Source organism: Oncorhynchus mykiss, chromosome 18, assembly GCF_013265735.2.
Source record: "Oncorhynchus mykiss isolate Arlee chromosome 18, USDA_OmykA_1.1, whole genome shotgun sequence".
NCBI lineage: Eukaryota > Metazoa > Chordata > Actinopteri > Salmoniformes > Salmonidae > Oncorhynchus > Oncorhynchus mykiss.
Window position 1 is genome coordinate 54698509 of NC_048582.1, and position 143180 is coordinate 54841688.

General features: G+C 44.9%; 3 protein-coding genes across 8 annotated transcripts; 2 read left to right on the plus strand and 1 right to left on the minus strand.

The window, feature by feature from the left end:
* The first annotated feature begins 39744 nt into the window (after positions 1-39744).
* Positions 39745-118851, plus strand: LOC110496551 (rho family-interacting cell polarization regulator 2). 6 transcript variants are annotated; one of them, XM_036953294.1, is made up of 24 exons: positions 39745-40151; positions 77951-78071; positions 79715-79870; positions 80126-80216; positions 81671-81694; positions 81992-82045; positions 99586-99735; positions 99872-99935; positions 100177-100220; positions 100557-100682; positions 101165-101313; positions 101690-101819; positions 102240-102389; positions 102742-103196; positions 103307-103571; positions 104038-104207; positions 111380-111548; positions 111911-112043; positions 112191-112355; positions 113658-113822; positions 114650-114852; positions 115011-115094; positions 116146-116236; positions 116345-118851. In XM_036953294.1, exons 1-24 carry the CDS (start codon positions 40067-40069, stop codon positions 116443-116445), a joined length of 3345 nt encoding a protein of 1114 aa, XP_036809189.1. In that variant the 5' UTR covers positions 39745-40066; the 3' UTR covers positions 116446-118851. The 6 variants fall into 6 exon arrangements, with proteins under 6 accessions (XP_036809189.1, XP_036809190.1, XP_036809193.1 ...); XM_036953295.1 differs by having other exon boundaries at positions 80126-80204; XM_036953296.1 differs by lacking the exon at positions 39745-40151 and adding an exon at positions 55247-55530.
* Positions 118852-125151: 6300 nt separating this feature from the next.
* Positions 125152-129111, plus strand: armh2 (armadillo like helical domain containing 2). Its single transcript, XM_021572875.2, has 3 exons — positions 125152-125350; positions 128316-128497; positions 128830-129111. The coding sequence occupies exons 1-3, from the start codon at positions 125152-125154 to the stop codon at positions 129109-129111; spliced, it is 663 nt and encodes a 220-aa protein (XP_021428550.2).
* A 97-nt stretch (positions 129112-129208) lies between these two features.
* Positions 129209-141414, minus strand: LOC110496552 (geminin). The gene is made up of 7 exons (XM_021572521.2): positions 141279-141414; positions 140694-140755; positions 138981-139082; positions 130507-130663; positions 130213-130295; positions 129828-129938; positions 129209-129718 (listed from the first exon to the last, which is right to left on the minus strand). Exons 2-7 carry the CDS (start codon positions 140742-140744, stop codon positions 129533-129535), a joined length of 690 nt encoding a protein of 229 aa, XP_021428196.2. The 5' UTR covers positions 140745-140755; positions 141279-141414; the 3' UTR covers positions 129209-129532.
* Positions 141415-143180: the final 1766 nt, after the last annotated feature.

Consider the following 143180-nt stretch of genomic DNA (forward strand, 5'->3'; position numbering starts at 1 on the left):
CAGGGTCAGTCAGGGTCAGTCAGGGTCTGTCAGGGTCAGTCAGTGTTTGTCAGGGTCAGTCAGGATCAGTCAGGGTCAGTCAGGGTCAGTCAGGGTCTGACAGGGTCTGTCAGGGTCAGTCAGGGTCAGTCAGGGTCTGTCAGGGTCTGCCAGGGTCAGTCAGGGTCTGTCAGGGTCAGTCAGGGTCTGTCAGGGTCAGTCAGTGTCTGTCAGGGTCAGTCAGGGTCTGTCAGTGTCTGTCAGGGTCAGTCAGGGTCTGTCAGGGTCAGTCAGGGTCTGTCAGGGTCAGTCAGTGTCTGTCAGGGTCAGTCAGGGTCAGTCAGGGTCTGTCAGGGTCAGTCAGGGTCTGTCAGGGTCTGTCAGGGTCTGTCAGGGTCAGTCAGGGTCTGTCAGGGTCACTCAGTGTCAGTCAGTGCCAGTCAGGGTCTGTCAGTGTCTGTCAGGGTCAGTCAGGGTCTGTCAGGGTCACTCAGTGTCAGTCAGTGTCAGTCAGGGTCTGTCAGTGTCTGTCAGGGTCAGTCAGGGTCTGTCAGTGTCTGTCAGGGTCAGTCCGGGTCTGTCAGGGTCAGTCAGTGTCTGTCAGGGTCTGTCAGGGTCAGTCAGTGTCTGTCAGGGTCTGTCAGTGTCTGTCAGGGTCTGTCAGTGTCTGTCAGTGTCTGTCAGTGTCTGTCAGGGTCAGTCAGGGTCAGTCAGGGTCAGTCAGGGTCAGTCAGGGTCAGTCAGGGTCTGTCAGGGTCAGTCAGGGTCAGTCAGGGTCAGTCAGGGTCAGTCAGTGTCTGTCAGGGTCTGTCAGGGTGAGTCAGGGTCAGTCAGGGTCAGTCAGGGTCAGTCAGGTTCAGTCAGGGTCAGTCAGTGTCAGTCAGGGTCTGTCAGGGTCAGTCAGGGTCTGTCAGTGTCTGTCAGGGTCTGTCAGGGTCAGTCAGTGTCTGTTAGGGTCTGTCAGGGTCAGTCAGGGTCTGTCAGGGTCAGTCAGTGTCAGTCAGGGTCTGTCAGGGTCAGTCAGTGTCTGTCAGGATCAGTCAGGGTCAGTCAGGGTCAGTCAGGGTCAGTCAGGGTCAGTCAGGGTCTGCCAGGGTCAGTCAGGGTCTGTCAGGGTCAGTCAGGGTCAGTCAGGGTCAGTCAGGGTCAGTCAGGGTCTGTCAGGGTCAGTCAGGGTCTGTCAGGGTCAGTCAGGGTCAGTCAGGGTCAGTCAGGGTCTGTCAGGGTCTGTCAGGGTCAGTCAGGGTCTGTCAGGGTCAGTCAGGGTCAGTCAGGGTCAGTCAGGGTCTGTCAGGGTCTGTCAGGGTCACTCAGTGTCAGTCAGTGTCAGTCAGGGTCTGTCAGTGTCTGTCAGGGTCAGTCATGGTCTGTCAGGGTCTGTCAGGGTCACTCAGTGTCAGTCAGTGTCAGTCAGGGTCAGTCAGGGTCTGTCAGTGTCTGTCAGGGTCAGTCCGGGTCTGTCAGGGTCAGTCAGTGTCTGTCAGGGTCTGTCAGTGTCTGTCAGGGTCTGTCAGTGTCTGTCAGGGTCTGTCAGTGTCTGTCAGGGTCTGTCAGTGTCTGTCAGGGTCAGTCAGGGTCAGTCAGGGTCAGTCAGGGTCTGTCAGGGTCTGTCAGGGTCAGTCAGTGTCTGTCAGGGTCAGTCAGGGTGAGTCAGGGTCAGTCAGGGTCAGTCAGGGTCAGTCAGGGTCAGTCAGGGTCAGTCAGGGTCAGTCAGTGTCAGTCAGGGTCAGTCAGCGTCTGTCAGCGTCAGTCAGGGTCTGTCAGGGTCTGTCAGGGTCAGTCAGGGTCTGTCAGGGTCAGTCAGTGTCTGTCAGGGTCAGTCAGGGTCAGTCAGGGTCTGTCAGGGTCAGTCAGTGTCTGTCAGGGTCTGTCAGGGTCAGTCAGGGTCAGTCAGTGTCTGTCAGGGTCTGTCAGGGTCTGTCAGGGTCTGTCAGGGTCTGTCAGGGTCTGTCAGGGTCAGTCAGGGTCTGTCAGGGTCTGTCAGGGTCACTCAGTGTCAGTCAGTGTCAGTCAGGGTCTGTCAGGGTCAGTCAGGGTCTGTCAGGGTCTGTCAGGGTCTGTCAGGGTCAGTCAGGGTCTGTCAGGGTCAGTCAGGGTCTGTCAGGGTCACTCAGTGTCAGTCAGTGCCAGTCAGGGTCTGTCAGTGTCTGTCAGGGTCAGTCAGGGTCTGTCAGGGTCTGTCAGGGTCACTCAGTGTCAGTCAGTGTCAGTCAGGGTCTGTCAGTGTCTGTCAGGGTCAGTCAGGGTCTGTCAGTGTCTGTCAGGGTCAGTCCGGGTCTGTCAGGGTCAGTCAGTGTCTGTCAGGGTCTGTCAGTGTCTGTCAGGGTCTGTCAGTGTCTGTCAGGGTCTGTCAGTGTCTGTCAGTGTCTGTCAGTGTCTGTCAGTGTCAGTCAGGGTCAGTCAGGGTCAGTCAGGGTCAGTCAGGGTCAGTCAGGGTCAGTCAGGGTCTGTCAGGGTCTGTCAGGGTCAGTCAGTGTCTGTCAGGGTGAGTCAGGGTCAGTCAGGGTCAGTCAGGGTCAGTCAGGGTCAGTCAGTGTCAGTCAGTGTCAGTCAGTGTCAGTCAGGGTCTGTCAGGGTCAGTCAGGGTCTGTCAGTGTCTGTCAGGGTCTGTCATGGTCAGTCAGTGTCTGTTAGGGTCTGTCAGGGTCAGTCAGGGTCTGTCAGGGTCAGTCAGTGTCAGTCAGGGTCAGTCAGGGTCTGTCAGGGTCAGTCAGTGTCTGTCAGGATCAGTCAGGGTCAGTCAGGGTCAGTCAGGGTCTGCCAGGGTCAGTCAGGGTCTGTCAGGGTCAGTCAGGGTCAGTCAGGGTCAGTCAGTGTCTGTCAGGGTCAGTCAGGGTCTGTCAGTGTCTGTCAGGGTCAGTCAGGGTCTGTCAGGGTCAGTCAGGGTCAGTCAGGGTCAGTCAGGGTCTGTCAGGGTCACTCAGTGTCAGTCAGTGTCAGTCAGGGTCTGTCAGTGTCTGTCAGTGTCAGTCAGGGTCTGTCAGGGTCTGTCAGGGTCTGTCAGGGTCTGTCAGGGTCACTCAGTGTCAGTCAGTGTCAGTCAGGGTCTGTCAGTGTCTGTCAGGGTCAGTCAGGGTCTGTCAGTGTCTGTCAGGGTCAGTCCGGGTCTGTCAGGGTCAGTCCGGGTCTGTCAGGGTCAGTCAGTGTCTGTCAGGGTCTGTCAGTGTCTGTCAGGGTCTGTCAGTGTCTGTCAGGGTCAGTCAGTGTCTGTCAGGGTCAGTCAGGGTCAGTCAGGGTCAGTCAGGGTCTGTCAGGGTCAGTCAGGTTCAGTCAGTGTCTGTCAGGGTCAGTCAGGGTGAGTCAGGGTCAGTCAGGGTCAGTCAGTGTCAGTCAGGGTCAGTCAGGGTCTGTCAGGGTCAGTCAGGGTCAGTCAGTGTCTGTCAGGGTCAGTCAGGGTCAGTCAGGGTCTGTCAGCATCTGTCAGCGTCAGTCAGGGTCTGTCAGGGTCTGTCAGGGTCAGTCAGGGTCTGTCAGGGTCAGTCAGTGTCTGTCAGGGTTAGTCAGGGTCAGTCAGGGTCAGTCAGGGTCAGTCAGGGTCAGTCAGTGTCTGTCAGGGTCTGTCAGGGTCAGTCAGGGTCAGTCAGGGTCAGTCAGTGTCTGTCAGGGTCTGTCAGGGTCTGTCAGGGTCTGTCAGGGTCTGTCAGGGTCAGTCAGGGTCTGTCAGGGTCAGTCAGGGTCTGTCAGGGTCAGTCAGGGTCTGTCAGGGTCAGTCAGGGTCTGTCAGGGTCTGTCAGGGTCACTCAGTGTCAGTCAGTGTCAGTCAGGGTCTGTCAGGGTCTGTCAGTGTCAGTCAGGGTCAGTCAGGGTCAGTCAGGGTCATTTAGGGTCAGTCAGGGTCTGTCAGGGTCTGTCAGGGTCAGTCAGGGTCTGTCAGGGTCAGTCAGGGTCAGTCAGGGTCAGTCAGGGTCAGTCAGGGTCTGTCAGGGTCAGTCAGGGTCAGTCAGGGTCTGTCAGGGTCAGTCAGGGTCTGTCAGGGTCAGTCAGGGCCTGTCAGGGTCAGTCAGGGTCAGTCAGGGTCTGTCAGGGTCAGTCAGGGTCTGTCAGGGTCAGTCAGGGTCAGTCAGTGTCAGTCAGGGTCAGTTGACTAGCAGTGCTATTTGATCAGACTTTTATCACGTGGGGGAGATCTGTGAAAGTTTAATTGAAAAGTCAAGTAGTGAAGAGTATGGGTTCCACCACCACTCCACTGAATGTGGCTTTGCAAATGTAAAGGACGTCTTCCTGCTTGCCTAGCGATTACTACTTCCTTCTGCTTCAGCTCACACAGAGGCTCAGAACCCAAGACCTTTGCCTTGCTAGCACACGTGACTGCCCTCCTACATCGTCTTTCCAGTGGGCGCCACGCAAAAAGCTAGCTACTTGCTGGTGCAAGTGGCACTTCAGCCTGAAGAGTAAGTTTCACACATCCCCATGTGCCAGACCAAGTAGGACTGCTGTACCCTGATTACCTGGGCTGGGGCAGATCCTGGAGTTGGAGCATTAAGAGCATTTGAGCTTTATACAAGACTGATGCAGGTTATCGACCACAGATTCACTCTAGAACAATAAACCATTTCCAAGTTGCTGAGCCGTCCAGAAAAGGGTGCTCTCTGATTAGGTTCTGTACTGTCGTGTTTCTATAATCCATTTCCTTTTCATGAGTGTCTCCTGCTTATTGAGCAGTATATTGTTTGAAGAGCTTGCTCCCCTCAGCAGTATTTGTGTGTGTCTGTGCGACACCCTTTCTGTGCGATGGTCTCTCTGTGCGACACCCTTTCTGTGCGATGGTCTCTCTGTGCGACACCCTTTCTGTGCGATGGTCTCTCTGTGCGACACCCTTTCTGTGCGATGGTCTCTCTGTGCGACACCCTTTCTGTGCGATGGTCTCTCTGTGCGACACCCTTTCTGTGCGACGGTCTCTCTGTGCGACGGTCTCTCTGTGCAATGGTCTCTCTGTGCAATGGTCTCTCTGTGCAACGGTCTCTCTGTGCGATGGTCTCTCTGTGCGACACCCTTTCTGTGCGATGGTCTCTCTGTGCGACACCCTTTCTGTGCGATGGTCTCTCGGTGCGACACCCTTTCTGTGCGATGGTCTCTCTGTGCGACACCCTTTCTGTGCGACGGTCTCTCTGTGCGACACCCTTTCTGTGCGACGGTCTCTCTGTGCGATGGTCTCTCTGTGCGACACCCTTTCTGTGCGACGGTCTCTCTGTGCGACACCCTTTCTGTGCGACGGTCTCTCTGTGCGATGGTCTCTCTGTGCGATGGTCTCTCTGTGCGACACCCTTTCTGTGCGATGGTCTCTCGGTGCGACACCCTTTCTGTGCGATGGTCTCTCTGTGCGACACCCTTTCTGTACGATGGTCTCTCTGTGCGACACCCTTTCTGTGCGACGGTCTCTCTGTGCGACACCCTTTCTGTGCGACGGTCTCTCTGTGCGATGGTCTCTCTGTGCGATGGTCTCTCTGTGCAATGGTCTCTCTGTGCAACGGTCTCTCTGTGCGATGGTCTCTCTGTGCAATGACCTACAGTAATTGACCACTCAGTGTGGTCTGTGGCACGAGGCTGATAAGAGGGCAGCATAAAGAGTGAAGGGTGGGAGGTATCTGAAACCTCTCTAGTTTATTCTCTGTTCCTCTGGTCTACTAGCAGGCCTAGCTGTATTGTAATAGAGACTGTGAGACTGGTCAACAGCCTCTCTCTGATATTATGTGATAGGATTTTGGGAAAACCTTGCCCAATACAGAATACCATTTTGAACACTACCCATGTTTTGACATGAAGGATATAATATGTTACTATTGCAATGATAACAATACCTTTGAAATTATTGTGGATTTTTTTATTCTTGTTGCCAAATACTTTATACACAAACAAAAATTTGAGAATTTTATTACAAAATTACAAATATGTTTGATTGAATTGAATCCTATTGTTAAGACGACATCCCTGGTGAATAACAACACGAATAACATCTTCCTGAATCATTTAGAATGAATACAATTGCACTGGAATTGTTTTTTTAAATGTATTATTATTTATATATTTTGTATATTTAGTATTTTCTTGTTTTGTGTTTTGTTAGACATGTTTGATGTAGTAAGTTGTTGATAATTTTGTATTATAAAAAACAACAACAAAAAACACCAGCCTGTCTCTGCCTAGTGACAGCACAGACAACGCTGTGCTCCAAAAGCCCTCTTACATAGCTAATTAATGACTGTAGAGCGGCACAGAGCCTCTACTGCTGTCTACAGCTGTTTCTACTACTAGCTTTACTGTTGTCTCTACTGTCTAATGCTGCCTCTACTGTTGTCTCTACTGTCTAATGCTGTCTCTACTGTTGTCTCTACTGTCTAATGCTGCCTCTACTGTTGTCTCTACTGTCTAATGCTGTCTCTACTGTTGTCTCTAGTGTGTAATGCTGTCTCTACCACTGTCTCTACTGTTGGCTCTACTGTGTAATGCTGTCTCTACTGTTGTCTCTACTGTCTAATGCTGTCTCTACTGTCTAATGCTGTCTCTAATGTTGTCTCTACTGTCTAATGCTGTCTCTACTGTTGTCTGTACTGTCTAATGCTGTCTCTACTGTTGTCTCTACTGTCTAATGATGTCTCTACTGTTGTCTCTACTGTCTAATGCTGTCTCTACTGTTGTCTCTACTGTCTAATGCTGTCTCTACTATTGTCTCTACTGTCTAATGCTGGCACTACTGTTGTCTCTACTGTGTAATGCTGGCTCTACTGTTATCTCTACTGTGTAATGCTGTCTCTACTACTGGCTCTATTGTTGTCTCTACTGTGTAATGCTGTCTCTACTGTTGTCTCTACTGTTGTCTCTACTGTCTAATGCTGTCTCTACCACTGTCTCTACTGTTGTCTTTACTGTGTAATGCTGTCTCTACTGTTGTCTCTACTGTGTAATGCTGTCTCTACTGTTGGCTCTACTGTGTAATGCTGTCTCTACTGTTGTCTCTACTGTCTAATGCTGTCTCTACTGTCTAATGCTGTTTCTACTGTCTAATGCTGTCTCTACTGTTGTCTCTACTGTGTAATGCTGTCTCTACCGCTGGCTCTACTGTTGTCTCTACTGTCTAATGCTGTCTCTACTGTGGTCTCTACCGTCTAATGCTGTCTCTGTCTAATGCTGTTTCTACTGTCTAATGCTGTCTCTACTGTTGTCTCTACTGTCTAATGCTGTCTCTACCGCTGGCTCTACTGTTGTCTCTACTGTCTAATGCGGTCTCTACTGTTGTCTCCTCCGCTGTCTGCTGTCTCTACTGTTGTCTCTACTGTCTAATGCTGTCTCTACTGTGTAATGCTGTCTCTACCGCGGTCTCTACTGTCTAATGCTGTCTCTACCACTGTCTCTACTGTCTAATGCTGTCTCTACCACTGTCTCTACTGTCTAATGCTGTCTCTACCACTGTCTCTACCCCTGTCTCTACTGTTGTCTCTACTGCGTAATAGTGTCTCTACTGTTGTCGCTACTGTGTAATACTGTCTCCACTGTAGTCTCTACTGTCTAATGCTGTCTCTACTGTTGTCTCTACTGTCTAATGCTGTCTCTACTGTTGTCTCTAGTGTGTAATGCTGTCTCTACCACTGTCTCTACTGTTGGCTCTACTGTGTAATGCTGTCTCTACTGTTGTCTCTACTGTCTAATGCTGTCTCTACTGTCTAATGCTGTTTCTACTGTCTAATGCTGTCTCTACTGTTGTCTCTACTGTGTAATGCTGTCTCTACCGCTGGCTCTACTGTTGTCTCTACTGTCTAATGCTGTCTCTACTGTTGTCTCTACTGTCTAATGCTGTCTCTACTGTTGTCTGTACTGTCTAATGCTGTCTCTACTGTTGTCTCTACTGTCTAATGATGTCTCTACTGTTGTCTCTACTGTCTAATGCTGTCTCTACTGTTGTCTCTACTGTCTAATGCTGTCTCTACTATTGTCTCTACTGTCTAATGCTGGCACTACTGTTGTCTCTACTGTGTAATGCTGGCTCTACTGTTATCTCTACTGTGTAATGCTGTCTCTACTACTGGCTCTATTGTTGTCTCTACTGTGTAATGCTGTCTCTACTGTTGTCTCTACTGTTGTCTCTACTGTCTAATGCTGTCTCTACCACTGTCTCTACTGTTGTCTTTACTGTGTAATGCTGTCTCTACTGTTGTCTCTACTGTGTAATGCTGTCTCTACTGTTGGCTCTACTGTGTAATGCTGTCTCTACTGTTGTCTCTACTGTCTAATGCTGTCTCTACTGTCTAATGCTGTTTCTACTGTCTAATGCTGTCTCTACTGTTGTCTCTACTGTGTAATGCTGTCTCTACCGCTGGCTCTACTGTTGTCTCTACTGTCTAATGCTGTCTCTACTGTTGTCTCTACCGTCTAATGCTGTCTCTGTCTAATGCTGTTTCTACTGTCTAATGCTGTCTCTACTGTTGTCTCTACTGTCTAATGCTGTCTCTACCGCTGGCTCTACTGTTGTCTCTACTGTCTAATGCGGTCTCTACTGTTGTCTCCTCCGCTGTCTGCTGTCTCTACTGTTGTCTCTACTGTCTAATGCTGTCTCTACTGTGTAATGCTGTCTCTACCGCGGTCTCTACTGTCTAATGCTGTCTCTACCACTGTCTCTACTGTCTAATGCTGTCTCTACCACTGTCTCTACTGTCTAATGCTGTCTCTACCACTGTCTCTACCCCTGTCTCTACTGTTGTCTCTACTGCGTAATGCTGTCTCTACTGTTGTCGCTACTGTGTAATACTGTCTCCACTGTTGTCTCTACTGTCTAATGCTGTCTCTACTGTTGTCTCTACTGTCTAATGCTGTCTCTACTGTTGTCTCTAGTGTGTAATGCTGTCTCTACCACTGTCTCTACTGTTGTCTCTACTGTGTAATGCTGTCTCTACCGCTGTCTCTACTGTTGTCTCTACTGTCTAATGCTGTCTCTACCACTGTCTCTACTGTCTAATGCTGTCTCTATCACTGTCTCTACTGTCTAATGCTGTCTCTACCACTGTCTCTACTGTTGTCTCTACTGTGTAATGCTGTCTCTACCGCTGGCTCTACTGTTGTCTCTACTGTCTAATGCTGTCTCTTACCGCTCTCTCTACTGTTGTCTCTACTGTCTAATGCTGTCTCTACCGCTGTCTCTACTGTTGTCTCTACTGTGTAATGCTGTCTCTACTGCTGTCTCTACTGTTGTCTCTACTGTGTAATACTGTCTCTACTGTTGTCTCTACTGTCTAATGCTGTCTCTACTGTTGTCTCTACTGTCTAATACTGTCTCTACTGTGGTCTCTACTGTCTAATGCTGTCTCTACTGTTGTCTCTACTGTGTAATGCTGTCTCTACCACTGTCTCTACTGTTGTCTCTACTGTCTAATGCTGTCTCTACCACTGTCTCTACTGTCTAATGCTGTCTCTATCACTGTCTCTACTGTCTTATGCTGTCTCTACCACTGTCTCTACTGTTGTCTCTACTGTGTAATGCTGTCTTTACCGCTGGCTCTACTGTTGTCTCTACTGTCTAATGCTGTCTCTTACCGCTCTCTCTACTGTTGTCTCTACTGTCTAATGCTGTCTCTACCGCTGTCTCTACTGTCTAATGCTGTCTCTACCACTGTCTCTACTGTGTAATGCTGTCTCTACTGTTGTCTCTACTGTGTAATGCTGTCTCTGCCGCTGTCTCTACTGTTGTCTCTACTGTGTAATACTGTTTCTACTGTTGTCTCTACTGTGTAATGCTGTCTCTGCCGCTGTCTCTACTGTTGTCTCTACTGTGTAATACTGTCTCTACTGTTGTCTCTACTGTGTAAAGCTGTCTCTACCGCTGTCTCTACTGTGTAATGCTGTCTCTACCACTGTCTCTACTGTTGTCTCTACTGTGTAAAGCTGTCTCTACCGCTGTCTCTACTGTGAGTCTTTATCTTTAAAATGGTGTATTAAATTAAAGCATAAAAAGAAACGGGGTGATTCAGATTACAATTACTGTAGTGAGTTTAGATGTTACAGCTTGTTTGAACTAAACAGAGTAAGACTTGAGGGTAAAATGTTTTCCAAAACACTAGGACATCAAGTGTGAACACAACACAGGCTTGTTCAAGTTCAAATACCTCTTCTATTTCCTCCAGCAGGCAGCAGTATAACTGTAAGTGGAAAGTCAACGAGGCATGACTGCCAAACACATATTCAGAGTACAGAATATTAACGCATTACATCAGATGGTATCGGAGTGTATAGCAACCTTAGAGAGCCTTTGTGTCTGCAGCTGGGACGAGAGCTCTTTGTAGTAGGGTTAAAAAGATCATCTCTAAGAATTGAATCCCCACCCCTACTCATTTTAAAAAATAAATTGTTTGAAACACCCCGTGGTGCGGGAGGGTGTGAGGCCCGGTCTTTACCCTCCCCACCATACACACACACAAAAGGCCACAGGCTGTGGGGCATATTTAATTTCAAAGCTCTCTTTCATCTTGGTGGTGTACTGCAGTGCTGTTCATGCTGCTGACTAATTCACAGACATTTTTACCAGCAAGACAAAGGCATTGGGACAAGAGGAGAGTAAGAGTGTGGTAAGGGGGGTGTTATAAAATCCATGTACATAATCAACAAATGTGCGGTTAAAATGTGCAAAAAATATACCCATTTCTTTCCACAGGGCCATGGGGTGAGAAAGGGATGCAAGCTTAAGCCCCACCCTCTTCAACATATACATCAACGAATTGGCGAGGGCACTAGAACAGTCTGCAACATCCGGCCTCACCCTACTAGAATCTGAACTCAAATGTCTACTGCATGCTGATGATCTGGTGCTTCTGTCACCAACCCAGCCCTCGACTGGCACGGCAGTCTAAGGCACTGCATCTCAGTGCTAGAGGCGTCACTACAGACACCCTGGTTCAAATCCAGGCTGTATCACAATCGGCCGTGATTGGGAGTCCCATAGGACGGCGCACAATTGCCCCAGCGTCATCCCAGTTTGGCCGGTGTAGACCGTCATTGTAAATAAGAATTTATTCTTAACTGCCTAGTTGCCTAGTTAAAGGTTCAATATAAAATTAAAAACCGATGGGGGCCTACAGCAGCACCTTGATCTTCTGCACAGATTCTGCCAGACCTGGGGCCTGACAGTAAATCTCAGTAAGACCAAAATAATGGTGGTCCAAAAAAGGTCCAGTCGCCAGGACTACAAATATAAATTCCATCTATACACTATAGCCCTAGAGCACACAAAAAACTATACATACCTTGGCCTAAACATCAGCACCACAGGTAACTTCCACAAAGCTGTGAACAATCTGAGATACAAGGCAAGAAGGGCATTCTATGCCATCAAAAGGAACATAACATTTGACATACCAATTAGGATCTGGCTAAAAATACTTTGATCAGTTATAGAACCCATTTCCGTTTATGGTTGTGAGGTCTGGGGTCCGCTCACCAACCAAGAATTCACAAAATGGGACAAACACCAAATTAAGAGACTGAATGCAGAATTCTGCAAAAACGTCCTCCGTGTACAACATTAAACTCCAAATAATGCATGCAGAGCAGAATTACGCCAATACCCTCTAATTATCAAAATCCATAAAAGATCTGTAAAATTATACAACTACCTAAAAGGAAGCGATTCCCAAACCTTCCATAACAAAGCCATCACCTACAGAGAAATGAACCTGGAGAAGAGTCCCCTATGCAAGCTGGTCCTGGGGCTCTGTTCATAAACAGAACCCACAGAGCCTCAGGATAGCAACACAATTGGACCCAAACAAATCATGAGAAAACAAAAAGATAATTACTTGACACATTGGAAATAATTGACCAAAAAAACAAAGCAGACTAGAATGCAATTCGACCCTAAGAGAGTACACAGTGGCAGAATACCTGACCACTGTGACTGAACCAAAATTAAGGAAAGCCTTGACTATGTACAGACTCAGTGAGCATAGCCTGAGAGGTAGGCAGGTAGGCAGACCTGGCACTCAAGAGAAGACAGTGTCACGCCCTGGCCTTAGTTATCTTTGTTTTCTTTATTATTTTGGTTAGGTCAGGGTGTGACATGGGGGATTTATGTGTTTTGTCAGGTCTAGGGGTTTTGTATGTTTATGGGGTGTTGTCTAGTCTAGGTTTTTATGTAAGTCTATGGTTGCCTAGATTGGTTCTCAATTAGAGGAAGGTGTTTATCGTTGTCTCTGATTGGGAACCATATTTAGGCAGCCATGTTCTTTGGGTATTTTGTGGGTGATTCTTTCCTGTGTCAGTGTTTGTGCCACACGGGACTGTTTCGTTGCCAGTTCACTTTGTTGTTTTGTATTTGTGTTCATGTTGAGTTTTCATATTAAATACCATGGACATTTACCACGCCGCATATTGGTCCGATCCTTGTTTCACCTCTTCAGAGGAAGAGGAGGAAATCTGCCGTGACAGACAGGCTATGTGCACACTGCCCACAAAATGAGGTGGAAACTGAGCTGCACTTCCTAACCTCCTGCCAAATGTTTGACCATAGAGACACATGAACTCCCATATCTATTGGGTGAAATACCACAATGTGCAATCACAGCAGCAAGATTTGTGACCTGTTGCCAGAAGGGCAACCAGTGAAGAACAAACACCATTGTAAATAAACACAGCAAAAAAAGAAACGTCTTCTCACTGTCAACTGCATTTATTTTCAGCAAAATTAACATGTGTAAATATTTGCATGAACATAACAAGATTCAACAACTGAGACATAAACTGAACAAGTTCCACAGACATGTGACTAACAGAAATTGAATAGTGTGTCCCTGAACAAAAGGGGGGATCAAAATCAAAAGTAACAGTCAGTATCTGGTGTGGCCACCAGCTGCATTAAGTACTGCAGTGCATCTCCTCCTCATGGACTGCACCAGATTTGCCAGTTCTTGCTGTGAGATGTTACCCCACTCTTCCACCAAGGCACCTGCAAGTTCCCGGACATTTCTGGGGGTAATGGCCCTGTCCCTCACCCTCCGATCCAACAGGTCCCAGACGTGCTCAATGGGATTGAGATCTGGGCTCTTCGCTGGCCATGGCAGAACACTGACATTCCTGTCTTGCAGGAAATCATGCACAGAATGAGCAGTATGGCTGGAGGCATTGTCATGCTGGAGGGTCATGTCAGGATGAGCCTGCAGGAAGGGTACCACATTGTCTTCCCTGTAAATCACAGTGTTGAGATTGCCTGCACTGACAACAAACTCAGTGACACACCGCCCCAGACCATGATGGACCCTCCAAATTGATCACGCTCCAGAGGACAGGCCTCGGTGTAACACTCATTCCTTCGACGATAAATGCGAATCCGACCATCACTCGTCATTGAAGAGCACTTTTTGCCAGTCCTGTCTGGTCCAGTGACGGTGGGTTTGTGCCCATGGGCGACGTTGTTGCCGGTGATGTCTGGTGAGGACCTGCCTTACAACTGGCCTACAAGCCCTCAGTCCAGCCTCTCTCAGCCTATTGCGGACAGTCTGAGCACTGATGGAGGGATTGTGCGTTCCTGGTGTAACTCGGGCAGTTGTTGTTGCCATCCTGTACCTGTCCCGTAGGTGTGATGTTCGGATGTACCGATCCTGTGCAGGTGTTGTTACACGTGGTCTGCCACTGCGAGGGCGATCAGCTGTCCGTCCTGTCTCCCTGTAGCGCTGTCTTAGGCGTCTCACAGTACAGACATTGCAATTTATTCACCTGGCCACATCTGCAGTCCTCATGCCTCCTTGCAGCATGCCTAAGGCACGTTCACGCAGATGAGCAGGGACCCTGGACATTTTCTTTTGGTGTTTTTCAGAGTCAGTAGAAAGGACTCTTTAGTGTCCTAAGTTTTCATAACTGTGACATTAATTGCCTACCGTCTGTAAGCTGTTAGTGTATTAATGACTGTTCCACAGGTGTATGTTCATGAATTGTTTATGGTTCATTGAACAAGCATGGGAAACAGTGTTCAAAACCTTTTATAATGAAGATCTGTAAAGTTATTTGGATTTTTACGAATTATCGTTGAAAGACAGGGTCCTGTGCTTTAATTATTTGCACATTGTCATGACGTTGGCCTGGGGGTAGGTTTATGACAGTCATAAATACCTCTTCCCCCATTTTTCCTCTCTCTACCCTACTGATGTTACATTTGCAAAACCCTTGGTTAACATAGAGATTCTGGGAACATCAGAAGGTGGGGGGAAATGAACAATATTCTGGTAATCCAACCAATTGAACATATGCGGTGGTACTTAATGAATATGATGTAAGTTCGGTTGTCATCTGAGACATTCTCATCAATGATAAGATGACATAAACTGTACAGTGGAAAGTCTACACATTGGAGTTATCGGATTCACATGGAATTGTTGTTCAATTTAAATGTTTGAATATTAAATTATTTGTGATGGGATGAATTGTGATTTCAGCTTCTATAATGTGAGATTTGTGTTTTCATAAGGTTAGGGCTATGCTCAATCAGTGGCCCGCACCTGTGAAGGGACATGGGCTATAAAACTTTTCAAACACGCCCTCCTCTCCCTTCCTATATAAAGCCTTGACGACAATATAACCTCCTGTTCCGAGGACGTGAAGACGACGGTCCGATGTCAGAATGGTTCAGATAATATCTACAGAACGAAGCCAACATCAGCGTGAGCTTTGGTTGCGAATGGTATGAACTTTGAACTTATTCACTACAGAAGTGATACTTCCTAGCCGTTGAGTTCGCAACAGCCGCTGCAAATGAGGGTTAGGAAGGAACAGACAGAGTATCCCGTCTACCACACAACAACGTTACTACAACGTATTCAATTTACCAGCAGAGACATTCTTCAAAGGACTCGGTTTGGCAACACGGCCTTCCATCTAACACCAACCTACCGAAGCACAGTTCAGAGTAAATATTTATTGCATATTCCTTTTCCAAATGGGCGGTAATTTAGAATGCATAAGATACTGTATTCACTTTTGTTTATCTATTCTTTGTTTATCTATTTCACTTGCTTTGGCAATGTAAACATATGTTTCCCATGCCAATGAAGCCCATTGAATTGGAGAGAGAGAGAGAGAGATGTCTTGTCTGATTCCAGATAAAAGTGATAGGAGGGATACCCTGACCTCTGGATAAGCACTCTGATACTCCTGCAGCCATTGTTTCCAGAAAAAAAATGTGCTTTTTAGCCGGTTCCTTATCAAATACCTTTAAAGCTTCAACAATGAAATATCAATTTCCTTTTAAGCCCCCAATTCAAAGTGAACGTATGAAGATAAAAGCAGATTATCGATTGTTCTCAAAGAGAGGGCTTTGTGTGATTTGAAGGCCCTCCAGCAAAGATCCTTGGACATCCCCCAAGATGCCTGACTGAAAACTGGTGATTTTTGTAGTGTGTATTTATTTAACACGGTGTGTGTGCGTCTCCTTGAGTATAGACCCCTTCATCGATTGATTAGACTTGAATTAGGACTGTTTGACAACTAGCTTACCTGTATTGTTATTATTTTTAGTTTGTAATTTTACCCCCTTTTTCTCCCCAATTTCGTGATGTCCAAATACGATCTTGTCTCATCGCTGCAACTCCCCAATGGGCTAGGGAGAGGCAAATTTGTTGTGGCTAATATTATTTAGGCTAGCTAGGTGGCTAACGTTAGCTAGGTTAGGGTTAGGTAACATGCTAGCTAAGTAGTTAAAGGGTTAAGGTTAGGAGTTAGGTTAAAGGATTAGGGGAAGGGTTAGTTACCATGCTAAGTAGTCGCAAAGTAGCTAAAAAGTAGTAAGTAGTTGCAAAGTTGCTAATTAGCTCAAATGCTAAAGTTGTCCGTGATGAGATTCAAACACACAACCAGAGGGTTCCTTGCTAAAGTTTTCTGTGATGAGATTCAATTATCTCCCTCCTATCATTTCTGTCCCAATTAACCTACTGTCTTTATCTGTGATGAAATTCACTGCATACAAAATCGTGAAAAAAATGAACTTGTCTATTTCACAATAGTGCTACTGGGTTGGGAATGCCTAGGCTTCAATAAGGACATGATTAGGAGCTGCTTTCCTTTCCTTTAACAACACACTTCCCTGAGTGACTCTATCCTATTCTTTGTCCTCTGGAGAGAGGAGAGACATGTCGGCAGGTGTAATCAGTAAACCCCCCTTCCTTACCCAGTCAGTCCAGGCAGGAGTTCCCGCTTAATTATTATTAGAGATCTGAGGAGTCCCCAGAGGATACATACAACATCATGAATGCACACACCAGACAACAAAGGATCAAAACCGACAGGGCCTTGGTTTAGGACGCATCACGTTGTGTAGCTGTGGTTACCATGGTTCAGTTGGTTGGATCATTGAAAGGCAACCCCTGTGTTGTGGGTTTAATGCCCTCAATAGCTACTGTCAATATACAGCTATATAAAATAGTAATATTTATACATTTATTTGATATACCACTTTTCATTACAAACAGAATCTCAAAATCTCTTTAAAAAAACAAACACAAAAACCTTTGTCAGATTCTTGTTACTTGTAAGTTGCTGTGGATAACATGAACTGGTAATTGATCATATGATGTTATTGTCTGGTTGGACTATGGGTGTGGGTGAGAACGGCAGCCATATTGGTGTTAGAGTAGTGTTACTCAAGATGCCCTGTTCATTTGTGGTGTTTTCAAGTACTTTTGAATGTACTTGTCTTTTTGGTTTTCATTTGAAATGAAAGGTGTAGACCGCCCTCTCTTCATCTCGTTTCTCTATCTAATTCATCTCTGTCACTTCCAGAAAGGGAAGTTTCGCAAGAGGAAGCTTACACAATTTTTTATTTAACAGTGGTCTGTGTGGAAATTATGAAAGTACTGTTGCTTGGTTTCTGTTCCTCTACTCAGATGAAATCCATTCTTAGTTCTGACTGACACACCTAGAGGTTTTTGCAACACAGCACCCGGCCCGGCTTTGATCCATTTGCAGTCTGCAGAACCATAAACACCACCAGTAGTAATCATATTAAGTACGATTTAAAACCCAGTAAGCAATTTAGGATATGAGCTGGGGGTTGTGTGTGTGTTGCCTCTCCTTCCTCTCCATCCGTCCCTCTCTCTACTCCCTGTGTTAGTGCCTTAACCTGATTGGTAATGGCTTTTACAGGCACATCTCTTCCCACACCATGGCAACACGCCTTCCAAGCGTTCAGCAGGAGTCAGTTGATCAACACCATAGAGAAGATTATATTACTGATTGTCGTGAATCATCCATCCATCCATCCATCTCTCTCTTTCTCTTTCTCTCTCTCTCTTTATCGCTCTCTCCTCTCTCTCTCTTACACACACACGACCATGTGTCTTCTCTCTCTTGTCCAGATCCATGTTTAGATCCATGTTTAATCGCTCTCATTCTCATGTTTTCTCTTCATCTGTTTTTCTCTCTGTTTTTCTCTCTTTCTCCATTATTCTCTCCCTCTTGTGCTTTTTCTCTTGCTCTTTCTCTCCATCACAATGTATTTCTCTCTCTGAAAGAAAGAAATCAAAGTATTGTGCCTTTGTAGGGCATACAGTATGTAATAACTGACATACAGAAGTAAATCCTGGCCGCCCTTTCTGCTGTTATTTCTCTGAATAACGTCACAAGCCAGAGCCATTATGAAGTGTGTGTGTGTGTGTGTGTGTGTGTGTGGGCCGCTCACACAAAAAGCCTCTATTTCACCGGGAAAAGAACAGTACTTTCAGTTCTACAGACATTCACTTTCTTTGTATTGTCACTTTCTATTGTCACACAGAGAGCGAGAGGGGGGGGGGGGGGGGGGGTACATGCAAGTAAACACAGTTTACTTGCATGTACTTTTTTTTGCCCAACAGTCTACACATCTTTTGCATAAAAATGCATTGAATAGAATAGGAATGGTTACTTTCTTCTCCGTGACTGGCAATCAGAATTTACCCAACAATTTAAATTTTTTTACCGTGCATCACTGTTCCTCATGATGTAATAATATCATACTCTTTTGTTCTGTTGCTGCTGTTATGGAGTCGTGCTGAATGCTGTCGGATGATAGGTACTCGTTGTTTCTCTTTGTGTGTTCAAACATGAGTCACTCATGGATATATAAAGCCTCAACATAACCCTGCTCTGTTCCTGGATAAATCAAATCCAAACAACTCAGATCAGATCAGTTCTATCCTCAGAGCTTTACTGCATGGACTTGTAATTGTTGTCTTGTTGCCTAGGTAAACAAGCACAACGATTAGTCAGACAGTGTCGTCGTCTAGCAGCTTGACCTCATTTGTATTGTAATACAGTAATGGTAATAGATGATAAATAGATGGATCTGGGTCAATTTGATTTGATTTGACATTCATTGCGTGACAGAGTGTATCGTTATATCATTATGTGCTACTGTAATATGTATTACAATCCATTCAGCTTTAGGCCAGAACATGTCGTAATGGAGCAACATAACATCCACTTTCATTCCCCTTTAAAGCGCCTTCGATACCTGATTGGCTCGTGTCAGTGTGAGTGTAGGATGCCAGCTCTTGTTATCGATAGCTTGTTCTCTCTGTGATGGCTGCTTTGGAGCACTTCTCTTTGAGCCACATGGTTTTCATGGCAAGGCAGGATGTGGCTCTGTTGAGAGGATGCCCTCAGACTGGTGCCAAGCTGGCAAGACTCGCACGCACACACACACGCACACGCGCACGCACACACACATTGACTGGTGACAGGCTGGCAGTGGTGAATGGATGTAGGGGTGAGATGTGGCTCTGTTGAGAGGATGCCCTCAGACTGGTGCCAAGCTGGCAAGGCTGACGCTTACATGCTCACACGCACACAGACACACACACTGATTGGTGAAAGGCTGGCAGTAGTGAATGGATGTAGGGGTGAGACATTCTCATGCTGATGAACCCGGGAAAAGGGCCTCTTGTCTCAGTCTGGAACACCATGTGAGAACCTCTCTCCTCTCAGAGACTCCATGTGAGAACCTCTCTCTGAGACACCATGTGAGAGACTCTCTCCTCTCAGGGACACCATGTGAGAACCTCTCTCCTCTCAGAGACACCATGAGAGGACCTATCTCCTCTCAGGGACACCATGTGAGAACGTACAGTTATGAATATAACTACTGTTCCCTGAAGGAGGGAATATGGTATAACATACTATGGGGAGTCAACAACCAATCATATTCACCTGAAGCAACCTAAAATCACACTCAGCAGGCCAATGGATGCAGAGCCCGCCCTCAGAAGCCCCACCTTCCTGGCGATAATACCGGAGCTCGCATCCATTTCCTCAATTCAGTACCGCTCCTCAGCGAGCCCAATCGCCCTGAAGCTGTGGGGCAAAAATATGTTATACCTCATTCCCTCCTTCGGGAACAGTGGTTAAATTCATAACTGTACGTTCCCTTTCAATCGGTCACACGGGGACATACGATCACGCCCCAAACCAAAATCTGCATATGAGAGTTTTACCCTCCTGGGGTAAAACCCTCATGGAAAGTAGCTCCGCACTCGTGTTCAGAGTTCTGGGAAGTGTTGTGGAAATTCATACTGAGAGAGACTTCATTTCTTCAAACAATCATCTTTATTTAATATTGATTAATTACTGCAATAATGAGACTAGTCAACCCAACACTCTTGACTGTTGGGCCGAGTAGCCTAACCTTTATAGACAGTGCAGAGTTCTTTATATAGCTGACACTAAGAATGCTTAGTCATTCCACCCCTCCCATAAACCACCTTGGTTCATCTCCTGGTTATCTACACGGGATGTTGTTTTACCCCAAATCCAGCTTAGTTTCCCAGATGCCAGGATGATTGAGACAATAAGGGATTGTTCTAAACTCTTCCAGGCTATCTCTATCTCGGTTACACCCACCCCATCTTGTCTATGTAATGCAGTCTTTAACTCATTTGTCAACTCAAGCCATCTCTAGTGACCATACGCCCAGATTAGCTGCAGGGAACTAGAGTGGAGACCATAAAAACACAGCAATAGTAGGACAAAAATGTCTTACTATTAGATAAATGTTAATTGTTCACCATTAATATCAAATAAATCCGGTAAATAGGAGAAAGAGAGATCAGCATCCCTGCCTGTTGAGGAACGCCACCACCGTCATGTTGTCGAACCTTTCCAACACATGCTGGCCCTCCAACATTAGAAGGAAATGCCTCAGCGCTAGCAAACAGTCAGTATCTCTAGGTAATTGATATGCAGCGCTCTTTGGGCTTTTGACCAAATGCCTCTTTCCGAGTAGCCCACACACACTGCTGCCCGTCCCAGTAAGGATGCTTCTGTTGACTCCAAGGAGTCAACCCCCTTAGGCTCAATGGGATATAGGGATACCTTGATGACAGTGGTGAGATGTGTCCAGACATGTAGCAATCACCCAGCGCTGAAAGAGACGCATTAACAGAAGTCTCAGAGGCACTACAGCTTTCACAGAGACCATCAGACCCTATTACCACAGGCACAAGCGAAAAAGGCAGACCCTCTGTTGGGACAAAAACGCATGATTCAGAACCGAGTCCAGAACGAGAAGCAGAAAATGAATGCGCTGAGCTGGAGTCAAACACTTTTCTTGTGATTAACTATGAATCCCAGAGACCGAATATGGGAAACCAGCGTGGCAGTGTGGAGCTCCACCTGCTCCCTTGACTCCGCTATGACCAGCTAATTGTCCAGATAGGCCAATACTCTGATCCCATGGCACCACACTAGTGCCAAAGCTGCCTCTAGGGAGGATGTATAGCACATGAAAATATGCATCCTTCAGATCTATGGACGTGACCCAATCGCTGGGACGCACCGACTGCAATAGCTGGCAAAGTGTGAGCATTTTGAACTTGCAACCTTGAAGTTCTTGTTTAAAGGATGGGATGCAACATTCCATCGCTCATGGAAACTAAGAAGTACTGGCTGTACCAACCGCGCTGTACTTCTGACATGGGGACCACTGAATAGCCTGCTTTTGAAGGAGAGATGAAAACTCCTCTCAAGACAGGCGCTAGGACCTCGGGGAGGTTGACCTAATGACGCTACGAAAAGGAGGAGGACGCACAGCGAACTGCCGACCCCACCATCTCGTCACCGTCCTCATCACCCATGGTGAAACTGGACAGAGCAAACTGCCTGTCTTCCTACATTATGTCCTGAAGGAGCAGGGCACCACCCCGAGGACTTGGATAAAACATTTTTCTTTGTCATGCTTGTTTTCAGATCCACCAGTCTTTACAACTGTGTGTCTGAACCTGGGGAAGGAACTGTGCATTCTGATACCCGGCCCACACTGGGTTCGGGGACCTCGGCAACCAGTAATTTGCCACTATTGACCGAGCCGCTTGGGAGCACTGTTGGCAGAGTAAATTCTTGGGGAGGAGGGCCCCCGAGCCAAACATCCTTGTTGGCGAAATTGGCTCATCCAAATACATCCACCTGTCCCTCTCAGAAATCGCGTAAACCGGCGCTGTTTATTTGGAAGCACCATCCTATGATTAACCCCCTCATTAGCCTCTGGAGCTAAGAAACTCGCCACTCATTGGCCAAATCTTTAAACCGCTTCACCGCTGAAGGGACAGGAGGTAAATACCTTCCTCCAAACCTGGAGGAACTCTGCTGCATGGGAGAAAACGGTCAATAACAAATTTGGTCAATAACAAAAGTTTATCTCAATACTTTGTTAAATACCCTTTGTTGGCAATGACAGAGGTCAAACGTTTTCTGTAAATCTTCACAAGGTTTTCACACACTGTTGCTGGTATTTTGGCCCATTCCTCCATGCAGATCTCCTCTAGAGCAGTGATGTTTTGGGGCTGTTGCTGGGCAACACGGACTTTCAACTCCCTCCAAAGATTTTCTATGGGGTTGAGATCTGGAGACTGGCTAGGCCACTACAGGACCTTGAAATGCTTCTTATGAAGCCACTCCTTCGTTGCCCGGGTGGTGTGTTTGGGATCATTGTCATGCTGAAAGACCCAGCCACGTTTCATCTTCAATGCCCTTGCTGATGGAAGGAGGTTTTCACTCAAAATCTCACGATACATGGCCCCATTTATTCTTTCCTTTTCACAGATCAGTCGTCCTGGTCCCTTTGCAGAAAAACAGCCCAGAAGCATGATGTTTCCACCCCCATGCTTCACAGTAGGTATGGTGTTCTTTGGATGCAACTCAGCATTCTTTGTCCTCCAAACACAATGAGTTGAGTTTTTACCAAAAAGTTTAATCTGACCATATAACATTCTCCCAATCTTCTTCTGGATCATCCAAATGCTCTCTAGCAAACTTCAGACGGGCCTGGACATGTACTGGCTTAAGCAGGGGGACACGTCTGGCACTGCAGGATTTGAGACCCTGGTGGCGTAGTGTGTTACTGATGGTAGACTTTGGTTCCAGCTCTCTGAAGGTCATTCACTAGGTCCCCCCGTGTGGTTCTGGGATTTTTGCTCACCGTTCTTGTGATAATTTTGATCCCACGGGGTGAGATCTTGCGTGGAGCCCCAGATCGAGGGAGATTATCAGTGGTCTTGTATGTCTTCCATTTCCTAATAATTGCTCCCACAGTTGATTTCTTCAAACCAAGCTGCTTACCTATTGCAGATTCAGTCTTCCCAGCCTGGTGCAGGTCTACAATTTTGTTTCTGGTGTCCTTTGACAGCTCCTTGGTCTTGGCCATAGTGGAGTTTGGAGTGTGACTGTTTGAGGTTGTGGGCAGGTGTCTTTTATACTGATAACAAGTTCAAACAGGTGCCATTAATACAGGTAACGAGTGGAGGACAGAGGAGCCTCTTAAAGAAGAAGTTACAGGTCTGTGAGAGCCAGAAATCTTGCTTGTTTGTAGGTGACCAAATACTTATTTTCCACCATAATTTGCAAATAAATTCATTAAAAATCCTACAATGTGATTTTCTGGATTTTTTTTCTCATTTTGTCTGTCCTAGTTGAAGTGTACCTATGATGAAAATTACAGGACTCTCTCATCTTTTTAAGTGGGAGAACTTGCACAATTAGTGGCTGACTAAATACTTTTTTGCCCCACTGTATATCATTGCACTATTGCAACCTCCTCTGTGTGTTCAGGCCTATTACCAAACCTATAGTTCTGCCCCACTGCCCTGATTCCGGGAAGTGGGCTGTGTTTCTACTTGACGTCTCAACACATGTGCAGCTTGTGGTGTGTGTGTGTGTGTGTGTGTGTGTGTGTGTGTGGGGGGGGGGGTTGTGGTGTGTGATTCTCTGAACTAAAAATAATATGTAGAGAGATACTATTGGGAGGTCCTCCACCCTCCTCCTCAATCTACCTCTCCCCACCACCTCTCCTCCTCCACCCTCTACCTCTCTCCACCACCTCCCTCTCTTCTCCTCCACCCTCCTCCTCAATCTACCTCTCTCCACCACCTCTCCTCCTCCACCCTCTACCGCTCTCCACCACCTCCCCTCTCTCCTCCTCCACCCTCCTCCTCAATCTACCTCTCCCCACCACCTCTCCTCCTCCACCCTCTACCTCTCTCCACCACCTCCCCTCTCTACTCCTCCACCCTTCTCCTCAATCTACCTCTCTCCACTACCTCCCCTATCTCCTCCTCCACCCTCCTCACCACCCCCCCCCCCCCTCCCCACTTGCAGGGTTCACATCCCCTTTCTCCGGCCACCTGTGGCCCTATAGAGCATGGGAGAGGAAACTGTGGGGAGCATGGCTTTAACCACAGCCTCACTCCACCCTGCTAGACCGGGTCTACTGAGGATCATCTACATTGGGCATCTTAGAAACAGGAAGAGACCTCCCTCAGCGTGTGGTGTTGGGCGGAGTACAGAGTGAGAGGGTGAAATCTGTGTGGGAAATTGCTACCATCTCGACATGATGTTCCTTTTGGTTGAAGTAGTTGTTTCTAGATAAGATCTGTAAGTTCTAATTTTGGTTTCATAAACTCATATGGTTGTTTCTATATTAAATAAAATGCATTAAATGCTTCTACTACGTTTCCAACCCCTTACAACAGTAGAATAACACATTATAGCTATAATTAAGCAATAAGGCCAGAGGGGTTGTGGTATATGACTACGGGCTGTTCTTAAGCACGACACAACGCGGAGTGTCTGGATACAGTCCTTAAACCCCCGAAGTGCCTTATTGCTTTTATAAACTGGTTACCAATGTAATTAGAGCAGTAAAAATACATGTTTTGTCATACCCGTGGTATACGGTCTGATATACCACTGCTGTCAGCCAATCAGCATTCAGGGCTCGATCAACCCAGTTTATAAAACATCTTATATTGTCATCTCTGTTTAACTTCTCGACACCTTTTTGTTTGTGGGTGTTACACTTTAATTAGGGCTCATGAAAACAGTTGTAAACAGTAGCAGAAGTCAAACTGAGAGCTGCTGGGTGTGGCTCACTGTGGTTAACTGGTTCCCTGATTCTCTCTGTTTGTTTGTTATCTCTCCCCTGCAGGAGGAGGTATCAACAGACACACATTGGTGACACGGGCACCTGCCCTGCGCTGCCCTGCCCTTACAGATTGCATCTATAGCAGCTGCACTCCTGCCATTGTCAGATCCTTTGCTCTCTGTGTTAGACATTAGAGCACAGTGAGAGATGCTGTAGCCTAGTGTAGGAAAATACTGTATACAGTAAAACACATCAGATAGGACCATATTAGTGTAGGAAAATACTGTATACAGTAAAACACATCAGACAAGACCATATTAGTGTAGGAGAATGATGTATACAGTAAAACACAGCAGACAGGACCATATTAGTGTAGGAGAATGCTGTATACAGTAAAACACAGCAGACAGCAACATATTAGTGTAGGAGAATGCTGTATACAGTAAAACACAGCAGACAGGACCAGATTAGTGTAGGAGAATGCTGTATACAGTAAAACACAGCAGACAGCACCATATTAGTGTAGGAAAATGCTGTATAGAGTAAAACACATCAGACAGGACCAGATTAGAGACAGAGAGATGCTGTAGTGTAGGAGAATGCTGTATAGAGTAAAACACATCAGACAGGACCAGATTAGTGTAGGAGAATGCTGTATAGAGTAAAACACAGCAGACAGGACCAGATTAGTGTAGGAGAATGCTGTATACAGTAAAACACATCAGACAGGACCAGATTAGTGTAGGAGAATGCTGTATAGAGTAAAACACATCAGACAGGACCAGATTAGTGTAGGAGAAAGCTGTATAGAGTAAAACACATCAGACAGGACCAGATTAGAGACAGAGAGATGCTGTAGTGTAGGAGAATGCTGTATACAGTAAAACACAGCAGACAGGACCATATTAGTGTAGGAGAATGATGTATACAGTAAAACACAGCAGACAGGACCATATTAGTGTAGGAGAATGCTGTATACAGTAAAACACATCAGACAGCACCAGATTAGTGTAGGAGAATGCTGTATAGAGTAAAACACAGCAGACAGGATCAGATTAGAGACAGAGAGATGCTGTAGTGTAGGAGAATGCTGTATACAGTAAAACACATCAGACAGGACCAGATTAGAGACAGAGAGATGCTGTAGTGTAGGAGAATGCTGTATACAGTAAAACACATCAGACAGCACCAGATTAGTGTAGGAGAATGCTGTATACAGTAAAACACATCAGACAGGACCAGATTAGAGACAGAGAGATGCTGTAGTGTAGGAGAATGCTGTATACAGTAAAACACATCAGACAGGACCAGATTAGTGTAGGAGAATGCTGTATAGAGTAAAACACATCAGACAGGACCAGATTAGATACAGAGAGATGCTGTAGTGTAGGAGAATGCTGTATACAGTAAAACACATCAGACAGGACCATATTAGTGTAGGAGAATGCTGTACACAGTAAAACACAGCAGACAGGACCATATTAGTGTAGGAGAATGCTGTATACAGTAAAACACAGCAGACAGGACCATATTAGTGTAGGAGAATGCTGTATAGAGTAAAACACAGCAGACAGGACCATATTAGTGTAGGAGAATGCTGTATACAGCAAAACACATCAGACAAGACCATATTAGTGTAGGAGAATGCTGTATACAGTAAAACACAGCAGACAGGACCATATTAGTGTAGGAGAATGCTGTATACAGTAAAACACATCAGAGAGGACCAGATTAGTGTAGGAGAATGATGTATACAGTAAAACACAGCAGACAGGACCATATTAGAGACAGAGAGATGCTGTAGTGTAGGAGAATGCTGTATACAGTAAAACACATCAGACAGGACCATATTAGTGTAGGAGAATGCTGTATACAGTAAAACACAGAAGACAGGACCATATTAGTGTAGGAGAATGCTGTATACAGTAAGACACATCAGAGAGGACCAGATTAGTGTAGGAGAATGATGTATACAGTAAAACACAGCAGACAGGACCATATTAGAGACAGAGAGATGCTGTAGTGTAGGAGAATGCTGTATAGAGTAAAACACATCAGACAAGACCAGATTAGTGTAGGAGAATGCTGTATACAGTAAAACACATCAGACAGGACCAGATTAGTGTAGGAGAATGCTGTATAGAGTAAAACACAGCAGACAGGACCATATTAGTGTAGGAGAATGATGTATACAGTAAAACACAGCAGACAGGACCATATTAGAGACAGAGAGATGCTGTAGTGTAGGAGAATGCTGTATAGAGTAAAACACATCAGACAAGACCAGATTAGTGTAGGAGAATGCTGTATACAGTAAAACACATCAGACAGGACCAGATTAGTGTAGGAGAATGCTGTATAGAGTAAAACACAGCAGACAGGACCAGATTAGTGTAGGAGAATGCTGTATACAGTAAAACACATCAGACAGGACCAGATTAGTGTAGGAGAATGCTGTATAGAGTAAAACACATCAGACAGGACCAGATTAGTGTAGGAGAAAGCTGTATAGAGTAAAACACATCAGACAGGACCAGATTAGAGACAGAGAGATGCTGTAGTGTAGGAGAATGCTGTATACAGTAAAACACAGCAGACAGGACCATATTAGTGTAGGAGAATGATGTATACAGTAAAACACAGCAGACAGGACCATATTAGTGTAGGAGAATGCTGTATACAGTAAAACACATCAGACAGCACCAGATTAGTGTAGGAGAATGCTGTATAGAGTAAAACACAGCAGACAGGATCAGATTAGAGACAGAGAGATGCTGTAGTGTAGGAGAATGCTGTATACAGTAAAACACATCAGACAGGACCAGATTAGAGACAGAGAGATGCTGTAGTGTAGGAGAATGCTGTATACAGTAAAACACATCAGACAGCACCAGATTAGTGTAGGAGAATGCTGTATACAGTAAAACACATCAGACAGGACCAGATTAGAGACAGAGAGATGCTGTAGTGTAGGAGAATGCTGTATACAGTAAAACACATCAGACAGGACCAGATTAGTGTAGGAGAATGCTGTATAGAGTAAAACACATCAGACAGGACCAGATTAGATACAGAGAGATGCTGTAGTGTAGGAGAATGCTGTATACAGTAAAACACATCAGACAGGACCATATTAGTGTAGGAGAATGCTGTACACAGTAAAACACAGCAGACAGGACCATATTAGTGTAGGAGAATGCTGTATACAGTAAAACACAGCAGACAGGACCATATTAGTGTAGGAGAATGCTGTATAGAGTAAAACACAGCAGACAGGACCATATTAGTGTAGGAGAATGCTGTATACAGCAAAACACATCAGACAAGACCATATTAGTGTAGGAGAATGCTGTATACAGTAAAACACAGCAGACAGGACCATATTAGTGTAGGAGAATGCTGTATACAGTAAAACACATCAGAGAGGACCAGATTAGTGTAGGAGAATGATGTATACAGTAAAACACAGCAGACAGGACCATATTAGAGACAGAGAGATGCTGTAGTGTAGGAGAATGCTGTATACAGTAAAACACATCAGACAGGACCATATTAGTGTAGGAGAATGCTGTATACAGTAAAACACAGAAGACAGGACCATATTAGTGTAGGAGAATGCTGTATACAGTAAGACACATCAGAGAGGACCAGATTAGTGTAGGAGAATGATGTATACAGTAAAACACAGCAGACAGGACCATATTAGAGACAGAGAGATGCTGTAGTGTAGGAGAATGCTGTATAGAGTAAAACACATCAGACAAGACCAGATTAGTGTAGGAGAATGCTGTATACAGTAAAACACATCAGACAGGACCAGATTAGTGTAGGAGAATGCTGTATAGAGTAAAACACAGCAGACAGGACCATATTAGTGTAGGAGAATGATGTATACAGTAAAACACAGCAGACAGGACCATATTAGAGACAGAGAGATGCTGTAGTGTAGGAGAATGCTGTATAGAGTAAAACACATCAGACAAGACCAGATTAGTGTAGGAGAATGCTGTATACAGTAAAACACATCAGACAGGACCAGATTAGTGTAGGAGAATGCTGTATAGAGTAAAACACAGCAGACAGGACCATATTAGTGTAGGAGAATGATGTATACAGTAAAACACAGCAGACAGGACCATATTAGAGACAGAGAGATGCTGTAGTGTAGGAGAATGCTGTATAGAGTAAAACACATCAGACAAGACCAGATTAGTGTAGGAGAATGCTGTATAGAGTAAAACACATCAGACAGGACCATATTAGTGTAGGAGAATGCTGTATAGAGTAAAACACATCAGACAGGACCAGATTAGAGACAGAGAGATGCTGTAGTGTAGGAGAATGCTGTATACAGTAAAACACATCAGACAGGACCAGATTAGTGTAGGATAATGCTGTATAGAGTAAAAAACATCAGACAGGACCAGATTAGAGACAGTGAGAGATGCTGTAGTGTAGGAGAATACTGTATGCAGTACAACACACCAGACCGAACCATATTAAAGACAGTGAGAGATGCTGTAGTGTAGGAGAATACTGTATGCAGTACAACACACCAGACCGAACCATATTAAAGACAGTGAGAGATGCTGTAGTGTAGGAGAATACTGTATGCAGTACAACACACCAGACCGGACCAGATTAGTTTAGGAGAATACTGTACACAGTAAAACACACCAGACCGGACCAGATTAAAGACAGTGAGAGATGCTGTAGTGTAGGAGAATACTGTATGCAGTACAACACACCAGACCGGACCAGATTAAAGACAGTGAGAGATGCTGTAGTGTAGGAGAATACTGTATGCAGTACAACACACCAGACCGGACCAGATTAAAGACAGTGAGAGATGCTGTAGTGTAGGAGAATACTATATGCAGTACAACACACCAGACCGAACCATATTAAAGACAGTGAGAGATGCTGTAGTGTAGGAGAATACTGTATGCAGTACAACACACCAGACCGAACCATATTAAAGACAGTGAGAGATGCTGTAGTGTAGGAGAATACTGTATGCAGTACAACACACCAGACCGGACCAGATTAAAGACAGTGAGAGATGCTGTAGTGTAGGAGAATACTGTATGCAGTAAAATGCATCAGACAGGACCAGATTAAAGACAGTGAGAGATGCTGTAGTGTATGAGAATACTGTATGCAGTAAAACACACCAGACCGGACCAGATTAAAGACAGTGAGAGATGCTGTAGTGTAGGAGAATACTGTATGCAGTAAAATGCATCAGACTCCTCTTGGATAATCGTTTGTGTATCAGAGGGGACTGACATTGATGAAAGAGACAACGTTAAGGTGTAGGATTAGAATTATACAAAGGTTGTAGAATGTGTGAACACACTGTCGTATCACTATGTGAGGTCAAAGTTCATTTGTATTGCATGCTCAAACACACCTTCCGTATGTCCAACCCTATGCCTATTACCCAAAATCCTTTATTAAAAGGGGGGTACTTCCAAGAACTGGTTGACTGGCTTGGTATTGTCTCATGTCCTTGCTCCTTCTCTCCATAGCCAAATAGATCCTACCCTTAGCCATGATTAATTTGTGGAGGTTTGGTGCTGATGTGGTTGGATTATATGGGGGGGGTCCTCTCGGATTGCAGCTGCAGAGAGATGAGGGGGTGGGGTGGGGTGGGGGTAGACCTATAGCTGCATGGCAAATACTTTACCAGACCCCATAAAGCCTGGATGAATCAGATTCACCCCTCTCCCCAACTTGCCACTACGCACCAATCCTACACCGGATCTGCTTCACCACTTTACCACGCAATGCCCTTATTATCGTTGCCGTGGCAACCTGGCACCCACTTCTCAATTATCTGTCATTGTCCTGCTGATAGAAAAAGAGAGAGAACACAGAGAGAGAGAGAGGCTTGGTGTGTTGATAGAGCGGGCAGGATTGAGGGATGAGAGGAGACGGGTAGGTGGGATAGGTTCAACTACAGATGTAGGATCTTGATTTGATTATACTGTTGCAGAACTTTCCTGCAATGCAGGAAATGTCAAACCTGTATTGTATTTGAGGTTTAAAAACGCTTCTGAAGTTTGCAATTTCCACTTTGACATTTCAGGCTTGATTTTCCCTCATGAAATGTTTTATCAACCCTTACAAAATGTTTCATTAATTATAATCCACATAATATTTCACATTTGCTGTTGCTGCAGAATTATTTTCCTGCTGTAGCGACGTGGCTTAAATTAAGATCCTACATCTGCAGGTTTAACCCAGAAGGCAATGTTGCCAGTCTCTGACTGCCAGTGCCCTCTCTCTTCAAGTTCACCTTTCATGGTTAGCCTGTTTCTTCAGGGTGGAAAGGAAAGCAGTTGAGATGGATGAAGGAGCTTTCTCATTTCACTTTCCCTTTACTTGATATCTCAGTGTGGCATGTGCCTGCGGTGAATACAGTGTTGCACATTCTTGTGCAATGTTGTTTTAGGGCCTAGATCTCATAAAGAGAGAGAGAGCTAACCATCAGTGATCTGAATTAGCTTTCCTGGTGCTAGCGCCCGCCCTTGCTAATAAGCTGCATTTCAACACACAGTGACAGGCGACACACTGAACCTTATTGTCACATTGTTAAGGACATATTGCAGAATGCAGGATGCTGAAAAGTCCTATTCAGCAGTCTGAATTACTAATCATTTGTGTCTTTTTAATATGGCACTGAGAGCCATTGTTTAACCCATTCAAAAAAGATCCATTGTACAGCAGAGCGGGTCCCGGTCCGGGGATGATTGTTCACTGCAATTGTGCCTCTGCGTTTGCCGGTTTATACTACTGTGTGTGGTGTGTGTGTGTGTGTGTGTGTGTGTGTGTGTGTGTGTGTGTGTGTGTGTGTGTGTGTGTGTGTGTGTGTGTGTGTGAGTGTGAGTGCATACGAGCATGTGCGTTTGTGTTTCTGGAGGCGGGGGTTTTCTCTGTGCTGTTGAAGACAATGTATCCAGTCATTGACATTCACAGGCAGAGCAGATACAGGACAAACCAACATTACTCTAGTTTGTATTTACTGAAGCCTACAGCTAACTACAGCCTCTATCTGAAACAAGCTAATTGTTACTGTAAAATACATGACAACTGCTTATTTTCAAAGGCCTCGATCTACACTATGGTACGGAACACAGTAAGGTTATCTCTGTCTGCTCATGATGATACACTTCTACCCCTGAGTCTGTAATGTCTGTCATCATTTGCACAGAAATCATAAATCATTATACAGGAACAAAATACAGTGTGTGTTATTACAGTGAACAGATGGGGGTGGGATGGTTAGGGAAGAGCAGGCTTATTTATGAGAGAGAGTGTGTGTGTGTGTGTGCGTGCTTGTGTGTGTTGTCTGTGTGACTAATGGGTCTCATAATCATCACGTCTGAGGCTCAGGGATAAGGGGAGAGCTGTAACGTTGTCTCCATGTTGTCTCCATGTTGTCTCCATGGTGTCTGAATCACCACCACCAATGGCTTCCATTTCATCACCCTCCCTCTCAGTCACTCCTTGGCACTCTTGGCAGAGTTGCTAAACATTTACAAATATAGTCGTGTAAATTCTTCTTCTTCAAAATCACACCAAGACCACTTATTTTTGTTAGTTGTTTTGGATAAATCTGAGATATGAATCTGAGGCAACTGTCTCTGCGGCTTAGCCATCAGAGTGCAGACTGGTATGTGTAGGCCTATTTCCTTCTCTCTCAATCTCTCTCGTTCTCTGGTCAGTCCCCTTGGAGCTGTTCTGTGCTGCCTGGCCCTGCAGTAAACAGTGTGGTAAACAATTGTAATCTAATAGACTGGTTCTTCAGGCTGCTGCATCACAGCTCCTGTTTCTTCCTGCGTCTTTATAAGTCATGGCCGCAGGGCAGTCAGAGATCACCTGCTGCATCACAGCTCCTGTTTCCTCCTGCGTCTTTATAAGTCATGGCCGCAGGGCAGTCAGAGATCACCTGCTGCATCACAGCTCCTGTTTCCTCCTGCGTCTTTATAAGTCATGGCCGCAGGGCAGTCAGAGATCACCTGCTGCATCACAGCTCCTGTTTCCTCCTGCGTCTTTATAAGTCATGGCCGCAGGGCAGTCAGAGATCACCTGCTGCATCACAGCTCCTGTTTCCTCCTGCTTCTTTATAAGTCATGGCCGCAGGGCAGTCAGAGATCACCTGCTGCATCACAGCTCCTGTTTCCTCCTGCTTCTTTATAAGTCATGGCCGCAGGGCAGTCAGAGATCACCTGCTGCATCACAGCTCCTGTTTCCTCCTGCTTCTTTATAAGTCATGGCCGCAGGGCAGTCAGAGATCACCTGCTGCATCACAGCTCCTGTTTCCTCCTGCGTCTTTATAAGTCATGGCCGCAGGGCAGTCAGAGATCACCTGCTGCATCACAGCTCCTGTTTACTCCTGCTTCTTTATAAGTCATGGCCGCAGGGCAGTCAGAGATCACCTGCTGCATCACAGCTCCTGTTTACTCCTGCTTCTTTATAAGTCATGGCCGCAGGGCAGTCAAAGATCACCTGCTGCATCACAGCTCCTGTTTACTCCTGCTTCTTTATAAGTCATGGCCGCAGGGCAGTCAGAGATCACCTGCTGCATCACAGCTCCTGTTTACTCCTGCTTCTTTATAAGTCATGGCCGCAGGGCAGTCAGAGATCACCTGCTGCATCACAGCTCCTGTTTACTCCTGCTTCTTTATAAGTCATGGCCGCAGGGCAGTCAGAGATCACCTGCTGCATCACAGCTCCTGTTTACTCCTGCGTCTTTATAAGTCATGGCCGCAGGGCAGTCAGAGATCACCTGCTGCATCACAGCTCCTGTTTACTCCTGCTTCTTTATAAGTCATGGCCGCAGGGCAGTCAGAGATCACCTGCTGCATCACAGCTCCTGTTTACTCCTGCGTCTTTATAAGTCATGGCCGCAGGGCAGTCAGAGATCACCTGCTGCATCACAGCTCCTGTTTACTCCTGCTTCTTTATAAGTCATGGCCGCAGGGCAGTCAGAGATCACCTGCTGCATCACAGCTCCTGTTTACTCCTGCTTCTTTATAAGTCATGGCCGCAGGGCAGTCAGAGATCACCTGCTGCATCACAGCTCCTGTTTACTCCTGCTTCTTTATAAGTCATGGCCGCAGGGCAGTCAGAGATCACCTGCTGCATCACAGCTCCTGTTTACTCCTGCTTCTTTATAAGTCATGGCCGCAGGGCAGTCAGAGATCACCTGCTGCATCACAGCTCCTGTTTACTCCTGCTTCTTTATAAGTCATGGCCGCAGGGCAGTCAGAGATCACCTGCTGCATCACAGCTCCTGTTTACTCCTGCTTCTTTATAAGTCATGGCCGCAGGGCAGTCAGAGATCACCTGCTGCATCACAGCTCCTGTTTACTCCTGCTTCTTTATAAGTCATGGCCGCAGGGCAGTCAGAGATCACATGTAGCGCCTATGTCCTGTTCATGTCCTGTGGCTCAGGCCAGGCCAAGGGGCCAGTCCCCTACTGATACGAAACTGCACACAGATTTCAACATACACACGTACACACGCACACACCCACACACTCTCTCTCTTTTTATCTCTCTCCCTCTCTTTCTCTCCCTCTCTCATTACCCCTCTCTCCCGCTGTCATTCCACCTCTCTCTCTCCACCCTCTCATCATTCATGGTTTGACAAGTCAATCCTATGACTCTTGCCAAATTAGTGCAATTATTTGGTGCGTCTATTTCTGGTCTTTTATTTGGAACGTGTTTTACTTCCTAATACGGAAGCTGTTATAATAGCTTTTCTATGTGCTCCGCTTGTCTGGACTGGCCTCTCTGATAATGAGTTTGTCGTCAGGTCTGTTCCATCTCTGATAATGAGTTTGTTGTCAGGTCTGTTCTCTCTCTGATAATGAGTTTGTCGTCAGGTCTGTTCCATCTCTGATAATGAGTTTGTCGTCAGGTCTGTTCCCTCTCTGATAATGAGTTTGTCGTCAGGTCTGCTCCCTCTGATAATGAGTTTGTCGTCAGGTCTGTTCCCTCTCTGATAATGAGTTTGTCGTCAGGTCTGTTCCATCTCTGATAATGAGTTTGTCGTCAGGTCTGTTCCCTCTCTGATAATGAGTTTGTCGTCAGGTCTGTTCCCTCTCTGATAATGAGTTTGTCGTCAGGTCTGTTCCCTCTCTGATAATGAGTTTGTCGTCAGGTCTGTTCCCTCTCTGATAATGAGTTTGTCGTCAGGTCTGTTCCCTCTCTGATAATGAGTTTGTCGTCAGGTCTGTTCCCTCTCTGATAATGAGTTTGTCGTCAGGTCTGTTCCCTCTCTGATAATGAGTTTGTCGTCAGGTCTGTTCCCTCTCTGATAATGAGTTTGTCGTCAGGTCTGTTCCATCTCTGATAATGAGTTTGTCGTCAGGTCTGTTCCCTCTCTGATAATGAGTTTGTCGTCAGGTCTGTTCCCTCTCTGATAATGAGTTTGTCGTCAGGTCTGTTCCCTCTGATAATGAGTTTGTCGTCAGGTCTGTTCCCTCTCTGATAATGAGTTTGTCGTCAGGTCTGCTCCCTCTCTGATAATGAGTTTGTCGTCAGGTCTGCTCCCTCTGATAATGAGTTTGTCGTCAGGTCTGCTCCCTCTCTGATAATGAGTTTGTTGTCAGGTCTGTTCCATCTCTGATAATGAGTTTGTCGTCAGGTCTGCTCCCTCTGATAATGAGTTTGTCGTCAGGTCTGCTCCCTCTCTGATAATGAGTTTGTCGTCAGGTCTGTTCCATCTCTGATAATGAGTTTGTCGTCAGGTCTGTTCCCTCTCTGATAATGAGTTTGTCGTCAGGTCTGTTCCCTCTCTGATAATGAGTTTGTCGTCAGGTCTGCTCCCTCTGATAATGAGTTTGTCGTCAGGTCTGCTCCCTCTGATAATGAGTTTGTTGTCAGGTCTGTTCCCTCTGATAATGAGTTTGTTGTCAGGTCTGTTCTCTCTCTGATAATGAGTTTGTTGTCAGGTCTGTTCTCCCTCTGATAATGAGTTTGTCGTCAGGTCTGTTCCCTCTCTGATAATGAGTTTTGTCGTCAGGTCTGCTCCCTCTCTGATAATGAGTTTGTCGTCAGGTCTGTTCCCTCTCTGATAATGAGTTTTGTCGTCAGGTCTGCTCCCTCTCTGATAATGAGTTTGTCGTCAGGTCTGTTCCCTCTCTGATAATGAGTTTTGTCGTCAGGTCTGTTCCCTCTCTGATAATGAGTTTGTTGTCAGGTCTGTTCTCTCTCTGATAATGAGTTTGTCGTCAGGTCTGCTCCCTCTGATAATGAGTTTGTCGTCAGGTTTGTTCCCTCTCTGATAATGAGTTTGTTGTCAGGCCTGTTCTCTCTCTGATAATGAGTTTGTCGTCAGGTCTGTTCTCTCTCTGATAATGAGTTTGTCGTCAGGTCTGCTCCCTCTGATAATGAGTTTGTTGTCAGGTCTGTTCCCTCTGATAATGAGTTTGTTGTCAGGTCTGCTCCCTCTGATAATGAGTTTGTCGTCAGGTCTGTTCTCTCTCTGATAATGAGTTTGTCGTCAGGTCTGCTCCCTCTGATAATGAGTTTGTCGTCAGGTCTGTTCCCTCTGATAATGAGTTTGTTGTCAGGTCTGTTCCCTCTCTGATAATGAGTTTGTTGTCAGGTCTGTTCCCTCTCTGATAATGAGTTTGTTGTCAGGTCTGTTCCCTCTGATAATGAGTTTGTTGTCAGGTCTGCTCCCTCTGATAATGAGTTTTGTCGTCAGGTCTGTTCCCTCTGATAATGAGTTTGTTGTCAGGTCTGTTCCCTCTCTGATAATGAGTTTGTTGTCAGGTCTGTTCCCTCTCTGATAATGAGTTTATCGTCAGGTCTGCTCCCTTACTGATAATGAGTTTGTCATCAGGTCTGCTCCCTCTGATAATGAGTTTGTTGTCAGGTCTGCTCTCTCTCTGATAATGAGTTTGTCATCAGGTCTGCTCCCTCTCTGATAATGAGTTTGTCGTCAGGTCTGCTCCCTCTCTGATAATGAGTTTGTCATCAGGTCTGCTCCCTCTGATAATGGGTTTGTCGTCAGGTCTGCTCCCTCTGATAATGAGTTTGTTGTCAGGTCTGTTCTCTCTCTGATAATGAGTTTGTTGTCAGGTCTGTTCCCTCTCTGATAATGGGTTTGTCGTCAGGTCTGTTCTCTCTCTGATAATGAGTTTGTTGTCAGGTCTGTTCTCTCTCCGATAATGAGTTTGTTGTCAGGTCTGTTCTCTCTCTGATAATGAGTTTGTCGTCAGGTCTGTTCTCTCTCTGATAATGAGTTTGTCGTCAGGTCTGCTCCCTCTGATAATGAGTTTGTCGTCAAGTACATACCAGGGGGATTCAAAGGGAGGTGCACACACCTCCGCTTAGATTAGAGTTTGTGAGCTTAAAGGTACAGCACAACTCCTCTGCGATTAGAGTTGGAGAGCCTAAAGGTTTTTTTTTATTCATAATATTTTTGGGGTACTTTTACCCCTTTTCCTCCCCAATTTGTAGTTACAGTCTTGTCCCATCGCTGCATCTCCACTAAAGACTCTGGAGATGCGAAGGTCGAGAGCCATGCATCCTCCGAAACATGACCCTGCCATGTTTCTTGACACACTGCTCGCTTAACCCGGAAGCCAGTCACACCAATGTGTCGGAGAAAACACCATCCAGCTGGCGACCGAAGTCGGCTTGCAGGCGCCCAGCCCGCCACAAGGAGTTGCTAGAGCACAATGGGACAAGGAAATCCAGGCCGGACAAACCCTCCCCTAACCCGTATGACACTGGGCCTATTGTACGCCGCCTCATGGGTCTCCCGGTCACGGCCGGCTGTGACACAGCCTGGGAACGAATCCACGTCTCTAGTGATGCCTCAAGTACTGTGATGCAGTGCCTTTGACTAATGCACCATTTGTGAGACCCTGGAGAGTGTAAAGTTGCAGCAAAACTCCTCCTAGATTAGAGTTGGAGAGCATACACCCCTTTTTTTTTTACACTGCTGCTACTCGCTGTTTATTATCTATGCAAAGTCCCTTTACCCCTACCAACATGTACATACAGTGCATTTGGAAAGTATTCAGACCCCTTGACATTTTCCACATTTTGTAAAAAATGTAGCAAATGTATTCAAACTAAAAAACGGAAATAACTTATTTACATAAGTATTCAGACCCTTTGCTATGAGACTCGAAATTGAGTTCAGGTGCATCCTGTTTCCATTGATCATCCTTGAGATGTTTCTACAAATTGATTGGAGTCCACCTGTGGTATATTCAATTGACTGGACATGATTTGGACAGGCACACACCTGTTTATATAAGGTCCCACAGTTGACTGTGCATGTCAGAGAAAAAACCAAGCCATGAGGTCGAAGGAATTGTAGAGCTCCGAGACAGGATTGTGTCGAGGCACAGTTCTGGGGAAGGGTACCAAAAATTGTCTGCAGCATTGAAGGTCCCCAAGAACACAGTGGCTACCATCATTCTTGAATGGAAGAAGTTTGGAACCATCAACTCTTCCTAGAGCTGGCCACCCAGCCAAACATAGCAATGGGGGGAGAAGGGCCTTGGTCAGGGAGGTGACCAAGAACCTGATGGTCACTCTGACAGAGCTCCAGAGTTCCTCTGTGGGGATGGGAGAACTTTCCAGAAGGACAACCATCTCTGCAGCACTACACCAATCAGGCCTTTATGGTAGTGGCCAGACGGAAGCCTCTCACCTCAGTAAAATGCACATGACAGCCTGCTTGTAGTTTTCCAAAAGGCACCTAAAGGACAATATTCTCTGGTCTGATGAAACCAAGATTGAACTCTCTGGCCTGAATGTCAAGCGTCACGTCTGGAGGAAACCTGGCACCATCCCTACGGTGAAGCATGGTGGTGGTAGCATCATGCTGTGGGGATGTTTTTCAGTGGCAGGGACTGGGAAACCAGTCAGGATCGAGGGAAAGACGAATGGAGCAAAGTGCAGAGAGATCCTTGATGAAAACCTGCTCCAGAGTGCTCACGACCTCAGACTGGGGCGAAGTTTCACCTTCCAACAGGACAACGACCATAAGCACACAGCCAAGACAATGCAGGAGTGGCTTCGGGACAAGTCTGTGAATGTCCTTGAGTGGCCCAGCCAGAGCCCAGACTTGAACCCGATCTAACATCACTGGAGAGACCTGAAAATAGCTGTGCAGCGAAGCTCCCCATCCAACCTGACAGAGCTTGAGAGGATCTGCAGAGATGAATGGGAGAAACTCCCCAAATACAGGTGTGCTAAACTTGTAGTGTCAACCCAAGAAAACTTGGGGCTGTAATCGCTGCCAAGGGTGCTTCAACAAAGTCCTGAGTAAAGGGTCTGAGTACTTATGTAAATGTGATATAATATTTTTCAAAAAAAAAACATCTATAAAATCTAAAAAACAGTTTTTGCTTTGTTATTATGGGGTATTGTGTGTAGATTGAAGAGGGGGGGAAATGATTTAATATTTTTTTAAATAAAGCTATAACGTTCCAAAATGTGGAAAAAGTCAAGGGGTCTAAAGAAGAACAGGAAGAGGAGTATGAGGAAGAAACTGTGTGCTCGCGTTTAACCCATTCCCTTATGGAGAGGAGGGACACAAGTATATGCCTCCCAAGCAGGAAGCAGCCATTCCAAGGAAATCAAACTGGAATAGTGGACAGGAAGCAATCATTCCAACAGGACAGGAATGCTGATGAGGGAATACTACAGTAAAAACCCAGCACACACAATAATGTACCAACAATACTAGTTTATGGACACTAATTTTAATTTTACTTCTTGACCCTGAGTTTGAGATTGTTAAAGTAGACTTTTTACGTAGGTCTCTGTTTAGGCCTAGATCTGTGTCGCTGCTGCAGTGCATACTGTACGACCTTAGGTAATCACAGCACAGTATCTGTTGATTTGAATATGCATGTTGGAAGTATAATAACATTGCCAGCAGCCACCGCCGCCCGCCCACATCTCTGTGGCCCCTTTAGATGCTGAGGGCCAAGTGAAGAAGTAGAGTTAGCAATCCCATGATCACCTCCGGTGAGCCGTGAGGCAACGACAAGCCGAGACAGACACACACGCACGCACGCACACCTCTGAGTCTGTAATGTACCCATACACACACGTACGCACACGCAAACGCACACACTAGAGGCAGAGGGACCTAGCACCTCATGTCCCCGCTGTCCCAAAATAAAGCAGCTAATTATGCCAGCTAATCAGCAGCCACTTGGGCTGACTCACTGAACAGTGCTCCTGCATGTTCAGTGCTACACACACACACACACACACACACACACACACACACACACACACACACACACACACGTGTACTTGAACTCCAACACTCTCTCTCTCGGTTTCACAAAGGAAATTATGAAATCATTTGTGTTGATGAAACTTGGTTGTGGTAGTCGTGAGGGCTTCCCACACACACTCTCTCACACACTCCCCTCCGTCCGTCAGTCTCCACACACACTCCCGTCCATCCATCCCCACACACACACTCGCCCTGGTGCAGTGTGTGAGTGATCAGTCAGAAGAAGAGCAGCTCACAGTCATTGTCTGCCTGCCTGGCTTCTCTGCTCCGGCTGGATCTGATTCCTGACAGGGAGCGGCCAGCCATCGCCTGGAGCAGGAAGAAGAGGCCACACAACGCTGATTCAATTTTACACTGTAGTCACCCAGAAACAAACCAACCGATCCTTAACCACCCAGAGAAGAAAAAATAGAAGGGAAAAAAAAGACGAGGGGAAAAGAAGTGATGGCTTTTGCCGACATTGGAGAGGACCAGGATGACCTAAATGAAGTGATGCGTGAGGAGATGGAGGACGTCTTCATCTATGATGGTAGGAGCGATGGGTGGGTGGATGGTTAGAGGGTTGGGTGGGTGGATAGGTGGATGGGTGGATGGATGGTTGGATGGGTGGGTGGATGGATGGATGGTTAGAGGGATGGGTGCGTGGGTGAATGGGTGGGTGGGTTGTGCTACATGGGGTCAAGAGGGTGGGGGAGGCACCATGAAGGAAACAGGTGGAGGGGCATTGGGGCCATGGCTGGGTGGGCACTGTACCTTCTATGATGGTAGGATGGATGGGTGCTCCTGGTGCTTCATGGGGTCAACACACTGGACTGTAAGGGGGTGAGACTGGCACCATGAAGGGGACAGACGGAGGGGCATTGGGGCCATGGCTGGGTGGGCAGGACATACACTGACGTAGACATGGTGACTGACACTAAAGATCTGTGTAGTGTGGAAAAAATAGGTTCAGTTCAGTGTGTCTTTGGGCTGAGGTGACTGTGACAACGTTTTGTTGGATGGTTTCATGCCTGCATGATCATATTGACCAGTGAATAACCAGCAAATGAGAAGTACATTTTTTAAGGTTATAGAGGTTAAAAATGTATTGGTTTTGCATAATTCCCTTTCTGCAGCGTCTCTATGCTGCTTGTTTTTTTAGTAGGCAGCAGAGAGAGCCTCAGTCTGCTTGTTTTTTTTAGAAGGCAGCAGAGAAAGCCTCAGAGTCTGCTTGTTTTTTTAGTAGGCAGCAGAGAAAGCCTCAGAGCCTGCTTGTGTTTTTTAGAAGGCAGCAGAGAAAGCCTCAGAGTCTGCTTGTTTTTTTAGAAGGCAACAGAGAGAGCCTCAGTCTGCTTGTTTTTTTAGTAGGCAGCAGAGAGAGCCTCAGAGTCTTGTGTGGGTGTTCTTGTATAACTCGCATATGTTTAAACCAAACATTATGTACCACAAGAGAGTATTTTAACTGGTAATTTATTTTACTGTCTTGTTTTTATAAAAACCCAACATAATCACAACATGCATAGAATTTGACTTTCCACTATGATGGTAGGAGAATTGAATTATAAAGTGAATGGGGTTTTTGGACAGTCGTCCAGGGAGAGTAAAGTACAGAACAACTGTACTGACAGCTGATGAAATTATTTTCTCTTGCTTAAGTCTTCCATCCATTTTATAGGATCCATAAAACTTCAGCTTTCGAAAACTCATGTGCAAACTAGTTTACCATTACAATGTTTATTATGGTAATATATAAAAAGGACATTATAATAGTCAGTTCAGTTGCAATAGTATTTTTAGAAGCATACATACAATCCATTATAAACAACATGCCGGGTACTCGTAGATTCATATTGTGCATTATGTCAGTTTTTCCATGTATGATAATGTCTAGGTTGGTTGAACCACTTTACACGAAATGAAACGTGTCAATGGTAATTTACCTTCTTTCCTTGTGAGCAGAAACACACACACGCACGCACGCACACACACACACGCGCAAACATGCATACACACACACACACACACACACATTCAAGAGGTAGACTCAGAGTAGACTCTTCCACATTTCACTCTGCAACAGAGCGTCCAATCAGACAGATGCATTTATTCTTGGCTCTCCTCTATTGAAGGTTTCAGTATAGATCGCTTACCGTTTCAATTGAATTGGCTCTTTGGATTTAGGCTCAGAGCTATACAGTATATATGGTAGTATTTTCAATGCGAATAATATTCAAAGATTTTATTAACTTTGCTCTAAATGCAAATTGTATGTGAGAGACTATATTCACTACATAAATGACCATCTTGTCTCCAGGTAGCCTAGTGGGGCGGCAGGTAGCCGCGGTTAGAGCGTTGGGCCAGTAACCGAAAGCTTGCTATATCAAATCCCTAGCTGACAAGGTAAAAATCTGTCATTCTGCTCCTGAGCAAGGCAGTTAACCCACTGTTCCCCGGGTGCCGAAGAAGTAGATGTCGATTAAGGCAGCCCCCCACACCTCTCTGATTCAGAGGGGTTGGGTTAAATGTGGAAGACTCATTTCAGTTGAATGCATTCAGTTAGGTATACCCTTTCCCATTCTGTAATGATACAGTTACTTCCAGGGGTAATGACCATCTTGTTCCCACCATAATGCAACAGTATGCTTACTACCAGAGGTATTGTCCTGTTCTGTCGTATGGGAGAGGGAGAAGGATGGTGAGAGGGAGAGGACAGGGGAGCCTTACAATACAGGAGTGCTCTTACCCCTCTGTGTAAACAAATAATGGATTTATTTGACTCGTCATGCCTAGGCTGCCATAGAGTAAATGATGACTAAGGCGGTACTTTTCCCTGCAGTGGTGAGTGTGGCAGCAGAACTGTCAGAGTTCTGTACTACTATAGAGGGATAAATAATGAACAGTGGCTCAGAGCTCCCTCTCTCTTTCACTTCTCACTTTCTCTTTCTTCCTTTTTTTCTTTCCCTCACTCACAGTTCCTCTTGAATTAAAACCCCCCAAACAAACCTGAAAGATGTGCTCCTAAATCAATATTCTATTTCATCAGAGATACAATACAGATTAACTTTAGAATACAGCTTAACTTTAGAATACAGCTAAACTTTACAATACAGCTTACAACACAGCTCAACTTTACAATACAGCTTACCATACAGCTCAACTTAACGTTGTAAGGTGGGTAGGCTTCTTTATAAGGCTCATAATTGTTGTTATTATTATTATTATTATTATTATCTTTTCATTTTAACCTAATTTAATCAAAAGAAATGTGTGGATAGGGTCCAGTTTGTATGTGTGTGTGTTAGTGTTCCTATGGTGTGTGTGCATGTGGGTGTGTAACTGGGGTAGCCTAGTGGTTAGAGCGTTGGACTAGTAACCGGAAGGTTGAAAGTTCAAACCCCCGCGCTGACAATGTCTGTTGTTCTGCACCTGAACAGGCAGTTAACCCACTGTTCCTAGGTCATCATTGAAAATAAGAGTTTGTTCTTAACTGACTTCCCTAGTCAAATAAAGGTCAAATAAATAAAATAAAAACTGTGTGATTTAAAACTGTATGGTAAGGGGTAGCTGTCACCATGAGGAAGGCTTATGTAAAGTACCTTCAGAAAGTATTCATACCCCTTGACTTATTCCACATTTTGTTGTGTTACAGTCTGAATTCAAAACAATTTTCTCACCCATCTACAAACAATACCCCATAATGACAACATTAAAAACCTGTTTTAGAAATGTTTGCAAATGTATTGAAAATAATATACAGAAATATCTCATTGACAGTTAAGTGTATGTAAACTTCCAACTTTAAGTTTGGAGTCAATAAAACTAATTTTCAACCACTCCACAAATTTCTTGTTAACAAACTATAGTTGTGGCAAGTCGGTTAGGACATCTACTTTGTGCATGACACAAGTCATTTTTCCAACAATTGTTTACAGACAGATTATTTCACTTATAATTCACTGTATCACAATTCCAGTCGGTCAGAAGTTTACATACACTAAGTTGACTGTGCCTTTAAACAGCTTGGACAATTCCAGAAAATGATGTCATGGCTTTAGAAGCTTCTGATAGGCTAATTGACATCATTTGAGTCAATTGGAGGTGTACCTGTGGATGTATTTCAAGGCCTACCTTCAAACTCAGTACCTCTTTGCTTGACACCATGGGAAAATCAAAATAAATCAGCCAAGACCTCAGAAAAAAAATTGTAAACCTCCACAAGTCTGGTTCATCCTTGCGAACAATTTCCAAACGCCTGAAGGTGCCACATTCATCTGTACAAACAATAGTACGCAAGTATAAACACCATGGGACCATGCAGCCGTCATACAACTCAGGAAGGAGATACGTTCTGTCTCCTAGAGATGAACCTACTTTGGTGCGAAAGGTGCAAATCAATCCCAGAACAACAGCAAAGGACCTTGTGAAGATGCTGGAGGAAACAGGTACAAAAGTATCTATGTCCACAGTAAAACGAGTCCTATATCGACATAACCTGAAAAGCCGCTCAGCAAGGAAGGAGCCACTGCTCCAAAACCGCCATAAAAAAGCCAGACTACTGTTTGCAACTGCACATGGGGACAAAGATCGTACTTTTTGGAGAAATGTCCTCTCATCTGATGAAACAAAAATAGAACTGTTTGGCCATAATGACCATCGTTATGTTTGGAGGAAAAAGGGGGAGGCTTGCAAGCCGAAGAACACCATCCCAACCGTGAACGCGGGGGTGGTAGCATCATGTTGTGGGGGTGCTTTGCTGCAGGAGGGACTGGTGCACTTCACAAAATAGATGACATCATGAGGCAGGAAAATTATGTGGGTATATTGAAGCAACATCTCAAGACATCAGTCAGGAAGTTAAAGCTTGGTAACAAATGGGTCTTCCAAATGGACAATGACCCAAAGCATACTTCCAAAGTTGTGTCAAAATGGCTTAAGGACAACAAAGTCAAGGTATTGTCTAAGCCCTGACCTAAATCCTATAGAAAATGTGTGGGCAGAACTGAAAAAGTGTGTGCAAGCAAGGAGGCCTACAAACCTGACTCAGTTACACCAGCTCTGTCAGGAGGAATGGTCCAAAATTCACCCAACTTATTGTGGGAAGCTTGTGGAAGACTACCCAAAACATTTGACCCATATTAAGCAATTTAAAGGTAATTTTACCAAATACCAATTGAGTGTCTGTAAACTTCTGACCCACTGGGAATGTGATGAAAGAAATAAAAGCTGAAATAAATCATTCTCTCTACTATTATTCTGACATTTCACATTCTTAAAATAAAGTGGTGATCCTAACTGACCAAAGACAAGGAATGTTTACTAGGATTAAATGTCAGGAGTTGTGAAAACTGAATTTAAATGTATTTGGCTTAGGTGTATGTAAACTTCCGACTTGATTCACACCCCTTTTCTATGACACTCCAAATTGAGCTCAGGTGCATCCAATTTCCTTTGATCATCCTTGAGATGTCACTGCAACTTGATTGGAGTCCACCTGTGGCTATTTCGTTAGACTTCAGTACGGCTTTTGACATTATCGATCAGTCTGTTGCTGGAAAAACATACACTATCGTTCAAAAGTTTGGGGACACTTAGAATTGTCCTTGTTTTTGGAAAAAAAACACATTTTTGGTCCATTAAAATAACTTAAAATTGATCAGAAATACAGTGTAGACATTGTAATGTTGTAAATGACTACTGTAGCTGGAAACGGCTGATTTTTAATGGAATATCTACATAGGCGTACAGAGGCCCATTATCAGCAACCATCACTCTTGTGTTCCAATGGCACGTTGTGTTAGCTAATCCAAGTTTATTTTTCAATTACGTTAGCACAGCTAAAAACAGTTGTCCTGATTAAAGAAGGCCCATTTTTTTGCTTTTTTAGACTAGTTGAGTATCTGGAGCATCAGCATTTGTGGGTTCAATTACAGGCTCAAAATGGCCAGAAACAAATAATTTTCTGCCAAAACTCATCAGTCTATTCTTGTTCTGAGAAATGAAGACTATTCCATGCGAGAAATTGCCAAGAAACTGAAGATCTCATACAACACTGTGCACTACTCCCTTCACAGAACAGCGCAAACGGTCTCTAACCAGAATAGAAAGAGGAGTGGGAGGCCCCGGTGCTCAACTGAGCAAAGGGACGAGTACATTAGAGTGTCTAGTTTGATAAACAGATGCCTCACAAGTCCTCAACTGGCAGCTTCATTAAATAATACCCGCAAAACACCAGTCTCAATGTCAACAGTGAAGAGGCGACTCTGGGGTGCTGGCCTTCTAGGCAGAGTTCCTCTGTCCAGTGTCTGTGTTCTTTTGCCCATCTTTTATTTTTATTGGCCAGTCTGAGATATGGCGTTTTCTTTGCAACTTTGCCTATACCCCACAATACATACCACCAGAGGTCTCTTCACAGTCCCCAAGTTCAGAACAGACTATGGGAGGCACACAATACTACATAGAGCCATGACTACATGGAACTCTATTCCACATCAAGTAACTCATGCAAGCAGTAAAATTAGATTTAAAAAACAGATACAAATACACCTTATGGAACAGCGGGGACAGGCACATGCATACAAACACACGATAACAGGCACTCTACACACTTACACATGGATTTTGTGTTGTGAATTTGTGGTAGTAGAGTAGGGGTCTGAGGGTCTTGGCAGCAGCTAATGGGGATCCATAATAAATACAAATACAAATGAAATTGTAAAGTCCCACAGTTGACAGTGCACGTCAGAACAGAAACGATACCATGAAGTCCAAGGAACTGTTTGTAGATCTCCGAGAGAGAATTGTGAGGAGGCATATATCTGGGGAATAGTATAAAACTATTTCTAGTGCTAAAAGTTTCCAAGAGCACAGTGGTCTCCATTATTGGCAAATTGAAAAAAAATGGAATGACCCTAACTCTGCCTAGAGCTGGCTATCCGACCAAACTGAGCAACCGGGCAAGAAGGTCCTTGGTCAGGGAGGTGACCAAGAACCCAATGACTACACTGACAGAACTGAGACGGGAAAACCTGCCAGAAGGGCAACCGTCTCTACAGCACTTCACCAATCTGGGCTTTATGGGAGAGTGTACCAGATGGACGCCACTCCTGAGAAAAAGGCCCATGACAACATGCCAGAAGTTTGCTAAAAGGCATGTGAAAGACTCTGAGAGCATAAGGCAAAATATTCTGTGGTCTGATGAGACAAAAACTGAACTCTTTGGCCTGAATGTAAAGCGATATGTCTTGAGAAAACCAGGCACAGCTCATCACCTGTCTAACATCATCTCTACCTTGAAACATGGTGGTGGCAGCATAATGCTATTTGGATGCTTTTCTGTGGCAGGGACTGGGAGATTAGTAAGAATAGGGGGAACAAGGAATGGTGCCAAATACATGTAAATCATTGATGAGAACCTGCTTCAGAGTGCAAATGACCTTATACTGGGGGTGAAGATGTACGTACCAATAGGACAATGACCCCAAGCATACAGCCAAAGCAACACTGGAATGACTTCAGAACAAGAATGTGAAAGTCCTTGAGTGGCCCTGACAAAGTCCAGACTTGAATCCCATTGAACATCTGTGGTGGCGCCTCCCAATCTAATTTAACAGCTTTTGAGAAAATCTGTTAGGAGGAATGGGAGAAAATCCCCAAATCTAGATGTGCAAAGCTGATACAGACATAACCAAGGCATATCAAAGCTGATACAGACATAACCAAGGCATATCAAAGCTGATACAGACATAACCAAGGCATGTCAAAGCTGATACAGACATAACCAAGGCATACCAAAGCTGATACAGACATAACCAAGGCATATCAAAGCTGATACAGACATAACCAAGGCATATCAAAGCTGATACAGACATAACCAAGGCATACCAAAGCTGATACAGACATAACCAAGGCATATCAAAGCTGTGATCGCTGCTAAATATGCTTCTACAAAGTATTGACTCAGGGGTGTGATTACTTACAGTATGTAAATTAGATATTTATATATTTAATTTTCAATAAATGTGCAAACATTTACAAAAACTTGTTTTCACTTTGTCAATATGGGGTATTGGGTGTAGATGGGTTAGAAGAAAATCTAGCATTTTTTTTTTAATTCAGGCTGAATTCAATGTGGAAAATGTGGACTAATCAAGGAGTATGAATACTTTCTGAAGGCACTGTAAAATAAAAAAAATAAAAAGGCATCAGCACAACAGCGCAATTGTGACTAAAATAACACACAATGGATGCCTTTCTCTTTTTTTCTTTGAGTGAGCTTCATAAGTTATTCAAAGGACTAGCTGCCTGTGAGGAGGCTGAGGAAAGTGTTGAGCCTGTATGTCCCAAAGAGCCATGGTTGTGAGTTCCGACCGGAAATGATGTAACCGAGAAGGGGTACGAGGTGGACCGAGATGAAGAGCTAGTGTTAGCAGGGGTGGAGAGTTTAAATAAATCAGTGTTTGGGAAACTGGGTCAAGAGGGGCAGAAAACCCAAAGAAAGGTACCACTTCAGTGAGAGGAGGGAAGTTTATGAAAGCCCCTTGCCGGCCTATACAGTAGTAGTGTATCTGGGTCCTGTAGTACTGTTTCACTACCTGGTCTAGTCGTCTCTCCTCGAATCAGATGCCTCGTTGTGCTTCCACGGTCCTCACTTCCGTGGTCCTCGTTTTCACGGTCCTTGCTTCCACAGTCCTCCTTTCCACGGTCATCACTTCCTTGATCAGGCAGAGTGGTGCATGCAGGGTGTAGATCCTCTGTTGCAGGCTATTGCTGCCACAATGATACTTGAGCTGCACAGCTCCACATAGTTCAAATACATTTTTATTTATATCACACCTTCCATACAAAACAGGTGTAGTCCAGTGTGCCCTTTACAGTCAAGGCAAGCTTTGATTTGCCTTGTTCACCTGTGCCCTAAGACCAGCCTCTACATTTGCCAGAGGGCATTGCTAGAATGAAGTTCAATGAACTCAACCCCTGCTGCGGTGCATCTGTGAAACACTACTCGACGTGACACAGCTGCCCGGGGGAACCACCATGTTGTCACCTATAGAAAATGGCCCACTACAGTACACACAGCAGCTTTCTTGCAACAGCCTGCAGGGTTAAAGGAGGACAAATATATCACTGTGAACCACAAGGTATCTCAGTGTGTGTACTACTGTAGCCAACAAGAGCCAGTAAATTGTGTGTGTGCGTGTGTGCGTGCGTGCTAGAACTTGTGATATGCAGCGACTCAGGCAGGGTCAGCGATGCAAGAAGCAGGTTTGAGTTTCACAAATCCATTTATTCTCTGTGCCTCTCCTTGTCGAGACATGTCTTGTTGCCTTGTGTTACTGCAACCCAGGAAACTGTATCCTGACAGGGGCCTTGCTGAGCCCACTGAGGTAGTACTGTATTACACAGGAAACACACACACACACACACACACACACACACACACCCTGCATACACACATGCACATGTATGTACATACACACCCTCCCTCCCTCCCTTCCTACCTCTCTCTGTAATGATTGACCAAGGGAAGGAGGAGGGAGCAAAGGATACATGATTACTCTCACAGACTCATGGTATCAACATTATAAAGTCTGGATCTGAAGCAGGGTCTCAACATTATGAAGTCTGGATCTGAAGCAGGGTCTCAACATTATGAAGTCTCTGGATCTGAAGCAGGGTCTCAACATTATGAAGTCTCTGGATCTGAAGCAGGGTCTCAACATTATGAAGTCTTTGGATCTGAAGCAGACTCTCAACATTATGAAGTCTCTGGATCTGAAGCAGGGTCTCAACATTATGAAGTCTCTGGATCTGAAGCAGGGTCTCAACATTATGAAGTCTTTGGATCTGAAGCAGGGTCTCAACATTATGAAGTCTCTGGATCTGAAGCAGGGTCTCAACATTATGAAGTCTTTGGATCTGAAGTAGGGTCTCAACATTATGAAGTCTCTGGATCTGAAGCAGGGTCTCAACATTATGAAGTCTGCCAGTGTCTCAACACAAGACACTAATGTTTACTGAGTGGCTTATACTTTGTGGTAAAAAGAAGAAGAGGATTCCATACCACGCTGCCTCTTGTACTCTCAATCCCATGGACATGATTTAGAACATTGTGAGGAATGTGTGCTTTGTTGCATGGTATGTTTGTCCTTACATTTTTGGAGAGTGAGTGTGTGTTTGAAGGTGTGTGTTTACAAACAGACAGAGGTCAGACCTTGTAAGCCCTGTGGTGGTTGTAGAAGGGGAAGAGGAGAGGAGGAAGGGAAGACAAGGGGATGAGGGGGAGGGGAAAGAGAAGGAGGGGGATGGGAGGAGGAGTGGAAGGGGAGGAGGAGGAGAAGAGGAGGAGAGGAGGAGGGGGGAAGGAGGAGAGGGAGGAGGGATTGAGAAGAGGAGAGGGGAAGAGCAGGAGGAGGAGGAGGATGAGAGGGGAGGAGGACAGGAGGACGGTAGGGAAGAGAGGGAGGAGGATGGGAGGAGTTGAAGAGGGTATATTGAGTCAGTCCTAGGTCAAGTCAGCTCATGACATACCACTCCAGGCCCAGAGAACACACACACTCTGTCTCTTTCTCTCTCTCTGCCAAAGGGCTGGGGTCGAAGCAAAGTTGAACTTCTACCCTCTCACCTACAGACTCTAATCTACCAAAAAAATGTTGACTGTCTGTTCTGTGTATGGGGGCAGGGGAATGGGAAACAATGGGGGGCAGGGGAATGGGAAACAATGGGGGGCAGGGGAATGGGAAACATTGCCTTGTGTTCACGTTAGTGGCAGCCTAGCCCTAGCTAGCATATTACTATGCGTTTTCCTCTCTCTGTTGATGAAAGTTGCATCCATTGACCTGTTTAGCCTGAACAAGCTTCCACAAGGCTTTCTTCCACAAACACAAGTCTTTGTTTGTCTTTCTACAGAAGCAGAACAAGTAGAGAGAAAAGAAATGGAATGGGGAAAAAACGGGGAGTAGAATGTTTCATTTTCTATGGAGCTGTAAGTCATACGCTTGTGAGATGTTTCACTGACACAACAAGTCACGTTGTTATGACACAGTCAGTGCAGTTCAAATAAAACATTGAATGGATTTTCTATGGAACTGCAGTATGTCACAAGCTTGGAGCCAGTGAGATGCCCCCCCCCGTCTCTTTTTTTCTCTCTCTGCACAGTCTGGGGGGAGGGAGAGAGATGACCATAGAAATATCATTTGTGATGGGTAGAACATTCTGTGATGGGTGGATCCCATGTATATGGTTCTGGCCTTGTAGGTAGCTTAGGGCTGATGGGTTGTGTGTCATAGAGGAACACCTGGCGCCAACAGGTTCCTTTCCTACCAGCCCACAGTAAAGCTGGTGCTTGGCGGCTGGACGCAGGCCTAGCTGCAGCAGTCAAAGCCCTGTCATTATCACCAAAGGAACTGTGCTACAGGGCATGACAGCCCTATAATCTGCCCACGTCTGACTGAGGCTGAACAGCAGTGTCTGTCTCACTGCTACCCACCCAAAAAGAAAACATACACAGAACAGCCATATGGTTGCGTGAAGTCTCAAAGTCATTTTAAAGGCCGCAAGGGCTAGACCCCCCACCATCCACATTGGCCTACACACACTTCACTCTGCACAGTAGAAGTGGTTCAGTGCTAAATGACTCAAGGAGGTATTCCCTCATACTTACAATGAACCAGGCAATTTCCAGGGTGGTAGAATAGCCCTGAGACATTGCTGTACATGGCCTCCATTACTATGGTGTCTAGTAGGGTGTAAATGTAACCATAGACTCAACAGAAATCTGCATATTTCACAGAGCCCTCCCCCCTAACACTCTCTGTCTCACTGATCCCTCCCTCCCTGTCCCACTGATCCCTCCCTCCCTAACCCTCCCTGTCCCACTGATCCCTCCCTCCCTAACACTCCCTGTCTCACTGATCCCTCCCTCACTAACACTCCCTGTCTCGCTGATCCCTCCCTCCCTAACCCTCCCTGTCTCACTGATCCCTCCCTCCCTAACACTCCCTGTCTAACTGATCCCTCACTCCCTGTCCCACTGATCCCTCCCTCTCTAATCCTCCCTGTCCCACTGATCCCTCCCCCTGTCCCACTGATCCCTCCTTCCCTAACCCTCCCTGTCTCACTGATCTCTCCCTCCCTAACCGTCCCACTAATCCCTCCCTCTCTAACACTCCCTGTCTCACTGATTCCTCCCTCCTTAACCCTCCCCGTCCCACTGATCCCTCCCTCCCTAACCGTCCCCGTCCCACTGATCCCTCCCGCTCTAACACTCCCTGTCTCACTGATCCCTCCCTCCTTAACCCTCCCTCTCTAACACTCCCTGTCTCACTGATCCCTCCCTCCTTAACCCTCCCTCTCTAACACTCCCTGTCTCACTGATTCCTCCCTCCTTAACCCTCCCCATCCCACTGATCCCTCCCTCCCTAACCGTCCCCGTCCCACTGATCCCTCCCTCTCTAACACTCCCTGTCTCACTGATCCCTCCCTCCTTAACCCTCCCTCTCTAACACTCCCTGTCTCACCGATCCCTCCCTCCTTAACCCTCCCTGTCCCACTGATCCCTCCCTCTCTAACACTCCCTGTCTCACTGATCCCTCCCTCCTTAACCCTCCCTGTCCCACTGAGCCCTCCCTCCTTAACCCTCCCTGTGTCACTGATCCCTCCTCTCCTGTCCCACTGATCCCTCCCTCAATCCTCGACATCCCACTGAGCCCTCCCTCCCTAACCCTCCCTGTCCCACTGATCCCTACCTCAACCCTCCCCATCCCACTGAATCCTCCCTGTCTCACCCATCCCTCCCTCCCTGTCCCACTTCCACTCTCACCCTCATGTGTCAACCTTCTCTAACCCTGCCTCCCCGTCACGTGGTATGTCCGAGTGGGTCTCCCCATGTAAGTGTTCACAAGTGCTGCGGTTGCAAGGGAGTGAGAGAGGGGTGTGTGTGTGTGAGGGGTGTCGGCTGAGATGTCTTAGAGAGGTGGTCCCGCGTAACATTACCTTCTGCTGTGTGAATTAGCCTAACCAGCGAGGAAGAGGAGGCTGTTAGTTAAATGCCACGTTACGTCAAGAAAAGGAGGATCCTCTGCCTCGTCACGACCAGAGGGAAAGCTCGGCCTGGAGGGGAGGGGAAACCAGGAGGAGGTTAGTAAAAACTATTGGGAGGTGGGCTGCCAGAGCCCATTCCCCAACTGCCAGACAGCAGTCTCTTTTGACCGACTTGCATAGCCCAATAACCTGACACTAGCCTAATAGCATACCAGAGAAATTATGCTACCTCTCAACACTCCTGTTGGTCTACTACACAGACTGATCTGGGACCAGTCCTGGCTCTAATCCTTCTACCCATGGCTCTGGTTTCTAATCTGAGCGGCTCCTTTAAGTGATTCTACCAGGCTGCTGGGTCTGTTTGTTGGCTCTCCAGTAAATATAGCTGCTGGTCGGGGGCTGTTGATGACAGCTAGCCGCAATTACAGGATGAACTGTAAGCCAGCTGAGAGGAGAGGAGGAGAGAGGAGAGGAGAGAATGCTACTATGGAGGGGGTCTGTGCTCTGTAGCTTCAGGTGGAAACACACTGCCTGCCTGAGTGAGAAACCACAGAGGTTTACAGAATACAGTGTTCATATAGACAGAACAGTGGGATGAAAGATTTACATCACCTCAACCTCTGAACAGTATTCATCGCCTAGCAGTGACAATACTAATAGATGGGTTGGTTGTTCAGCAACAAAACCTACACGTGAGCAGTGAGCAACTACAGGGCAAAACAGACTGTGTTGGCTTAGATTGATAACACGTCAACTATATTTAGTCTCCAATTTTGATTGAAAACATAAATCAAGTTGCACAATGAGCACTTGTCTCTCCAAAACATCGTCACAGTTGTTGGTTAGCTAGCTAGCTAAAATTGTTTGCCATATCAGCATAGACGTGGCACCAGTCAAAACACCTCAAAACAAGACATGGTATCAAGAACAAGATGAAACGAGCTGAAATGAGCCTCTTATGATTTCCCATGGCAGTTTCTTGTCATTGTTGCTAGCAATCTAGCCATCCAGAACCATACCAATACATGGCCTTCTGTCCCTTTGAAGCGAGTGCACAGTTTTCGTGACATTCTCAGCTAACCCGTCTATAGATATGTTTTTCATATCCTCTGAACAGTATTCACCTCCCAGCAGTGATAATACTTATACAGTAGGTATGTTTTTCAGGATTTTGCTGGATTTTAGTTTAGTTTCAGGAACCGAAACAGCAGATGTTCTGAGAGGAGAGAGACAGAGAGGGTTGTGTGTGTGTGTGTTAGCCTTCTATCACCACATTCTACCACCTTACCACCTTATCACACAGAACATAGCTTTTTTTTTAACCTTTATTTAACTAGGCAAGCCAGTTAAGAGCAAATTCTTATTTACAATGATGGCCTACCCCGGCCAAACCGTCCCCTAACCACTCTGAGCAAATTTTGCACCGCCCTATGGGATTGCCGATCACGACCGGTTGTAATACAGCCCGGGATCAAACCAGGGTCTGTAGTGACACTTCTAGCACTGAGATGCAGTGCCTTATACCGCTGCGTCACTCGGGAAAATAAAACCATTTAGAATACTGCTGTGCTGTGCCAGGACAATAGCAGTTGGCACAATTAATTTATGCTCATATAAAAGTTGCTTACCCTCTAAATCAATTTGTAACTTTAATTGGTATCATGATCATGGTACATAAAGGACATAAAATACACAATGCAGTGACATGGATACAAGTGAAGGATTTCCACCGATGACTCCTTCATTACAAAGTTCCTTCCTCTGTATTAAAATGAGACGGATTGATTCGATCAGACAGTCAGTTTTCTGCCCATCCCTCGCCCTTGGTACTGGAACCAATCAAGTTGGCAGCGCTGGATTACGACAACCATATCTGGCCTGTCATCATAGTAAGGGCCAGTTAGTTGAAGTGGAAATCTATTTCCTAGGCCACGACACGCCTGTGCCATGATGTAGTGTGTCTGCAGTCCATTAGGCCTCGGCAGTTAAGGTATAGGGATTAACTTGTTTGTCCTGTCCCTGGTTCCATTTAATGTGTTTGTTGTTTGCTGTCTGCCTAATGCAATTTCTGTAACCAGTCTTGAGGCAAGTTCATTTGAGTGTGGCCAGATCTTCAGTTCTGTTCTGAAAATAATATTCGTTGTCCTTGAGGAGGATTGATGTTCAAAGTAAACTTAATATCTGTGGCAATGTAATGGCTTCATCGATTATATAATATTATTTTTCATCCATACAGAATAAATAACCGTTTGTCATTAAAATCCACCACTCTCCATACCTAAGTGGGGCCCGTGTAGCCTAGCCTTCAAATAGGCTGCTACCCCTTTGCTAATCTCGATCCGTTTTCATAGCCTATCGTTAGGGGCAGTGAAAATGGAAGAGCCAGTTCATACCGTGACAGCTGTGCAAATACAGTGGGTAGACACGAGATTTACCCCAGTCTGTCGCCCCGGTTGGCATGCACGAACAGCAGTGCCCAACTACTAGTGCCGAATGCCGATGGCATTGCAGGGATGTCAACTCCTCGCCTGTCGTGTTGTGAGGGCACGAAACGGCCCCGCCTACTGTTACAACTCTGCCTTTTCATTGGTCCAACGTTAGCCAGGGCGAGCGCTACAAACCTAAACTGCAATGCACATGATTTTCGGTACGAGCGTGGGGCTGTGTAGCCTGTGTTTGTTACATTAGGAATAATGCCCAAGTGAAAATATATATAGTTCATAAGGTAGTCAGGAAAGACATTTTCCGTAAAGCACTGTCGAATTCATTGTTTTAGTGATCCAGTGGACCAAAAGTTCACGTTGGAAAGCGGAGCTTCTCCTTTATGCACGGATGGAGCGGCGCAGTTAACAGACAATACATAGGATTCAGTTCAAGTAAGTTTTTCAGAGGTGAGTAGATTTACTCTCTCGTGTATTTAGACTAGTTAAGACATCTGTCTGAGAGTTCCTTATCTTTTTAGCTAGAGCAGTGTGCGAGCTCGATGAGTAGGCTAGATCACTTTGCGCCTTTATTCAATAATAACGGAGTAGAGATTGAGTGAGAACGGCTTCTAGTAGGGCAGTGGCTTAGTAAACGACAGTGATACACCCTTAAAGAAATAGTAAACTAAACACTACATTATGTAGGCGATTTGTTTTGCCTTAGTAAAACAAATTATTTGATGCATCTATAAAACCATTTTGTTCATACCAACATCAAATGCCTTGGAATTTTATTTAATTGATAGACTCCACGATTTTGATACTGTCCGCGATATCGTGAGGCTAAACGGATCATATTTGAGTCTCTTGACGTCCCAGTAAACATGTTTCTTCCTGGGTTTTGTCGACCACTTTCTCTCGATTTGCTTTTGACCACAGGGGTCGCGTCATCGCGATCGGTGGTGAGGTGAATGTCCTCATCACAGAGTCGCGGTGTAGAGCGCAGTGGTTGGGCTTTAGGACAATGGGTTTAAATGTCCTCTTAGCGATTCGAGAATAGGAGGAGTGGAGAGTTGCTCCAGAGGTGTGTGTGTGGGATTGTGATTCACTACGTGTTGTAGACAGGCGAGAAGGACCCACACATACACACAACTCAACTCTCATGGACTGAGTGAAGTGGGTCAGCAAGCAGGGATTTCAGAACTCCTGCAGGTTTTTGGAGAGGTCAGGGGGCATTAGGCCATTGTCAAATTCAGTAACTAGGCTTTGTTTACTAGATCAAATCAAATTGTATTGGTCACATACACATGGTTAGCAGATGTTATTGCGAGTGTAGCGAAATGCTTATGCTTCTAGATCCTACAGAGCAGCAGTATCTAACAGGTAATATCTAACAGTTCCACAACAAAACCTAATATCTAACAAATTCTACAACAAAACCTAATATCTAACAATTCCACAACAAAACCTAATATCTAACAATTCCACAACAAAACCAAATATCTAACAAATTCCACAACAAAACCTAATATCTAACAAATTCTACAACAAAACCTAATATCTAACAATTCCACAACAAAACCTAATGTACACAATCTAGTAAAGGAATGGGATGAAAATATATAAGTATAAAATATATGGATGAGCAGTGACAGAGTGGCTAAGATGCAATAGATAGTAAGGAATAGATAGTGAAGGATACAGTATACATTATAAACCAGTTGTAAGGCTAGAGATCACTGCCCATTCATCATTTTATGGGGTTGGTGGAAGGATTCAGTATCTTATCCATTTACTCTTTGCATTCTCTCACAACATAACCATGTGCTAATAGAATGGACAATCAAAGGTAGTACGATGCGATAACACAGGTTTCTTCAGGTCTGTCCTCCCTCATATTGCTTGTCCTGGTATGATGCAGCCAGGAGTATATGTAAATGTCATGTTCTCTAGAATGCATTATAAAAACAATCCTATAGCCCACTGCTATACCCTCCACTCCAGCTGCATGTACTGTTTTGAGAAAGTCGCTTTAGAGTTAGTGTTTTCTCTGTGGAGAACGGCTTGCTCTGATGTAGTTCAACTGAAGTGCTTAGCTCCATTGCCAGGGCATATTCATTTTATTAAGCTGTTTGATGGTAAGACTCAGGATGATGGGAGGGTAGAAGCAGGATGCCAAGGCCTAAACGAGCCAGCATGGCTGCTGCCAGACAGTCCCAGTCCCCTTCTCACAGCCTTTCCAGTGCTTTCTCTCTTTCTCCCACTCTCTCTTTCCTGCTTCTCTCTCTCACTTCTCTCTCTTTCTTTTTTCTTTCACTCTCTTTCGTTCTCCCTAAGTCATCCTCATTAAATAAATTATTATAGCATTGTGGTCTGGAGTGAATTCAGACAAACCATTGCATGTTTTTCACTGTGTTCTTCTGCTCAATGGTAACACAACAGGGCTCCTTAACACAATGGAGTGTGACGCCATAGATTGCTGCAAGGAACGTCAGTCCTCAGCTCTTTTGTATGGTCTCTAATGGTGTAATCAGTAGCCTACACCAAGCACTGTGTGTGACTGTGTTGGTGTGTGTGATCAGTAGCCCACTAAGCACTGTGTGTGACTGTGTTGGTGTGTGTGATCAGTAGCCCACTAAGCACTGTGTGTGACTGTGTTGGTGTGTGTGATCAGTAGCCCACTAAGCACAGAGAATCAATACAAAGATTGAAGGTCAAGGTGAAAGATTAACAGGAAACTGAAAACGCTCATTGTTTTAAATCTCAGAGAAATTATACAAGAGGTGGCCTAAAAAACGCAGTACAATGACATTTTACTTTTTGTACCTTGCTCTTCAAGACCACCCTACTTTCAGTTTTCTGCATGGAGCAGTTTGTGTGTGTGCATGTGCTCTGGTGTGTGTGCATGTGCTCTGGTGTGTGCTTCCATATGTGTGTGGTTCTTACTTTTTAGGAAATTGTTGGCCTTGCATTCTTTAAAAAAGGAGTGTCTTTCAGTTTTCACAGCTGATAGTCATTTCATAAGGATTGTAGCAGACATGGTGCCGAGCAGTGTGGTAAGGATGCCCAGCTGGGAGAGAACACTGATTCCCAGAATGTCCTACAAATCTCTAGTTCCTGAAAGGTGGTGCCAAACTGGACCTACCCAAGCTCAATTGTTACTATCCAAATTCCTTAAATTAGAAATAAGATCTTAAACCACAGCCTCAATTGTAATATTCATCTTAGGAATTCAAGTTATTGTTCTTGATTCAGACCACATATCTGTTGTTGTGTTAAGTCTACAGTCCATAAACCAGGTTTCATCCAGGCTTCTCCCAATCAGTCAGTGAAGGTTTCTCCAGGATCTACAGTGACCTGACCTGGCTTTATTTATCAGGGTTATCTGATCCAGAGATGTTACCCCCTGTCTTGTTATCTCTCCTCTGGCCTGTCTCTCGTGTCCTGACACGTCCCTCCATGACAGAGGCATCCCTGAGGGGTAGAGGTATTTCTGGGGGGGGGGGGGGGGGGGGGGGGTGGAGTTGGGAGTTTGAGAAAGGGATTTTTTGACATTCCTCTGGAGGGGCTGCTTAGACAGTAGGGGAGGTAAGGAATGGGGAGGGATGTTAATCTAAATTAGGGAGAGGGAGAGGGGAGGTTGTACATTGGGAGGGAAGGGATAGAGGTGGGAGTTAAATGAGGAAGGGAATGTTTTCATATTCCTAGCAGCTATGATAATTAAAAAAATGTTTTATTGAACCTTTATTTAACTAAGCAAGTCAGTTAAGAACACGTTCTTATTTACGATGCTGTCCTACCCCGGCCAAACCCAGACCACTCTGTGCCAATTGTGCGCTGCCCTATTGGACACTCAATCACGGCCGGATGTGATACAGCCTGGATTTGAACCAGGGACTGCAGTGATGCCTCTTGCACTGAGACCACTGCGCCACTCGGGAGCAGATGAGACATTAGAGTAAGGGGGAGGGAAGGGGAGAGGGGGGTTGGAATTTTGGGTTGGAGAGGAAAAGACGGGACATTGGGATTGGGTTTAGGGAGTTGGATAAGAAAGATAATATCAGATATTCTCAGAAGAGGAGAGGGAGGTGGGGAGGGGAAGGCAGGATGAAAGACGGTTCACTCCCTCTCTTTTACACTCTGCTTTTCCTTCCTAGGCCCAACGGGACGAGGCGTGTGTGAGGGAGGGTGGATATATTCTCTCCCTCTTCCCACCACTTTTCCTCCCAGCCTGTAGAGAAGGGAGGACTGAATTAAATCATCACGGTCATCCATAGTTCACCCTAGCTTGTTAGCATCAAGCGATGGCGTCAGCCATGGCATAAAGAACAGAGTGCATTAGTGACTTTTGTAAAGTCATGGATGGCAGTACAGTGATGCCAGTGTTCAACCTCTAATAGAACTGGGTCAGAGAGACCTACTGTATGTATTTCTGTCAGTATCACTACTCTTTATGAATATGTTTAGAAGTCATCACTGTCTCAGAGTAGGAGTGCTGATCTAGGATCAGTTTAGCATTTTACATCATAATAAGTAAGATTACATGGACTGGGGGAGATCTGATTCTGGATCAGAATGCCTACTCTGAGAGGGTTTATGAATATGCGCCCTGGTCTTTGCATGAATATAAGCTCCTGATTTACAGTATATCTGGGTCTTTATAAAGCTCATTGATGTGTATAGTCTACATGAGCAAGCAGCAATGATGTGTGACTAAACGGATAGCCTGAGCAATGGAAGTCTTCTATTGACTAGTAAAGTGTGTGTATGTTGGCACGAGTGTGCGTATGTTGCGTTTGGACTCCCTCTCAGGATGGGTTGGCAGGTGTTGGGAGTGAAAGGCTACTGGTCCACCCTAGGGCTCTCCCTCCATCCCCTCCATCCCTCCTCTCCCTACGCCCTAGATGAGGATAGAGATGGAGGGATGAGGACTGGGGGTTTCCTTCTCTCCTCTCCTCCCTTGTCTCTGAGCAGATGAGCAGATATGTGTTGTCAGTGCAGTCCTATGGGGGGTCTTCCCCCTTAATCCCTAGAGTCCATTGAGGCCCAGCAGTGGAACACACCCACTGTCGCTGGCGCTTACCTCTGAACCAGATGTACACACCACTGGGACCACCCCTTGTACCCCTGTCCCTGCCCATTTTGATGGTTCAGTAGAAAGCATGACCTCTTTCGGTATTAAGCGTTCTAATAAACAGACATAAGCTGATAAGATGGATGTTTTGTTTTTCTGTTTTCTAATTTCAAGCCCGGTTGTGAACAGCTGGGAGCCAGAGGAGAGGTTGGATAAAAAAGATAACATCATCTGTCTTCATGGCCATTGCGTGTTGCTATATAGAGGGGGATTGGGTGGCAAAGAGGGTTAACCTATTCCCCTTGCACTACCCATATGATATTGGTCCAAAAGTTGTGCATTATATAGGAAATAGGGTGTGTGTGTGTGTGTTTGTTTATCCTGAGGCAAAGCTAGCAAACTTAATGGCCCACATTATTAACTAATAAACTCCACACTCTAGGGCTGATCCCATGTAGTCGACTAGTTGATTGTTTGGTTGACAGGCTGTTGGTGGAACGAGATTTCTTTAGTCGAGCAGTCGGTCGCAAAACATATTTTTCATGGAGCACAAGACATGCCTGTCTGAGTGGCCTAATCCATTGTGGAGTCCGTGGGGATGTCACAGTCCATCACTCTAAGACATGCTACTGAAATTGTATATGGTTATATTATGTAAGAACAATGGTGGAACACTAATAATAATTTAAAAAAACACACACACACATATATATGTGCGCGTATGTATGTATGTATGTATGTATGTGCATGTTATTAAAAATACACAATCTCCCGCGTTGGATATGCGTTTCTGAAACTTCAGTTACTTTAGCTAAATAGCTAATGTTAGCTACATGCTTTAGTAGGAATTGAAGTTAGCTGGATACCCGATAAGCACACAGTTGTCGAGCAACCTTTCCGGTTTATATACAGTTGAAGTCGGAAGTTTACATACACTTAAGTTTGGAGTCATTAAAACTCATTTTTCAACCACTCCACAAATGTCTTGTTAACAAACTATAGTTTTGGCAAGTCGGTTAGGACATCTACTTTGTGCATGACAAGTCATTTTTCCAACAATTGTTTACAGACAGATTATTTCACTTATAATTCACTGTATCACAATTCCAGTGGGTCAGAAGTTTATATACACCAAGTTGACTGTGCCTTTAAACAGCTTGGACAATTCCAAAAAATTATGTCATGGCTTCAGAAGCTTCTGATAGGCTAATTGACATCATTTGAGTCAATTGGAGGTGTACCTGTGGATGTATTTCAAGGCCTACCTTCAAACTCAGTGCCTCTTTGCTTGACATCATGGGAAAATCAAAAGAAATCAGTCAAGACCTCAGAAAAAAAATTGTAGACCTCCACAAGTCTGGTTCATCCTTGGGAGCAATTTCCAAACGCCTGAAGGTACCACGTTCATCTGTACAAACAATAGTACGCAAGTATAAACACAATGGGACCATGCAGCCATCATTACCGCTCAGGAAGGAGACGCGTTCTGTCTCCTAGAGATGAACGTATTTTGGTGCGAAAGGAGCAAATCAATCCCAGAACAACAGCAAAGGACTTTGTGAAGATGCTGAAGGAAACGGGTACAAAAGTATCTATGTCCACAGCAAAACGAGTCCTGTATTGACATAACCTGAGAAGCCGCTCAGCAAGGAAGAAGCCACTACTCCAAAACCGCCATAAAAAAGCCAGACTACGGTTTGCAACTGCACATGGGGACAAAGATCATACATTTTGGAGAAATGTCCTCTGGTCTGATGAAACAAAAATAGAACTGTTTGGCCATAATGACCATCGTTATGTTTGGAGGTAAAGGGGGGACGCTTGCAAGCCGAAGAACACCAACCCAACCGTGAAGCACGGGGGTGGCAGCATCATGTTGTGGGGGTGCTTTGCTGCAGGAGGGACTGGTGCACTTCACAAAATAGATGACATCATGAGGCAGGAAAATTATGTGGGTATCTTGAAGCAACATCTCAAGACATTGGTCAGGAAGTTAAAGCTTGGTCGCAAATGGGTCTTCCAAATGGACCCAAAGCATACTTCCAAAGTTGTGGCAAAATGGCTTAAGGACAACAAAGTCAACGTATTGGAGTGGCCATCACAAAGCCCTGACCTCAATCCTATAGAACATTTGTGGGCAAAACTGAAAAAGCGTGTGCGAGCAAGGATGCCTACAAACCTGACTCAGTTACACCAGCTCTGTCAGGAGGAATGGGCCAAAATTCACCCAACTTATTGTGGGAAGCTTGTGGAAGGCTACCTGAAATGTTTGACCCAAGTTAAACAATTTAAAAGGCAATGCTACCAAACACTAATTGAGTGTATGTAAACTTCTGACCCACTTGGTATGTGATGAAAGAAATAAAAGCTGAAATAAATCATTCTCTCTACGTTTATTCCTAACTGACCTAAGACAGGGAATTTTTACTAGGATTAAATGTCAGGAATTGTGAAAAACTGAGTTTAAATGTATTTGGCTAAGGTGTATGTAAACTTCCGACTTCAACTGTATGTGAACCTGTTGCAAAGATGTCCGCTATGGCCGTGGAATATTACATACTTTTTACTACACATTGCGTCATAAATACTATGCAACAATGAGTACATACTATGCAGGCTGAGTATGTAGTACACGAGTATGGATATTATGAAACGGCCATTGACATAGCGTTAGGATATCTAACCATTATTAAACATGAAACCAGACTTTAAAAAATAAATGTAATTTAATTAATTTAACAGCCTACTTCAGTGAAATGCCAACAGCTCAAATGTAAAAATTCAAATCAGATGCCCACAGATCTGAATGTATAAAAGTCATACCACTCCCAATCCCAAATTTCCCTCTGTCCAATAAGGACGATGCCTATGACCTATAATCAGATTGTCAGGACTAATCTCTATTCAATGACTTGTGTGCTTTCACAGCCACGGACATCAAGTAAGAGAGACCTATTCCCTAGGGCCCTGGTCAAAAGTAGTGCACTATATTGAGAAAAGGGTGCCATTTTAAACATAGCCTTTTTAGTTTGAAATCAAATCAAACACTGTGAAAATGTCCCTGGGTCAGTGAGACAACAGCCACTGTGACAAGAGTATTCATTATTAATATCAAACTGCGATGAAACAATAACTGTGTCATACTGTCTCCCTCTGGACTTCAGTTCATACAAAACCCCCTATCGCAACAGCTAGTTCAGATCACTGTAGCCGCTACCACCAGGGATGTTTCATTTCAAATGATGAAACATGGGACCAACTTACTTTACATGTTGCGGTGATATTTTTGTTCAGTGTGTGTATGTATGTATGTGTGTGTATATATATATATATATATATATATACCTCTATCTTTTCTTCATACTTTATATCTGGTTTCAGTCATTTAAGTTTACACGGAAAACGTTTTTGTTATATTAAATTGTGGCGGCAACGATTTAGCAGCTGGCCGCTGCTCAATGGATATAGGGGGAAACACTGACAGTACATGTGGTCTTAGTAGCCTGGTCATACTGTCAGTTCAACTGAATATTTATCTTGGTAATTGTTCTCTCTTATTGCTGTAGGTGATATGGAGATACAGCAGCTACTGAGGTCATGGCGAATCTGCCCTCCACTATTTTCACATCCACGGCTGAACCCTTCTTAAGAACAGTTTGAACAGAATAAGAGAACAACAGTTTAGTAACACTGCGCAGGGAGAGAAAGAGACACCGTGGGAGAGAGAAAGACAAAAATAAAACATGAGCTTGCAAAAAAGATCAACACTTAGTCCAACTAAATATGCCCTTTCTGACCAAAAAAAGAGAATAAAGGGTTTGTTTTTTAAGAAAGAATCCTGAGATACTATTATGCAGTACGTATTTCCCTATTTCTACTACTAAGATGGTGATGAAAATGACTCGTCGATCCAAAGCTTCAAGCTCCATTATGTGACGTAAATGGAGCTTTCCTGGATTGAACTGAATCACCAGCTGTTCACTTTAATACCACTAGTCATCACCACCCTGTAGTGAACTGCTCAGTATACCAGCCGCTCTAAACTTCCACTCCAGGCCACACACACAAGTTCACATGCAAACGCACAGACACATGCGAGCGCACATACCATGTACCATGCTCTGAAATGCTGGAAACTAACAGTGTTCACTATTTAAATTAGTAACCATGCTGTGGAGAAAGAAAGGAAGAGAGAATGAAAGAAAGAGAAGAGAGAATGAAAGAAAGAAAAGAAAGAGAATGAAAGAAAGAAAAGAGAATGATAGAGAGAAAGGAGAGAAATAAAAGGGAGAGCAAGTAAACAAGAGAACAGGTAGGTACAGTAGGTGATGAGACTAGGGGATATGATCAATTTGAGGAGGCTCTGGTCTCAGTGAGCTGGCTGTTCAGCTTCCTGCTGCTCAGATTAGGGATCATCCATGTGAACCCAATCACCTGCTGTTACCGCGCCTCAGGCTTCTACCCAGTCAGCTGTACAGGAAGAGCAGCAGCACATCTGGCTCCAGTCAGGAGAAATGACTTGCTGCTGGCATTAAATTATTAATGTGCCAATGCCACACATACGAAACAGCTATGATAATCACCTTGCATGTGACTTACTGTGGGGAGATAATGTATTTAAAATGACAGAGAAAGAGTACTTCCCTGCATGAAGAAGACTTATGAGTGAGGTGTTTTTGAGAAGGCAGTGAGTGAAGGGTTCCAGAAGCTTAAAAGTCAACATTAGCACATTGGGTGAGTTTAGTATGTGAGAGGGACCAGTGTGAAGAGTGAAACAACACAAAGAAGGCAATGAGTAACCTAATAAACATGTGGTAAGGCTGTCCCCGACCCAAAACAAAATCTTTGTCTACAGAGATCCCGTCTGTTCTTTCGAACAATTGATTTTAAAAGTTGTAGTTTTCCATATATAAAACAAACCCTATCTGTTTTAATAAAATCAACTATATGCACTGAACTTGTCTGATGCTTTAAGCGCACTGTTTGATGAAATAATTAAGATACACACATTAATCTAGAGGGAGTCTGACCGAAATGTATTTGATTGTGCCAGGCCGGGCTCAGACTTGCTGCCCTGTGTACAAATAAATGACAGCAAGTGCCTGTGTGACTAGCACCCATTGTCTCGCACTCCTCACTGCTGCCGCGACCACCAAAGAACATCAACAGTGTTTATCGTGCTGTCTGTGTTGCTGAAGCTGTGACATAATTACAGCCATTTCTGACTGGAAAGTTTGGTTACCGAAATCCTTCATTTGTTTAGGAAAAACATGACCTATTCCCTCAACTCTTGCTCTCTTTATGTGACACATGTATGCATCGAATGCAAGTGACCAATGGGGCCTGACCTATAGCCTATCACATTCACATCAATAAATTGATTATAACAAACTCTGAATACCATAACATGTGACAGCAAAATGGATGAGAACATGAAAAAGAAACTCGAAATGGACAAATGTTTCCTGGTTGCTCAGGCGGGAAAGGGGAAGGCAGATGTGCGGAAAATTTTGACTTAGTTGTGGAAACTACTAGATACCAAGAAAAAGAAGGACAGTAAGGTGCAAGCGCTGCGTGCATATTATGTTTGACAAACAGGTGCTGTTAGATTACAGTGTGATGTTTCTGATAATTTGGGATAGTGAAAACAACACTAAATACATTTTCAGTGTAATGAACACAAGGGAAGACAGAGAGCTGGTTTCAAGCGCAGGGTGCAGCAGGTGTTTATTGCAAAGGACCACAGGAAGAGGCATGTAGCTGAGTCCAGGGACAGGCAGAAGGTCATACACAGGAGGAGGCATGTAGCTGGGTCCAGGGACAGTCAGAAGGTCATACACAGGAGGAGGCAGGTAGCTGGGTCCAGGGACAGGCAGGAGGTCATACACAGGAGAAGGCATGTAGCTGGGTCCAGTGACAGGCAGAAGGTCATACACAGGAAGAGGCATGTAGCTGGGTCCAGGGACAGGCAGAAGGTCATACACAGGAGGAGGCATGTAGCTGGGTCCAGGGGCAGGCATAAGGTCATACACAGGAGGAGGCATGTAGTTGGGTCCAGCGGCAGGCAGAAGGTCATACACAGGGGGTCCAAAAGGGCAACAGTACAGGCAGGGAAAAGGCTAGTAACGTAGTTCCGGAAGATGAAGCAATAGGTAGATAACAGGAAATCCGATAGGCTAAAGTACAAGCAAGGAATAGGCAAAAGGCGTCGTTATTGAGGCAGGCAAAAACAATCTCATACGCGGGAGGAGTAAATCACGGGAAAAACAGACCTCTGAAAGACGTGTGTCACAAAACAAACAATACCTCACAGTGATGGGGTGCAAAGAACTGAACTAAATAGTGTGTGGTAATGACATACATGTTTGTGAACAGGTGATTAGAATTCAGGTGATTGGGATCTGGAGAGTGAACTGTGTTCAGGGGATCTAGGTGTTTGAGGGTGTGAGTTCGAAGCAGATGTTACAATCAGTAATACCAGAGAGACTGTTCGAACAAAAAAAGTGTAAAGCCGGGCCTCCCAGGTGGCGCAGTGGTTAAGGGCGCTGTACTGCAGCGCCAGCTGTGCCATCAGAGTCCTGGGTTCGCGCCCAGGCTCTCTCGTAACCGGCCGCGACCGGGAGGTCCGTGGGGTGACGCACAATTGGCCTAGCGTCGCCCGGGTTAGGGAGGGCTTGGTCGGTAGGGGTGTCCTTGTCTCATCGCGCACCAGCGACTCCTGTGGCGGGCTGGGCGCAGTGTACGCTAGCCAAGGTGGCCAGGTGCACGGTGTTTCCTCCGGCGCATTGGTGCGGCTGGCTTCCGGGTTGGATGTGCGCTGTGTTAAAGAAGCAGCGGCTTGGTTCGTTGTGTATCGGAGGATGCATGACTTTCAACCTTCGTCTCTCCTGAGCCCGTACGGGAGTTGTAGCGATGAGACAAGATAGTAGCTACTACACAATTGGATACTACGAAATTGGGGAGAAAAAGGGGTAAAATTCAAAAAAAAAAAATAAACAAAAAAAAAAAGTGTAAAGCCTTTATTACAGCATAGCAAAGATTAAAAATATTGGTGAAACTGCTTTATCCGACATGTTGTGGTTGCATGAGGCTTGAAGCTCATGGAATCAGTAGCTTTTATACAAACACTCAAACAGGCAACAGAAGCAGAACCTGTCTTATTTCTGTAGATACAGTACCAGTCAAAAGTTTGGACAAACCTACTCATTCAAGGGTTTTTCTTTATTTGTACTATTTTCTACATTATGAAATAACACATATGGAATCATGTAGTAACCAAAAATGAGTTAAACAAAAATATTTTGCATATTTTATATTCTTCTAATCAGCCACCCTTTGCCTTGATGACAGCTTTGCATACTCTTGGCATTCTCTCAATCAGCTTCACCTGGAATGCTTTTGAAACAGTCTTGAAGGAGTTCCCACATATGCTGAGCACTTGTTGGCCGCTTTTCCTTCACTCTGCGGTCCAACTCATCCCAAACCATCTCAACTGGGTTGAGGTTGGGTGATTGTGGTGGTCAGGTCATCTGATGCAACACTCCATCACTCTCCTTGGTCAAATAGCCCTTACACAGCCTGGAGGAGTATTGGGTCATTGTCCTGTTGAAAAACAAATGATAGTTCCACTAAGCGCAAACCAGATGGGATGTCGTATCGCCGCAGAATGGACATGGACATTTGTGGAGTGGTTGAAAAATGAGTTTTAATGACTCCAAACTTAAGTGTATGTAAACTTCCGACTTCAACTGTATATAAACCGGAAAGGTTGCTCGACAACTGTGTGCTTATCGGGCTCCATCCATCCTCTTATCCAGCTAACTTCAATTCCTACTTAAGCATGTAGCTAACATTAGCTATTTAGCTAAAGTAAAAGCATGGCAGGCTGCAAATATCAATCTATTTTCAAAGATTAAGGATTAAATAGTCATGATCATTTTAAGGACAACAAAAAACGACTAACATTTGAACATTGCAGGAGACTCTTTGCTCGTCTTCTGTGCCATCTTCAATAAATGTTATGTTTGTTTCAGAGAACATTCAAATCTCAAAGCCCTCCTTTTATTCTGTTTGTATGTATTGTGGGTGTGAAATTCCCGAAAGTTTACAATTCATCCATACTGCATGAGAAGCCCGACATAAGTAGTATGACATCTGGGCATTTAAATCATACAGAATTTTCAAAATGTTACATACTGTAAAACGTACGTTTTTGACATACACAAACGGCCTTCTATTTAGGATGCTAGTATGGGTATTAAGACACGGCCAGGGTTATCCAAATCTGTGTGTGTGTCTCTATAAACAGTATTTTTACATTTTTTATTTAACCTTTTTTTTTAACTAGGCAAGTCAGTTAAGAACAAATTCTTATTTACAATGACGGCCTACCCTGGCCAAACTCGGATGACGCTGGGCCAATTGTGCTCCGCCCTATGGGACTCCCGATCATGGCCAGTTAGGATGCAGCCTGGATCCTGTAATCCTCTAGGTTGGTTGTGTTGTTTAGTTAGTTTGACCTCTGACCTCCTTAACCTGGTTCTGTTTTCGCTTTCTCTCTCTCTCTCACATGTGATGTTTGCTTGTGATCCATGTTCAACTGCACAGATTTTGGTTGCTGATGGCCTAACACACACCCTGTGGCATTCCCACACCTAAATAACTACATTCCGTTTACTCTTCCCTTAGATGTGAAATTCCACAAAAAAAAATTCAGAGCTGGCCGCCCGGCCAAACTGAGCAATCAGGGTAGAAGGGCCTTGGACAGGCATCTGAAATGAATCAATTGAATAATGTTATTAAATTGATTCTCAGCTGACTCCTGTTAGTTACCATCCATCCTGCCCTATTGTATAACTCTTCACTCACAGTCTAGGCCACAGGCATTCACTCAATATTGGTAAAAGTTTGGCTTGTCATACCAAATGACATAGTGGTCTCTGCGTTAGATCAGAATATCCACATGACATGATGTAACTAACCACTTCGAAGAGAAATCAGTATGCTGTGTCATTTGAAGCTGTGCATGGGTGAACTCTCTGCAGCAATACTATACATGAAGGTTACCTATATAAGGACTTCTCAATACATTCATATCCCATACATACCACATACATAAGCAGCACGCAATTATTACACATACCCCCTAACACTGATTGTTTTGACCTTCTGTTGGTGCGCTATTGATATGACATGATGTGTGTGCTGAATTACCACTGTCACATGACATGGTGTGTGTGCTGAATTACCACCGTCACATGACATGGTGTGTGTGCTGAATTACCACCGTCACATGACATGGTGTGTGTGCTGAATTACCACTGTCACATGACATGATGCGTGTGCTGAATTACCACTGTCACATGACATGGTGCGTGTGCTGAATTACCACTGTCACATGACATGGTGTGTGTGCTGAATTACCACTGTCACATGACATGGTGTGTGTGCTGAATTACCACTGCCACATGACATGATGCATGTGCTGAATACCACTGTCACATGACATGGTGTGTGTGCTGAATTACCACTGTCACATGACATGATGTGTGTGCTGAATTACCACTGTCACATGACATGGTGTGTGTGCTGAATCAATTCAAAGGGCTTTATTGACATGGGAAACATATGTTTACATCGCCAAAGCAAGTGAAATTGGTAATAAACAAAGTGAAATACAAAAGGAACAGTAAACATTACAATCACAAAAGTTTCAAAGGAACAGAGACATTTCAAATGTCATTATGGCTATCTACAGTGTTTTAACGACGTGCGAAGTTAAAGTACAAAAGGGAAAATAAATAAACATAAATATGGGTTTATTTAAAATGTTTGTTCTTCAATGGTTGCCCTTTTTATGTGGCAACAGGTCACAAACATTGCTGCTGTAATGGCACACTGTGGTATTTCACCTAATACATGTGGAAGTTGATCAAAATTGGATTAGTTTTCAAATTCTTTGTGGGTCTGTGTAATCTGAGGAAAATATGTCTCTAATAAGGTCAAACATTTGGCAGGAGGTTAGGAAGTGCAGCTCAGTTTCATTAGTTTCCACCTAATTTTGTGCACATAGCCTGTCTTCACTTGAGAGCCAGGTCTGCCTACGGTGACCTCTCTCAATAGCAAGGCTATATTCACAGTCTGTACATAGTCAAGAGCTTTCCTTAATTTTGGGTTTTGGGTCAGAGTCAGAGACTTTGGTCAGTCACAGTGGGCAGGTTTTCTGCCACTGTGTACTCTCTGTTTAGGGATAAATAACATTTCCGTTTGCTCTGTTTTTTGGTCAATTATTCATTTTTGTTTTCTCGTGATTTGCTTGGGTCTAATTGTGAATCACTACTATTCACATAACATGGTGTGTATGCCACATTACATGGTGTGTGCTGAATCACCACAGTCACTCTCTGTTTCCTTGTTTTGTATGTGTTTGTGTGTGATCGTAAGTATTGGGGTAGGGGGTTGGCTTTTTCCTAATTACTCATGTTGAAAATGACAGTTTGTTGTTTCGCTGGGGCAGTTTAGGGATTGAACTATGACAGCTGACCCATATTGTCTCTGTTTTTATTGTCTCTGGTAGATACCAGTCAGTTGTGTTATAGTAGGTCTGTCACTTTATTTACTACTTCAGCCTGTATGCCCTGCCATAAAGGTCTTTACACCTACATATGCTGTATGCCCTGCCATAAAGGTCTTTGAACCACATATGCTGTATGCCCTGCCATAAAGGTCTTTGAGCCTACATATGCTGTATGCCCTGCCATAAAGGTCTTTACACCTACATATGCTGTATGCCCTGCCATAAAGGTCTTTGAGCCTCATATGCTGTATGCCCTGCCATAAAGGTCTTTGAACCTACATATGCTGTATGCCCTGCCATAAAGGTCTTTGAACCTACATATGCTGTATGCCCTGCCATAAAGTTCTTTACACCTACATATGCTGTATGCCCTGCCATAAAGGTCTTTGAGCCTCATATGCTGTATGCCCTGCCATAAAGGTCTTTGAACCTACATATGCTGTATGCCCTGCCATAAAGGTCTTTGAACCACATATGCTGTATGCCCTGCCATAAAGGTCTTTGAGCCTACATATGCTGTATGCCCTGTCATAAAGGTCTTTGAACCTACATATGCTGTATGCCCTGCCATAAAGGTCTTTGAACCTACATATGCTGGAGGAAATGTACTTTTGGTGGAATAACATGAACTTATTTGGGCGTTATGCTTTTAAACACTGGTACTGTGTTGGCCCTCTGGGGAAAAAGTAAAGGCTAATAAAATGTTAGTCTGAAAGCAGTCATCATTATCTGAACACAAATACAGACCGTAAACTTTCTTTCATGCTCATAATTTTAGCTAGAGGGTTTCAGACGGTCAATACACTAAAATGGGAAGTAAGCTGAAAGTAATGACACTAACCTTTTTTATGGACCCATTTAAAAGCAGTGTTTCATTTGTAACAGCTCAGCATGTTATTGAAATTTCACAGGGCTTTCTTCCCTCCCTCCCTTCCTCCACCACTTAGAAACTGTATTAGGCACTCTAATGCGTTCTAAAGGAAGTAAATAATTGTCTCTTCAGCACCTAGCAGTACACACACACACACATTCTGTTTTTCTATCCTCATGGGGACCTAAAACTAATTTCCATTTAAAATCCTATTTCCCTAAACCTTACCCTTACCATAGCCTTGATCTGTAACCCTAAACATAACCACCAACCCCTTACCCTAACCCTAATTGTTACTCTAAACCTAAAATGCACTTAAAATGCTTTACCTCGCTGAGCTGCTGTAAAGTAAACCGCCATTGTGCCTTTTCACTGTGAGAGCCTTGGATTTACATGCTCTCCCATCCTCTGTCTGTCCCTGTGTCGGATACTTTCTGATGTTGTGGTGATAAAAATAGCAGCCAGCTATTAATAGAACACTTCTGAAACGTTCAGGTACTGGATGTACATGGTTCCATTTCTCAAAGGTTTTATTTAGAGACTGCCAAGTGGTGTATGCTGAAGAGGTGTTTGTGTGCATGTTTGTGTCCTTCCAAATATTTGCATACTACCGGCAAATAAATACTTTTTTAGGACATTGGATAGGATGGGAGTTTGGGCCCCATTTATTGGTCAACCTGTCAATAGGACACAGGAAGCCAGCGAATTAAAACACTTTTTCCCGTCCATATAATAATCCCTGAAACGTCCTGACTAGCCATTTCCTACAGGGCTGTTCCATGGGAGAGACTTTGGTCACCACCCGTCTGTATGTGGTTCATATCCACTGTGAGCTAATGCACCCTGGTTGGCTGGGTGACCATGGAAGATGGCTGAGGTCATAGTGGCTTGCTTACTGGCTGGGGTGAGCCTGGTAATGGACATTACTTAGGGTCAAAACAGAGCTTCAGTGTCCCTGATTGGCCTCGTTGGCAGTCAGGAGGATTGTAGTCCTACCTAATGGGTTGTGGAAGGGAGACAAAGGGAGGAAGAGGGGCTGCTTTAATGACTGTGTGTGTGCGTTTTGTGCGAGGCCGAGTGAAGAGGACTCATTTGTTCAGGAGAGAGCTGTGTTTAGACTTCAAACGAAAGAGGACTGTGTGAACGAGTGAGTCTGTTTTTGTCTGTTAGAACCTGTGGTTCTCAGGCCTGGGCCCACGGGTGCTGTTGGACGATTACCCTGGCCTGTGGTTCTCAGCCCTGGGCCCACGGGTGCTGTTGGACGATTACCCTGGCCTGTGGTTCTCAGCCCTGGGCCCACGGGTGCTGTTGGACGATTACCCTGGCCTGTGGTTCTCAGCCCTGGGCCCACGGGTGCTTTTGGACGGTTACCCTGACCTGTGGTTCTCAGCCCTGGGCCCACGGGTGCTGTTGGACGATTACCCTGGCCTGTGTTTCTCAGCCCTGGGCCCACCTGGTCCTGCTGGAGGATCTCCCACCCTGTTCCAGCACCCTCACCCCTAACCCTCTATGCTCAGGTCTCCTAACACACACACACACACACACACACCTCCATAACCCATCCACCTCGATCTGGAGGGTTGATTAATCAAACACAGACCTTGCTGGAAGATAATTACCAATTTTCCCAGCAACCTCCGTTCCCTCTTCCCTCTCCTCGCTCACGCCCCTCAGTGTTGCCCTCCTTGACTCATTGCATCAGCCTATTGCTGCACCTCCTCCCGTTGCATGGTCCTCTTGGGATTTATGCCAGGCTGTTGGTTAGCATACTGATCAGGCTTGTGCCGCCTGAGAGGCCCCTGTCCCCCCTTGACGTCCCCCCTGTACCCCATTGACGTCCCCCTCCTCATGGAGAATGCAGGGTTGCGTGACTGCGAAGCCTTCAATAGCCTGACTGACTGACTGGCAGCCTCATTGAACCGGGACACCCTGCCTCTGTCCCAGAATGCATCAGGATTCAGGAAGCGCGGTGTTGTGTTGTATGAAAGGCTCTCTATTGGAGGGAAGATCGGACAGAGGGGTGACATTGGGCTGTGAGAGAGAGAGGGGGTTGACTCACTGGTTGAGCTAATGGATTTTTATCTTCCTGCTGTGAGGGGATGTTTTTTGATTAGTCTACATTTCGACTGACCTGAAACTCATAGTTTGTTGTGTATAGCCGTGGCCAAAAGTTTTGAGAATGACACAAATATTAATTCCCACGAAGTTTGCTTCTTCAGTGTCTTAAATATTTTTGTCAGATGTTACTATGGAATACTGAAGTATAATTACAAGCATTTCATAAGTGTCAAAGGCTTTTATTGACAATTGCATGAAGTTGATGCAAAGAGTCAATATTTGCAGTGTTGACCCTCCTTTTTCAAGACCTCTGCAATCAGCCCTGGCATGCTGTCAATTAACTTCTGCGCCACATTCTGACTGATGGCAGCCCATTCTTGCATAATCGATGCTTGGAGTTTGTCAGCCCACTCCCTTGGCTGAGAAGCAACCCCACACATGGATGTGTGATGAAAGGGCTTCACAAGCAAGGATATTGCTGCCAGTAAGGTTGCACCTAAATCAACCATTTATCGGATCATCAAGAACTTCAAAGAGAGCGGTTCAATTGTTGCGAAGAAGTCTTCAGGGCACCCAAGAAAGTCCAGCAAGCGCCAGGACCGTCTCCTAAAGTTGATTGAGCTGCGGGGCACCACCAGTACAGCGCTTGCTCAGGAATGGCAGCAGGCAGGTGTGAGTGCATCTGCACGCACAGTGAGGCAAAGACTTTTGGAGGATGGCCTGGTGTCAGGAAGGGCAGCAAAGAAGCCACTTCTCTCCAGGAAAAACATCAGGGACAGACTGATATTCTGCAAAAGGTACAGGGATTGGACTGCTGAGGACTGGGGTTAAAGTCGTTTTCTCTGATGATTCCCTTTCGGATTGTTTGGGGCATCCGGAAAAAAGCTTGTCCGGAGAGGACAAGGTGAGCGCTACCATCAGTCCTGTGTCATGTCAACAGTAAAGCATCCTGAGACCCTTAGTGTGTGGGGTTGCTTCTCAGCCAAGGGAGTGGGCTCACTCAGAATTTTGCCTAAGAACACAGCCATGAATAAAGAATGGTACCAACACCTCCTCTGAGAGCAACTTCTCCCAACCATCCAGGAACAGTTTGGTGATGAACAATGCCTTTTCCAGCATGATGGAGCACCTTGCCATAAGGCAAAAGTGATAACTAAGTGGCCCAAGGGAACAAAACATCAATATTTTGGGTCCATGGCCAGGAAACTCCCCAGACCTTAATCCCATTGAGAACGTGTGGTCAATCCTCAAGAGGCGGGTGGACAAACAAAACCCCACAAATTCTGACAAACTCCAAGCATTGATTATGCAAAAATGGGCTGCCATCAGTCAGGATGTGGCCCAGAAGTTAATTGACAGCATGCCAGGGCGGATTGCAGAGGTCTTGAAAAAGAAGGGTCAACACTGCAAATATTGACTCTGCATCAACTTCATGTAATTATCAATAAAAGCCTTTGACACTTATGAAATGCTTGTAATTATATTTCAGTATTCTATCGTAACATCTGACAAAAAATATCTAAAGACACTGAGGCAGCAGACTGCGAAAATTAATATTTGTGTCATTCTCAAAACTTTTGGCCACGACTGTAGTTTGTTTTTGAGGCAAGTAGTGATGTTTACTGGATGTGAAAGACGTGCCTTGACATGAATGTGGATGGATGACTGGCATACCGTTCATTCCAGATTCTCTCTCCCAGGTTGATGTTAAAACTGAACTGAAAACATGCTAGTTGATTTAGTCAGTGGGTGGTGGTGTATTTCTCTCTAGTTTCTCTCTCCACATTAGTTTTAAACCTGTAGATGGAAAATAGAGAATAGAGCCTCTGTAGAATAGATTAGTTAATGTATTCAGGATGTTATGACCGAGTTATAGAAGTGTTTGGCTTGATAAGATACTTCTGACAGTTCTGCCCTCCAGTTCTCAATGTTGGCAGTCCCTAGAGTACCCTAACATGCTTACCACGCTGTATATTCCCGCCTCTTGAGTTGGCCGGAGGCTCTGTTGTCTCATTCTTGACTTTGCCATTTGGCAAGATGTGGAGTTGGATGGAAGTGGTATCAAAGGAAGTGATTCCAATGTCGAGAAGATCCAACAAATTGAAGCTGAAACCAATCTTTTCATTTTTGTTCCGGCCTGAGTCTCCGCCAATCTCAGCAGGAATTTCTAGACTTTTCAAGTGTGTTCAAAAGCATGACTTCTACAAGGCTTTTGAAAAGCTCAGTCAGAACTCTAAACATGATGAAGGTTTTGTCAATTCTCCCAGCCTCCTCTGAGCTGTTGTCTCTCTAAGAGCAAGGCTTTCAGAAAGCAGAGTGAGCCACAGTGAAGGGCACGCTATTTACCATCAAGCCAGCAAATTATGTGATGATGCGTTTTTTGCCATTTTCCACTGTTTTGTGGAAATGGAGGACTAAAGGGAAATGTAAAGATTCACTCCATAATCTCTAGCTCCAGCTCCTATCGATTCTCACTTTAGACCCTCATTTGTACCTTCAAATAGATAAACTGTGTTTTTCCTTGTTTCAACATCTTCTCCTTGGGTTGTCTACAGTGGGTTAGTCTCTGGTCAAACAGTTTGTGTTCTTGTAAGACATCAAATTATCTAAAAAAAAAAGTGCCATCGATACCAACCAGATAGAATTATAAGATCACAATAGTTTCTTTGAATATTTGAGTGGTCATACCCAGCCTCTTTTGCAGATAGACCTAATTGACCTGTGTACCAGTGTTCTAGTCTGATGCACATCAGTGCCTGTGTTCACAAAGCGTCTCAGTGTAGGAATGCTGATCTAGGATACGTTTTTCCTTTTTGATCATAATGAATATGATTATATAGACAAGGGGGACCTGATCCTAGATCAGCATTCTTTTTTAATAGGACCCAGCTTCACAGTGAGTGAGTGGTGTTGAAGTGGGCTCTATAAATAGCTGAGGCCATATCAGACCTGTCCTATTGTCCCTCCACAGCAAAACAACATCTAGTCTTTCCCCGGGCCCGTGCACGGCATGGTGCAGGGCCTTTGTGTGGCCCTATCCCTCGGCCCTGGGCTTTGTCACTGTCACGTCTCTCTGTGCTGAGAACCAGGCACGGTGTCATGTTGCTGGGGCCTGCAGGTTGAAGGCTCCCCTATACGCTTCCATTGACTGGAGGGAGTCACGAGTGGCAAGGTGCCGCAACTCACCCAGGGAAAGCCTACCCTAGTGACGGTTAGGTTTACAACCTTTTACTGTAAAAATCACTTGACATTATTCTCATATCTCATAATATGAGTTTAGCTGGTAGCCTATACTATGTAGGACAATAATATCATGATATGTAAAGTATCTATTTTTCTCCCCATCACTAATTGTCTGTGTGCTATGTGTGTCCACTCTTCTCTCCTGTGTTTCTGTTTCTAGGAAGCTCATTTTAATGTCTCTATCAAATGGTCTTCTCGACTGTTACAAGTCTCTGACAGCTCAGGTTAGCTAAATATAGAAATAGCCTAGATATTTTTTTAAGGAATCAAGAGTACATCAGCAGTATTGTCTAGTAGAATCCCAGCCTATCCCTGGTTCCTACAATGTGCGAGCAAGGAAGAACGACACTGAAAATACACTGAGTGTACAAAACATTAAGAACACCTGCTCTTTCCATGACAGACTGACCAGGTGAATCCAGGTGAAAGCTACTCAATATTAGGAAGCTGTTCTTAATGTTTGGTATACTCGGTGTAAGTAGCCACTCTTGGAGGAGTCGGGAGCACAATGAAAATATACTTCTTACCGATCAAGGACATATTATATAGTACAATACTGATGTCGATTAAGGCAGCCCCCCCGCACCTTTCTGATTCAGAGGGGCTGTGTTAAATGCGGAAGACACATTTCAGTTGAATGCATTCAGTTGCACAACTGACTAGGTATCCACCTTTCCCTTTCCAATTTTCTCAACACACTACACAGGGTTGAGTGATTTACCATCTGCAGTGTAGTAAATAGATGATGACTTCAAGCTTAGATGCAGACTAACAACATTCAGAGCCGGTATCGACAAGTCTTCTGTCTCTCATCCCGTCACTGTAGAGTTGCAACATACTAAGCTTATTACAGTTTCCTGCATACTGTGTAGCCCATACAGGTCTCCCTCTCTTATCCTGTCACTGTAGAGTTTAATATCATACTATTTCCTAATAGCTCTCTCTCTCTGTCATCCCAGTTTACCCGTGTTGCTCATGTATATCTATCTGCTATAGTTTCCTGTAGCTCACTACTGTAGCTCATATAACTCAATCTCGCTCTCTTTTCCTCCCTGCCTGTCTCCAGGAGTGTCGTCCCGCGTCCCAGAGATCATGGCGGCTGGAACCCACTCCCCCGGGGGACCCAATGGGATCATCCGGAGCCAGTCCTTCGCCGGCTTCAGCACGCTACAGGAAAGACGCTCGCGGTAAGGGAATAGAGAGGTGGAAGTTAGCCTGAAGGCTTTCTAGGCACAGATCTAGGATTAATATTAATTAATTCATATTAATATTAATGAATTAATATTAATATTCCAGCCCTAGCTGTTAGTGGGATAAATGCAAGACTGACCGTAGATCATTGCCTAAGCACAACTTCATCCTACTCTAAAGCAGTGTTTCCTACTTTTTTGCTTACTGTACCACCAACAGAATTTTGCTCTGCCCGGAGTACCCCTGAAGTACCCTCTCATGTGCATTTTACCAGTAAGCCTATGGTCTCAAGAGTCTTCTCAAGTACCCCCTGTGGATAGACTTTAACTCTGAGACCTCAGTGTTCTTCAGTGAAGCAGTGAAGTAGCGTAGCCTAGTGGTTAGATCGTTGGACTAGTAACCGAAAGGTTGCAAGTTCAAACCCCCGAGCTGACAAGGTACAAATCTGTTGTTCTGCCCCTGAAAAAGGCAGTTAACCTACTGTTCCTAGGTCGTCATTAAAAATAAGAATTTGTTCTTAACTGACTTACCCTCCTCTGACTGGGAATGTAGTAAAGATGTAGTTGAATGAGCGTTAAGCGACTGACAATTTGTTCTTAACGGACTTACCCTCCTCTGACTGGGAATGTAGTAATTGCTATACATTAATCAGTTGAATGAGCGTTAAGCGACTGACAGACGACTGTCACGTGTGGTTATCTCCTTCTGATAATGTCTGCCTATTAAAGCACTGCTGCTAGGCTGAACGTAGCATAAAGCTAGCTAGCGTGACACCATGGCAACTCATTCTGCACGCTGGCCTAGATTTGTGGCAGCTCTGAGTTCCAGGCAGGTAGCAGTACGTGGCATGTTCTGACTTGTCGAGCAAGAAGTGAAATCTGCTGTCACTGTGTCCCCATAATTCTGCTCTATACAAGGAAGTGGATATTTGTCAGTGTAGTGATGCGAGTCTATAATATCTACACTATATACACTAGTTAATTAAAACCAGAAGACCACTTTCCATCACTCTAGGGTTGGAAATATTGTAAAGAGCATTTCTAATGTGCATGTCACACATCGCCACCAGAGCAGTTAGTGCACTCCAGCACTGGGACTGCTTCGGCTAGCCCCTGACCCCAGTACAGTTCATATCCCTCCGCCTATTATACTGGGCCGGGGGTTGCCTTGAACTAGCCCCTGACCCCAGTACAGTTCATATCCCTCCGCCTATTATACTGGGTTGGGGTTGCCTTGAACTAGCCCCTGACCCCAGTACAGTTCATATCCCTCCGCCTATTATACTGGGCCGGGGTTGCCTTGAACTAGCCCCTGACCCCAGTACAGTTCATATCCCTCTGCCTACTATACTAGGGTGGGTTGCCTTGAACTAGCCCCTGACCCCAGTACAGTTTATATCCCTCCGCCTACTATACTGGGGCAGGGTTACCTTGGGGACTGTCACTAGGTGATGAAATTGTCTCTGGTGTGTGAGGTGTGTGTGTTCTGAGCTGTTTAATGAAGAAGAAACTACAGTACATAACTCTTATGTATTGTGGACTGAGGAGTCACAATTGCTGTCTTGACCTCAGAAAGACCACCTTTGTGACCATTTCTGTTGAGGACCCAAAGAAAACCTTGAAATTCTGTGTGTGTCCAGGTGTAACTCCTTCATGGGGAACTCTGCGGTGCAGAAGAAGCCCACATCCAAGCCCAAGAAGCCCCACCTGTCAGGGCACAAGGCCAGCAGTGGCTCCAGAGAGCCCCAGCCCAAGAGGGTGGAGGAGGTGTACGGGGCCCTCAAACAAGGCCTGGAGTGAGTACAGACATGCACACACACAGACATATGATAACCTGGTGATATGTGAGAGCTTTATTGTAAGCTGTGACCTTTTTCTCCCCCCTCTATCCCTCCCTACAACTTTCTTCTTCCCCTCTCTCCACTCCTCTCTTCTTCCTACCTCTCCCCCTCCTTCCACCCCTCTCCTTCCCTCTTCTCCCTTTCCCCCTCTTTCTCCATCCCACCTTCCCTCTCCTCTTCCCTCTCTCTCCCGTCCTCTCTCTCCCTCAGTGAGTATCTGGAGGTATACCAGACTGAGCTTGATAAACTCACCTCTCTGATGAAGGACATGAAGAGGAACTCCAGACTGGTGAGACAGGATGTGAGCTCATCATCATCACCACTACCACTGACTGTAGTGTAGGCTCAGTCCTAAATCAACACCAAGACCCTACACCCTATACCCTTGTTGTAGTGTAGTGCTTCTCAACCCAGTTCTCAGGGACCAACCTGTCATTTCACTTATTGGCTCTATCCCAACACTAGCACACCTGATTGAACTAGTCTACTAATCATCAAGCCCTTGACTATTTGAATCAAGTGTGTTAAAGTGTTGGGGTTAGATCAAATATGTGAAACGGCTGATGGTCCCAGTGGACTGGGTTGAGTAACACTGCTAATGCAGCTAGCTACACGGCTCCTCATTCTAATTGGCCTGATAATCAATTTGTTAATGATGTTATTTCTTCCCCATGACATCTCACATGTGCTAATGAGCGCTTAAGCTCCCTTTCATCTAGTTCTGTAGCTAGTAGCTACGACGCTAGTCAGACAGCAAACACATCTAGTTCTGCAGCTAGTAGCTACGACGCTAGTCAGACAGCAACCACATCTAGTTCTGTAGCTAGTAGCTACGACGCTAGTCAGACAGCAACCACATCTAGTTCTGCAGCTAGTAGCTACGACGCTAGTCAGACAGCAAACACATCTAGTTCTGTAGCTAGTAGCTACGACGCTAGTCAGACAGCAAACACATCTAGTTCTGTAGCTAGTAGCTACGACGCTAGTCAGACAGCAAACACATATAGTTCTGTAGCTAGTAGCTACGACGCTAGTCAGACAGCAACCACATCTAGTTCTGTAGCTAGTAGCTACGACGCTAGTCAGACAGCAAACACATCTAGTTCTGTAGCTAGTAGCTACAACGCTAGTCAGACAGCAAACACATATAGTTCTGTAGCTAGTAGCTACGACGCTAGTCAGACAGCAAACACATATAGTTCTGTAGCTAGTAGCTACGACGCTAGTCAGACAGCAAACACATCTAGTTCTGTAGCTAGTAGCTACGACGCTAGTCAGACAGCAACCACATCTAGTTCTGTAGCTAGTAGCTACGACGCTAGTCAGACAGCAACCACATCTAGTTCTGTAGCTAGTAGCTACGACGCTAGTCAGACAGCAAACACATCTAGTTCTGTAGCTAGTAGCTACAACGCTAGTCAGACAGCAACCACATCTAGTTCTGTAGCTAGTAGCTACGACGCTAGTCAGACAGCAAACACATCTAGTTCTGTAGCTAGTAGCTACGACGCTAGTCAGACAGCAAACACATCTAGTTCTGTAGCTAGTAGCTACGACGCTAGTCAGACAGCAAACACATTGCTGCTCCTCTAACCAAAGACAGCTTCTCTCAATGGGAGGAAGTGTTTTTCAAATTATTCATTCCTTTTGTTGTCAGACAACTGCAGTCTGCTTTGCATTAATGGCATAGTTGTGAGCTGCTCCTCCATATGCTGTGCAGCAGTAACACTATCTACTGTGTATGTTTTCCCCCAGGGAGTTCTGTACGATCTTGACAAGGTGAGTGAGTTGTGTGGAAGGCACCAGGCCTAACCAGTCTGCCTAAGTGAGGATGGATCTTTGATGTGTGTCTGTGTGTGTGAATCATGTTTCTGCCAGGAAAAGAGAGAGGGGGATTAGATTACCATAAATGAGTCTGCTCTCGGCTGAAAGTGTGACATGTTTGATCATCTAACATGTTAGCCTCTGTTTTAACTGCTGTCACAGCTTAAAGGCGTGGATGCACCATTTTACTGACACTATCTTCTCTTGTCAACAGCACAATGTAACTCTAGCTTGTTCTATTTCTGTCTGCAGCAAATCAAAACCATCGAGAGGTATATGAGGCGGTTGGAGTTTCATATGAGCAAGGTAGGTATTTACATAATAGCAGAGCATATTGTGTTACTGTACTGCTTTGGATAGATTCTGCTGTAGCCCAATCTGTGGGGCTTCAAACTGGGTCTGTGCTTCTGAAAACCCGGAGCAAAAATGAAGAGAACATGAAGTGCTTTAGAGAGGGTTTAAACTCTGCTCTCTCCCTCTCCCCTCCACTCCTTCTCCTCGTCTCTCTTTGCCCCTTGTGCCACCCCCACACGCCAACACACACTGGTGTCGTTAACAACGTAACACCTCAACCAGCCTTCCCACGCACTAGCAACAGCAGTTTTTGAGTGTTGCTATGGATCCTTCAATCATAGCTGAGCCATACACTTTTCTCTACGCAGAAGCATACAAACATCCACAACATCACCCCTGTCCAGACCCACCTGCTCACTTCCCCGTCTCCAGCGCCCGCATCACTCTCCGCCACATGACCTAAAACGGCACCATTTTCATTCTGTCCGTTGCTTAGACATTTACATAATAAAGCTTTGACCTTTCCATTGTGTTAACAATGGAGGATTGGTTGATTTGACCGTTTTTAAGTATACATTCTTTCAAGATGATTGACGATAAAATGATCATCCAGCCCATCGGGTATCTCACTGCACCCCCATATGCCATGTCTTGAAATATGCAGACAGACGGAATAAAAGTAAATTGACACTGTAATACTTCTGACACCAACTTACTAACTCTGCCCGTAGCTTTTGGACTTTGGAGCATTCCCAGAAAGCATGGATTATTGAGTCATTGTTAGTTTTATACTTAAAACATGCTTGAGTAATAAATTCAATACATTAGTTTATACTGGATTATGCTTACATTTTCGTTAATTGTAATTTCGTTAGTTATGTTCCAATGTTCCCTCCATCTTGTGCCTCTTTTTATCTCTCAATACACTCTGAGTCAGATTGTCTGTGTTGTGTGACTCTGGCTTGACCCCTTGACCTCTGACGTCTCAAATGTATTTGCTGAGAGCCATGGCCTTGAACACACACACACACACACACACACATATGTCCTGTTAATATTAATCGACTTGACACCTCAAAGTCCCCCTGGTTATACTCCCTTCTGCGGTTGCCAGATTGGGTGGCATTCTACCCTGCCATGTCCCTGTTGTTGACAGATTGGGTGGCATCCCTGCCATGTCTCCTCTAAGGTTCCTCTCCGGTAGCCCTGCTGTGTATGTGTCAAAGCTGCAGTGGAATATAGCAGAATGAATACTAGTCAATAACAACACACAAACCAAAACCAGCACCTGTGCCGAAGATAACCATAGAAACATGGAGATGTTGGATTTGAGGCTTCTGAAGAGCCAATCATTGTGACATAAAACATTTGAACATATTCACACAGACCCCACTACACATGCGCCAACAAGTTTTTGAACTTTGTGTATTTCCAACCTTTCAAAAAAAACTACAGTATCTCTTCTTTCATTACTTAAGTTGATGAAATGTTCCTTTGGCCTTTCAACAGATGTGTGCTGCCTGTGTGATGCATTAGTGTTGTGCTCTATCATTACCTGACCACCAGGGTCAGCGCGCTCTCCAATGTTGTTTTTTTGCCATCATTGTAGCCTGCCACACTTATTAAACATAAGAATGAGTGTGAGTTTTTGTCACAACCCGGCTTGTGGAAAGTGACAAAGAGCTCTTATAGGACCAGGGCACAAATAATAATAATACATATTTTTGCTCATTACTTAGCCATCTTACATATAAAACCATATTCGTTCATCAAAAGTTGTGAATAACTCAAATCAACGTTTATTTGTCACGTGCGCTGAATACAACAGGTGTAGTAGACCTTACAGTGAAATGCTTACTTCCATGCTCTAAACAATAGTGCAAAAAAGGTATTAGGTGAACAATAGGTAAGTAAAGAAATAAAACAACAGTAAAAAGACAGGCTATATACAGTAGTGAGGCTATAAAAGTAGCGAGGCTACATACAGACACCGGTTAGTCAGGCTGATAGAGGTAGTATGTACATGTAGATATGGTTAAAGTGACTATGCATATATATATATGATGAACAGAGAGTAGCAGTAGCGTAAAAAGAGGGGTTGGGGGAGGGGGGGCACACAATACAAATAGTCCAGGTAGCCATTTGATTACCTGTTCAGGAGTCTTATGGATTGGGGGTAAAAACTGTTGAGAAGCCTTTTTGTGCTAGACTTGGCACTCCGGTACCGCTTGCCATGCGGTAGTAGAGAGAACAGTCTATGACTGGGGTGGCTGGGGTCTTTGACAATTTTTTGGGCCTTCCTCTGACACCGCCTAGTGTAGAGGTCCTGGATGGCAGGCAGCTTAGCCCTAGTGATGTACTGGGCCGTATTTACTACCCTCTGTAGTGCCTTGCGGTCAGAGGCCGAACAATTGCCGTACCAGGCAGTGATGCTCTCAATGTTGCAGCCGTAGAACCTTTTGAGGATCTCAGGACCCATGCCAAATCTTTTTAGTTTCCTGAGGGGGAATAGGCTTTGTCGTGCCCTCTTCACGACTGTCTTGGTTTGTTTGGACCATTCTAGTTTGTTGTTGATGTGGACACTGAGGAACTTGAAGCTCTCAACCTGCTCCACTACAGCCCCGTCGATGAGAATGGGGGTGTGCTCGGTCCTCCTTTTCCTGTAGTCCACAATAATCACCTTAGTCTTGGTTACGTTGAGAGAAAGGTTGTTATTCTGGCACCACCCGGCCAGGTCTCTGACTTCCTCCTTGTAGGCTGTCTCGTCGGTGATCAGGCTGCAAACTTAACCACTGCAAACTACCACTGCAAACTTAATGATGATGTTGGAGTCATGCCTGGCCATACAGCCGTGGGTGAACAGGGAGTACAGGAGGGGACTGAGCACGCACCCCTGGGGAGCTCCAGTGTTGCGGATCAGTGTGGCAGATGTGTTGCTACCTACCCTCACTACCTGGGGGCGGCCCGTCTGGAAGTCCAGGATCCAGTTGCAGAGGGAGGTGTTTTGTCCCAGGATCCTTAGCTTAGTGATGAGCTTTGAGGGTACTATGGTGTTGAACGCTGAGCTGTAGTCAATGAATAGCATTCTCACATGTGTGTGTCCCTTTTGTCCAGGTGGGAAAGGGCAGTGTGGAGTGCAATAGAGATTGCATCATCTGTGGATCTGTTTGGGCGGTATTCAAATTGGAATGGGTCTAGGGTTTCTGGGATAATGGTGTTGATGTGAGCCATTACCAAAATGTCAAAGCACTTCATGGCTATGGACGTGAGTGCTATGGGTCTTTAGTTATTTAGGCAGGTTGCCTTTGTGTTCTTGGGCACATTAACTATGGTGGTCTGCTTGAAACATGTTGGTTAATGAGAAGGGTGTGCTTGAAAGGATGCACATAGCTCTGCAATGTTGGGTTGTATTGGAGAGAGTCTCTGTCTTTTTCCACACAGAGTCTGTGCCTGTATTTAGTTTTCATGCTAGTGAGGGCCGAGAATCCACTCTCACATAGCTACGTTTCGCTACATATGGACCGTTAGTGGAATTCCTGCGAGAGATTAACAGATTGGATGTTAATTAATTGACTAGGCTACCTGTATTTGACATTGTGTTGTTATTTCGCTGAACACTAGATGGTTTAATTTTATTTTTGGCAGTGAAACAAGGCTACTGAAGATGTGAATAAAAAAAGAAAAAAACATTCACATTTTTTTAAATAAAAAAAACAATCAAATTTTTATTTAGCGTTCCCCCGACGGCATTGCGCGTGCCCCAGTTTGGGAAGACCTGCTCTGGAGCATTTGACAAGCCCCTTGTGGCTGACTGGGAGAGAGAGGAGAGGGGGATAGCGGGAGAGTATAGGAGGGATTGAGGGAGGGAGCTATGGTGCTGTGAGACACTAATGAGGGCTATTTGGGTGAGGGCGGGGAGGAGTCTAAAACGAGTTAGAGCGTGTGTGTTCTGTGTTGGCACCCTGTGGAGAGTCTAGGGGCCTCGGGGGACAGGACAGAGATCAATCGACTGGTCCCGTTTCTAGTCTGAGGGGTGAGGGAAGGGTTGGGGATAATAATGGTGCTTCCGGCGTGTGTGTGCGTGCGTGGTGTTTGTTGTTGATAATGTGTCTCCTCATCTCTCTTCACACTAAAAACAGTCTTTCTCCTCCATTCAATACTAATTTGGTACTATGTGAACAGCACATGTAGGCCTACGCACATTCTCATTACTAGTGATGAATGACGTCCATTTGGAGTTCTTGAGAAATACGGAGGTTTTCTGAATAAGAACAACACAAACATTTCTCATACAGTTTTGGCCAATGCTAATGTTGTAAGTCGGCAGCATGGTATTGTAAATTGGACAAGGGACAATTTGGGAGCATGAGTGTTCTAAAGTGGGAAGCCAGCTGATGCCTATCTCTGGGTGGCGGACTGCTGACACACACACCAACATAGAGCCAGCCCAGACATCAGCAGATATCTATCTAATGAGATCAATCTGAATAAAGAACTCAGCCAGGAGAATCACCAGACTGACTAACTATCCTCTGAAACGCTGATGATGTCAGGGAATTAAATCTACATCCTGCCTCATCACCACAGGGAGAAGAGTAGTTCAAATCAAACCCTGCTTTGTGGTGCCGTGGTGTTTCAAGCGTTAATGTTCCTCAAACTCTATTGTACTATACATTTTAACAGGAATTTTAACATTCAAACAGCAGAATCATTATCAGTGTGTCAACACCAGGGGTCAAAGTTATCTGTTATTGTTGTACATTTTGGAGTAGAATGTCCTTCTCAGTCATTTTCATGAACATTATCCTGGGGAGGACCCCGGACCCCCAAAGCAAGAGGAATGGAATTGGTCAAATTCACAGTTTAATACATGTACAAAATTATCCTCTTTCCCTAAAAGCATGATGGTGATGGCTTTCTTACATGAAAGGAGAGGTTAACTTGGCCCCAGACAATCGATCTGAGATTGCCCGGATCTCAGTCCCATTGAGCACATCTGGGACCTGTTGGATCGGAGGGTGAGGGCTAGGGCCATTCCCCCCCCAGAAATGTCCGGGAACTTGCAGGTGCTTGGTGGAAGAGTGGGGTAACATCTCACAGCAAGAACTGGCAAATCTGGTGCAGTCCATGAGGAGGAGATGCACTGCAGTACTTAATGCAGCTGGTGGCATCTTTTTTTGCTGAGTTTATATATATATATATATATATATCTCTTCTACTTATCAGTATGAGAAGTATTTGAAAATGAATGCACTCGTTTTCATTATTGAATTGTAATTTTAATTGACTTCCTTTTAGAATTGAACCCGGCCCTGGTGTCGCCAGTAACTGTGCAACAGAGAGGTTTGCGACACACACCGCAGTGCCAGGGGTACATGCACACACACGTATAACAGCGTAAGCACATCACCCACAGTGGCTGTTGACAGGAAGGAAGTAGGGCAGGGCCAAACAGGAAGTGGGGATTGTGACAGGTGTTGATGAGAGGAACATGAGGGAAAGGGTGGGGGCAGTCAACTCTTTATCTTGTCCTTTTGAAGAAAGGAAATGAATAGAGCCTGAAAAGAGGACTATAAATAGATAAACATGGTTCTTTTGAAGTGTGTGTCACTGTGTATGTGTGTTTGTTTCCCTGTATGAATGCGTTTGTCGGTGTGTGTGTGTCACTGCCTGTTTGTCACTGTGTATGTCTGTGTCACTGTGTGTTGTGTGTAATTGTGCTCGGATTAAGACCAACCCAGCTGGAGACAGAATGGCCACCCCTCAGGGTGCCATCTGCAAGTGGCTACTAACCCATTGCCTTTCACAGATGAGAAGCTGTAAATGACGCACACCCATCCCTGTTTCCTTTCTTCAACACATCAGGCAGTCCAAAGTGTTGCCTGCCTTGTCTGCAGATGAGAAGTGTAATAGGGAAGCAGGTGGCATGAATCAGCCCTGTGATGTTGCCCTGCTTAGATTAGTGTCTGTGTTGTGTGCCTGTGCCTACCGGTGCTGCCCAGCCCTCATTAGTGAGATGAGGGCAAGAGATTGAAGGCCAGAAAGCTGGAACTCCTATGCCATATGCCTCCTATTCCCTTTTAGGGACATGTGTGTGAAGGGGCGTTACTCCCATGGCGTATTAATTAAAGGGTAGGTAGCATAAACGTACCCAGATGTAACATATGGATTTGCATTAGTATACACACCAAAAGTCCCAATGCAAAGTTACACCTCACTTTTCTATTTTTGCTGGCCTTCTAGGAAGTGTTCCCCTGTCCAGTGTCTGTTCTTTTGCCCTTCTTCATTTTTTATTTTTATTGGCCAGTCTGAGATATGGCTTTTTCTTTGCAACTCTGCCTAGAAGGCCTGCATCTCGGAATCGCCTCTTCACTGTTGATGTTGAGACTGGTGTTTTGCAGGTACTATTTAATGAAGCTGCCTGTTGAGGACTTGTGAGGCATCTGTTTATCAAACTAGACACTCTAAAGTACTTGTCCTCTTGCTCAGTTGTGAACCAGGGCCTCCCACTCCTCTTTCTATTCTGGTTAGAGCCAGTTTGCACTGTTCTGTGAAGGGAGTAGTACACAGCGTTTTACGAGATCTTCAGTTTCTTGGCAATTTCTCACATGGAATAGCCTTCATTTCTCGGAACAAGAATAGACTGACGAGTTTCAGATGAAAGTACTTTGTTTTTGGCCAATTTGAGCCTGTAATTGAACCCACAAATGCTGATGCTCCAGATACTCTATTCCAAACTCTATTCAGCAGTTTCCAGCTATAATAGTCATTTACAACATCAACAATGTCTGCACTGTATTTCTGATCAATTAGATGTTATTTTAGTGGACAAAAAAAAGCGTTTTTCTTTTAAAAACAAGGACATTTCTAAGTGACCCCAAACTTTTGAACGGTAGTGTATATGTACGCTGAGTGTACAAAACATTAGGAACACCATCCTAAAATGTAGTTGCACTCCCTTTTGCCCTCAGAACAGACTCAATTTGTCGGGTATGGACTCTACAAGGTGTCAAAATGTTCCACAGGGATGCTGGCCCATGTTGACTTCAATGCTTCCCACAGCTGTGTCAAGTTGGCTGGATGCCCTTTGGGTGGTGGACCATTCTTGATACGCACGGGAAACTGTTGAGCGTGAAACACCCAGCACCATTGCAGTTCTTGACACACTCAAACCGGTGCGCCTGGCACCTACTACCATTCCCCGTTTTAAAGGCACTTACATCTTTTCTCTTACCCATTCACCCTTTGAATGGCACACATACACAATCCATTTCTCAATTGTTTCAAGGCTTAAACATCTTTCTTTACCCTGTCTCCTCCCCTTCATCTACACTGCTTTGAAGTGGATTTAAGTGACATCATTAAGGGATCATAGCTTTCACCTGGATTCACCTGGTCAGTCTATGTCATGGATGTTTAGTTTTTTAAATGTTTTTTACACTCAGTGTATTTTATACATTATCTAGGTGCAATTCTGTTCTCTTCGATACTGAACAGCAGTAGAAACCTAGTCCTGATTGTCCTGTTGTCTGTTTGCTTGGGATCCGGGCCTATCCTCCTGTTCTTTGATCGCCCCTCCCCTCCCCTCAGAGAGTACTACATGTGTTTGATGGGATCCGGGCCTATCCTCCTGTTCTTTGATCGGCCCTCCCCTCCCCTCAGAGAGTACTACATGTGTTTGATGGGATCTGGGCCTATCCTCCTGTTCTTTGATCGGCCCTCCCCTCCCCTCAGAGAGTACTATATGTGTTTGATGTGATCCGGGCCTATCCTCCTGTTCTTTGATCGGCCCTCCCCTCCCCTCAGAGAGTACTACATGTGTTTGATGGGATCCGGGCCTATCCTCCTGTTCTTTGATCGGCCCTCCCCTCCCCTCAGAGAGTACTACATGTGTTTGATGGGATCTGGGCCTATCCTCCTGTTCTTTGATCGGCCCTCCCCTCAGAGAGTACTACATGTGTTTGATGGGATCCGGGCCTATCCTCCTGTTCTTTGATCGGCCCTCCCCTCCCCTCAGAGAGTACTACATGTGTTTGATGGGATCCGGGCCTATCCTGTTCTTTGATCGGCCCTCCCCTCCCCTCAGAGAGTACTACATGTGTTTGATGGGATCCGGGCCTATCCTCCTGTTCTTTGATCGGCCCTCCCCTCCCCTCAGAGAGTACTACATGTGTTTGATGGGATCCGGGCCTATCCTCCTGTTCTTTGATCGGCCCTCCCCTCAGAGAGTACTACATGTGTTTGATGGGATCCGGGCCTATCCTCCTGTTCTTTGATCGGCCCTCCCCTCAGAGAGTACTACATGTGTTTGATGGGATCCGGGCCTATCCTGTTCTTTGATCGGCCCTCCCCTCCCCTCAGAGAGTACTACATGTGTTTGATGGGATCCGGGCCTATCCTCCTGTTCTTTGATCGCCCTCCCCTCCCCTCAGAGAGTACTACATGTGTTTGATGTGATCCGGGCCTATCCTCCTGTTCTTTGATCGGCCCTCCCCTCAGAGAGTACTACATGTGTTTGATGGGATCTGGGCCTATCCTCCTGTTCTTTGATCGGCCCTCCCCTCAGAGAGTACTACATGTGTTTGATGGGATCCGGGCCTATCCTCCTGTTCTTTGATCGGCCCTCCCCTCAGAGAGTACTACATGTGTTTGATGGGATCCGGGCCTATCCTCCTGTTCTTTGATCGGCCCTCCCCTCCGCTCAGAGAGTACTACATGTGTTTGATGTGATCTGGGCCTATCCTCCTGTTCTTTGATCGGCCCTCCCCTCAGAGAGAACTACATGTGTTTGATGTGATCTGGGCCTATCCTCCTGTTCTTTGATCGGCCCTCCCCTCAGAGAGTACTACATGTGTTTGATGGGATCCGGGCCTATCCTCCTGTTCTTTGATCGGCCCTCCCCTCAGAGAGTACTACATGTGTTTGATGGGATCCGGGCCTATCCTCCTGTTCTTTGATCGGCCCTCCCCACAGAGAGTACTACATGTGTTTGATGGGATCTGGGCCTATCCTCCTGTTCTTTGATCGGCCCTCCCCTCAGAGAGTACTACATGTGTTTGATGGGATCCGGGCCTATCCTCCTGTTCTTTGATCGGCCCTCCCCTCAGAGAGTACTACATGTGTTTGATGGGATCCGGGCCTATCCTCCTGTTCTTTGATCGGCCCTCCCCTCCGCTCAGAGAGTACTACATGTGTTTGATGTGATCTGGGCCTATCCTCCTGTTCTTTGATCGGCCCTCCCCTCAGAGAGAACTACATGTGTTTGATGTGATCTGGGCCTATCCTCCTGTTCTTTGATCGGCCCTCCCCTCAGAGAGTACTACATGTGTTTGATGGGATCTGGGCCTATCCTCCTGTTCTTTGATCGGCCCTCCCCTCAGAGAGTACTACATGTGTTTGATGGGATCCGGGCCTATCCTCCTATTCTTTGATCGGCCCTCCCCTCAGAGAGTACTACATGTGTTTGATGGGATCCGGGCCTATCCTCCTGTTCTTTGATCGGCCCTCCCCTCCGGTCAGAGAGTACTACATGTGTTTGATGTGATCTGGGCCTATCCTCCTGTTCTTTGATCGGCCCTCCCCTCAGAGAGAACTACATGTGTTTGATGTGATCTGGGCCTATCCTCCTGTTCTTTGATCGGCCCTCCCCTCAGAGAGTACTACATGTGTTTGATGGGATCCGGGCCTATCCTCCTGTTCTTTGATCGGCCCTCCCCTCAGAGAGTACTACATGTGTTTGATGGGATCCGGGCCTATCCTCCTGTTCTTTGATCGGCCCTCCCCACAGAGAGTACTACATGTGTTTGATGGGATCTGGGCCTATCCTCCTGTTCTTTGATCGGCCCTCCCCTCAGAGAGTACTACATGTGTTTGATGGGATCCGGGCCTATCCTCCTGTTCTTTGATCGGCCCTCCCCTCAGAGAGTACTACATGTGTTTGATGGGATCCGGGCCTATCCTCCTGTTCTTTGATCGGCCCTCCCCTCCGCTCAGAGAGTACTACATGTGTTTGATGTGATCTGGGCCTATCCTCCTGTTCTTTGATCGGCCCTCCCCTCAGAGAGAACTACATGTGTTTGATGTGATCTGGGCCTATCCTCCTGTTCTTTGATCGGCCCTCCCCTCAGAGAGTACTACATGTGTTTGATGGGATCCGGGCCTATCCTCCTGTTCTTTGATCGGCCCTCCCCACAGAGAGTACTACATGTGTTTGATGGGATCTGGGCCTATCCTCCTGTTCTTTGATCGGCCCTCCCCTCCCCTCAGAGAGTACTACATGTGTTTGATGTGATCCGGGACTACATGTGTTTGATGGGATCCGGGCCTATCCTCCTGTTCTTTGATCGGCCCTCCCCTCAGAGAGTACTACATGTGTTTGATGGGATCCGGGCCTATCCTCCTGTTCTTTGATCGGCCCTCCCCTCAGAGAGTACTACATGTGTTTGATGGGATCTGGGCCTATCCTCCTGTTCTTTGATCGGCCCTCCCCTCCCCTCAGCGAGTACTACATGTGTTTGATGTGGCCGAGCTTTAGGTCTGTGTAGTATAATCTCTCCTCTGCTAGTCCCTGGTGTAATGTAGAGCGGAAGGGTAAATCCATTACAGCCCAGATGAGCCATATCGTAAGAGGATTTCATTTAGTCTTAGAGACTCTCCTTTCTTAGCAGGGCATGAATGCCGGCCATCATTTAGATGCGGTAGATGTGTGTGCATGGACATTATAATAATTATTTATTATATTATAATAATAATATTTTGGTTGGGATGTTTTGGGGCTAGAGACATCCTCTGGGTCCCCTCTTTCCTGATGATGTTTGGATGTTTTGGGGCTACAGACATCCTCTGGGTCCCCTCTTTCCTGATGATGTTTGGATGTTTTGGGGCTACAGACATCCTCTGGGTCCCCTCTTTCCTGATGATGTTTGGATGTTTTGAGACTAAAGATGTCCCTTCTTTCCTGATGATCAACTCAAATCAAATTATATTTGTCACATGCGAAGAATACAACAGGTGTAGACCATACAGTGAAATGCTTACTTACAAGCCCTTAAACAAAAATGCAGTTTTATTAAAAATAAGTAGATGGGTAAAAAAATAAAAGTAACAAATAATTAAACAGCAGCAGTAAAATAACAATAGCGAGGCAATATACAGGGGCTAGCGGTACAGAGTCGATGTGCGGGGGCACCGGTTAGTCAAGGTGTTTAAAATAATATGTACTTAATAAACAGAGACTAGTAACAGCGTAAAATAGGTGGGTGCAAATAGTCTGGGTAGCCATTGTTGGGTGTTTGTTTGTTTGTGGGTTAAATCCACTTAGTGAGTTCCTCTTTAAATCTAAGAGGACAAAAACCTACCGAAGATTAAAGATACTCTCGTGGATAAAGATCACCCCTCGCTGAAGATTAAAGATACTCTCGTGGATAAAGGTCACCCCTCGCTTGCCAGCTGTGTGTGTGCGCTCATGCTTGCCTCGGCTGCTATTGCACAGTGTTTGTCCATCTTAGGGTGTGTGCAGTCGAGCCCACAGAATGTGTTGTTTCCTCATTTTGTGCCCAGCCCTACAGTCCAACAGTCCTACAGCCCAACACAGTGTGTTTTCACAGTCACCCTGTCTTTCATTTCCTGGGGTGGGTGACACACTTGTTTTGGGCCAGCAGTATGGTGATAAGTTACCTTAATCTTTAGATGGGTCTTTTGTCACGTTAAGAACTTCCTTAGTCTTATTACCACAGAAAATAGATAATAAATTAAACCAAAATTATTTATAGACTGTTAGCCCTACTGGATAATTAATAGTTTAATAGTTTATATGCCATTTAGCTGACGCTTTTATCCAAAGTAACTTAGTCATGCGTGCATACGTTTTACGTATGGGTTGTCTTGGGTATTGAACCCACTATCCTGGCGTTGCAAAGTGCCATGCTCCACCATCTGAGCTACAGAGGACCCCCATGCAGTATCATGGTAGTGTCGAATGGGGGTATTGAATGGTAGTGTTAAATGGTAGTGTGCAGCAAGATGGCACTGACAGAGATGGTCGCCTCGCTTCGAGTCCTTAGGCCTTAGGCCGCATCTATGCACTATTTCGTTTTTGTATGTATTATTTCTTACATTGTTAGCCCAGAAAATCGTAAGTGTTATTACATACAGCCGGGAAGAACTATTGACTATAAGAGCGACGTCAACTTACCAACATTACGACCAGGAATACGACTTTCCCGAAGCTGATCCTTTGTTCGGACCACCACCCAGGACATTGGATCTAATCCAAGAGGCTGACCCAAAACAATGTCGCAGAAGAGGTAGACGGAGCGGCCTCCTGGTCAAACTTCGAAGGCGTGCACACCACCCACCGCTTCCGAGTATATTACTCACCAATGTCCAGTCTCTAGACAACAAGGTGAAAGAAATTAGGGCAAGGGTTGCCTTCCAGAGAGACATCAGGGATTGTAACATACTCTGTTTTTTCGGAAACTTGGCTCTCTCAGGATATGTTGTCGGAGTTGGTACAGCCACAGGGTTCTTCATGCGTCGCGCCAACAGAAATAAACATCTTTCTGGGAAGAAGAAGGGCGGGACTGTATACTCCATGATTAACGACTCATGGTGTAATCATAACAACCTATAGGAACTCAAGTCCTTCTGTTCACCTGCTCTATAATTCCTTACAATCAAATGACGACCATATTATCTCCCAAGAGTTATTGTCACAGCTGTGTATATACCCCCTCAAGCAGATACCCCAGATGGCCCTCAATAAACTTCACTGGACTCTATGTAAACTGGAAACCATATATCCTGAGGATGCATTTATTGTAGCTGGGGATTTTAACAAAGCAAATTTGAGAACAAGGCTACCTAAATTCCATCAGCATATTAATTGCAGCACTTGCACGGGCAATACATTGGACCACTGCTACTCTAACTTCCGTGATGCATACAAGACCCTCCCCTGCCCTTGCTTCAGCAAATCTGACCACGTCTCCATTTTGCTCATACCGTCCTATAGGCAGAAACTCAAACAGGATGTACCCGTGTCTAGAACCATTCAAGACTGGTCCGACCCAATTGGAATCCACGCTTCAAGATTGTTTTGATCACGCGGACTGGGAAATGTTCCCGGGCAGCCTCAGAGAATAACATGGATTTATACACTGACTCTGTGAGTGAGTTTCTAAAGAAGTGCATTGTAGATGTTGTACCCACTGTTACTATTAAACGTACCCTAACCACAAACCGTGGATAGATGGCGGCATTCACGCAAAACTGAAAGCGCGAACCACCACATTTTAACTATGGAAAGATGACTGGGAATATGGGTGAATATAAACAGTGTAGGTGTTATTCCCTCTGCAAGGTAATCAAACAAGTGAAATGTCGGTATAGGGACAAATTAGAGTCGCAATTCAACGGCTCAGACATGAGACATATGTGGCAGGGTCTACAGACAATTACGGACTAGAAAAAGAAAACCAGCCATGTCACAGACACCAATGTCTTGCTTCCAGAAAAACAAAACAACTTCTTTGCCCGCTTTGAGGATAATACAGTGCCACCGACGCGGCCCACTACCAAGGACTGCGGTTCCCCCCCAACCCTTCTCCATGGCCGACGTGAGTAAGACGATTAAAAGTGTTAACCCTCGCAAGGCTGCTGGCCCAGGCGGCATCCCTAGCCGTGTTCTCAGAGCATGCGCAGACCAGCTGGCTGGTGTGTTTACAAACATATTCAATCGCTCCCTATCCCCATCTGCTGTCCCCACATGCTTCAAGATGGCAACAATTGTTCCTGTACCCAAGAAGGAAAAGATAACTGAACAACATGACTATTGCCCCGGAGCACTCACTTCTGTCATCATGAAGTGCTTTGAGAGACTAGTCAAGGATCATATCACCTCCACCTTACCTGCCACCCTAGACCCACTTCAGTTTGCATACCGCCCCAACAGGTCCACAGACGATGCAATTGCTATCACACTGCCCTATCCCATCTGGACAAGAGGAATACCTACGTAAGAATGCTGTTCATTGATTACAGCTCAGCATTCAACACCATAGTACCCTCCAAGCTCATCATTAAGCTTGAGGCACTGGGTCTCGACCCTACCCTGTGCAATTGGATCCTGGACTTTCTGATGGGCCGCCACCAGATGGTGAATGTAGGAAACAACATCTACACTTCGCTAATCCTCAACACTGGGGCCCCACAAGGGTGCGTTCTCGACCCCCTCCTGTACTCCCTGTTCACCTATGACTGCGTGGCCATGCACACCTCCAATTCAATCATAAAGTTTGCAGACGACACAACAGTAGTGGGCTTGATTACTAACGACGACGAGACAGCATACAGGGAGGAGGTGAGGGCATTCGGAGTGTGGTGTCAGGAAAACAATCTCTCACTCAACATCAACAAAACAAAGGAGATGATCGTGGACTTCAGGAAACAGCAGAGGGAGCAGTAGTGGAGAAGGTGGAAAGTTTTAAGTTCCTCTGCGTACATATCACGGACAAACTGAAATGGTCCACCCACATCGACAGTGTGGTGAAGATGGCGCTAAAATGCCTCTTCAACCTCAGGAGGCTGAAGAATTTTGGCTAATTTGTTTTGATTTTCCCATGATGTCAAGCAAAGAGGCACTGAGTTTTAGGGTAGGCCTTGAAATACATCTACAGGTACACCTCCAATTGACTCAAATGATGTCAATTAGCCTATCAGAAGCTTCTGACGCCATGACATAATTTTTTGGAATTGTCCAAGCTGTTTAAAGGCACAGTCAACTTAGTGTATGTAAACTTCTGACCCACTGGAATTGTGATACAGTGAATTATAAGTGAAATAATCTGTCTGTAAACAATTGTTGGAAAATGTCTTGTCATGCACAAGGTAGATGTCCTAACCGACTTGCCAAAACTATAGTTTGTTAACGAGAAATGTGTGGTTGAAAAACGAGTTTTAATGACTACAACCTAAGTGTATGTAAACTTCCGACTTCAACTGTATGTACATGTTCTTATTCCATCCCTTTAGATTTGTGTGTATTCGGTAGTTGTGGAATTGTTAGATTACGTGTTAGATATCACTGCACTGTCGGAACTAGAAGCACAAGCATTTCGCTACACTCGCATTAACATCTGTTAAGCATGTGTTTGTGACCAATAAAATCTCAAAGTGCTTGATAGGAAGCCCAATAGCCATCATCATTGTCACATTCTTAGAAAGCATGAGCTCTTGAGTTGGGAAAATCTTGTGCAATACACCGACGCATGTCTTGTATTCATGATCCTTAATGGCCTGGCTCCCCCTCCACTCAATATTTTTGTTAAACAGAAAACCCAGACATATGGCAGCAGATCCACAAGGTCTGCCCTGAGAGATGACTGTATAGTTCCCCTAAGGAAAAGCACCTTTAGTAAATCTGCATTCTCTGTGAGAGCTTCCCATGTCTGGAATACACTGCCATCAGACACACATAACTGCACCACATATCACACTTTCACAAAATGCTTGAAGACATGGCTAAAGGTCAATCAGATTTGTGAACATGGTCCGTAGCTGTGTGTTGCCGCTTTCCATGTTGTCTGTTGTCTGTAGCTTGTGAGGTGTGGAAACACTTTGTTACTTTTATGAAATTTGTCTTGTCTTTTTTTTATGCTGATTTCTCCCCTGGACTACAGCATTGATCAGCAGGGCAGGCATCCCACCCTGACACCAGTAGGTGTCAGTCACTGACAGACAGCCTCTTCCCACTCCCCCAAATCCCCATTTCTCAGATACCACTCTGAACTTGGTGACCTGAACCCTATAGGGCAAAGTTGGCACAGAGGGTCTGTTTACTGCACTCTCCCGCTGTACAATCCTTCTAAGATATTTGAGCTATATACATTTGTTAAATAGTCATCGAGAGTGTGGTGACATGGATTCGTCATTGGTAGAATGAATTCTAATCCTTGTTAGAGTTAATCTACATTTTCGGGAGTAAGTAGCCTTTTTCAATGATCTCATTGGTTGTGGCTCAGCTCTTTCCAATCAGAGAAGCAGCACCCAAATTAACAGCCTACCACATACCACAGACATGGCAGGGCAGGATGGGAGTGGGGGTGTCGTGGGGGTGAGGTGTTGTGGTAGCGGTAGGGGGACCCAGGGGTACAGGGCTGTTGTGGTTGGGGTGGGGGTGGATGATGCTATGAGGGAAGCTGGGGCAGGGCAGGGTTTCTCTCTTTTAATATCAAACATAGCAAAGATCCACTGCACTGCCAGAACCTGACATCATCATCAACCCTCTGAACTCCCCTTCTAGACGGAGTGTTCCACCCTTGAATTGGAGCATCCCAGTCCCCTCCCTGACAACTGACAGCCCTTGCTGCTTTCCTACTAAATTCATCTACTTCATCATCATCCTCCCCCTTCACCACTTCTGTGTCTGCTGTGATTGTCAAAACGCTGGGGAATACGATTGGCCCATTTCACCCTCTGTTTTCCCCTAATGAGAACCTTAAAGACTGCGATGCATCAATATTTCACAGCTCCACGGCGTCATCTGGATATTTCCTTTTCATTTGGCCCATTCCAGGTCTTTGTTTATGCCTGCCAGACAGTACAGTCTCAGTACAGTAGGAAAGTAGGGAAGTCAGCACATTATACAATCACTCAGGCTCATTACAGGCAGAGTGAGGGATGGAGAGAGTTGGGTTGCGTAAGTAAGCTGGATCTCCCCCTCTCTCTCTTTCTATTCTGTCTCTCTCTGTCTCCTTCTCCTCCCATGTGGATTAATGCTGACCCACCACAGTGTCTTTCTCCATGTTTCTACTGGGTGTGTGGGTATTAGACAGTGCTCCCAAGCGATCGCTAAACGCTGTCTGCCTCCTTGGGACTCCCACAAGCCTCTCTCTCACGTTCTTCACCTCTGTCTTCCTCTATTTCCCAGTTCTCTATCCCTCCCTCCCCTTTTTCTCTCCACAGTCATTGGGCTTAGCATAGTTCATATGAAGGGGGAAGTTGGGCAGTGTGCTATGCTGCAGGGTTGTGAATGATCTAATTGTGCAGGTCTATGACAAAGGGTGTGGGTCTGAGGCTGGGCAGGGCTTGCTCATCAGTCTGTCAGACATGGTAATCTGTCTCCCCCAGAGGAGGGCTGGAGTGAGTCCTCATATCCAGCGCCGCTCTCTGGAAATGATCACTCATCTGCCTACTGAATATTTAGTGTCTTTGTGTATGAGGGAGGATGGGTAGGATTTATTAGCTTGTTTCAAGCCCAGGGCTTTTGTTTATGCTGTATCGAACTTTACAAACTTCACAGGCTGTTATTGGCTGATCAGTGTGTGGTTTGTATGTATACAGGTTATACATCTGTAATTGTCTTTGATGTGTATACTTATTGCGTTTTAAGTTATTAACACTATTTTTGCTTTAATAGCGATTTTAAGTCTATGTCACGTCTATTGGATATGGTTTGTGTGTAACCACCTCCTTGCTGTATGTTAAGTCTTTTAACCCTGTCTGGGCTGTGTAGATTATAGTGTTTAACCATCTGTGTGCTGCGTCCCCTGCAGGTGGATGAGTTGTATGAGGTGTTCTGTATCCAGAGGATGCTGAGAGAGGGAGCCAGTAAGATGAAGCAGGCCTTCTCTGCCTCTCCCTCCACCAAGGCCACCAGAGAGAGCATATTAGAGGTCAACCGCAGATACAAGGAGTACACAGAGGTGTGGATGGACCCACACATAAATCAGCCTGTTCACCGGCACTATACAATCACCCACTGAGATCGAACACAGCCTGGTGTCAAAGTTCGTCTCCAGTTGTTTGTGTTTGAGCTGATCAGTCTCCTTTCCTCCCCAGAATATGAGCACGTTTGAGGTGGAGCTGGAGAACTTGTTGGGGGAATTCCATATCAAAATGAAAGGTAAGACTGAGGCCAGGGGAACTGCTGTTAGTGTAGACTGAAAAACAAAAAAGCAATGATTTCACTGCTCAATTATCTCTCACTCTCTTTCTTTCTCCCAAACCCCTTCTCTCTCTCTCTCTCACCCCCCGCCCCTCTCTTTCTACTACCCCCCCCCCCCCCCCCCCCCCCCCTCGCTCGCTGCCTCACTCACTCTCCCACCAACCCCCTCTCTCTCTGCCCCCCTCCTCTCTCTCCTCAGGTCTTGCTGGCTTTGCTCGTCTGTGTTCAGGAGATCAGTATGAGGTGAGATGAATTAATATAAGACTTGACTCTCTCTTTCTCTGTCTTTATCATTCCTAACAGGCCCTCCCTGTATCACAAATAGACAACTATATCTTTCCCAATCTGCAGACTGCCTCGAAAACGGCACTTATAAATATATAAAAACAACCGTTTCTTAGCTTATATCCTTCTCCTTGACCCTGCATCTATCTTTAACCTGTATCTTTGTCTCACCCCCCTCTCTTTCTCCTCTATCTCTACCCATCTTTATCCCTCTCTGCCCTCTCTAAATCTCTCTTTGTTTCTCTCCCTCCCTCCCTCTCACACCTCTGTCTCCTCCCTCCCTCCGTCTGTCAGATCTTCATGCGGTATGGTCGTCAGCGCTGGAAGCTGAAAGGGAAGATAGAGGTGAACTCCAGACAGAGTTGGGACGGAGAAGAGATGGTCTTCACGCCCCTCATCACAGACCTCATCAACATCAAAGTACAGCACAATCCGTCAATCAACCAACCAACCAATCAACCAATTAATTATATTTATGAAGACATTTTTAAGTCAACGTGCTTTATAAAACCCAGCCTAGAGTACAGTAACCCAGCCTACAGTACAGTGACCCAGCCTAAAGTACAGTACAGTGACCCAGCCTAGAGTACAGTACAGTAACCCAGCATAGATAACAGTACAGTAATCTAGCCTAGAGCACAGTGACCCAGCCTAGAGCACAGTGACCCAGCCTAGAGCACAGTGACCCAGCCTAGGGCAGTGGAGTTCAGTCCTGGTCTTGGGGAACCACAGAGTGTGCAGGCTTTTGTTCTAGCCCAGCACTAACCTACCTGAATCACCCTCTAACTTCCTGTCTTGACAGAGCTGAACAGGTCTAGCCACTCACATCTTGGTGGGCAGTGTGACCTTACTTCCTTTCTCTGGTCCAATTAGCTCTAACTTCCTGTCTCTTGTCCAATCAGGTTACCGAGCTGAAGGGTTTAGCCACTCACATCCTAGTGGGCAGTGTGATCTGTGAGACCAAGGACCTGTTCACGGCCATGCCTCAGGTGGTGGCTGTTGATGTCAACGACCTGGGAACAATCAAACTCAATCTGGAGGTCACATGGTTGTAAGTGGACTTAATTAAATCTCTCTTTGAGTGATGGATATATTTTTACATTTTGGTTAGTGACAGTTTAATCAGAATCAGAAGGTCACAGAAAGTTATTGGTGTGGTGCAAGGAGCAGAAAAACATGAACAACATGGAAACAGCAAATGAAACAGAAACAAACCATATTGTAGGACATTATAAACTACACAATACATACTACAGTGGTTAGTTACATCAGTGTACGTTGACTACATTAAGTTATACTCTAACGCTGCCCTCTTCTGGAGAATCTGGGTGTCTGCTCCAGTGTTACAGCATTACCATAGTACTGTAGTTCATAGTTCTCTAATGGACTTCCCCTCCTAACTGTCTCTCTGTCCTCCCCCCATGCAGTCCGTTCGATGTGGAGGACCTGACTCTCTCTTCAGGCAACGTGAGCAAGGCCACCGCCCTGCAGAGACGGGTGTCTGTCTACAGCCAGGGCACGCCAGAGACACCCACCTTCCAGGACCAGTCCTTCTTTGTGAGTCCCAGTCAGAGCGTCCTCTCCCTGGGGTGGGATAGGGGAGAGGAGTGGGTGGGTGTATGGCTTATAGCACAGCATCCTGCATCCTAGCACCTGCTTGCTCACAACACAGGATCCCTCGTTGCACTAACCCTGGAACCCACTTACCCAGGATTGCTTTAAACTGTGAAACTGTGATTGTCTGTCTATGTATTCAACATATATGTGTCTGTGTATGCTAACAAAGCAATGGTTGAGTCTGACTAACCCTAACCCACCCGCCACACCCTCCTTGCTCCCCATCCTCCCTCTAACCCCCCTCCCTCTCACTCCCTGCCTCCCTCCCTCCACCCACCCCTGCTCCCTCCCTCGTACCACCCCCCCAACCCTGCACCCATTCCTCCTCCCTCCACCCCCTGCTACCTGTGAGTGGTAAAGGAGTGGCACCCCCGCCCCTCCCCAACCCAGCATCGCTTCTCCTTCTTCCACGCCCTGAGGAACTCCCTGTTAGAGAAGCTGAGACGCAGTCGCTCCTTTGGCGACCTGGCCTCCCTCCGCCCCAGGCCCAAGTCCAGGCTGGAGGTCTATGTGAGTGAGGTCTGCTACGCTAGTACTTGCCCCGTTTACCCCTGCCTGTGTGCCTTTGCCTGCTTATTTGTTTGCATGGAGTGGCTTGTGTCAGCCTGTGTTCACGTCCCAGACTGACACAACAGTAGGAGGAGGGAAAGAGGAGGAGGCTGTGATGTCACTAGACTATTGGAGCACCTACAGGCTCTCTCTCCTCTCATCTGACTCTCTCTATATATATCTCTCTCTCCTCTCATCTGACTCTCTCTCTCTCATCTCATCTGACTCTCTCTCTCTATATATATCTCTCTCCTCTAATCTGACTCTCTCTCTCCCCTCTCTTTCTCTCCCCCCCCTTTCTCTCCCTCTCCAGTCCACCCTCCCTGATGACGTCTTTGAGAATGGTGGGTGTGGCAACTCTGAGTGCAAGCGCCTCTCCTTCACCTTTTCCGATACATCAGTCTCCTCCCTCAGCCCAAGCCTCGCCCCAGGCCAGTCCAACCCCGAAATCACTGTCACGCCGCCTGACACGAACCATTGGCCTCAAATACCCCCCAGGGAAGACAAAGGGGTAGAAGAGATGGTTCGGGTGCATGCAGACGTAGTGGAAGAGGAGGGTGAGGAGGAAGAGGAGAGTGGTGACAGCGGCGGTAGCGTGAGTGTTAGTCTGGTCAGCGAGGAAGTGGAGTCAGAGTGGGAGAGGGCAGAGTTCCAGCTTAATGTAGGTTCCTCCTCTCTCTGCTCTGAGAGCCAGTCGTCAGCTGTGGCTCCTGAGGATGTGTTCCTGGACCACGCTGGGTCTGACAGGGATGGAGATGAAGACGACAGGTAATATGTGATTGATGTTTTGTCTTTATGATGTTTATTGCACAGAGGCCAAATTAATCTCCCCTCAATGAACTTGTATTATAATCTATTAAATTCTATTATATTGTCAGCTCAGAGCTGCTGAAGCCCGTGGAACTGGACACTGAAGAACCAGGCAGCTTGACCAGGCAACTGGTGAGGAGGCTGACGTCGTCCGACATTCTGCCCGAGGTGGTGGGTTTGAGCTGGGCCGGGGAGGGAAGCAGGGCCTTCCTGGAGAGCAGCCTGGAAGAGGCCCTGCACAGCCTGCTGCTGAGGCTGGAATCACTGGGACAACGCTGTAGAGAGCTGCAGGACCTGGAACAGGAAGTGATGCGCCTGGAGGACCTGCTCAAGGTGAGGCCTGGCTTCCATGTCCCCTGTGTCATTCCAAATGGCACCCTGTTCTCTATGTGGTGCACTGCCCCATGTGGCCTTGGCCAAAAGTTGCACAATGTATAGGGTACAAGGTGCCTTTTGGGATTTTCCCTGGGATGGGATTTGTTTATTTTTCATAAAGATAAATGATCTGGCAAGGTTTTTAAGGGTGGTAGTTAATGTATGCTGTTAAGGTGATTGGAGCTGTATTGTGGTATTGACATTCATTAGAACCCCCCCATGGCTACAGGTGGTCTCCATTAGTATTAGTCTAGCCAACCCCTGGCAGGGCTTTTTAGGGCAGAGCATTTCAGGGTCTCATCTTTCCCTCAGTGCTGTCTCCCGGGCTACTGTAGCAAGTCATCCATGTTCTTATAGCACCTAGTTTCTCTTAGTGCTAGCCCTCCAAGCAGGGTTTCAGCATCTCGTGACGTCTTTCCCTCAGTGTCGTCTCCCGGGCCACAGGAGCAGGTCGTCCAGTCTCAGCCTGACGGTTGAGAGCGCTCTGGAGAGCTTTGACTTCCTCAACACCTCCGACTTCGATGACGATGACACGGGTGATGACCACGCCCTCCACCACTCTGTGTTCTTTGACATGGAGGTGGAGAGGATTGGGTGAGTCAAGAGGGAGGGGAAGAGGGAAAGTCCCGTCCCCTGTACTCTCTCTAGGCTACTACACCCTACATGGGAGATAGGCAAGGTCACTACCACCATCTCCTTCTCTGGCCCCTAACCTCTGCCCTGTCACGCCACATCTCACCACAGACAATGAGATTCCACTGGGCCTTTGTGTATCACTGTGTGTGTATCCGTGTGTGTGTATCCGTGTGTGTGTGTATGTATCCGTGTGTGTGTGTGCGCAGTGGTGGAAAAAGTACTACATTCTCATAATGAAAGTCACCCAGTAAAATACTACTTGAGTAAAAGTCTAAAATGATCCACCACTTGGTTTTATATATATACTTAAGTATCAAAAGTAAAGGTACGAATCATTTAAAATTCCTTATATTAAGCAAACCAGACAGGCACAATTTTATTTTATTTTAAATTTACGGATAGGCATGGTCACATTCCAACGCTCAGACATCATTTACAAACAAAGCATTTGGGTTTAGTGAGTCCTCCAGATCAGAGGCAGTAGGGAGGACCAGGGATGTTCTCTGTTTAGTGAGTCCACCAGATCAGAGGCAGTAGGGATGACCAGGGATGTTCTCTTGATAACTGTACGAATTTGACCATTTTCTGACTACTTTTGGGTGTCAGGGAAAATGTATGAAGTAAAAAGTACATACTTTTCTTTAGGAAAGTAGTGAAGTAAGTCGTCAAAAATATAAATGGTAAAGTACAGATATTTCCGCCTAAATAGACACACCCAAAAGTAACTGCTAATCATGTTTAGTTACATGATTCTGACATGAAAGTCATTTTTCATTGACAAACTATAAGTGAGTTATTGATGACTAGAGCTGGAAACACATCAGATGGCTTCCACAACGTGAACAATGTCGGAAAAAAATGGGATTGACAGACCTAACAACTAGAAATGGGCATATGTTTTAGTAAGTGGTGTCAGGTGTGGTCACGGGACGTTTCCAAATGTCCCTAAACCTCTCCATAGTGGCATATGTCTGTAAATTAAACCAAGTGTTTTACATATTTGCAATCCCTAAGTGCTATTTGTATAAAAACACCTTCTACCATATCGACCTCACTCAAACATTGTGGTGGTGTTATGGGGTATCCAGGGTTCAACCTCTCCAAAGTGTCCAAACCTAATTGAGATGGTTTGGGATGAGTTGGACTGCAGAGTGAAGGAAAAGCAGCCAACAAGTGCTCAGCATATGTGGGAACTCCTTCAAGACTGTTGGAAAAGCATTCCAGGTGAAGCTGGTTGAGAGAATGCCAAAAGTGTGCAAAGCTGTCATATATTTTGATTTGTTTAACACTTTTTTGGTTGCTACATGATTTCATCTGTGTTACTTCATAGTGTTGATGTCTTCACTATTATTCTACAATGTAGAAAATAGTAAAAATAAAGAAAAACCCTGGAACGAGTAGGTGTCCAACATTTTGACTGGTACTGTACATTAAATATATAAACATGTCTTATCAAACACAAACTTGGTGACACACGTGTCCTTCACTAAAAAAGGTAAAAAAAATAGAAATAAGTGGAACTATTTACAAATGGCGTTCGTGTTCATTTTACGTCCCAGGTGTAGATGATTAGATTACACTTTCACCATAGCTTGTGCATGTCGTGAGTCTTTGAAGCTGTCCCTCACTGCCAGGAAACAAAAAGTTGATTTGATTTGATTTGAAAAGATATCTGGCATTTTGAACAGAAGATCTGGCATTTCACCCTTTCCCTCCCTGTGTTTTGTGCAATGCTTGCAGTTCTTTTGTCTTTTGGCTTGTGTGCTGGATAGTGGCGCTCACCTTGAGTGGGGGGGGGGGGGGGGGGTCTTGTAATGGTTGTGAGGTTGCTTTGGGCCCCCAATTCAGCCATTTCCAACACCAGCTGCTCTCAGAGAGAGAGGGGTTTGACCTTTTTGCTTTGGACATCTGCTTGTGGAGAATGAAAGCGTTTACTGTAGCAATGTCCACAGTGGTAAAAACAAAGTCTTATACCACTTCCTGGTCTGGTGGAGGACCCGGAAGTAGCCTACCAGAGCATCAGATAGGACACCCCCATGCTGGCATCGTAGTCCTCCACAGAATCAGGAATGGGGACATTCGTCCTCACCCGTGCCCCAATGGCATTTTTCACCTTCCTTGAGACATGGTCATTATTGAATGCCTTATGCTGTGTGGTGAGCATGGTTACTTCCCTAGTGTCCTTCCATTTCACAAAAAGCAGCTTGTTAGTCCTGATCCAACGTATGGTCCTCCTCCGCTGTCTTTGTCATGTTGTTTACCTTGGTCTTTGGGAAAACGACTGTTTTAGGACGAATGGTGCCACATGCCCCTATTTTCTTTTTCAAGAGGTCTATGAAAAGCATGGGACTAGTATAAAAAGTGTCCACAAAGAGCTTGTACCCAAGTGAGGGAAAGTCCACCAGCTGCATGACATAGTCATAACTAAGGCCCTTCCCAGTGGGTGTGATCGCCTTGCCTTCCACGTGTAGGCAGAGGCTGAATCGGCTGGCAGAAAGCGCTTGTAGCCCCATTTGTCTGATTATTTTTAATATATTGCTTTAAGTCAATTCGAGCCTTTGAGGCAACCATGCGCTTATCTATAGATAGATTTTGAGCAGGCTTGAAGTAAGTTCTTCATGCCTCCACCATGTCATGATAAAGGGGCTTGGCCCGTGCAAGACGATCATACCCTGCAGTCCCCTTCTTCTGGTCATTCTCCTGATCCTTTTGTGTGTCACACATGTGAAGTGTACGGTTGATGGCCAAGAATCGGTTTTCACTCATGTTGGAGGTAGGGAACTCGAACCGACAGAGTGGGGATTTGCTCCAGTTGTCAACTAGTCTTGATGGTGACAGGTCCTTCATTCCCCCTGCTGCTTCTTGTCCCCATACTTGTTGGTATTACTAATTAGTATTCCAGTATAGAGGTGATAAAGTAGAGCTGAAACAGCTGCAAGGTGGTGTATGTTTTAAACCTAAATTGTTCTGACTCCACAGCATCTTCAAGGACCGTTTGCCACCTGTCCTCAGTTTCATCTCCCTCTGTTGTGCTGCTTTCCACTGCCTCTCCCTCTTCTCTGTTGAGGCCTAGATCTCCTCCCTGCCCCCGCACCTCCAGATGAACTTGCAGAGAGAGGAGGGGTGCCAGGGCCTGCAGTGGGGGTGGTTGAAGGAGGAGTGGGGTCTTTGTCGAGTGATGGATGTAGAACCATCAGACAGATTATAGCAGTGGGGGGTGAAGACCTTGGCCGGCGGGGGTACTAGCTGGGGAGGGGTGGCTCCAAAACGTCATCATCCAAATCCTCTGCATCCTCCACTCTGTGGTGAATAAAATAAAGGGATATATTGTTAAGACAGAATTTCAGTTGACAAAATTTACAAAACAACATTACTGTAAAATAAAAACACCAAGCCTAAACTTTATCTGTACAGTGACTTGCATAGAAGGTGTGAAGCACACACACAACGCAAACAGTAACACTTTGGAGACAAAGGCAGAGATGAGAACCACAAATAAACAATGGCCTCTCCAAAGTTACAAGCATGAAACATAGAACATCAAACAGTGAACTGATATGAAACATAGACAAGAACAACTATGTATGATATAACATTGAAATGATTTGCTACATAGGCTTATGTAAACTAAATCCAAAGCACAAAAAGCAGACAACTTATAAAAAACTAAATGCATTTAGTAAATTAGCGATATAAAGTCATGAAAATAATTTACTTCCAGATCTAAAAGTGCATCCAATCGTTCTAGAAGGTTATCGTCATCGGCCGAGGTGAAATCGCTCCCCTGATCCAAGTCCGACTCCAGTATTTTATTCAACGCTTCTATGTCGGTATGCTTATTCATAGATGTCTTCTTTTTAATATCCTGTTTGATATTTTAGTTTTTCCCCCGTTTTTTTTCTTTCTTGAGAAGTCATATTTTATTCTAAAGCCATGAAATGAAAGCGATGAAATCTGTTTACAATGTAATGAAGCATGCGTCTCGTCTCTGAGCCAGGTAGCAATAGTTCACATTACACATAAAGGTTCTAGGCCTTGCTTTGTCCCTCCCGGGTAAACTACATATCCCTGGAAAGCTTATCTCATTGGCTACAAGACTGTCAAGGTGCCATAGTAGCCAATCCTCTGTGTAATGGATGCCTACAGCGCGTAAGCAGTCAACATATTTTTGATGCGCAAAGATATAGTCACTCAGTGGACATTCGATGTTGCCATTAAGTCATACATCAGATAACATGGCAATATGCTAGATTTGTTCCTACCAACCTAAAGATGAATCCCATGTGGCTATAGCTCAAATACATATCAAATGGAAGCTTACCTTGTAAAATGTTTGCTGTTTAGTGAAAATGTTGTCGAAAATAAAGAATTGGCCTCTCAGGAGAAAGAGATGGCGTAGGAGGGAGAGAAAGAGAGGGTGGGAGAGAAATAGGGGGGAGAGAAGGAGCGAGGGGGAGAGAGACAGCCTGGGTTAGTCACACATACACACACACCGTGGTTTAAAGTACTTAAATGTAAAGTTTCCATATTTGGGGACCCTATTTGATTTGTTTTCAATTCAGTCTGGTATGAGAACGGTAGCCCCCATCTGCATTCCGGTTAGCGTTGTGAAGTAAACACGGAATACGTTGATGCACACCAAAAGCCGGGACTCCATAGATCAGGTCTTATTTATCTGCTTGTGACCTACCGTTATCGATCACCAGCCCCCCCTCATCACTCCCCTTCTCTTCCCCCTATCTCTCTCCCCATCCCTCTCTCCTTCCCTCTCTCTCCCTATCTCTCTCTCCCTCTCTCCTACCCTCTTTCTCTTTCTCTCCCTCCTATCCCATCTCTTTCTCCCCTCATCTCCCTCCCCTCATGTCTCTCCTCCTCTCTCGCCCCTTATGTCTCTCCCCTCTCCTTCTCCCCCCCTTCTGTCTATCTCCCCTATCTTTCTCTCACCCCATATATTTCTCTCACCCCCCCATCTGTCTCTCCTCCCCTCCTGTTTGTCTCTCTAGCCCTGTGCTTCTGTCCAGAAGAGTCAGGTTAGCAGTCTCTGCCAGGTGTAGGTTCTTTATGGTTGGACTATTGTCTTGTTGCTGTCTGTGACTGTCTGTGTTGCTGTAACTAGTAGTACTCACACACAACTATTTCATGTTTGTAAATTATTTCTTTATTCAGACAAAGGGTACTGCTATGGAATATCCTATGGCTCCTAACTATGTTAATTTGTATGGTTTACTATGCAATCTGACACACATCAGTTTCCTTGATCTTTTGTGTGAGGATAATGTAACATACACTGATCTTTACAGGACACCTACTGATGGTAACAGTTTGTTGATGATAGCTGTCACCCGCTTCCCTTGAAAAACAGTTTGCCCTACAGCCAATTCTGTCAAACAAAAATAATTTGCAAAAAACAATCAGATTGACAGAATGGTCAGATTAATACTGCCATTGAGAAAATTCAAGACATGATCTATTTCAAGGACAGTCTCGCAAAAAGAAGCATTCTTGCGTTCTTACTACTAGCTATTCAAAGTCCTCTGAACAAATTAATGGACTCGTTCACAAACATTGGCATATTCTAAGAGCCGATGACAGTATTGGTAATGTGCTTTCGAACCCTCCCTTGGTCGTATTCTTGCAGGGCATAAATCTCAGAGATCAACTGGTAAACTCTGATTTACCATCCCAATATACCCCTGCACAACAACTATTTGCGCCTCTACCGGATGGAAAATACAAGTGTAATGTCTGAGCTCAATGCAATGGCACTTACAAATGTAGATCCTTCAAACACCCACAAACAGGGAAACAGAACCCAATCAAAGGTGTTATTACGTGCTCCACTAAGGCAGTTATTTATCTTATAACTTGTCCTTGTGGTAAAAATTATGTAGGTAAAACAAAGCGCGAATCAAAAGTACGAATCTTGGGTCATCGTAGCACGTGTAAAAACTTGATGTACACAGTTGCGGGCCACTTTTTAGAAGCGAACCACTTGATTTCGTCCCTACGTTTTATCGCCATCACGTCGCCCGTCCTAGGAGAGGGCGTGACCTCTACAATTTATTGATAAATCGAGAGGCTGCCTGGATGTTTAATTTAAAGACCCTTGGTCTCAACGTAGACTTTGATCTGAAGCTATTCTTGTGATTCTACTAATCATTGTAATGTTTGTAGGCTTATTTAGCCAAATTGTATGTATGATATCCATTAGTTTTTTACATGTTCTATTTATATCTGTAAATCAACCAATGATATCAGGCCACAGCCCGCCATGATTACAGACACCTGTGTGTGTCCTTTGACATTATATAAACTAGTGACCCGCAGTGTTTGTCATCATAAACTGGTTCAGCCCTGAATGCTGATTGGCTGACAGCCGTGGTATACCACGGGTATGACAAAACATTTATTTTTATTGTGCGAATTACATTGGTAATCAGTTTATAATAGCAATAAGGCACTTCGGGTTTCTGGTCATGCCTAAGAACAGCCCTTAGCCGTGGTATATTGGCCGTATACCACACCACCTCGTGCCTTATTGCTGAATTATACCCTGATGAAGACAGCTTGTCTGTCGAAACGTTGGTTATTAGGTTATTCAATTATTGCATCTGAGCTCCTAGAGTGTGTGGCTCTCCTTTTTTAATTTGTTGTGATTTTTTGTTAATCATGTGTTGCTGTGACTGTCATGCACGTTATGCGGTGTGATTGTTATCGCTGTTGTCAGCCTAACAGTGTCGTGGCTCGGTTTGTTTTTCTGCCCTATGTGTCTCTCTGGCCATGTCCCTCTCCTATCTCTCTCTCCTCTCTTCTTATTCTGTGTCTTTCTGTCTGTCTCAGGTGCCCACTTCCTGTCCAGATCACAATCCTAGAGAATTTGTATAATTCAATAAACATTGTAGGGTGTTAAACAGCTACTCATGTTCAGTATCGAGTGTCAGCCAGTAAATGTTATTCTGTACCAGAGCCTCTATATTACAATGGAACATAATGCATTTAACTCTAGCATTACATATCAGGCTGATTTACATACTGTAATATTCTCATGGTTTTAGTAGTGATTGTATTCCATTTCTATACTCTGCTGCTCCCCCCTGGTGGTGACTGTGTATCTCCTGTCTGTCTAACAGGCCTGGAGGCCAGCACCCAGAGGCCAGGGGCCACCTGAGTGAAGCCCTGACGGAGGACACCGGGGTGGGCAACAGTGTGGCCGGCAGCCCCCTGCCTCTCACCACTGGCAATGAGAATCTGGACATGGCCATCGTCATTCATCTGCAGTACTGCGATCAACTCATCCAGGTGAATGAACATGCTCCAGTGCCCTCACAGAGGATATCTGGAAAATGATAGAGAAATGTTTTTCTTATGATATTGTTATAGTCAAGCGTGTGTCAAATCCACTGCGCTCCTATTAGGCTGCCTGCAATTTAAATGTCAAACATCATTTTTCCAATTGATAACAAACTATACTCTGTCATGCTAACGAATTACAGTCTTGAGCAGATGTAGAAAATGAAATTAGCATTGATCTAAGAGTGTGGCCGGGAAGTTCTCATGTAATTTATTGGCTGCGACTGCATGGAAGAGTGGAGACTAACACAATACTACATGGTTTGGCTAGACTGTGTGCGCACCAACTCAATCTCTGTGTGTAACGACAGCTACTGTCCAGTGGAGGGAGCCCTTGGCAGCGTAGAGCCCAGCTCCAGAAGCTCTCAGCTCAGACTCAGCTGCTAGAGGAACTGGGAGAGATCAGCACAGAATGCCTGGGGAGCATCACCTCGGCTGCTGACGGTGGGTTCTCTCTCTCTCTCTCTTGATCTCTCTCAATACTTTACAGTTGAGTAAATATGAATAAATGGAGGCTACTTTGTACTCTCTCTCTGGGGCAAGGAACTAGGTCAGATAATGAATCTCTATGTCCTCCCTCCTCTCTCTCAGTGCTCCCAGGGCTGGCAGAGCGGCCAGGGCTGATGGCTCTGTGGTCAGAGTGTAGTGGTTCTGGAGGACAGTTTCACACTACGCTGGACCGGGTGCTTAAACACATGCACCACAGCTACACCAGTCCACTGCAGGAGAGGCACCCACACACCACAGCTGAAACAGGTAGGCCTCTCTTTCTCTCTGTGTGTTTGTGTCTTAAAACGTTTTGTGTTTGGAGATATTTGTTTCCAACATTTACAAAGTGTATGATGTGTATGTGAGTGAATCTGATTGATTACACCATAGTTCAGGGGTCATCAGCTAGATTCAGCCGTGGGACGTTTTTTTTTCTTGTGCGGATTTCGAGGGACCGGAACATAATTACAAATCATTTGAGGACTGCAAGAAGCCCAAACAGAGATAATAATTGACTAAGACATAAAAATGTAAAACCTTTCTTACACATATAACCACGTGTCTCTATCATGCGTGGGAATACTTGCGAACAGATTTCCAAAGTTAAAATCACTTGGAACTGATTTCCTGGTGTTTTTACAGTCTTATGTCCAACATTGAAAATGCTCAAAAAATCAAGACCGTTTTCTTTATTTTTGCTTGTAAAACTTGTGGGCCAAATAAAACCACCAATTAGGGAACCCTGCCATAGTGTAGTGTCCTGTCACTGTATACATCTCACACAGCTGTCTGTCCTGTCACTGTATATATCTCACACAGCTGTCTGTCCTGTCACTGTATACATCTCACACAGCTGTCTGTACTGTCACTGTATACATCTCACACAGCTGTCTGTACTGTCACTGTATACATCTCACACAGCTGTCTGTACTGTCACTGTATACATCTCACACAGCTGTCTGTACTGTCACTGTATACATCTCACACAGCTGTCTGTACTGTCACTGTATACATCTCACACAGCTGTCTGTACTGTCACTGTATACATCTCACACAGCTGTCTGTACTGTCACTGTATACATCTCACACAGCTGTCTGTACTGTCACTGTATACATCTCACACGGCTGTCTGTACTGTCACTGTATACATCTCACACGGCTGTCTGTACTGTCACTGTATACATCTCACACGGCTGTCTGTACTGTCACTGTATACATCTCACACGGCTGTCTGTACTGTCACTGTACACATCTCACACGGCTGTCTGTACTGTCACTGTATACATCTCACACGGCTGTCTCAGTACTGTCACTGTATACATCTCACACAGCTGTCTGTACTGTCACTCTACACATCTCACACAGCTGTCTGTACTGTCACTCTACACATCTCACACAGCTGTCTGTACTGTCACTGTATACATCTCACACAGCTGTCTCAGTACTGTCACTGTATACATCTCACACGGCTGTCTGTACTGTCACTGTATTTATCTCACACAGCTGTCTGTGCTGTCACTGTATACATCTCACACGGCTGTATCTCTCTTCCCTCTCGGTCCTCCACAGTGATCTGGCTGGTGGTGAGTGAGATGGTGGACAGGAGTGAACTGGCCTCCCCTCCTCCCTCGGCCCTGTCCCAGGACGTCCTCACAGTGTTCCAATTCCACAGCTACGTCTCAGAGCACAGTGTTGGGGACATGAAGGAACACCTACTGCAGGTGGCTAGAGAGGGTAAGGCTCAGGACCAACACACCTTTTTTATCAGCATTCATGTAACTAACCTCCCTTCCTCATCTGTTGGGGGTCCTAGTGTACTAATTTCCTTGGAGGCGGAGTTGTTTATAATCTAGGTGCCAGTCTGTTTTGCTTTAACTAACATTTTGCTGTTTGGCAAGACAATGATGTAGTGTGGAACGTCGAACCAGTCAGTAACCCAAGTTAGAGGTCTGATCTGATGAAGACTGAGGGGTCCAAACATTGACTTGCTACATGGTCCGCTGAACAAAACTTGTGCCTTGCGAAAGTATTCGGCCCCCTTGAACTTTGCGACCTTTTGCCACATTTCAGGCTTCAAAAATAAAGATATAAAACTGTATTTTTTTGTGAAGAATCAACAACAAGTGGGACACAATCATGAAGTGGAACGACATTTATTGGATATTTCAAACATTTCAAACTTTTTTAACAAATCAAAAACTGAAAAATTGGGCGTGCAAAATTATTCAGCCCCTTTACTTTCAGTGCAGCAAACTCTCTCCAGAAGTTCAGTGAGGATCTCTGAATGATCCAATGTTGACCTAAATGACTAATGATGATAAATACAATCCACCTGTGTGTAATCAAGTCTCCGTATAAATGCACCTGCACTGTGATAGTCTCAGAGGTCCGTTAAAAGCGCAGAGAGCATCATGAAGAACAAGGAACACACCAGGCAGGTCCGAGATACTGTTGTGAAGAAATGTGGCAAAAGGTCGCAAAGTTCAAGGGGGCCGAATCGCAAGGCACTGTAAGTACCCATGTGAGTTAATTATGTAATAAACTGGACGTCCATCCCTCAGCTGTGTTTGCGGAAGTCCTGAGCGGCGGCGACTCGGAGCGTTGTCTAAAGGAATTAGAAGAGGTGTCACACACCAGCCTGTGTCCCCAGTTGCAGACTCTCAGGGCCCTGGCCTCCCTCCTCTCCCACAAAGACCCCCAGCTCAGCAAGGCCGCAACTGCCTACATCACTTCCGCTGCCTCTCACACACCCTTTAGGTCAAAGGTCAGTTTTGAAATGGTGTTTCTATTAGCCCGGGAGGGTCAAGGATCAACCCTACTAAACCGGGAGGGTCAAGGATCAACCCTACTAAACCAGCCAGGATTACTTGACAGGTGTGTTATGGCAGGGAACTGAGTTTCTGTGTGTGTGTGTGTTTACAGGCGGTGGACTGCTACACACAGTCCTTGTCGGAGGGGGGAGTTCTAACGCAAAGGTCTGCCTGCGCTGCTCTCGGTTGTCTACAGGTCAGTGTATATCTGACTGCAATATTCTATTTATTTATTTTATCTTTTCTCCCCAATTTCGTGGTATCCAATTGTTAGAAATTACTATCTTGTCTCATCGCTACAACTCCCGTACGGGCTCGGGAGAGACGAAGGTCGAAAGCCATGAGTCCTCCGAAACACAACCCAAATGGAATATTGCGAGGCCTCCCGGGTGGTGCAGTGGTCTAGGGCACTGCAGCGCTAGCTGTGCCACCAGAAACTCTGGGTTCGCGCCCAGGCTCTGTCGCAGCCGGCCGCGACCGGGAGGTCCGTGGGGTGACGCACAATTGGTCTTCCGGGTTAGTGAGGGTTTGGCCGCACTGCTTCTTAAACCCGGAAGCCAGCCGCACCAATGTGTCGGAGGACTGCGCACTGCGCCCGGCCAAGGATATCAAGGATATCCTACCGGCCAAACCCTCACTAACCCGGAAGACCAAGGGTTTGGCCGCACTGCTTCTTAAACCCGGAAGCCAGCCGCACCAATGTGTCGGAGGACTGTGCACTGCGCCCGGCCAAGGATATCAAGGATATCCTACCGGCCAAACCCTCACTAACCCGGAAGACCAAGGGTTTGGCCGCACTGCTTCTTAAACCCGGAAGCCAGCCGCACCAATGTGTCGGAGGACTGTGCACTGCGCCCGGCCAAGGATATCAAGGATATCCTACCGGCCAAACCCTCACTAACCCGGAAGACCAATTGTGCGTCACCCCACGGACCTCCCGGTCGCGGCCGGCTGCGACAGAGCCTGGGCGCGAACCCAGAGTTTCTGGTGGCACAGCTAGCACTGCAGTGCCCTAGACCACTGCACCACCCGGGAGGCCTCGCAATATTCCATTTCCATGGAAGATAAAGTGAAGTTTGTATGTCTGTATGTTCCTGGTCTTAGTAAGATTGATTTATTAATCAAGTAATTAATATTCATTATGTCTCCCTGCAAGAGCGTGACATTCCTTATGAACTTCTTCAGTGGCTTAGTCTCCTTTCATCAACGTACCGGTTATGAAGTGAACCTGTTCTTCTCTCTGTCAGGCGGTAGAGAGTATTCGAGCGGTGGTGTTGCTGTGTGACTCGGCAGACGAGGAGCTTCATCACATTGCCATAGAAACCCTGCTCACCATGGGTGAGTGGTTGACAAACAATGTCTGTTTTAGTGAACCTTGATCCATTTTCAAATGGTTGAGGTCTAACATCTCCTTCTCTTTCTTCTTCTGCCGATGACGGTCCCCAGGAGAGGAGGGGCGTCTGGCGTATGAGCAGCTGGACACGGTGCCCAGGGAGCTGGTACAACTGGGGACAAGGCGAGGGACCGCTGTCACCACTGCCTTCTGAAAGCACAGGTCTAATTAACTTAACCTAGGAGCATCATAACCACAGGAGGGGGACAACCCCCTCACCCCCAACAGTCCGGGCCTCCCTCCACCTTGCCTGAACATTTGAATGGACACAGCTAGGGGGAGGGGCCTGATCAAAGCAGAGGAGCCCAACTCATCATCAAAGGGCCACATGTCTCATCCTTCTCAACAGACTGGTCTAAATCCTAGCTGTCCACTGACCACCACTATTAAGCAATCTCTCACTGCACAGACAGAGCCTATTTACTATCATAACTATTATTATGAATCTTATTATCACGGTTGTGTTTGACATTGTTATTATCAGTATCACAGTTATGGTTGCTTTATATAACTGCTATTAATTATTTGTTTTAGTAAGTGACGTTCACATTAGTCGACGGCTATTTGTACTTTTGAATTGCACTGTGGCAGGCATGTAAATATCATAGCACAGCATTAAACTCTGTGTGATAATGAGTGACGCATCGAAATGGATCGAGTTGGTGTTTTTCTGATATGCATCGTTGAGTTTCAGGGATTTTACAGACCGTTTGAACACTTTCTGTCAGTGTGTCATGGATGAGAAGTCAGAAGACAGATTCAGGTTGCTCAGGAGGAGGTAGTTAAGCAATGTTCGCAATCTCACGTCATCAACATGCAAAAAGAGGAAGACGGTGTCTTACCGGCCAGCAATGTCCTCACTTCATCAACATGCACAACGTGGAGAGAATCATATACTTGGACTGCTTAACAAACTCTTCTACCCACACATGCCTGGGATCTGCATTCAGAGTTTGATTGAATGTCTGCTTGCTGGGAACTGATTTGAGATCAGTTGTTTAAGCCACTGGAGGAGATTGATCAGAATCTATTGTTTTGGAAGCAGGTTGGCCTCCATGCATGTGCCCATTACTACATGTACTGCTCTTTTCATCCTATTGGTACTAATGCAGTCTAGGAGTATGTGTTAGTGAGGTAATGTTAGTGAGAAATGAGAACGTAACTGCTCCATAGCGGTACAGATCAGAACCAAGGGGTTTGTATAAGTTGGGATGTTGCCGAGGCTATAGTACTCCGTATAGCTTCTTATGCCTATTGTAACTATACTACTGAGTCCGTGGCCTCTTTGCCACGACAACAAAACATGTTTGTTTCTCGACCTAATTTATTTACTTATTTACACGTCACATTTTGGATTCTAATATTCTTTCATTTGCATGTACTTTTTTGAGTAAGAGGGCAGAATGCAGATACTAGTAAAATTGTTTCATTTTCTGCTTCTGGTTGACATTTCAAATATTGGCCTCAAATTCATTTTGGGAATGATCTTGCTTACATATAATGTAACTCAAAATGTGGATTTGTTTAGCTCTTTTGGAATTTGTCTATGCGTTTTAAAGGAAAAATCCACTCAAAAACTATATTTTGGGACAGTATCAACAGTAGACTAATGAAAAGAAATACCAAAAAGCTGTTTGAGTGGATTCTTCCTGTAAGTAGAATGAATGGCTGGTTATTATCTGGAGAGGATTTGCCAATATCATATAGCTTTGGTCCAAATGGGACCGTAGATATTAGAGAATCTTTCTTTATTACGCAAGTGACTCATAACCAAAGTAAAGCCTGAATCTAAGAGAATCATCTTTTGTAAGAATGAATCATGAACCTATCTGCAACCTGGCCTCTACACCCAGACTCACCTGAAAAGCACAACAATATTAATCAATGTTATCTAAATGATCATCCCAATCCTGCGACATTACATCGGGTTCTAACTAATTGCACACTCTCCAAAAGCCATAGCGATGAAATAGGTGTATTTAAGGCAGTAATATGTGTGATAATGTTATTTTTTTCTTTTGTATATTAAAGCTGTAAGTGTGAGTTTTTCAAATTGAAGATGGCTTTTTGTTGTTCTATGTCAAAGTGTGGCCTTGTGTTCGTTGAACATGGTCTATATTTTGAGTAACAATGCCTGTTTCTCCCATGATGTGAATAACATTACAGTATTTTAGTAAGATGATACTAGTTACTTCAAGGACTAACTCTAACAACATCCTTGTTTTTTTTTTCTCCACGAGGCCTCTGCTTACTTTCTACTAAAAATGACCAGTGTTGTGAATTGACATTTTGCTTCTATTCCAATCCAAGTCATCAGATTAAAGACGTAGGTCAAATAATTCAACGTTGTTTAATATTCATCATATTTTATGTAACCACACATGATTTGCATTATATCTTTACATTATGGTAAACCTTGGACTTGAACAGAAAGCACACAGAAAGGTCATGTCACATAGCTTCAGTAGACTGCATTACATTATTTTCTCCTATTGGTTTACAGTATTTCTCCTGCTCAATGAAAGTGGCAATAAAGTTTATTTTTGCATAATTATGAAAATGTTGTCCGATTGTTTCATTTATTGGAGATACATGGGATATGGATCAGAAGTTCACAGGTTGTAATCTTGCCGATGCCTTTTCTTAAAATAGGGCCACTGTAACGGTTTTCTTTGGGTGAAGTAGAGTCGGACCAAAATGCAGCGTGGTTGTTATTCATGTTTTTGAATGAAGAAACTGAACATGAACAAAACAATAAACGTGAGAAAACCTAACAGCCTATCTGGTGACAACAAAACACAGAGACAGGAACAATCACCCACAAAACCCAACACCAAACAGGCTACCTAAATATGGTTCCCAATCAGAGACAATGACCAACACCTGCCTCTGATTGAGAACCATATCAGGCCAAACATAGAAATAGACAAACCAGACACACAACATAGAATGCCCACCCAGCTCACGTCCTGACCAACACTAAAACAAGGAAAACACACACGAACGATGGTCAGAACGTGACAGCCACCTTGCATGTGGTTTACGTGATCTGATCAAGAGGAGCCAATCCCAAGGGGACTCCCAATCACGGCCGGTTGTGATACAGCCTGGAATTGAACCAGGGTCTGTAGTGATGCCTCTTGCACTGAGACGCAGTGCCTTAGACTGCTGCCTCCCGAGCATCTGCCCAGCCCAGCATTCTCACTCTCCCATCCCTACTGCCTACATTGTTTGCCACTTGGCCTTAAATCGTACCAATTTGTTTTTCTCAGTTGACCATGCTATTAAAATATAAAAATTGTGTCAACGATGGGGGATTAATAGATTTACATTTTATATTTTTTTTCAAGATGAGTTATAAGAAGAGAATTGTCCAGCCCATCGGGTATCTCACAACACCCCCATATGCCATGTCTTGAAATATGCAGACAGACGGAATAAAAGTAAGTTTACATTGTCATACAGTTGAAGTCAGAAGTTTACATACACCTTAGCCAAATACATTTAAACTCAGTTTTTCACCATTTTTGACATTTAATCAGAGTAAAAATTCCCTGTCTTAGGTCAGTTAGGACCACTTAATTTTAAGAATGTGAAATGTCAGAATAATAGTAGAGAGTGATTTATTTCAGCTTTAATTTCTTTCATCACATTCCCAGTGGTCAGAAGTTTACATACACTCAATTCGTGTTTGGTAGCATTGCCTTTAAATTGTTTACTTTGGGTCGAACGTTTCGGGTAGCCATCCACAAGCTTCCCACAATAAGTTGGGTGAATTTTGGCCCATTCCTCCTGACAGAGCTGGTGTAATTGAGTCAGGTTTGTAGGCCTCCTTGCTCACACACACTTTTTCAGCTCTGCCCACAAATGTTCTGTGGGGTGGGGCCATCACAAAGGTCAGGGCTTTGTGATGGCCACTCCAATACCTTGACTTTGTTTCCTTAAGCCATTTTGACACAACTTTGGAAGTATGCTTTGGGTCATTGTCCATTTGGAAGACCCATTTGCGACCAAGCTTTAACCTGACTGTCTTTTGATATTGCTTCAATATATTGACAATTTTCCTGCCTCATGATGTCATCTATTTTGTGAAGTGCACCAGTCCCTCCTGCAGCAAAGCATCCCCACAACATGATGCTGCCACCCCCGTGCTTCAAGGTTGGGATGGTGTTTTTTGGCTTGCAAGCCTCCTCCTTTTTCCTCCAAACATAATGGTCATTATGGCTAAACAGTTCCATTTTTGTTTCATCAGACCAGAGGACATTTCTCCAAAATGTATGATCTTTGTCTCCATGTGCACTTGCAAACCGTAGTTTGGCTTTTTCATGGTGCTTTGGAGCAGTAGCTTCTTCCTTGCTGAGCGGCCTTTCAGGTTATGTCGATAATGGACTCGTTTTACTGTGGATATAGATACTTTAATACATGTTTCCTCCAGCATCTTCACAGGGTCCTTTGCTGTTGTTCTGGGATTGATTGCACTTTTCGCACCAAAGTGCGTTCATCTCTAGGAGACAGAACGCGTCTCCTTCCTGAGCGGCATGACGGCTGCGTGGTCCCATAGTGTTTATACTTGCGCACTATTGTTTGTACAGATGAATGTGGTACCTTCAGGCGTTTGGAAAATGCTCCCAAGGATGAACCAGACTTGTGGAGGTCTACAATTAATTTGAGGTCTTGTTTGATTTCTTTTGATTTTCTCATGATGTCAAGCAAGGAGGCACTGAGTTTAAAGGTAGGCCTTGAAATACATCCACAAGTACACCTCCAATTGACTCAAATGTCAATTAGCCTATCAGAAGCTTCTAAAGTCATGACATCATTTTTTGGAATTGTCCAAGCTGTTTAAAGGCACAGTCAACTTAGTGTATGTAAACTTTGGACCCACTGGAGTTGTGATACACTGAATTATAAGTGAAATCATTTGTCTGTAAACAATTGTTGGAAAAATTACTTGTGTCATGCACAAAGTAGATGTCCTAACCGACTTGCCAAAAGTCGGAACCCCCCCCCAGCTGTTCAGAGATCATCTGCCTCCAGAGATAAAAATGTTTTATCCCAAGAGGGTGTGACACCTACTCCTATTGCCTGCTGCATGAATTATGATCTGCTGATCTGTTCACCATCTGCCCTGGCCTGACTCCCCGTGTCCTGTACAGATACCCCACCACACTTCCCCCTCTCTCCCGCTTTTGCTTGCCTACAGCTCTCACGCACTGTTGGGGCTAGTCCCAAGTCATTAATCAAATCAAATGTATTTACATAGCCCTTCGTACATCAGCTGATATCTCAAAGTGCTGTACAGAAACCCAGCCTAAAACCCCAAAACAGCAAGCAATGCAGGTGTAGAAGCACTTCATTTTTGTTTTGTGCTTTTTGATGTTTTGTTATTTGCCTCATGACTCCTGTATGTTTTGTTGACTATGAACTTTCTTGTTTACCCAACTGTGGGACAGGCTGTTTGTTCCCACACTAGGTACTCAGACTCTCTATTGGTTGCAAAGACTTTTGGCCTCCCATCCTATTCCAACCACCTATCGCCGGCTTTGTATTCATGTTACCTGATGAAATTGCTGTACAATATGATCTTGTTGCCATCTAATGCACATTCAAATGTCATAAATCAACACTGCAGAGCTCTTCCTGTCCTCTGCCGTGCCTTGATTGTCTTAATGCTGATGACTGGAAATGTGCATGTACACCCTGGCCCATCATCTACAGTTGCTAGCCCCAATTCTGACTTGTGCACTGATATCTGCTTCACCGATTTCTGCTCTCGTAAAAGTTTTCTGCACGTTAACACTAGAAGCTTATTACCTAAAAATGTATAAATTGAAAGTGAGGGTTCACAGTTCCAATCCAGATGTGTTGGTCATTACTGAGATGTGGTTAAGGAAGAGTGTTTTGAACACTGATGTTAACCTTTCTGGTTATAACCTTTTTCAGCAAGACAGATCTTCCAAAGGTGGTGGAGTGGCAATCTTTACCAAGGATCACTTTCAGTGCTTGGTTGTCTCCACCAAGTCTGTCCCCAAACAATTTGATTTGCTGGTTTTAAGCATTAAACTTTAAAATAGCTATTTGTTGACTGTTGCTGGGTGTTATCGTCCTCCATCAGCACCGGCCTGTACCCGACCTGCCCTACGCTCTCTCCTGGTCCCTTACACTAAGTCTGAATTTGTCCTGCTAGGTGACCTAAATTGGGACATGCTTAAATCATCTGACCAAGTCCTAAAGCAATGGGACTCCCTAAATGTTTCTCATATTATCACCAATCCCAAGGTGTGACTCCAAACACCCAGAAAAGGCGACTCTCCTCAATGTTATCCTCACAAATAATCCTGATAGGTATCAGTATGGTGTTTTCTGTAATGACCTTAGTGATGACTGTTTTACAGCCTGTGTTTGTATTGGCTGCTCAGTCAAACGACCTGTCCTGATTTGTCAGACGCTTGCTAAAAAACTTTAATGAGCAAGCCTTCCTTCATGGCCTGGCCTCTGTAAATTGGTATAAAATTAGCATGATCCCCTCTGTTGAAGATACTTGGACCTTTTTTGATATGTTCAGTGGTATTGTAAACAAACACACCCCCATAAAGAAAATGATCATTAAAAACAGGTTCAGCTCCTGGTTCAACTGTGACCTTGCAGAGAATTTAATTTGGTGAAAGGCTCAGCCCACGCATACTCAGGCTGACTGGCTCTCTTTCAGGCAAATGAGAAATAAGTGCACTCAGGCTATCCGGAAGGCCAAAGTTAGTTACTTAAGGAGCAGTTCCCTCTCTCAAGGTCTAACACCAAGAAGTTCTGGAAAACGGTTACAGACCTGGACCTCCTCACAGCTGCCCATGTCCTTTAATGTTGATGTGGTTGTTACTGACAAGAAGCACACGGCTGAGCTCTTTAATCACCACTTCATTAAGACAAGCTTCATATTTAACTCAGCCATGCCTCCTTGCCTGTCCAACATTTCCTCATCTCCCACCCCTGCTAATGCGACTAGCCCCCGCTGCTCCTCCCTCTTTTGCCCCTGCACCGTTAAAGTTTCTCCCTGCAGGCGGTCACTGAGTCCTAGGTGCTAAAGGAGTTCCTTAAACCATCTGGGTCAGATGGTTTAGACCCTTCTTTAAGGTTACTGCCCCTATCATCGCCAAGCCTGTCTCTGACATTTTTTTACCTGCCTCTCCTCTCTGGGGTGATTCCCATTGGTTGGAAGGCAGCAACGGTGCATCCTTTATTTAACGGGGGAGATCAAATTGATCCTAACTGTTATAGGCCTCTCTATTTTGCCGTTAATCAGAAGTGTTGGAAAAACTTGTCAATCAACTGACTGTCTTTCTTGATGTCTATAGTATTCTCTCTGGTATGCAGTCTGTGTGTCACTGCAACCTTAAAGGTTCTCAATGATTTCACAATTGCCATTGATTCTAAGCAATGTTGTGCTGCTATTTTTATTGACTTGGCCAAAGCTTTTGATTACGGTAGACCATTACATTCTTGTGGACTGGCTAAGGAATATTGGTGTCGCTGAGGGGTCTTTGGCCTGGTTTGCTAACTACCTCTCTCAAAGAGTGCAGTGTATAGAAAGTCAGAACATCTGCTGACTCAGTCACTGCCTGTCACCAACGGAGTACCCCAAGGCTTGATCCTAGGCCCCACAATCTAAATTTACATCAACAAAGATTACAGTTTTATACTCAGCTGGCCCCTCCCTGGATGTTGTGTTAAACGCTCTGCAACAAAACATTCTCTGCTCTTAACCCTGTTCTGAACATCTCCAAAACAAAAGTCATGTGATTTGGTAAGAAGAATACCCCTCACCCCACTGATGGGTCCTGGAGGACTGGAGTTGGGAAACACTGAGCTAGAGGATGAGTGTGTACTTTCCCACAGCCTCTTAACCTTCCAGCAGTGACATACTCATCACACGGTCACCTCTCCTCTTTGTTTGTCCTTTTAGCCCTGTTTACACCCGACTTGCCTAGTTAAATACATTTAAAATATATATCAATTCTACTCATTAGTTTATACTGGATACATTTGTTAACTGTGATTTCATTAGTTATGGTTCAACTTTCCTTCCACCTTGTGCCTACATCAGTTGTTAAGTCTTGGTTCCAATAGTTTAAGAGATTGTCAGTCGGATATGCTCTCTTCAAGGTTTAGTATATCTTCCCTATCATATTAACATCATTTTCTGGCTGCCAAAGTTTTGGGATTTATTTTAGTTAACAAGCACTCCACCGAACACAAGTTATTTTAAATCATCTACAGTACACCAGTCTAAAATGTGAAAAATGTGGACACGCTCAGGACACAAGACACATGTTATCACCAGGTGTAAACAGGGCTAAAAGGACAAACAAAGAGGAGAGGTGACCGTGTGATGAGTATGTCACTGCTGGAAGGTTAAGAGGCTGTGGGAAAGTACACACTCATCCTCTAGCTCAGTGTCCCAACTCCAGTCCTCGAGTACCCCCAACAACACACATTTTCGTTGTAGCCCCAGACAAGCACGCCTGATTCAACTTATCAAGCCCTTACAATGAAAATGTGTATAGTTTGGGGTACTCGAGGACTGGAGTTGGGAAACTTAACTAGCTGACTTTACAAAGTTTTCTACCAAGAGAAAAAAGTTGTGTTCAGATGGGGATTATCAGCCTACATATACCAGCAGATAAAGTCCTGTGCTTGTGTGATTGGCATTTCCATTGAGAAAGAACTATCCGTGTCTGGATATCGCTGAAGTAATTCTACTTGCATAAAGAATGTAGATGCATCACAATGGTTAGAGAATTTTGTATTCCATCTCAAGCATTCCGATCCACACACATTCAGCTGAACACAGAGGAAAACTGACACCATGATTCAGCGAATTGCATTATTTTACAGCAACCATATCAAAAACTACCTGTTTCCCAATGATGAGGGGTCTGATGAAGGCAATAAGAACTTGCACTATAAGAAGATTAGACTAGCAGGCCAGGACATTCAGAACACAGAACTGCCTCTGGAGAAGAGAGTACTGGCAGTCCACAACATTGGCCTACTGGGATACACAGGTATAGTGTAGTATAAGAAACAAGTGTGCTTAATGCTTAAACCTTATTCAACACTTTGTAAAGTAGTAAACTATATTGATTGAAATAAAGAGAAGAAACCTGCAATCACTGAATAGGTGTATCTCAGGGCTCTCCAACTCTGTTTCTGGAGAACTACACTCCTGTAGGTTCACAGAAACCTCAGTCATAACTGACCAGATTCAGCATATCAATTAGCTAATTATATTAGAATCAAGTGCGCTAGATTAGGGTTGGAGCTAAAACCTACAGGATGGTAGCTCTGCAGGAATCGAGTTGGAGAAACCCTATATTTAGCTAATCAACACGTTTCGTACTGTAGCAGAGGCTACAAAGGTCACCATGACAACATAATCTATTGTTTTAACACAAATGATAACCATCCTACGGGAGCTCTGTGTAAACAGTATTATGTAATGTTTTCTGGTGGCAGGTAGCCTAGAGGTTAAGAGCTTTGGGCCAATAACCAAAATATTGCTGGTTCGAATCCCGGAGCCGCCTAGGTGAAAAATCTGTCGATGCAATTAACCTGAGATTATCCATTATATTATGCTCAAGGTCAAATCAAACTTTGCATGCGCCGAATACAAAACCAGTGCAGACGTTACTGTGAAATGCTTACTTACAAGCCCTTAACCAAGAGTGCAGGTCAAGAAAAGATTTACCAAGTACACTAAAATAAAAAGTAACACAATAAGAATATACAGGGGGCACCGGTACCAAGTCAGTGTGCGGGGTTACAGGCTAGTTGAGGTAATTTGTACATATAGGTGGGGGTGGTGACTATGCATAGATAGACAGCAAGTAGCAGCAATGTACAAAAGGGAGGGGGGGGGGGGGGGGGGGGGGGGTCAATGTAAATTGTCCGGTGGTGATTTTATTAATTGTTCAGCAGTCTTATGGCTTGGGGGTAGAAGCTGTTGAGGAACCTCTTGGTCCTAGACTTGGCGCTCCAGTGCCGCTTGCTGTGTGGTAGCAGAGAAAACAGTCTTGGGTCAGACAATTTTATGGGCTTTCCTCTAACTCTGCAAAAAAAGAAACGTCCTCTCACTGTCAACTGTGTTTATTTTCAGCAAAATTAACATGTGCAAATATTTGTATGAACATAAGATTCAACAACAGTCAAACTGAACAAGTTCCACAGACATGTGACTAACAGAAATGGAATAATAATAATAATAAATCAAAAGTAAGTCAGTAGCTGGTGTGGCCACCAGCTGTATTAAGTACTGCAGTGCATCTCCTCCTCGTAGACTGCCCCAGATTTGTCAGTTCTTGCTGTGAGATGTTACCCCACTCTTCAACCAAGGCACCTGCAAGATCCCTGGCATTTCTGGGGGACTGGCCCTAGCCCTCACCCACCGATCCAACAGGTCCCAGATGTGCTCAATGGGATTGAGATCTGGGCTCTTCGCTGGCCATGGCAGAACACTGACATTCCTGTCTTGCAGAAGTCACCCACAGAACGAGCAGTATGGCTGGTGGCATTGTCATGCTGGAGGGTCATGTCAGGATGAGCCTACAGGAAGAGTACCACATGAGGGAGGAGGATGTCTTCCCTGTAAAGCACAGAGTTGAGATTGCCTGCAATGACAACAAGCTCAGTCCAATGATGCTGTGACACACAGATCCTCCACCTCCAAATCAATCCCGTACCAGAGTACAGGCCTCGGTGTAACACTCATTCCTTTGACGATAAATGCGAATCTGACCACCACCCCTGGTGAGAGAAAACCGCCACTCGTTAGAGAAGAGCACTTTTTGCCAGTCCTGTCTGGTCCAGCGACTGTAGGTTTGTACCCATAGGCGACATTGTTGCCGGTAATATCTGGTGAGGACCTGCCTTACAAAAGGCCTACAAGCCCTCAGTCTAGCCTCTCTCAGCCTACTAAAGACAGTCTGAGCACTGATGGAGGGATTGTGCATTCCTGATGTAACTCGAGCAGTTGTTGCCATCCTGTACCAGTCCCGCAGGTGTGATGTTCGGATGTACCGATCCTGTGCAGGTGTTGTGTGTTGCTATACTGATTTTTAGTGTAGTATGTCACCACAGGTGGCTCATAGTTCAATGGCTGAGAATTCTAAACCCACATGAGCTAAAAGTACCCAAAACCAGAGTTAATTTGACCATTGGAAAAAGAGCTACTGTGTAAATACTGCAATGTGGGTTGGATTGAACTGAGCCCCTAATCTTCATTTTCAAGGTGATTGCACTTTCCTTCCCAACACAATATTGCAATATGCAAGTCTACGTTTAGCATCATTTTTGCACCCCATTGGGGATTTGAATTACATTGCAAGTGAAAAATGGATGTCAGGGACTCAGCGCGTTACCACAGTGAGCCAACTGGCCAGACTGATTTGCTCGTCGTGGACATTATTTTATTAGAGCATGCCAGTGGACTTCTAAGTGTGCTTTAGTGAGAAAGTGTTGGGATCAGGTTCAACTACATGTACCCACCACAAAATTATTCATAAGCAATTTCACCCACCTACAACTTCACCAGAATGCATTTTATTAACTTGAATGGGTTGTGCAGAGGCTGAATTTGGGGTTTAGTTACACCCTTTAACCCTAATTGCTCATGTAAGTCACTCTGGATAACAGCTTCTGCTAAATGTTTCGACATCCAATTGCGCAAAATTGTCGTGGTGAGGTATAACTCCTGTGGGCTAATTTGACCTGTTGGGGCATACTGACATAATGGACTGTTTTGGTCTCTGTATGCTAATTAAATTGATAAATGACATGAAAACAGCTAAATGCATGTGTTTGGTACCACTGCACTGCTCAAATTAACTCCAAGATTATATTAATTGTCTTGTGAAATCAGAGCACATTGCAAAGCCATCGTGTGTCAATGTTTGACATGTAGCTCCTGAAAGTAGATCGATACACCCCAAAAGAAGTACTTTGCCTCTGAAAAGTATTACACCATTTCCCCAGGTGGCTATGCAGCAGCAACCTGTGCTGCAGAGTACATGCCAGCCATGGCAGACTTCCTCAAGCAGCACAGCCTGTCAGATGACCAGAGGATCTCTGTGCTGGAGGGGCTGTCTGGTGTCTGTTATGTCCACTTGACCAACCAGAAGCAGGCCCACTCAATAGGCCTCTACGCCACACTACAGGTAGCCTAGAGAAAGGATATTCAACACTTACCCTATGAGGTCCAGAGCCTGCTGGTTCTGTTCTGATAATTCATTGCACCCAGCTGGTGTCCCAGGTCTAAAGCAGTCCTTGATTAGAGGGGAACAATTAAATGCAGTGGCATTGTGGTAGAGTTGGCATTTAAAGGGCCTGGAGGTTAGAGCAGCAGGTAGGGACAGCAGTTAACTCTGGCTATAGATGGTCACCTGCCATTGTGGCCTTGAGCAAGGCACTGAAGCCATAAAATAGCAGTTGCATAAAATGCCAAGCCAAAAATGTGTCTGACAATTTAGTACGCAATCTTCACCTACAGGAGCTGATGGACCCCACCTGCCCACTGTCTCTATCCACCAAGGCTAAAATGTGGAGCTGCTACTTGCTCAACATCCTGTGTTGTAACAACATCCCAGTTATACGCACCTTGGTGGGGTCACAGAGCCTGAGGCTGACCCTAGAGGCTCTGGAGGGACAGGACTGGTACGGCTGGCCGAAGAACTATGCCAGGGAACTGCTCTGCATGCTAGGGTTCTGGGCACCACAGGTTGTTACAGCACTAGGCACCGGACAGGTTGCAGTGCAAAACTATGGCTCTTAAGCAAACTCATTTCTGATGCCTTTGTTTGAGGTCAGGTTTAAACATAGGCCAACCGATGTCACTATTCTTTTGGAAGTTTGAGAAATTAAAAGGCAAATTAGTTTAAAAAAAAAAAGTTTATTTCACAGAAGTCCAGAAGCATATGTACAGAGCGCATTAAAACAGCACTATAATGAACATTTCTCAAACATAGGTTAACACAAATAGATTTAAACAGCAAAGATAAAAGGGAAACTTCCATTTTCATAAATCAGGTGGTAAACTGTTGTGGTTTATCAAAGTAAAAATCTTATGCAAATAAGGCACAAGTATCTCTTTAGATGTAAGCAGAGAAAATATATAACTACAGAATGGCAAGTCCATAACATAGTCCAGAAATCTCCCAAAGTTGAGTTTCACCAGTATACTGGAGTTCTGTCACTCAATCATCCTCTGAGGGTTCATCTTCCTGTTGTTCTGTGACATCATCCAAGACATCAGCCCTGGGTGTGAAATCACTGCTGGTACATTGGTCATCAGATTCATCTAGCGCTTTCAACTCATCTTCGGTACCAAGGGTGATCTCTCTCAAGTCATCCAGACTTTCCGGACTCTTTCCAGTCAACCTCTGAGGAGACAGAATGAGCTCTGAACATCACAAATTACCTTAAGTTGAAAAGCATCCAGCAAAGACAGACAAATACCCCTTTATGTTGCATCAATTTCCCACTAGTTACCTCTATCATGTCAGCCATGTGATGTATGTGCTGGGCCAGCTCCTGAAGCTCATCATTCTCAGTCTTCAGCTGGGCTATCTGCTCATCCTTGGCATCAATGTCTTTGTGCAACTAATCAAACAAGGTGAAAGTCAGTTTGAGAAATTGACAGTTTCAGGCTTCACCATCAGCTAAAAAGGTAATTTCAGTGCCAACTATCAGCTTAAGTCAACGGCACTATATCCAAACACCCTGGGGTCAAAATGCCACAAGAATGTGAAAAACAGACACCTCTGAAACAGACTAACACCCACTGTGCCAGAGATTGATTTTGACAAATTGCACCGTGGGAAAGGGACAAGTTGATGGCTACACATTAGTCAGTTTACATCCGTGATTAACTCACTTTCTCATTCTCCTGGAGAACGCTGTAAAGCGCTTTTCGTCTCTCCTCAGCTACCTCCTTCCAGTAAGAGGAGGGAGGGGTTTCTGAAACAGAGGGGGTAGGCCATTTCAATTGAACAACCATTAGAGATTAATGAGAATATAGATTTCATTCTATGGGATTAAAAGTACGACATTGTACATTTAGACAAAATAAACCCAGTCCATTTGTGAAACATGGATGTGATAAATGGGATTAGGATCATGGCCAGCCATAAAACAGTTCATGCTTACAATTCTTTGAATACAAACATACCTTTGACCATTAGTTCATAGGCCTCCTTGGTAACACCATCAGGTAGATCATCATTTTCTGTGTTTATAGATTTGACGGCAACTTCAGCCTTCATCCTCTTTGAGCCCTTCCCTTGTTCCGGATTCCACTGTTTTCTTTTGGGAACCACCTTTCCTGTCTAACAAAAACTAAGAATTACTTGATCAGCACATCAGTTGTTGGTAGACCATTTACCAATTAAAATGACAGCTGTGCCACAGGTTGCAAAACAGTTGGGAAGAAACGTGCAATGTCGATTCCGTGGCACATGATTAATGAACTGACACAACGCCTACTCCAAAATTAAGTCTTTCAATTTAAATTCTACAAAATTCTAGCAACCAATAGAAAGTAATGTATATGGGGACACAGTCATCCCAGCACTGCAGATTTTGCTGGAGAGATGTTTTTAGGGCTGAGCCCAATTAGGCGACTGTCCGATTGTTTGGTTTGTTGGTCGAAAGAGATTGAGCAGTAACACAGGTGCACATACCTCAGTCAACTAATTAATTGCAGAGGCCTGGACTAAAAGCCAATTTATGCTTGATTTGAAAATGTGGTATGAGACTCCATATAGAGGGTGTGACAATTGCAGAGCAAAATATAAAGCTCTGTACCACATTGGCCAAAATGTAATAATGCGGAAGGCTCTGTATAGTGTCACATTGACATGACTGGTTAACAGTAGGTGGGGTGGTACATCCTATATAAACAAACTCATTTCCTTGACAACAGCTCTGCGAAGTAGTATGAATGTCCCAACTCCCGTAAATGCTGCATGGCCAATGAGGAAGTTGGATTGACCATGCGACCAGATGCACTTCACTCCAGAATTGCCACCCCAAGGAAAGCTGCCGTTACCGTCAATATTACTCACCAACAGGACATCAAACTGTAATATCCTATGCTTCACGGAATTGTGGCTGAATTACAACATGGATATTCAGCTAGCGGGATACACTTACCACCACAGACAGATGCTGGCACCAAGACCGCCCTAAGTCAGCTGTATGAGGAAATAAGCAAACAGGAAACCACTCACCCAGAGGTGGCGCTCCTAGTGGCCAGAGACTTTAATGCAGGGAAACTTAAATCAGTTTCACCAAATCTTTATCAACATGTTAAATGTGCAACCAGAGGGATTTTTTAATTTATCACCTGTACTCCACACAAAGACGCGTGCGTACAAAGCTCTCCCTCCATTTGGTAAATCCGACCACAACTCTATCCTCCTAATTCCTGCTTACAAGCAAAAATTAAAGCAGGAAGCACCAGTGACTGTCTATAATTTTTTTTTTTTTTTTTTTTTTTTTTTTAAATGGTCAGATGAAGCAGATACTAAACTACAGGACTGCTTTGCTATCACAGACTGGAGTATGAGCCGGGATTCTTCCGATGACATTGAGGAATACACCACATCAGTCACTGGCTTTATCAATAAGTGGATTGAGGACGTCGTACCCACAGTGACTGTACGTACATACCCCAAACCAGAAGCCATGGATTACAAGCAACATTCATACTGAGCTAAAAGGGTAGAGCTGCCGCTTTCAAGGCGTGGGACTAACCTGGAAGCTTACAAGAAGTCCTGCTATGCCCTGCGACGAACCATCAAACAGGCAAAGAGTCAATACAGGGCTAAGATTGAATCATACTACACCAGCTCTGATGCTCGTCTTATGTGGCAGGGCTTGCAAACTATTACAGACTACAAAGGGAAGCACAGCTGTGAGCTGTCCAGTGACAAGAACCTACCAGACAAACTAAATCAGTTCTGTTCGCTTCGAGGCAAACAACACTGTGGCACGCATGAGAGCATCCGCTGTTCCGGACGACTGTGTGATCATGCTATCCGTAGCCGACGTGAGTAAGACCTTTAAACAGGTCAACATACACAAGGCTGCGGGGCCAGACGAATTACCAGGACGCGTGCTCCGGGCATGTGCTGACCAACTAGCAGGTGTCTTCACTGACATTTTCAACATGTCCCTGATTGAGTCGAATACCAACATGCTTCAAGCAGACCACCATAGTCCCTGTGCCCAAGAACACTAAGGTAAGCTGCCTAAATGACTCAGACCTGTAGCACTCACGTCTGTAGCCATGAAGTGCTTTGAAAGGCTGGTAATGGCTCACATCAACACCATTATCCCAGAAACCCTAGACCCACTCCAATTTGTATACCGCCCAAACAGATCCACAGATGATGCAATCTCTATTGCACGCCACACTGCCCTTTCCCACCTGGACAAAAGGAACACCTATGTGAGAATGCTGTTCATTGACCACAGCTCAGTGTTCAACACCATTGTACCCTCAAAGCTCATCACCAAGCTAAGGATCCTGGGACTAACACCTCCCTCTGCAACTGGATCCCGGACTTCCTGACGGCTGCCCCCAGGTGGCCAGGGTAGGTAGCAACACATCTGCCATGCTGAGCCTCAACACTGAACTCCACAGGGGTGTGTGCTCAGTCCCCTCCTGTACTCCCTGTTCACCCACGACTGCATGGCCAGGCACGACTCCAACACCATCATTAACTTCTTGGATATAGGGGGCGCTATTTTAATTTTTGGATGAAAAACGTTCTCGTTTTAAACAAGATATTTTGTCACGAAAAGATGCTCGACTGCATATAATTGACAGCTTTGGAAAGAAAACACTGACGTTTCCAAAACTGCAAAGATATTGTCTGTGAATGCCACAGAACTGATGTTACAGGCGAAACCCAGATAAAAATCCAATTAGGAAGTGCTGCATTTTTTGAAACCGCCTCATGCCAATGACTCCTTATATGGCTGTGAATGGGCCACGAATGTGCTTAGGCTTTCTGTCGCTTCCCCAAGGTGTCGACAGCATTGTGATGTATTTGTAGGCATATCATTGGAAGATTGACCATAAGAGACTACATTACCAGGTGTCCTCCATTGCAATTATTGCGTAATCTCCAGCTGCAGTATTTTTCCGTTCGCTTCTGATGAGAAACCAACTGTCACCACTGATATATTATCAAATAGATATGTGAAAAACACCTTGAGGATTGATTCTAAACAACGTTTGCCATGTTTGTCAATATTATGGAGCTAATTTGGGAAAAAGTTTGGCGTAGTGACTGCATTTTCCGGTCTTTTTCTTAGCCAAAAGTGATGAACAAAACAGAGCTATTTCGCCAACACAAAATATTTTTTTTGGGAAAAAAAAAATAAAAAATGAACATTTGCTATCCGAGAGTCTCATCATTAAAATCATCTGAAGTTCTTCAAAGGTAAATGATTTTATTTGAATGCTTCTCTTGTTTTTGTGAAAATGTTGCCTGCTGAATGCTAGGCTTAATGCTATGCTAGGCTATCAATACTCTAACACAAATGCTTGTCTAGCGTTGGCTGTAACGCATATTTTGAAAATCTGAGATGAGTGTTGTTGAAAGGCTAAGCTTGTGTTTCAATATATTTATTTCATTTGCGATTTTCAGGAATAGGAAACGTTGCGTTATGGTAATGCACTTGAGGCTACGATTACGCTCCCAGATTGCTCGTCGCTAGAGGTTAAGTTTGCTGACGACAGTGGTAGGCCTGATCACCATCAACGACGAGAACCTATAGGGAGGAGGTCAGAGACCTGGCCGGGTGGTGCCAGAATAACAACCTATCCCGCAACGTAACCAAGACTAAGGAGATGATTGTGGACTACAGGAAAAGGAGCACTTCCCCATTCCCATCGACAGGGCTGTAGTGGAGCAGGTTGAGAGCGTCAAATTCCTTGGTGTCCACATCAACAAACTAGAATGGTCCAAACACACCAAGACAGTCGTGAAGAGGGCACAACAAAGCCTATTCCCCCTCAGGAAACTAAAAGGATTTGGCATGGGTCCTGTGATCCTCAAAAGGTTCTACAGCTGCAACAGCGAGAGCCTCCTGACGGGTTGCATCACTGCCTGGTACGGCAATTGCTCGGGCTCCAACCGCAAGGCACTTCAGAGGGTAGTGCGTACGGCCCAGTACATCACTGGGGCTAAGCTGCCTGCCATCCAGGACCTCGACACCAGGCGGTGTCAGAGGAAGGCCCGAAAAATTGTCAAAGACCCCAGCCACAGACTGTTCTCTCTTCTACCGCATGGCAAGTGGTACCGGAGTGCCAAGTCTAGGACAGAAAGGCTTCTCAACAGTTAATACCCCCAAGCCATAAGACTCCTGAAAAGGTAACCAAATGGTTACCCGGACTATTTACATTGCATACTCCCACCCCCTCGTTTACGCTGCTGCTACTCTGTTTATCTTATACAGTGCCTTGCGAAAGTATTCGGCCCCCTTGAACTTTGCGACCTTTTGCCACATTTCAGGCTTCAAACATAAAGATATAAAACTGTATTTTTTTTGTGAAGAATCAACAAGTGGGACACAATCATGAAGTGGAACGACATTTATTGGATATTTCAAACTTTAACAAATCAAAAACTGAAAAATTGGGCGTGCAAAATTATTCAGCCCCCTTAAGTTAATACTTTGTAGCGCCACCTTTTGCTGCGATTACAGCTGTAAGTCGCTTGGGGTATGTCTCTATCAGTTTTGCACATCGAGAGACTGACATTTTTTCCCATTCCTCCTTGCAAAACAGCTCGAGCTCAGTGAGGTTGGATGGAGAGCATTTGTGAACAGCAGTTTTCAGTTCTTTCCACAGATTCTCGATTGGATTCAGGTCTGGACTTTGACTTGGCCATTCTAACACCTGGATATGTTTATTTTTGAACCATTCCATTGTAGATTTTGCTTTATGTTTTGGATCATTGTCTTGTTGGAAGACAAATCTCCGTCCCAGTCTCAGGTCTTTTGCAGACTCCATCAGGTTTTCTTCCAGAATGGTCCTGTATTTGGCTCCATCCATCTTCCCATCAATTTTAACCATCTTCCCTGTCCCTGCTGAAGAAAAGCAGGCCCAAACCATGATGTCGCCACCACCATGTTTGACAGTGGGGATGGTGTGATGAGCTGTGTTGCTTTTACGCCAAACATAACGTTTTGCATTGTTGCCAAAAAGTTCAATTTTGGTTTCATCTGACCAGAGCACCATCTTCCACATGTTTGGTGTGTCTCCCAGGTGGCTTGTGGTAAACTTTAAATGACACTTTTTATGGATATCTTTAAGAAATGGCTTTCTCGCCACTCTTCCATAAAGGCCAGATTTGTGCAATATACGACTGATTGTTGTCCTATGGACAGAGTCTCCCACCTCAGCTGTAGATCTCTGCAGTTCATCCGGAGTGATCATGGGCCTCTTGGCTGCATCTCTGATCAGTCTTCTCCTTGTATGAGCTGAAAGTTTAGAGGGACGGCCAGGTCTTGGTAGATTTGCAGTGGTCTGATACTCCTTCCATTTCAATATTATCGCTTGCACAGTGCTCCTTGGGATGTTTAAAGCTTGGGAAATCTTTTTGTATCCAAATCCGGCTTTAAACTTCTTCACAACAGTATCTCGGACCTGCCTGGTGTGTTCCTTGTTCTTCATGATGCTCTCTGCGCTTTTAACGGACCTCTGAGACTATCACAGTGCAGGTGCATTTATACGGAGACTTGATTACACACAGGTGGATTGTATTTATCATCATTAGTCATTTAGGTCAACATTGGATCATTCAGAGATCCTCACTGAACTTCTGGAGAGAGTTTGCTGCACTGAAAGTAAAGGGGCTGAATAATTTTGCACGCCCAATTTTTCAGTTTTTGATTTGTTAAAAAAAGTTTGAAATATCCAATAAATGTCGTTCCACTTCATGATTGTGTCCCACTTGTTGATTCTTCACAAAAAAAATACAGTTTTATATCTTTATGTTTGAAGCCTGAAATGTGGCAAAAGGTCGCAAAGTTCAAGGGGGCCGAATACTTTCGCAAGGCACTGTATGCATAGTCACTTATACATTCATGTACATACTACCTAATTGGCCTGACCAACCAGTGCTCCCGCACATTGGCTAACCGGGCTATCTGCATTGTGTCCCACCACCCGCCAACCCCTCTTTTTACGCTTCTGCTACTCTCTGTTCATCATATATGCATAGACACTTTAACGATACCTACATGTACATACTACCCCAACAAGCCTGACTAACAGGTGTCTGTATATAGCTTTGCCACTCTTTTTTCAAATGTCTTTTTACAGTCGTTTTATTTCCTTACCTACACACATACTTTTTTCCCACACCATTGGTTAGAGCCTGTAAGTAAGCATTTCACTGTAAGGTCTACTACACCTGTTGTATTTGGCGCACGTGACAAATAAACTTTGATTTGAACAAATATGACCCGCAGTACATTTACCATGAATTCATATCATTTTTAATCTACAATGTTAGGTTATGGTCATTTATTTTAATGCATTCAATATTATTTACAGTCTACCTGTTCTCAATGTCAGAGTGGCTACAATGTTTGCAGTCCAAATCCTACACTACCCTTGTGAGAAACAAATTTTGGTTACTTTAATTCCACTTACCGTAATTTCCGGACTATCAACCGCTACTTTATTCCCACACTTTGAACCTCGCGGTTTATACAATGACGCGGCTAATTCATGGATTTTTCCCGCTTTCACAAGATTCATGCCGCCAAAAACTGAGCACCGTCACATAATGTGACGTAAATCGAGCGCGCTCAAACTTCCCATCATTCTGATTACGGTAGTAATTTTGTTACCCTCATCATGGCAAAGACACGGAGAAACGCCAATGATGCAGCTTTCAAGTTGAAGGCGATCGATCTGGCTGTTGGAAAAGGACAGAGCTGCTGCATGGGGGCTTGGCCTTAATGAGTCGCTGATAAGACTTTGGAAACAGCAGCGTGAGGAACTGACTCAGTGCAAAAAGACAACAAAAGCTTTCAGAGGGAAGAAAAGCAGATGGCCCAAAGTATTTGCAGCCACTCGACATCAGTGTAAATTGTGCATTTAAGGTGGCGCTCCTTGTCATCCAAGCCTCCCACTGAACAAGTGGGGAGAAATCCTTCACTAAAATGGGCCGCAGGCAAAGAGCATCTTATGGTCAAGTCTGCCAGTGGGTCCTGACAGCGTGGAGCATTGTCAAAAAATCCACTATCATCAACGGGTTTCGAAAGGCTGGACTGCTGCGTGTTGAAGGGGCAGCATGAGCTCAGCGGGGTATTTGCCTCCGGATGAAAGTGACGAGAGCGACAATGAAAACGATCCAACATCGGATGAAGCAATTCTGAGGCTATTCAACTCTGACCCCCGAAGGAGATGACTTCAGTGGTTTCAGTGTACAGGAGGAAGATAGTGACCAATGACTTTCTTGGTAGGCTACTGTTTTAATTTTTGTTACAAGCCGTGTTTCGTTAAAGCCTATTTATTTTTGTTACAACGCCGTGTTTTGTTAAAAGGCTGTGTAAAGTTCATTTGTTTCAATGTACCGGTAGGCACCTGCGGCTTATAGACATGCGGCTTATTTATGTACAAAATACATATTTTTTAATAATTCAGTGGGTGCGGTTTATATTCAGGTGCGCTTAATAGCCCAGCAATTACGGTACAAGTCGTGTGAATTTAGTCATCGTCTTTTGTTTGGAGCACCCCTGTCAATGTTAATAAGGATGCACACGCATAGAAGTAGGCCTACACACTGCCTGCATTCAAATGTAAGCATACATTTGGGGGATCTGATTGGCTTAACGCACCACCATTAATGACCTTTGGAGCTTCTCAAACTAATGCTTTCACCTCAAAAAGCAAAAATAAAAAAAAAATCTGATTTACATCCATTGAGAATCACAATAGTTCCTCAATGAACTTGAAAAATAATTCCAGCGTGCTGCCTTTCCATAACCCCAAAGGGTCATAAAATAGGCTTCTAATCAGTGCTGGACTTGGACTGAAATACTCAGCTCCTGTGAGCTCCTACCCAAGTCAATTTCTGCTTCTTATCCCTTGTGCAAATAGCCTACAGCTGTGTCCCGAGCTCAATGGCACTGGAACCGGAGGGCCTAGACTATTTTACACAATGTTGCAAGTTCACTAGCACATTGCAGGCAAGTCCACAAATTAAGATGACCTTTCAAGTTCGTTGCTGACAGGCCATGTGTAGCCAATGTGATTTATAGGATATTTTCTACCTGCAATGTGGGCTATTTTTACATAGTTGGCAATGGCAATAGAAGTTAACTTTAGGTTTGTATCATTTAGATAGAATTGCAATTATCCACATGACAATGATTGAGATATGAAGACACTGAAACTGTTATAAAGCATAGTTGTCTCGATAGAGCGGTAGAAGTGGTAAGAAGTTGGCGGGGTGGTAGGGCTAGAGGGAAATGTATAAATCAAACGGGATTGGAAATTACGCAAAGCAAAAACATTGGTAGAAGATGCAACACTAACACTGCCTGCCCCCCCCCCCCCCCCCCCCCCCCCCGCCCCCCCCAATACAGATTTGTGCTACAGTCCCCAGGACATACCAGCATTCCTCTGCCAAGGTTCTTATTGACTGCAGCTTGCTGGAGGACTTGCAGAGTTTTCCTTGTAGGTCCCATGTCTTGAATGGACCCACCAAAAAAGCTCTGAAATAAAACATGAAGACAAACACATTTAAAGTTTAATCCAGTAGTTGGATAATTGTTACACAAAAAGCCTGTGCTCATGTGATTCTATACAAAACCAGTCAGAAGTGTAACACCCCTCTCCATGAAAAACCATTCAGGTACAACATTGGTGGGAAACAAACAACCCTCTCCCTGACCTCAGTGAGCACACTCAGCATTTACCTGGATATAGTGCCATTCAACAAACCCTACTCTGGTTTTTGACTTGACCCGGCACCCTCCAAGCACAGATATTAAAAATGCTATTTAAAATATATAAATAAAGTGTGCAGCGCATCAACTCTCTATTTAACAGATTACAGTTTGAATCGGACAGCAGCCAATCAAATTGTGCCAGCTGAGAAAAAGTTGCGTGTGGCAGTGCAGAGGAATATCGGCGGGTGAATTCAGATGGAGCCCTTGGAAAGATGATACCCCAAATTATTATTTTCGGGTATAAAGACTACGCTGTATCAACAAACAAAAACTGATTGCAAATTGCAAAACATGCGGGAAGAAAATTAGACGGAGGCGCAACAACTTCCAGCTTTGTTCGACATTTGAAGCTGCACAAAGAACGGTAAGTCGTGGCTAATATAGCCAACAGCTATATCATTTAAATCTTTGCTAGTGTAGCATGTAGGCGAACGCAACATTAAATCAATGAGTATCCACAGTCAGTCAATGTGGAAACTTAACGCAATCTTGGGTGCAATGTTCACAACTGGCTAGGCAGTTGGCAGCCTAAATCCTGCCTGATGTTACTGCGGTTCCTAAAACCATTGACATACCTTAACCTACGGTAACCACACAGAGGGTGTGTGTGTGTGTGTGTTAAGGTTGGGCGATTGTGTACAAGCCTACATCGCCGATTGAGCCCCATAGATCCTCGATCGCTATTGGGGGGGGTGTTTCTCATGGCTACCCATGCATTTCCATGGAATTATAAAGTTTATTTGGAAAATAATAAATATTTTTAAAAGCATTCATGATTAGCGTAAATGTAATATACTAACTAATACGCTTGTTAAAAATATTAAATGGTATTTCATTTTGTGAAGAGCACATGACTAGTTCAGGACTTTCCTGTCTTGACTTGAGACTTAAAAACAATGACTTGGTCCCACCTCTGCTGGTAACTGACCAGATTGCACAGGCAGGTGTGGGAAAAGGGCAGGCTTACCCCGAGCCTAGCACAACTGCATGCATGAGCCAATTGCCTTCCAATTCCCACAGGCTGCAATTTGCCCCAGGTCATCATCTTACCCGCGGACATTAACCAATTAATTACTGTGGGAACAAGTCTTCAAAAACGAATTATGGGAAACTACAAGTTAATGAGTATGCAAACATTAATCCTAACAATAGTAACAGGCACGAGGTAGAGTCATGAATTTCAAAACGTTGAGTTCCAATTCTGGATGTGCATGAAGGATCTGTGGGTTAAAACCACTTCAGTTAACTTGCTGAATTGTAATGGTTCGCCTCGTTGCACATAACTTGGTAAATTAACTTGACACTACAGTAGTCCGCTACAAAACACATTGATATCTTAGCACTAGACTGGGGATTGGCATATTATTTCCTTACCTTTATGTTCGCAGAGGCTTTATTCCCAGGTTTAATTTTCCTAATGGACATTTTGACAAGACCTGGTGAGAAAGGTACACTGTAAATCCTAAAAGGTACTTTACAACTCGAAAAAAGTTACTTAAGAATGATACATTAAATCGTTAAAAATGTAGCCAAGAACGTGATTCTGGAATAGCCTTCTCTAGTTGTCACAGTCTAACAGACTTCCCATCTCGCCCGGAGGAAAAAACCCGCCAAAAATGGCTGGCAATTTACAGCCACAGACAAAAGCAGAAAGTTACCAGAATCTTTGGTATGCGGCCAGGTTAAGTAATAACTGTCTATATAGTTAACATTCTCAATGTCTTGCTCCAAAGATACTAACGCGGACCAAATGAGCTAGTTCGTAAAATAGAAGGATCAATATCATAAACCAAACCGGCTAAAACAAGTAACTAGCTGGCATGAGCTAACACAGTACTGGCTAACATTAATTTTGTCACAAAAAAGGCGCTATCATTCGTGTAATACACTTATTGACTTGAGCGTATTTGACCGGAGAGAAATTCAACATTTATATTACCATATAATAACGTAACTCACAGTTTTGGCAGCTTCCCGGGAGTGGAATCAGATTGGTTTACTTCTTTATTTATCGGAAGTCACTTTCCTTTCTCGCCAACTCGCGCCAGGAGCTTAAATGTCCTCTTAATCACGTGACGTGATGCTACTTCTGGATTTTTGTCACTCTTTCAAAATAAGAGTTGTCATCCGTTCTCGTTCTGTCCAGTAAACTAAATTAATTATGAAGGTAAAAATGCTAGAAAGTATGCACAGTTAAACAATCAATATATCTTAGTTAATTATCAAACATGCGTTTCTAAAAGTGAAAATAATTAAGTGATATTTGTTTACATTTTATTTTGTACGTTTTAAAGGTAGACAGCGATATGACATAGATCAGGGCCTCCGGAAGAGGAGAATTGAGTCCATAGAGAAAGCAAGTAAAATATGAGTGTCAGGGATGGGGTGGTAGTATTATCATAAGGAGACGTGTACTTGGAAAACAGAGGAGCAATGGAGATGGAGGGAAAAAGAGAGGTAGAAGAGGTCTAAGAGAGTGAGCTTGAGTTGGATAAAATGGTGGAAAAAAAGGGAGATAGTTTATCAAATAAGAATGGTAGAAAGTGTAAGCAAAGGGAGCTGAAGACAGGAGGATAAATGGAAGTGAATGAAGTTATCGGAGACTGAGGTATGCACAGAGGATCAGGATGAAGAAGAGTCTGACAGTAGGATTGATGTTCCTGGACTCTTGCCCTTTGGCTGATTCATTTGTGGTTTCATGGTGGGTGAAAAAAAAAAGCGTTGGGTCATGTGGAATCAGTGAGGGTAACTAGAAGTGGTCTAGTGATAATTGTTTGTTTCTGTTTGGCAGAGGAAGAATGCGCTCAAAGTAAATCGAATGGGGGCAAGAAAAGTGAATTGTTTTGTTCTCAAGAAAACGACACCAATGAAAGGAGTGATAACTGGGGTAGCAGTAGATATAAACGTTGACCAGCTGGGGGCAAAGATTCCCGGTGTATGTGATGCTCATCCTTTGATGCGACGCAGACAGGGTGGCGAGAGCGGGGAAACAGAAGATTCATTGTCTGTTCTCTTGAGTTTTGAAGTTGAGTCTTTGCCTGACAAAGTGAAGTTAGGATACAAGTTATCCTGTATGAGTATTAAGATGTTACTTGTGTCAAGCTTATGGGCATGTGGCATTAGTGTTAAGGAGGGAGGGTCCATTGTGTGAGAAGTGTGCAGAAGGGCATGTGGCATTAGTGTTAAGGAGGGAGGGTCCATTGTGTGAGAAGTGTGCAGAAGGGCATGTGGCATTAGTGTTAAGGAGGGAGGGTCCATTGTGTGAGAAGTGTGCAGAAGGGCATGTGGCATTAGTGTTAAGGAGGGAGGGTCCATTGTGTGAGAAGTGTGCAGAAGGGCATGAGACAAAGTAATGTGTAGTATTGGGGAAAAGTAGTGGAATGTGTTAATTGTAGGGGTGCCCATGGAGCTGGGGATCAGAAATGTCTGGTGCGAGAGAGGCAGGTTGAGGTTTCCAGGGTTAGAGTAGAGCAGAAGATGTCATATGCTGAGGCAGTGAAGAAAGTAGAGGAAGATGGGTTAAGGGGAAGGAGTGGTGAGAGTAGTAGAGATATACCAGTACAGAGGAATAGGCCAAAAAGTGAAATACATTTCAGTAAGATTGGATTTTTAGCATTTAAAGCAATGGTTATCAATTGTACTGCAGGGATGGACCGTAAGTCTCAGAAGATTGAGGTTGTGGTGGCAGCCGCAGAGGTATTTGAGTGTGTGAGACTTGACAGCAGAAGAGTTACAGGATGTGTTAAGTGGTGATGTCCCATCCTTTCAGGGTGATGGCATGATGTAGGAGTAAATACATTTAATTAGGAGTAGGGGGGTGTTCATTTTAGATCATTTTGAAATTAGTGAGTATAGTGTTAG

Excerpts from the sequence above, each read along its gene's own strand:
- LOC110496551 (XM_036953294.1), top strand. The coding sequence starts at position 40,067 with ATGGCTTTTGCCGACATTGGAGAGGACCAGGATGACCTAAATGAAGTG. Across the intron at positions 103,572-104,037 it reads GCCTGGAGGACCTGCTCAAG|TGTCGTCTCCCGGGCCACAG; the intron begins GTGAGGCCTGGC and ends TCTTTCCCTCAG. Across the intron at positions 116,237-116,344 it reads AGAAACCCTGCTCACCATGG|GAGAGGAGGGGCGTCTGGCG; the intron begins GTGAGTGGTTGA and ends GACGGTCCCCAG.
- armh2 (XM_021572875.2), top strand. The coding sequence starts at position 125,152 with ATGATTCAGCGAATTGCATTATTTTACAGCAACCATATCAAAAACTAC. Across the intron at positions 125,351-128,315 it reads TGGCCTACTGGGATACACAG|GTGGCTATGCAGCAGCAACC; the intron begins GTATAGTGTAGT and ends CCATTTCCCCAG. Across the intron at positions 128,498-128,829 it reads GCCTCTACGCCACACTACAG|GAGCTGATGGACCCCACCTG; the intron begins GTAGCCTAGAGA and ends CTTCACCTACAG.
- LOC110496552 (XM_021572521.2), bottom strand. The coding sequence starts at position 140,744 with ATGTCCATTAGGAAAATTAAACCTGGGAATAAAGCCTCTGCGAACATA. Across the intron at positions 130,664-138,980 it reads ACCTTGGCAGAGGAATGCTG|ACAGGAAAGGTGGTTCCCAA; the intron begins GTATGTCCTGGG and ends AGTTTTTGTTAG. Across the intron at positions 129,719-129,827 it reads ACATGGCTGACATGATAGAG|AGGTTGACTGGAAAGAGTCC; the intron begins GTAACTAGTGGG and ends CTGTCTCCTCAG.